This window comes from Oncorhynchus masou, chromosome 6 (assembly GCF_036934945.1).
Source record: "Oncorhynchus masou masou isolate Uvic2021 chromosome 6, UVic_Omas_1.1, whole genome shotgun sequence".
Taxonomy (NCBI): domain Eukaryota; kingdom Metazoa; phylum Chordata; class Actinopteri; order Salmoniformes; family Salmonidae; genus Oncorhynchus; species Oncorhynchus masou.
The window spans coordinates 8,464,560-8,597,509 of record NC_088217.1 but is presented as its reverse complement, the minus strand read 5'-3'; the positions used below and the strand labels follow the sequence as shown (position 1 = coordinate 8,597,509).

The following is a 132,950-nucleotide window of genomic DNA, read 5'->3' as shown; positions in this document are numbered from 1 at the left end:
TATCTAACAGCTGCATTTGATAAATATCAGCACAACCATTCGGCTTTTAATAGTTGAATCGGGGACATTATTGGTGGAGTAGAACAAATTAGGTGGAATGGCTGGCAAACACTAGCCTGGGTACCAGTCTCTTTAGCTAATCCACTCCTTGTACTCCATGTCATGTGCCGAAGAGACTGGCCTTTATCTCTTTGGCAGTGGCAAGGAGTGGAATGTTAGCTAATAAGACTGGTAACCAGACTAGGCAAATACTGGACAAGTATAGGTGACTGTTGTGGTGGGACATTAATGTGTTTTCTCTCATTAACTTTCCTTCGGACCAAATCAACTGGTGAAACCTCGATGGATTCATTTGGGTTTGCTGGTGGTGGAGTGGAATAAATAAATAAACTCAGCAAAAAAAAGAAACGTCCTCTCACTGTCAACTGTGTTTATTTTCAGCAAACTTAAACATGTGTAAATATTTGTATGAACACAAGATTCAACAACTGAGACATAAGCTGAACATGTTCCACAGACATGTGACTAACAGAAAAGGAATAATGTGTCCCTGATCAAAGAGGGGGGGGGAATCAAAATCAAAAGTAACAGTCAGTATCTGGTGTGGCCACCAGCTGCATTAAGTACTGCAGTGCATCTCCTCCTCATGGACTGCACCAGATTGGCCAGTTCTTGCTGTGAGATATTACTCCACTCTTCCACCAAGGCACCTGTAAGTTCCCAGACTTTTCTGGGGGGAATGGCCATAGCCCTCACCCTCCGATCCAACAGGTCCCAGACATGCTCAATGGGATTGAGATCCGGGCTCTTCGCTGGCCATGGCAGAACACTGACATTCCTGTCTTGCAGGAAATCACGCACAGATCGAGCAGTATGGCTGGTGGCATTGTCATGTTGGAGGGTCATGTCAGGATGAGCCTGCAGGAAGGGTACCACATGAGGGAGGAGGATGTCTTCCCTGTAATGCACAGCGTTGAGATTGCCTGCAATGACCAGTCCGATGATGCTGTGACACACCGCCCCAGACCATGACGGACCTCATCGGTGTAACGCTCATTTCTTCAACGATAAACGCAAATCTGACCATCACCCCTGGTGAGACAAAACCACGACTCATCAATGAAGAGCACTTTTTGCCAGTCCTGTCTGGTCCAGCGACTTTGGGTTTGTGCCCGTAGGCGACGTTGTTGCCGGTGATGTCTGGTGAGGACCTGTCTTACAACAGGCCTACAAACCCTCAGTCCAGCCTCTCTCAGCCTATTGCGGACCTTCTGAGCACTGATGGGGGGATTGTGCGTTCCTGATAACTCGGGCAGTTGTTGTTCCCATCCTGTACCTGTCTTGCAGGTGTGATGTTCGAAAGTACCGATCCTCTGCAGGTGTAGTTACACGTGGTCTGCCACTGAGAGGACGATCAGCTGTCTGTCCGGTCTCCCTGTAGCGCTGTGTTAGTCGTCTCACAGTATGGACATTGCAATGTATTGCCCTGGCCACATCTGCAGTCCTCATGCCTCCTTGCAGCATGCCAAAGGCACGTTCATGCAGATGAGCAGGAACTCTGGGTATCTTTCTTTTGGTGTTTTTCAAAGTAAGTAGAAAGGCCTCTTTAGAGTCCTATGTTTTCATAACTTTGACCTTTATTGCCTACCGTCTGTAAGCTGTTAGTGTCTTAACGACCGTTCCACAGGTGCATGTTCATTAATTGTTTATGGTTCATTGAACAAGCATGAGAATCAGTGTTTAAACCCTTTACAATGAGATCTGTGACGTTACATGGATTTTTACGAATTATCTTTGAAAGACAGGGTCCTGAAAAAGGGCTATTATTTTTTTTTGCTGAGTTTATGTCGAATGGATGGGGTGACCCAGCCAGCGACCAGCTTGGGAACCATTGCCCTATAGGGACAGCCAGGTGACTGTTAGGGTGGAACAGTAATATAGGGAAGGACATTTGAAACTTGTAGTGCTTTTGAGGTTCAAAATGACTTCTGAAGTCTGTCAATTTCACTTTAAAATGGCAGACTTGATTTGCCCTAATGAAAAATGGATCAACCCCTACAATAAAGTAAATGAATTATAATTCACAGAACAATTCATATTAACTGTTGCTGCAGGATGATTTCTTGCTGTGTGAAACTGGTTCAAATTATGATCCTACATCTGTAGGTGACTGTAAGGGTGGCTGTGATTGGGGAATATTGCCCTAGGGCGTGACAAGTAGCTCTATTGAACCGATATGTGGAACGAGGGTCCGGGGACTGGGTTGGAAAACACTGGCCTAGAGATTGTTAGGTCTTGGCTGGTCTTTCAGCAGAATATGTCTGTTCACAGGGCAGCAGGTGCTGTAATGCATCTCTATGGAGTGACAGGACATGATAGTGTGGGGCCTATCCCCTGCAGACTCAAGCCAAACATTCATTACTTTGTCTCCTTGTACTTCCAACCCTCCTACCCCCGGCACCTTTCATTTGCAAATTAGACAGCACTCGCTTCTCTCTTCTGTCTTCAACCTGTTGAATAGATTTGTTTTAAAAGTGAATTCAATTCATTGACAGGGAGGAAAACTCCCTATGGACTTCATTGGCTGTGGAATTACATTTTAAAAAATCACAGTCTGTATGGTGCCTGGTCCCTACACTAAAAATAATCTCTGATTTAGTCTCTCAATCGCCCATTGTTACCTGTAAAACTCTACTGTACTGTTATAATCTCAACCTGGCAGTGCCAGAAGAGGACTGGCCACCCCTCGGAGACTGGTTCCTCTCTAGGTTTCTAATCTCCACCCGGCACAGCCAGAAGGGGACTGGCCACCCCTCGGAGACTGGTTCCTCTCTAGGTTTCTTCCCACGATCCAGCCTTTCTAGGGAGTTTTTCCTAGCCACCGTGCTCCTACATCTGCATTGCTTGCTGTTTGGGGTTTTAGGCTGGGTCTCTGTATAAGCACTTTGTGACATCGGCTGATGTAAGAAGGGCTTTATAAATACATTTCATTGATATATACTCTCCACTGGGTGAGGAACATAGCCTAAAGAATCATCCTTATTGGGTAGTGTTGAGAGTATATCTGATTACAACCAGAAGGGATAGATACAATATTTCTGGTCTCGCTTGAAAATGTTTTGTCCTCAATGGGACAACCTGTTAAAATTAACGTTTCAATAAAAAAATGAAAGGTTGAAAGGTTTACTTACCTTCCCGAACAATGCAGAAAGAATGACAACAGATAAAATAATCACAAAGTAAAACATGTAATAATACCAGTAATAATAGATACACAATGAGTAACATTAATTCATTGTGTATCTAGTGTACAAAACATTAGGAACACCGGCTCTTTCCATAACAATGACTTGGCTATATAGAAGGGGGTACCAGTACCAAGTCAGTGTGCAGGGGTACAAAGTAATTGTGGCAGATACAGTATATATACATCTACTGTAACTAGGATTAAAGTGAAGTTAGTGCAAAACAGTTAGCGCAAAAAGGGTCCATACAGGTAGTCAGGGTAGCTATTCAACTAAGTATTTAGCAATCTTATGGCTTGGGGGTCGAAGCTGTTCAGGGTCCTGTTGGTTCCCGACTTGGTTCATCAGTTCCGCTTGCCGTGTGGCAGCAGAGAGAACAGTCTATGACTTGAGTGGCTGGAGTCTTTTACAATTTGTAAGGCCTTCCTCTGACACCGCCTGGTGTAGAGATCCTGGATGGCAGGGAGCTTGGCCCCAGTGATGTACTGGGCTGTACACCCTACCCTATGAAGCTCCATGCGGTCGCTGGTCAAGCAGTTGCTATAACAAGCAGTAATGCAGCCAGTCAAGATGCTCTCAATGGTGCAGCTGTATAACTTTTTGAGGATTTGAGGACCCATCCCATATTGTTTCAGCCTCCTGAGAGGGAAGAGGCATTGTCATACCCTCTTCATGACTGTGTTGGTGTGTTTAGACCATGATAGATCCTTAGTGATGTGGACACCAAGGAACTTGAAGCTCTCGACCCGCTGCACTACAGCCCCGTCGATGTGAATGGGGGCGTGCTCAGCCCTCTGTTTCCTGTAGTTCACGATTAGCTCCTTTGTCTTGCTGGTTGAGGGAGAGGATGTTGTCCTGGCAGTGTGGTGCCAGTCTCTGACCTCCTCCCTATAGGCTGTCTCTTCGTCGCTGATGATCAGGCCTACCACCATTGTGCCGTCGGCAAACTTAATGATGGTTTTGAAGTTGTGCGCAGCCACACATTTGTTGGTGAACAGGGAGTACAGGGGGGGGACTAAGCACACCCCAGAGGGGCCCCCGTGTTGAGGGTCAGCGTGACAGATGTGCTGTTGCCTACCCTCACCACACGTAGGTGTTCCTTTTTTCCAGGTGAGAAAGGGCAGTGTTGAGTGCAATAGAGATTGCATCATCTGTGAATCTGTTGGGGCGGAATGCGAATTGGAGTGGCTCCCGGGTGTCTGGGTAGTGTTTATAGTGATAGTGTTTATGTGAGCCATGACCAGCCTTGTGAGTGCTACGGGGCGATAGTCATTTAGACAGGCTACCTTGGTGTTCTTGGGCACAGTGGCTACGGTGGTCTGCTTGAAACATGCAGGTACTACAGACTGGGTCAGAGAGAGTTTGAAAATATCAGTGAAGACACTTGCCAGCTGATCAGCGCATACTCCGAGTACGAGTCCTGGTAGTTCGTCTGGCCCTGTGGCCTTGTGAATGTTAACATGTTTAAAGGTCTTACTCACAAGCGCCATCACACAGTCGTCCAGAACAGCTGGTGCTCTCATGCATGGTTCAGTGATGCTCAAAGAGCCTGGAGCACTCGACCGTATTGCAATTCTAATCTTGGATGAGATAAATGCTGTGTAATGTCATTTTTCATGATGAGAATCATACTTAGATAGATAGGGCAGAGTGAGCGCTGAAGGAATTAATGAAGTCTTTATGTAAAGTTGATCTGTGGAGAATGGAAGATTAGGGTGATTATTGAAAGATAATCCTGCCGTTAATACCCGTGGTAATCTAGGAAAGCTCAGCACCTGAAGAGAAGTGTGGATTAAGAATCACGGAAGTGGAAGTAAAACAGAAAGTAAGACAAGGTAAATTTTCATAGTGTTGTCATGACAGACCCTCCATGCATATTCCATGTAAAATAGACGTTCAAGGAGAACACATTATCAACAAAGATAGGTGTGACTTGATATAAGAAATGTGTTCTTTGTCTTTACATAACAAAACAATATTAATAAATATAAATACATATAAATCAATATAAATATAAACACAAATATAAATATATATATAAATAATAAATATAAATACTGATCCAAGACTGAACATTTACTGAGGTTGAATGGCATCTCCCTTCAGGGATCAAATCAATTATTCATCTATTGATCAATTCATTATTCATCTTCATTTACAGTATATATCCTCCATGACCTGCAAGTCTGCACTCTGACAGGAGATTATGAGAAAGACAGCTTCCTAATCACAACAACACAGGACAGCGATCAAATATATTGCGAATATATATATATATATATATATATATATATATATATATATATATATATATATATATATATTACCTTTATTTAACTAGGCAAGTCAGTTTAAGAAAAAATCTTATTTACAATGACTGCCAAGGAACAGTGTGTTAACTACCTTGTTCAGGGGCAGAACGATATATTTTTACCTTGTCAGCGCAGGGATTTAATCTAGCAACCTTTCAGTTATTGGCCCAATGCTCTAACCAATTGGCAACCAATATATACAGTGCATTCGGAAAGAATTCAGACCCCTTGACTTTTTTCTAGATTTTGTTACATTACAGCATTATTCTAAAATGTATTAAATAGTTTTTCCCCCTGATCAGTCTCCACGCAATACCTCATAATCACAAAGCAAAAACAGGTTTAAAATATATTAAAAATAAAAAGCTGAAATATCACATTCACATAAGTATTCAGACCCTTTACTCAGTACTTTGTTGAAGCACCTTTGGCAGAGATGGGTATGAGGCTACAAGATGGGCTGTATATGGAGACTCTCACTGGAGATCCTGTCAAGCTCTGTCAGGTTGGATGGGGAGTGTTGCTGCACAGCTATCTTCAGGTCTCGACAGAGATGTTTGAATTGGGTTCAAGTCCTGGCTCTGGTTGAGACACTCAAGCTCTGTCAGGTTGGATGGGGAGTGTTGCTGCACAGCTATCTTCAGGTCTCGACAGAGATGTTTGAATTGGGTTCAAGTCCTGGCTCTGGTTGAGACACTCAAGCTCTGTCAGGTTGGATGGGGAGTGTTGCTGCACAGCTATCTTCAGGTCTCGACAGAGATGTTTGAATTGGGTTCAAGTCCTGGCTCTGGTTGAGACACTCAAGCTCTGTCAGGTTGGATGGGGAGTGTTGCTGCACAGCTATCTTCAGGTCTCGACAGAGATGTTTGAATTGGGTTCAAGTCCTGGCTCTGGTTGAGACACTCAAGCTCTGTCAGGTTGGATGGGGAGTGTTGCTGCACAGCTATCTTCAGGTCTCGACAGAGATGTTTGAATTGGGTTCAAGTCCTGGCTCTGGTTGAGACACTCAAGCTCTGTCAGGTTGGATGGGGAGTGTTGCTGCACAGCTATCTTCAGGTCCCTCAATAGATGTTTGAATTGGGTTCAAGTCCTGGCTCTGGTTGAGACACTCAAGCTCTGTCAGGTTGGATGGGGAGTGTTGCTGGACAGCTATCTTCAGGTCTCGACAGAGATGTTTGAATTGGGTTCAAGTCCTGGCTCTGGTTGAGACACTCAAGCTCTGTCAGGTTGGATGGGGAGTGTTGCTGCACAGCTATCTTCAGGTCCCTCAATAGATGTTTGAATTGGGTTCAAGTCCTGGCTCTGGTTCAGACACTCAAGGACATCCAGAGACTTGTTGTCTTGGCTGTGTGCTTAGGGTCATTGTCCTGTTGGAAGGTGAACCATCACCCCATACTGAGGTCCTGAGAGCTCTGGAGCAGGTTTTCATCAAGGATCTCTCTGTAATTTGCTCTGTTCATCTTTCCCTCGATCCTGACTAGTCTCCTAGTACCTGCCGCTGAAAAACATCCCCACAGCATGATGCTGCCACTATCATTCTTCACCGTAGGGATGGTGACAGGTTTCCCCAAATGTGACGCTTGGCATTCGATCCAAAGAGTTCAACTTTGGTTTCATCAGACAGAGAATCTTGTTTCACGTGGTTTGAGAGTCTTTAGGTGCCTTTTGGCAAACTCCAAGCAGGCTGTCATGTACCTTCTACTGTGGAGTGGCTTCTGTCTGGCCACTCTACCATAAAGGCCTGATGAGTGATGCAGAGATGGATGTCCTTCTGTAAGATTCTCCCATCTCCACAGAGGAACTCTGTAGCTCCTTCAATGTTCAATGTTTTGGTACCCTTCCCCAGATCTGTGACTCAACACAATCCTGTCTCGGAGCTCTATGGACAATTCCTTCAACCTCACGGCTTGGTTTTTGCTCTGACATGCACTGTCTGTTACATCTGCCCCTGCCACACGCCACACCCTCTACTTCTCATCCTGTGTCTCCTTAACCTGCTGCCACTCCCCCAGTGCTTTCTCCCTCCCTCTGTGTGTATGTGGTTGTGTGAACGGAGACAGGTGTGCTGGAGACAGAGCAGATCCCCACCAGCTGCAACCTTTTCCATAATCAAGACCTCTAAAAATACTCAGCCCTGCCACTTCCACGCTGCCAGATCGTAATCTCTGCTCAGTCAGTTTCCGTTTCAAGCCATTTGTTCATGTATAGTTCTTGCTATCCTGTTGTTCCCGAGCCCGACGCTGCTTTTCTCTCCAATACAGTTACATCCGCTCTGCCTCTGGTCCCTATCAGCGGTCCCTCGTCTCGTCGGTCCTGCTTCTCTGCCCTCGACCCCTGCTCTACTGCTTCCTTCAGACCTGCTCACCCTGCCTTCACAGGGGAACCTGTTTTCGCTTTGTCATTACGGGTAGATTGATAAGAAAAAATATTTATTTAATACATTTTTTTTAATAAGGCTGTAACATAACAAAATGTGGGAAAAGTAAAGGGGTCTGAATTCTTTCATTATGTACAGTGTTATATCCAATAACTTGCCTGCCACTGTAATCTGTCTGCTTTCTATGCATATTGATGAACCATTAGCCACTGTTACCACCAAAGACCATGTGACTTCTGCCTACACATGGAATACTATTTCATGTCATTCTGGACACAGATTACTTCCCTCATAAGCACTTCCCTCCCTCCCTCGCTCTCCCTTTTTCTCTCTATCTCTCCCTCTCTCTTTATCTCTCCCCCTCTCTCTCTCTCTCTCTACTCCCCTCCACCCGCTTTCTCCCCCTGCTCCCTCCATTCCCCCTCTGACACGCCCTGGCCATAGTTTACTTTGTATGTTTCTATGTTTTGGTTGGTCAGGGTGTGATCTGAGTGGGCATTCTATGTTGGATGTCTTGTTTGTCTATTTCTGTGTTTGGCCTGATATGGTTCTCAATCAGGGGCAGGTGTTAGTCATTGTCTCTGATTGGGAACCATATTTAGGTAGCCTGGGTTTCACTGTGTGTTTGTGGGTGATTGTTCCTGTCTCTGTGTTTTGCACCAGATAGGGCTGTTTTCGGTTTTCGCACGTTTGTTATTTTAATCGTGTATAGTTTCCTTATTAAAATAAAATGAATAACAACCACGCTGCATTTTGGTCCGCTCCTCCTTCCCACAACGAAAGCCGTGACACCCTCTCTCCCTGCTCCTCTCTGTGCTCCCAGTTCCCCACCTCCCTTCAGTGTTTTGTGTTCCATTTTTATGAGGTCATGATGAAATATTAATAAGGGGGACAAGCATCTTAACTGAGATGTCCTGGGGAGGCTATTTAACTACTGATTGGGTTAATAATGCTTTGTGGTGGAAAACAAACTGTACATATATTTGGGATTCATTATGATTTGTAGCAGAACCCCTCAAACACAATAAGTTACATCAGGGGCAATGATCAGATATTAAATGTAGCCTTAATGTACAACATGTGGCTATAATCTGCTACACAAGAGATTTGGGACAATTAAGACAAGTGATCAGATGTCCATGGCCTATTCATGTCCTAATATACTGAACCTATAGCTTTGTCTGAGCATGTACATGTTATATAGTCTTATAGTTAGAATTGATAACTTCTCTACATGCTTAGAATAGCTTCCATCCGTGAAGTCCTCATGTTTGTAACATTTCTTCCAATACAGTGTTATAAGCCCCTTTTTCCCTGTTGGGAATGACAGAATGGAAGAACTTTTCCCGATTGGGAATGACAGAATAGTAGACCTTTTCCCGATTGGGAATGACAGAATAGTAGACCTTTTCCCTGTTGGGAATGACAGAATAGAAAACCTTTTCCCTGTTGGGAATGACAGAATAGTAGACCTTTTCCCTGTTGGGAATGAAAGAATAGTAGACCTTTTCCCTGTTGGGAATGACAGAATAGAAGTAATTTTCCAAATAGGGCACTACTTTTGACCAGAGCCCGATGGGCCCTGGTCAAAAGTAGTGCACTACATAGGGAATGCAATTTGGGACACAAAAACATAGTTTTTTCCGTAATACCTGCAACTAAAAAATACCAAAATAAGCAAATAGGATTTGAAGCCTGGCAAACTAGAATACTCTCTGGGAGTCTCCCTGGTCACTTGTCATTAGACACACTCTGATGGATTGCCCCCAACGTTCACAGTGTCATACTGAAAGACCTGCCATTCTTATTATTCTCTTGCTCTAGTTATTATACTATATTCTCTACATATCTCTTTCTCAGTCCCAGACAGTGCCTTTCATGTAAATTAACATTTAGTACAACCTCAGAAAATATCCCTATACCTAGATCACGGATGGGCAACTTCGATGGGGGACGCAAAAAAAATGAAACTCATCATGCGCAACCACAGTGGCTCATGGGTATTTAAAATGTTTCTTTTAATTTTTTATTTTAATGTGTTGGTCTACCGGCCTACAAAAGCAGGCATGCGGCCCGTGAGTTGCCCATCCCTGACCTAGATGATATGAACAAAACGGCCCCTGATTATATATGACCGATACTGTAACTAGAATGTTAAAAAAATACAGGCTCTATCTTCAATTACATTACATTATAATGTAATCTAGAATAAGAAAATGAATTACCACAGTGTATCACTATGGTATAGCACACCCAGTAGCCTATGTCAAACTACAGGTAGCACCCAGCTGTATGGTATGCATCACACTATGAAAATCTAGTTCAGAGAACATACCAAATCATTGCAGATTGCATTGTATAACTTTGAACCACATACGGAGTTCTTGACGCTCTCAAAGAATTCCCATCAGACACCTGAAAATATTCATTTTTACTGTATAGTCCTCACATGTGCTAATCAATGTCCACTGGCTACACATTAATAACACAGCCTAGCTAGCAAGAAACACATCACAGCACCAAAACAAATAGACAGCAGATAAAATCTAAGTTTATTTTTGTTGTGTACACAGATTTGCAGATGCTATGCCTGGTCTATTCAATTCAATTATATTCTACTCTATTTTGTTTTAGGCTATTCTAAGCTAATCATGTTCGTGTGTGGGTCACTGTGGTAGCTTTCTGGAATTATATGCATATTTCTCAATAATTATTTTCCAATGGGCTGTATGTGGACAATTTAACGCAATTTGTATTGAATTCAAAACAAAATCAATTTAGTTGAGAATGTAAACATTATATTTTAGAGTGGGTAAGGTAATGGATGTTGATATCAAAAACCAAACAATTGAAAGCAAAATGTATAGAATTGTAAAAAAAAAAAAAAAAAAACATGACATCAAAAGAAAACCCCAAATAATTGTAAGCAAATCATTTAAAAGCGAGAGCAAAACTCGTATGAAAATCTATTCAATAGGATTGGTTGCTGGGAAAATTTAACCGAAAACGATTTTTTCATTATGTAACAGTTGTCACGGAGTTTTGCTTTCGCTTTACAATGATTTGCTTAAGGGTTATTGGGTTTTGCTTTTGATGTCTTATTTTTGTTTAGAATTCTATAAATTTTGCTTAAAATTGTTTGGTTTTTGATTTCAACGTCCATTACTTCACCCGCTCGAAAATATAATGTTTACATTCTCAACTTTATTTGTCATGTTCACGATTTATTTTATTTTGAATTTAATACATATGGCGTGAAATTGACCCCATACACACTGAATTTGAGAAGGTTGAAAATAAATGAAGAGAGAATGTGGGGGCGGAGTAATTCGAGGCGCTGCCTCCCTCCCTCCCTCTTCAGACCGGGGGACGGGAATTCATTCCTACAGGCTCTCTTCTCAGACAGAGCTCAAAGACCTAGCTGGCAGACACTTAGTGTGCGCATCGGGGAGAGAGAGCGGGCTAAATGGGTGTAATTATACCTCTCTAGTTGATCCGGAAGGTTGTTTTTGCCACCTAGCTCGTCATGTGATTGCCCCTGGCTTCATTAGTTGTTTTTTTTGTAAACTTGATTTCCTTCCCAGCAGTAGCCTACATACCATCGCAGAGAAGCCAAGTAGGACTTGTAATCTAATACCAGTGGCGCGTTTTTTAGTAGGTTAGGGCTGTTGCTTTCCCAAAAGGTGGTGGACCCGACACAAGCTTCGTGTGGAGACTGTCACTTTAACTCAAGGTCTAAGGAAAAGGCAACAGCCGAACGCAAGTAGACACCTTTGCTTTTTTAGTCGGAGACGTCCCGAGAAGGAGTGTCTCACTCCCAAACCAGTCTGTTCCCGTAGTGATCTTTTCAATCCCGCTACAAAGAAGAGGATTTCAAGGAATATAATACATGCGCAGATTAAAAGGTCAGTTCCCGATATAAGGGCTTTATATTTTTTAAATCTCTTATATTGTCTTCTATGTGACATTCGATTCTTGGATCTACTGATCGAGTCTGCCTGCTCCGTCAGTGAAAGTGTTCAATTTCAGGATAAAAAGAAATTCAAGGAGATGGAGAGAGTGATAATTATTCCCCTCCCCTCTATGTATACAAATATGAGGGTACGGGCAACACACGACTGCGTTGGATATATATATATATATATACACACACACACACGCCATTTAGCTCGCCAAACGAGCATGGATCGGGCAAGAGTCTCAGTGTAGCGAGCTACTTCGTGCCATTAGCTACAGAATGGCAAACTTGCCAAAGTCATGACCAGAGATCTGGCTCGCGATCCAGCGCTGGCCGAGCTGGGTCCTCCGCGGCAGCGAGCTAATCATTCCGAGCCTTCTGCCTGCTGCTCAGCTAGCTTCTATTTCAGACTTGTTTTGCCCCTTTGCAGCTGCCGGTGTTAGTCAAGTCGCTGCTGGTCGTTTCCTGGCTTTCAAAACGGGACTAAAAACAGGTGCATTGCAAGTAGATATGTGGTGACTGTTCGATATGGTGTTCGCTAGCTAATAACATGAATTGACTTTCTTTATTTCACCTAATATCATGGGTTTCGTGCAGTGCTTGACTTGGACAGGAGCTCACAGGAGCTTGAGTACTGGCACCTACAATGTTCTACTGCTTGAGCTCCTGTTCCTCGAATAGAATATTAGCTCAAATGTATTGTGGAGCTCCTGCGCGTAAATATAAACAGTACCGGCACCCAAAATGAGTACCGGAACCTATTGTAGTCCAAATCAGGCACTGGTTTCGTGGGTGAATTGGCTAGTTATTGTTTTTTAAAGCTATTGACATCACTTGCAAGGAATGTACAGAGAGATCTGCAAGGGCTGGCTATAGCGATAACTGTGTTATGTCAACATTATTACAATGGTTTGCTACTTTGCAGGGCCTGCCTTGCAAATGATCTGAGGTTTTGTTGTTGTTTAATAGTTTATTAGGTCACATTCCAGTCACCAGAACGTATCTAATGTTGGATAGGCTGGGTCTGTAGACGTATGGCTTATTTTCTCTTCTAGGTAGAACATATAGATGAGTTTTGTTGAATAAAGCCTACTGGTTGATGTTACCCAATGTTGTTACACGGTTACCTCTGACTTGCTGAAAACATGATTTATCTAGCTAGATCCAATTCCACATTATGACAGGCTAGTGGGAGCCAGTAGGTATTTCTTTCATGTAGGTTTACAGCTGTTACATTGGCTTGCCTTGCGTTACGCGAGAGCGAGCCCCTTTTGAAACCACCCAATTTAGTAACATTGTATCAAAAAAGGACAATATATCTTATTACGTTCATCACCGCTCTGCAACGTCATACCGCAATGTTACAATGTAGTGCAATTATCTCGCTACAGCTTGGCTATACTGTTTGATATACAGGGAACATAACACTGGTGTATAATTGATTCAATGGTAAACGTGTGTTGTAATGTTACCGTGGGATGTATTTTAATATTTTACTCACGTACCAGTTCTCCATGGAGACGTTTGAAACCTTCCAGTTGGGGGATATCTATATTATTTCTATTGACCAAACGCAAAATGCTTTCTCTCAGTCTGAGGCTGAACGTACAGAAGAGAAACATTTATGGAGGATATCAAATACACGTTCATTCTGTTTTTATTTTTTTTACTATTTTTAAATATTGTCTTGATAACCTCACCCTGTTGTAAGTGGATAAACTATCATTTGTTTGCTTTTTGAGGCATTGGTGTGGGAGCGTAGGCTGCTATTTTTAGGTTCCTTCTCAGAAGTGTCCCCCCCCCCCCCAAGGTGCACTTAAACACTTAGGAAGAGCAATTGATTTGTGTTTTCACTGAACCCAATAGACACCCAGTAGATCCGTGTGTGTTTGTTTAGTGTTCTGATTCATGAGGGAATCATTCACATTTTATCATAGCTATTTAGGTACTGTTTACGTCCATCAACCTTGGCAACTTGCCTGCTCGGAGTGGCATTGCATTCTGAAGCCTAAACTGTTTCTAATAATGAACAACAATGGTCCATATCGAGAGACGAGGTTTATACAATTATGCCTCAGCGTGTCCTATTTTCAAAAGTGTTGTTTGAAAAAAAATTGGTTTGTGGCTCTCTACTTTCGGTGGTTTCACTATTGGAGCCTTATATATATATATATATATATATATATATATATATATATATATATATATATATATATACATATATAAAATGATTTGGCTTGGCCAATCATTTCTATGCCTTCACTATTTCATGAAGCAACAGTGCGGTAGTTTTGTTCTGTAATTAAACAATCCTTAAGTGCTTATAGTATAAACATGGAATTCCTTCTGGAAACTGAACACAATATATGCATCCCTAATGAAGCCCTATTACCTATGTAGTGCAATACACCCTTAGAAAAACAATTTGCAATCTAGAACCGAAAAGGGTTCTTTTGGCTGTCTCCATAGGAGAACCCTTTGAAGATCCCTTTTTGGTTCCCAGGAGAGCTCTTTTGGGTTCCATGTAAAAAAAAACTTTCACAGAGGGTTCTACATGGAACCCAAAGGGATTGTACCTGGAACCAAAAAGGGTTATCCTATGGCGATAGTCGAAGAACCCCTTTTGAAAATGTTTTTTTTTTCTAGGAGTGTACTTTCGACCAGGGCTCATAGAGGGCTCATAGATTGCTCTGGTCAAAAGTAGTGCACAATGTATGAGGGAATAGGTTGCCGTTTGGGTTGTAGAAACGTCATGTTTGCACACAGCATAGACTAGTAATATAGTAGTACCACCTCTCCATGACCCTAATACATCATGTAGTAATATAGTAGTACCACCTCTCCATGACCCTAATACATCATGTAGTAATATAGTAGTACCACCTCTCCATGACCCTAATACATCATGTAGTAATATAGTAGTACCACCTCTCCATGACCCTACTACATCATGTAGTACCACCTCTCCATGACCCTAATACATCATGTAGTATTATAGTAGTACCACCTCTCCATGACCCTAATACATCATGTAGTACCACCTCTCCATGACCCTAATACATCATGTAGTAATATAGTAGTACCACCTCTCCATGACCCTACTACATCATGTAGTACCACCTCTCCATGACCCTAATACATCATGTAGTAATATAGTAGTACCACCTCTCCATGACCCTAATACATCATGTAGTAATATAGTAGTACCACCTCTCCATGACCCTAATACATCATGTAGTAATATAGTAGTACCACCTCTCCGTGACCCTAATACATCATGTAGTAATATAGTAGTACCACCTCTCCATTAGTCTAATACATCATGTAGTAATATAGTAGTACCACCTCTCCGTGACCCTAATACATCATGTAGTACCACCTCTCCGTGACCCTAATACATCATGTAGTAATATAGTAGTACCACCTCTCCATGACCCTAATACATCATGTAGTAATATTTTAGTACCACCTCTCCATGACCCTAATACATCATGTAGTAATATAGTAGTACCACCTCTCCATGACCCTAATACATCATGTAGTAATATAGTAGTACCACCTCTCCGTGACCCTAATACATCATGTAGTAATATAGTAGTACCACCTCTCCATTAGTCTAATACATCATGTAGTAATATAGTAGTACCACCTCTCCGTGACCCTAATACATCATGTAGTACCACCTCTCCGTGACCCTAATACATCATGTAGTAATATAGTAGTACCACCTCTCCATGACCCTAATACATCATGTAGTAATATTTTAGTACCACCTCTCCATGACCCTAATACATCATGTAGTAATATAGTAGTACCACCTCTCCATGACCCTAATACATCATGTAGTAATATAGTAGTACCACCTCTCCGTGACCCTAATACATCATGTAGTAATATAGTAGTACCACCTCTCCATGACCCTAATACATCATGTAGTAATATAGTAGTACCACCTCTCCATGACCCTAATAGATCATGTAGTATTATAGTAGTACCACTTCTCCATGACCCTAATACATCATGTAGTAATATAGTAGTACCACCTCTCCATGACCCTAATACATCATGTAGTACCACCTCTCCATGACCCTAATACATCATGTAGTACCACCTCTCCATGACCCTAATAGATCATGTAGTATTATAGTAGTACCACCTCTCCATGACCCTAATACATCATGTAGTAATATAGTAGTACCACCTCTCATGACCCTAATACATCATGTAGTAATATAGTAGTACCACCTCTCCATGACCCTAATACATCATGTAGTATTATAGTAGTACCACCTCTCCGTGACCCCAGTACATCATGTAGTAATATAGTAGTACCACCTCTCCATTAGTCTAATACATCATGTAGTAATATAGTAGTACCACCTCTCCGTGACCCCAGTACATCATGTAGTAATATAGTAGTACCACCTCTCCATTAGCCTAATACATCATGTAGTAATATAGTAGTACCACCTCTCCGTGACCCTAATACATCATGTAGTAATATAGTAGTACCACCTCTCCATTAGTCTAATACATCATGTAGTAATATAGTAGTACCACCTCTCCGTGACCCTAATACATCATGTAGTACCACCTCTCCGTGACCCTAATACATCATGTAGTAATATAGTAGTACCACCTCTCCATGACCCTAATACATCATGTAGTAATATAGTAGTACCACCTCTCCATGACCCTAATACATCATGTAGTAATATAGTAGTACCACCTCTCCGTGACCCTAATACATCATGTAGTACCACCTCTCCGTGACCCTAATACATCATGTAGTAATATAGTAGTACCACCTCTCCATGACCCTAATACATCATGTAGTAATATTTTAGTACCACCTCTCCATGACCCTAATACATCATGTAGTAATATAGTAGTACCACCTCTCCATGACCCTAATACATCATGTAGTAATATAGTAGTACCACCTCTCCGTGACCCTAATACATCATGTAGTAATATAGTAGTACCACCTCTCCATTAGTCTAATACATCATGTAGTAATATAGTAGTACCACCTCTCCGTGACCCTAATACATCATGTAGTACCACCTCTCCATTAGTCTAATACATCATGTAGTAATATAGTAGTACCACCTCTCCATGACCCTAATACATCATGTAGTAATATAGTAGTACCACCTCTCCGTGACCCCAGTACATCATGTAGTAATATAGTAGTACCACCTCTCCATTAGCCTAATACATCATGTAGTAATATAGTAGTACCACCTCTCCGTGACCCTAATACATCATGTAGTAATATAGTAGTACCACCTCTCCATTAGTCTAATACATCATGTAGTAATATAGTAGTACCACCTCTCCGTGACCCTAATACATCATGTAGTACCACCTCTCCGTGACCCTAATACATCATGTAGTAATATAGTAGTACCACCTCTCCATGACCCTAATACATCATGTAGTAATATAGTAGTACCACCTCTCCATGACCCTAATACATCATGTAGTAATATAGTAGTACCACCTCTCCGTGACCCTAATACATCATGTAGTAATATAGTAGTACCACCTCTCCATGACCCTAATACATCATGTAGTAATATAGTAGTACCACCTCTCCATGACCCTAATACATCATGTAGTAATATAGTAGTACCACCTCTCCGTGACCCTAATACATCATGTAGTAATATAGTAGTACCACCTCTCCATTAGTCTAATACATCATGTAGTAATATAGTAGTACCACCTCTCCGTGACCCTAATACATCATGTAGTAATATAGTAGTACCACCTCTCCATGACCCTAATACATCATGTAGTAATATTTTAGTACCACCTCTCCATGACCCTAATACATCATGTAGTAATATAGTAGTACCACCTCTCCATGACCCTAATACATCATGTAGTAATATAGTAGTACCACCTCTCCGTGACCCTAATACATCATGTAGTAATATAGTAGTACCACCTCTCCATTAGTCTAATACATCATGTAGTAATATAGTAGTACCACCTCTCCGTGACCCTAATACATCATGTAGTACCACCTCTCCGTGACCCTAATACATCATGTAGTAATATAGTAGTACCACCTCTCCATGACCCTAATACATCATGTAGTAATATTTTAGTACCACCTCTCCATGACCCTAATACATCATGTAGTAATATAGTAGTACCACCTCTCCATGACCCTAATACATCATGTAGTAATATAGTAGTACCGCCTCTCCGTGACCCTAATACATCATGTAGTAATATAGTAGTACCACCTCTCCATGACCCTAATACATCATGTAGTAATATAGTAGTACCACCTCTCCATGACCCTAATAGATCATGTAGTATTATAGTAGTACCACCTCTCCATGACCCTAATACATCATGTAGTAATATAGTAGTACCACCTCTCCATGACCCTAATACATCATGTAGTACCACCTCTCCATGACCCTAATAGATCATGTAGTATTATAGTAGTACCACCTCTCCATGACCCTAATACATCATGTAGTAATATAGTAGTACCACCTCTCATGACCCTAATACATCATGTAGTAATATAGTAGTACCACCTCTCCATGACCCTAATACATCATGTAGTATTATAGTAGTACCACCTCTCCGTGACCCCAGTACATCATGTAGTAATATAGTAGTACCACCTCTCCATTAGTCTAATACATCATGTAGTAATATAGTAGTACCACCTCTCCGTGACCCCAGTACATCATGTAGTAATATAGTAGTACCACCTCTCCATTAGCCTAATACATCATGTAGTAATATAGTAGTACCACCTCTCCGTGACCCTAATACATCATGTAGTAATATAGTAGTACCACCTCTCCATTAGTCTAATACATCATGTAGTAATATAGTAGTACCACCTCTCCGTGACCCTAATACATCATGTAGTACCACCTCTCCGTGACCCTAATACATCATGTAGTAATATAGTAGTACCACCTCTCCATGACCCTAATACATCATGTAGTAATATAGTAGTACCACCTCTCCATGACCCTAATACATCATGTAGTAATATAGTAGTACCACCTCTCCGTGACCCTAATACATCATGTAGTAATATAGTAGTACCACCTCTCCATGACCCTAATACATCATGTAGTAATATAGTAGTACCACCTCTCCATGACCCTAATACATCATGTAGTAATATAGTAGTACCACCTCTCCGTGACCCTAATACATCATGTAGTACCACCTCTCCGTGACCCTAATACATCATGTAGTAATATAGTAGTACCACCTCTCCATGACCCTAATACATCATGTAGTAATATTTTAGTACCACCTCTCCATGACCCTAATACATCATGTAGTAATATAGTAGTACCACCTCTCCATGACCCTAATACATCATGTAGTAATATAGTAGTACCACCTCTCCGTGACTCTAATACATCATGTAGTAATATAGTAGTACCACCTCTCCATGACCCTAATACATCATGTAGTAATATAGTAGTACCACCTCTCCATGACCCTAATACATCATGTAGTAATATAGTAGTACCACCTCTCCGTGACCCTAATACATCATGTAGTAATATAGTAGTACCACCTCTCCATGACCCTAATACATCATGTAGTAATATAGTAGTACCACCTCTCCATGACCATAATACATCATGTAGTAATATAGTAGTGCCACCTCTCCGTGACCCTAATACATCATGTAGTAACACCTCTCCGTGACCCTAATACATCATGTAGTAATATAGTAGTACCACCTCTCCATGACCCTAATACATCATGTAGTAATATAGTAGTACCACCTCTCCATGACCCTAATACATCATGTAGTAATATAGTAGTACCACCTCTCTGTGACCCTAATACATCATGTAGTAATATAGTAGTACCACCTCTCCGTGACCCTAATACATCATGTAGTACCACCTCTCCGTGACCCTAATACATCATGATGTTACTACATTAGGGTCATGGAGAGGTGGTACTACATGATGTATTAGGGTCATGGAGAGGTGGTACTACTATATTACTACATGATGTAGTAATATAGTAGTACCACCTCTCCATGACCCTAATACATCATGTAGTACCACCTCTCCATGACCCTAATGTAGTAACATCATGTAGTATTATAGTAGTACCACCTCTCCATGACCCTAATACATCATGTAGTATTATAGTAGTACCACCTCTCCTTTAGCCTAATACATCATGAAGGTGTTTGTCATGTTCACACGATTATAATGACAGAGTACTTCCATAGACCCTTCGGTTCAGTGTTGATTCATAATTACCGTGCTCTCAGGTGAACCTTGTCACATGATAAGTGTTTTGAACTCTCTCTGTTTGTGTACATGTGTGTGTACGTCTGTGTGTCTGTGTGTTTGTGTGTTTGTGTGTGTCATTGTGTAACGATGAATACACATACTCACACTCCAGACACTCAGGACCCTGGTCTAAAGTAGTGCACTATAAAGGGAATAGGGTGCCAGAGTCCTACTGACCCTGGTCTAAAGTAGTGCACTATAAAGGGAATAGGGTGCCAGAGTCCTACTGACCCTGGTCTAAAGTAGTGCACTATAAAGGGAATAGGGTGCCAGAGTCCTATTGACCCTGGTCTAAAGTAGCACACTATAAAGGGAATAGGGTGCCAGAGTCCTATTGATCCTGGTCTAAAGTAGTGCACTATAAAGGGAATAGGGTGCCAGAGTCCTACTGACCCTGGTCTAAAGTAGTGCACTATAAAGGGAATAGGGTGCCAGAGTCCTATTGACCCTGGTCTAAAGTAGTGCACTATAAAGTGAATAGGGTGCCAGAGTCCTACTGACCCTGGTCTAAAGTAGTGCACTATAAAGGGAATAGGGTGCCAGAGTCCTACTGACCCTGGTCTAAAGTAGTGCACTATAAAGGGAATAGGGTGCCAGAGTCCTACTGACCCTGGTCTAAAGTAGTGCACTATAAAGGGAATAGGGTGCCAGAGTCCTATTGACCCTGGTCTAAAGTAGTGCACTATAAAGAGAATAGCGTGCCAGAATCCTATTGACCCTGGTCTAAAGTAGTGCACTATAAAGGAAATAGGGTGCCATAGTCCTATTGACCCTGGTCTAAAGTAGTGCACTATAAAGGGAATAGGGTGCCAGAGTCCTACTGACCCTGGTCTAAAGTAGTGCACTATAAAGGGAATAGGGTGCCAGAGTCCTATTGACCCTGGTCTAAAGTAGCGCACTATAAAGGGAATAGGGTGCCAGAGTCCTTCTGACCCTGGTCTAAAGTAGTGCACTATAAAGGGAGTAGGGTGCCAGAGTCCTACTGACCCTGGTCTAAAGTAGTGCACTATAAAGGGAATAGGGTGCCATAGTCCTACTGACCCTGGTCTAAAGTAGTGCACTATAAAGGGAATAGGGTGCCAGAGTCCTACCGCCCTGGGGTCTAAAGTAGTGCACTATAAAGGGAATAGGGTGCCAGAGTCCTACTGACCCTGGTCTAAAGTAGTGCACTATAAAGGGAATAGGGTGCCAGAGTCCTACTGACCCTGGTCTAAAGTAGTGCACTATAAAGGGAATAGGGTGCCATAGTCCTACTGACCCTGGTCTAAAGTAGTGCACTATAAAGGGAATAGGGTGCCAGAGTCCTATTGATCCTGGTCTAAAGTAGTGCACTATAAAGGGAATAGGGTGCCAGAGTCCTACTGACCCTGGTCTAAAGTAGTGCACTATAAAGGGAATAGGGTGCCAGAGTCCTACTGACCCTGGTCTAAAGTAGTGCACTATAAAGGGAATAGGGTGCCATAGTCCTACTGACCCTGGTCTAAAGTAGTGCACTATAAAGGGAATAGGGTGCCATAGTCCTACTGACCCTGGTCTAAAGTAGTGCACTATAAAGGGAATAGGGTGCCAGAGTCCTATTGACCCTGGTCTAAAGTAGTGCACTATAAAGGGAATAGGGTGCCATAGTCCTACTGACCCTGGTCTAAAGTAGTGCACTATAAAGGGAATAGGGTGCCAGAGTCCTATTGACCCTGGTCTAAAGTAGTGCACTATAAAGGGAATAGGGTGCCAGAGTCCTACTGACCCTGGTCTAAAGTAGTGCACTATAAAGGGAATAAGGTGCCAGAGTCCTATTGACCCTGGTCTAAAGTAGTGCACTATAAAGGGAATAGGGTGCCAGAGTCCTATTGACCCTTGTCTAAAGTAGTGCACTATAAAGGGAATAGGGTGCCAGAGTCCTATTGACCCTGGTCTAAAGTAGTGCACTATAAAGGGAATAGGGTGCCAGAGTCCTACTGATCCTGGTCTAAAGTAGTGCACTATAAAGGGAATAGGGTGCCAAGTAGCACACTATAAAGGGAATAGGGTGCCAGAGTCCTACTGACCCTGGTCTAAAGTAGTGCACTATAAAGGGAATAGGGTGCCAGAGTCCTACTGACCCTGGTCTAAAGTAGTGCACTATAAAGGGAATAGGGTGCCAGAGTCCTATTGACCCTGGTCTAAAGTAGTGCACTATAAAGGGAATAGGGTGCCATAGTCCTACTGACCCTGGTCTAAAGTAGTGCACTATAAAGGGAATAGGGTGCCAGAGTCCTACTGACCCTGGTCTAAAGTAGTGCACTATAAAGGGAATAGGGTGCCAGAGTCCTACTGACCCTGGTCTAAAGTCGTGCACTATAAAGGGAATAGGGTGCCAGAGTCCTATTGATCCTGGTCTAAAGTAGTGCACTATAAAGGGAATAGGGTGCCAGAGTCCTACTGACCCTGGTCTAAAGTAGTGCACTATAAAGGGAATAGGGTGCCATAGTCCTACTGACCCTGGTCTAAAGTAGTGCACTATAAAGGGAATAGGGTGCCAGAGTCCTACTGACCCTGGTCTAAAGTAGTGCACTATAAAGGGAATAGGGTGCCAGAGTCCTATTGACCCTGGTCTAAAGTAGTGCACTATAAAGGGAATAGGGTGCCATAGTCCTACTGACCCTGGTCTAAAGTAGTGCACTATAAAGGGAATAGGGTGCCAGAGTCCTATTGACCCTGGTCTAAAGTAGTGCACTATAAAGGGAATAGGGTGCCAGAGTCCTACTGACCCTGGTCTAAAGTAGTGCACTATAAAGGGAATAAGGTGCCAGAGTCCTATTGACCCTGGTCTAAAGTAGTGCACTATAAAGGGAATAGGGTGCCAGAGTCCTATTGACCCTTGTCTAAAGTAGTGCACTATAAAGGGAATAGGGTGCCAGAGTCCTATTGACCCTGGTCTAAAGTAGTGCACTATAAAGGGAATAGGGTGCCAGAGTCCTACTGATCCTGGTCTAAAGTAGTGCACTATAAAGGGAATAGGGTGCCAAGTAGCACACTATAAAGGGAATAGGGTGCCAGAGTCCTACTGACCCTGGTCTAAAGTAGTGCACTATAAAGGGAATAGGGTGCCAGAGTCCTACTGACCCTGGTCTAAAGTAGTGCACTATAAAGGGAATAGGGTGCCAGAGTCCTATTGACCCTGGTCTAAAGTAGTGCACTATAAAGGGAATAGGGTGCCATACTCCTACTGACCCTGGTCTAAAGTAGTGCACTATAAAGGGAATAGGGTGCCAGAGTCCTACTGACCCTGGTCTAAAGTAGTGCACTATAAAGGGAATAGGGTGCCAGAGTCCTACTGACCCTGGTCTAAAGTCGTGCACTATAAAGGGAATAGGGTGCCAGAGTCCTATTGATCCTGGTCTAAAGTAGTGCACTATAAAGGGAATAGGGTGCCAGAGTCCTACTGACCCTGGTCTAAAGTAGTGCACTATAAAGGGAATAGGGTGCCATAGTCCTACTGACCCTGGTCTAAAGTAGTGCACTATAAAGGGAATAGGGTGCCAGAGTCCTACTGACCCTGGTCTAAAGTAGTGCACTATAAAGGGAATAAGGTGCCAGTGTCCTACTGATCCTGGTCTAAAGTAGTGCACTATAAAGGGACTAGGGTGCCATTTGGATGCAGACCTTTGTCTGCATCAGCACACAGGACGGTGTAGTAGTTCCCACTTCAGCTGGAGCGCTGGAGCCTAACCTACATACTCTGATGGTTGTAAAAATCCTGCGGTGGGGTTGTCTTAAAGGCTATGGGCAAGGTTTGGGAGGGAGCCGTGATGATCAGTCAGTGGTGTATACACTTTACACACTTAAAAAAAAATGAATTAAAAAGGTTAAATATATGTTCTCGATGACTTAGGCTTCCTGGTTAGGTCTAAATAAAGGCAAAATAAAAGGGTTATTTTGTTTGGTGAAAAAAATGTTCCTCCTGGAACTACAAAGTGTTTTTTTTTTACCTACAAGGACAAGCTGATTATGGTTCTTGGTAGGCATACCTTTTGTATGGGTCCAAAAGGAATATCTAAAGTTCTATGCTGGAATTGTATAGAACGTTAGAATGTCTCTTTAGAAGAAAACAACTTTCTGATTCATCTTCCTTCAAGGTCTCTCCTGAGATGAGACACCCTGTTGAAACTAAGCTGGTTCCAAATGGTGCACAGACAGACTTGTTTTACAAGGCCTGATGGAAGCATTGTGTGGTTTACTTTGTTTCTACTGTAGGCTAAAACGTTGATGTTTTTTCAGTCTTTTCTAATCGATATTCCTTCGAAGGCTTTTAATTTATTTTATTTTTTTACCTTAGCTTATTCAATACCTTTCAAAATGTTAATGGTCAGTGTAGTTGTATAGGCAGACCAGTCACAAAGGCGGGATGGATATTGGCTGAAAACACAGCATTAGTTAGCCTGGACTTCCAGACAGTGTGCATTGTAGCAGTAGAAGTCGAGCTACTGAACCACTGTTGACACTTTCATCTGACAGAGGACATTCTCTCTCTCTCTCTCTGCCTCTCTCTCTCTCTCTCTCTCTGCCTCTCTCTCTGTCTCTCTCTCTCTCTCTCTCCCTCTCTCTCTCTCTGCCTCTCTCTCTCTGCCTCTCTCTGCCTCTCTCTCTCTGCCTCTCTCTCTCTCTCTCTCTGCCTCTCTCTCTCTCTCTGTCTCTCTCTCTCTCTCTCTCTCTCTCTCTCTCTCTCTCTCTCTCTCTCTCTCTCCCACGGATCAGAAATGTGGATGAAGCATTTTCACAGTCTTTGGTTTCTCTTGTTTTCATGAATCATCCCACATCTTTATAGAATAAGAAACCAGGGCTCCAGACTGTAGTCACATTTTCCCTGTGCAAGTTACATTTTTACAAATGCTATAGCTTGTTGAAGCACAAAACTCTGAATTACAGCCAACACTCAAGCCAACATTTGGCAGGAAACAATTAGACCTAGTCTAGCAACTAAACCTCCACATAGTATCTCTAAGAATTGGCAGGTTGTTAGAGCTGTGTTATTCTCCTCTGTTGTTGTTGTTGTGTCTTTGTGTAACGTCCTGATTGTGTTTTTAGGAGTCATTACAACCATGTTATCCTATATTATCTGATCTCATCATTCTCTCTACAGATAATCCTCCGTCACTAATATTCTTAACTGAGAGCAGCTTTTAGCCCCGAGCCGCTCTGTCCACAGTGAGAAGCAGTAGCTCGACAGTAGTAGTGTAGTGAGATGCTTCAGTCTCCAGCACTGCACAGCCAGTGGATAGAGGTGCTCTTTGACATCTGTGAATGGTCATTTTTTGAGAAGTGTGTGTGTGTGTGTGTGTGTGTGTGTGTGTGTGTGTGTGTGTGTGTGTGTGTGTGTGTGTGTGTGTGTGTGTGTGTGTGTGTGTGTGTGTGTGATCTAGGAGTGAGGAGGTGGGTTCGGGTAGCAAGAGGGTAGTTGTGTGTGATTCTGAGCCTGATGTTGTAAGAAACACATTGTTTAGGTCTAGGGGCTCTTATGTTTACAACTAGTGAAGGTAGCTAAGTGAATGGCCCGTTTTTACAATTGTAAAGCTAGGCTTAGTTCGAAATCAATCGAGTAACAACACACTGAGTTATCCAATCATTGCCTGTCCATATGCGGCAGGTAGCCTATTGGTTAGAGCGTTGGTCCAGTAACCCGAAAGGTTGCTATAACGAATCCCCAACAAGGTAAACATCTGTTAACCTCCTGTTCCTAGACCATTTAACCCACTGTTCCTAGACCAGTTAACCCACTCTTCCTAGACCAGTTAACCCACTGTTCCTAGACCAGTTAACCCACTGTTCCTAGACCAGTTAACCCACTGTTCCTAGACCAGTTAACCCACTGTTCCTAGACCAGTTAACCCACTGTTCCTAGACCAGTTAACCCACTGTTCCTAGACCAGTTAACCCACTGTTCCTAGGCCAGTTAACCCACTGTTCCTAGACCAGTTAACCCACTGTTCCTAGACCAGTTAACCCACTGTTCCTAGACCAGTTAACCCACTGTTCCTAGACCAGTTAACCCACTGTTCCTAGACCAGTTAACCCACTGTTCCTAGACCAGTTAACCCACTGTTCCTAGACCAGTTAACCCACTGTTCCTAGACCAGTTAACCCACTGTTCCTAGACCAGTTAACCCACTGTTCCTAGGCCAGTTAACCCACTGTTCCCAGACCAGTTAACCCACTGTTCCCAGGCCGTTCATCGTAAATAAGAATGTGTTCTTAACTGACTTGCCTGGTTAAATAAATAAAGGAGGAGTTTACATAGTCGTAAATGAACCAGAGCATCACATTGATAATTAACTGAAACTGCCCTATATCCGGTAGCCTATAGTAGATGAAAGAGTTCTGAGAATAGCCGATATCAGGTCAGATATTGTTTCCAGGGTGAGGATGATTGTTTCCTGTTGTGTTCAACATGAAAGGGTGCCTGCTATGTAAGGAGTGAATCCCAAATGGCACCCTATTCCCTATATAGTGCACTACTTCCCTATGGACCCTGGTCAAATGAAATGCCCTGAATGGCAATTTGGGATGCAGCCTAGGTGACTCTGGGTGAGGCTATCATTAGTACAGCTACATTAACACAACAGCACAGGGACAACTTTATTACCCTGAATGGTTTCAATGGTTAGCCATTTTAACATCATGGAACCCTTTGTGTTTTGGGGTGGGGTACTATCAGTAACTTACTGGTTAGCCATTTTAACATCATGGAACCCTTTGTGTTTTGGGGTGGGGTACTATCAGTAACTTACTGGTTAGCCATTTTAACATCATGGAACCCTTTGTGTTTTGGGGTGGGGTACTATCAGTAACTTACTGGTTAGCCATTTTAACATCATGGAACCCTTTGTGTTTTGGGTGGGGTACTATCAGTAACTTACTGGTTAGCCATTTTAACATCATGGAACCCTTTGTGTTTTGGGTGGGGTACTATCAGTAACTTACTGGTTAGCCATTTTAACATCATGGAACCCTTTGTGTTTTGGGTGGGGTACTATCAGTAACTTACTGGTTAGCCATTTTAACATCATGGAACCCTTTGTGTTTGAGGTGGGGTACTATCAGTAACTTACTGGTTAGCCATTTTAACATCATGGAACCCTTTGTGTTTTGGGGTGGGGTACTATCAGTAACTTACTGGTTAGCCATTTTAACATCATGGAACCCTTTGTGTTTTGGGTGGGGTACTATCAGTAACTTACTGGTTAGCCATTTTAACATCATGGAACCCTTTGTGTTTGGGGTGGGGTACTATCAGTAACTTACTGGTTAGCCATTTTAACATCATGGAACCCTTTGTGTTTTGGGTGGGGTACTATCAGTAACTTACTGGTTAGCCATTTTAACATCATGGAACCCTTTGTGTTTTGGGTGGGGTACTATCAGTAACTTACTGGTTAGCAATTTTAACATCATGGAACCCTTTGTGTTTGGGGTGGGGTACTATCAGTAACTTACTGGTTAGCCATTTTAACATCATGGAACCCTTTGTGTTTGGGGTGGGGTACTATCAGTAACTTACTGGTTAGCCATTTTAACATCATGGAACCCTTTGTGTTTTGGGTGGGGTACTATCAGTAACTTACTGGTTAGCCATTTTAACATCATGGAACCCTTTGTGTTTGGGGTGGGGTACTATCAGTAACTTACTGTTTAGCCATGTGAACATCATGGAACCCTTTGTGTTTGGGGTGGGGTACTATCAGTAACTTACTGGTTAGCTATTTTAACATCATGGAACCCTTTGTGTTTTGGGTGGGGTACTATCAGTAACTTACTGGTTAGCCATTTTAACATCTTTCTTTGTTTTTGTACAGTGATGGCAAATTAAATGTTGAAGTTCCGGTCTGTAGTGACGCCTCTAGCACTGAGATGTAGTGCTTTAGACCGCTGCGACACTTGGGCTGTTGGGTATTTACAGCACACAACTGTTAGCCTATATGACAGGAGTTGTTGAACTAGAGCTAACCTGTTTGATGGAGACAAACAATGAAATCTTCCATCTGGCTATTGGTATTGAAGCCATGAGTTTCTGGAATGTGTCTTAAATAGCACCCTATTCCCTATATAGTGCACTACTTTTGACCAGGGCCCATAGGGAAGTAGTGTACAATGTAGGGAATAGGGGGCCATTTGGTATGTTGACTCTGTCAATAGAGCGGTCCAGAGTGGAGAGGGGAAGCAGAAAACATGGCTATGCTACTTCTCACAGTTAAACAGCACAGCTCTGTTTTCACACTGACCAGTGTCTTTACACTTAAATAGAGGACATTGTTCCTGGTTGGAGGGCTTTACTTTACTCACTCATCGTCACCCCACAATACACACACACAGGCATGCACATATGTATACACACACACACACACATACACACACACACACACACACACACACGCACACACACACACACACACACACACACACACACACACACACACACACACACACACACACACACAGGCTATGCATGCATGGACAGGCATGCACATATGTACACACACACACACACACACACACACACACACACACACACACACACACACACACACACACACACACACACACACACACACACACACACACACACACACACACACACACACACACACACACACACACACACACAGCCTTTAAGTAAAGGCTTTCTGTCACACATTTCACAAGGCTGCAGGAATGTAAGCACCGGGAGCACAGAGAGACTCAGTGTCCCCCATTTCTTTTTTTTGTTGTCTCAGTTGAAAGAGCTAGTGATGGTGAGACAGAATGGGCCCTGTGTTTTACTGTGAAGCCCATCGTCACTGAACACCAACGACAACACGCATTCCTTCCATCAGAACGTTAACAGTCACAATGCCGCCGGCGATGACTCACCCAATGGCGTCACACAGCGTCAGGTTAAGGGCTTGCCTCGCTTTGCCGTTGGAAAGACAGGAATTAAATGTCTAGATTGATTTTCGCCGGGTGTGGTAAGGAGTTTGGTATATTGGTCTAATTTATAAATCTTAGAAAAATACTAAAGAGGTTCTATGTAGCCTACACTACCAACCATTTATGAAAAGACAGAAAACAATCAAAGACGGCATTCAAAGAGGGTAATCAATCAGTTTATTTGTCACGTGCGCCAAATACAACAGGTGTAGGTAGACTAGACCTTACAGTGAAATGCTTACTTACAGGCTCTAACCAATAGTACAAAAAAGGTATTAGGGCTAGGGGGGTTTGGAGGCCAGGGCTAGCGGGGTTTGGAGGGCAGGGCTAGGGGGGTTTCGGAGGCCAGTGCCAGGGCTACGGGTGTTTCGGAGGGCAGTGCCAGGGCTAGGGGGGTTTCGGAGGGCAGTGCCAGGGCTACGGGTGTTTCGGAGGGCAGTGCCAGGGCTAGGGGGGTTTCGGAGGGCAGTGCCAGGGCTAGGGGGGTTTGGAGGGCAGTGCCAGGGCTAAGGGGGGGGTTTAGAGGCCTGTGATGTTTTATCTATTTCTAACAAATTGCTTATTGACCATCCAGGAAACAGCTGTTTCTAAGCTGGTATAGAGAGGGGGACATCTGTAGTCAGTTCATCTTACCAGCTAGATGCTATCTGTAGTCGGTTCAGATATGTTAACCAGCTAAATGCTATCTGTAGTCGGTTCAGATATGTTAACCAGCTAAATGCTATCTGTAGTCAGTTCATCTAACCAGCTAGATGCTATCTGTGGTCGGTTCAGATATGTTAACCAGCTAAATGCTATCTGTAGTCAGTTCATCTAACCAGCTAGATGCTATCTGTGGTCGGTTCAGATATGTTAACCAGCTAGATGCTATCTGTGGTCGGTTCAGATATGTTAACCAGCTAGATGCTATCTGTGGTCGTTTCAGATATGTTAACCAGCTAGATGCTATCTGTAGTCAGTTCATCTAACCAGCTAGATGCTATCTGTGGTCGGTTCAGATATGTTAACCAGCTAGATGCTATCTGTGGTCGGTTCAGATATGTTAACCAGCTAGATGCTATCTGTGGTCGGTTCAGATATGTTAACCAGCTAGATGCTATCTGTAGTCAGTTCATCTAACCAGCTAGATGCTATCTGTGGTCGGTTCAGATATGTTAACCAGCTAGATGCTATCTGTGGTCGGTTCAGATATGTTAACCAGCTAGATGCTATCTGTGGTCGGTTCAGATATGTTAACCAGCTAGATGCTATCTGTGGTCGGTTCAGATATGTTAACCAGCTAGATGCTATCTGTAGTCAGTTCATCTAACCAGCTAGATGCTATCTGTGGTCGGTTCAGATATGTTAACCAGCTAGATGCTATCTGTGGTCGGTTCAGATATGTTAACCAGCTAGATGCTATCTGTGGTCGGTTCAGATATGTTAACCAGCTAGATGCTATCTGTGGTCGGTTCAGATATGTTAACCAGCTAGATGCTATCTGTAGTCAGTTCATCTAACCAGCTAGATGCTATCTGTGGTCGGTTCAGATATGTTAACCAGCTAGATGCTATCTGTAGTCGGTTCAGATATGTTAACCAGCTAGATGCTATCTGTAGTCAGTTCATCTAACCAGCTAGATGCTATCTGTACCCGGTTCAGGTTGTGGCATTTGCCAGTTCCAGCAAACCAGGTGTATCTGCATTAAAACGCCGGCTTCTCCACTTCCACTGAAACCACGTCATGCCTTGACTTGTGATATTTTTCTGAAGTGAAGGCTAACATGTTTTTTTCCCCCTAGGTCCTTGTGGAAGATAGCTTAGCAGCCTAGCAGCACTCACAGACTGGCATTCTCCTTGAGGCAAGACCTTGGAAATGTACAGCTTTGGGAAAACAAAAAAAATAGTTTCAAAGAAATATGATTGAGTTTTCAAAGTAGACAGTTTGTTTTGTGTTTTCTGAGAGGGAGAGACGGGGAGAGAGAGAGAGAGAGAGGGAGAGGGAGAGAGAGAGAGGGAGACAGAGAGAGGGAGAGAGGGAGAGAGAGAGGTCACAACACTCAAGGAAGTGATTGAAAAAGCTTCCTCCACTTTCACCAATACAACAGTGGTTATCTCCACCCTGCTACCACGAAAAAACTTTCCCCCTACAACCGTAAACAGATAGCACCTTACTGGTGAATGCAAGCATTTCCCGTGACTGTGTCCCATCACTCCACCCGGGACATGGACAGCCTTTATGACTAGGTCCATCTTTACAGGGCAGCAGTTCCGACCTTTGCCCTGAAGGACATCACCCTCAACCACAGACTCAGCACTTCACACAGGAGCAACGACACCCCTCCCAGACTGGCGAGACCCCCAAACGCTTCACCAGGACATCACCCTCAACCACAGACTCAGCACTTCACACAGGAGCAACGACACCCCTCCCTGACTGGCGAGACCCCCAAACGCTTCACCATCTGGTAGTCCCACCAACTAATCTGGATTTGGCGGATTCCAGGCAAATTCTACCTGCCAAAAAGCATAGTGCCAACTGTAAAGTTTGGTGGAGGAGGACTAATGGTCTGGGACTGTTTTTCATGGTTCGTGTTAGGCCACTTTAGTTCCAGTGAAGGGAAATCTTAATGCTACCACATACAATGACATTCTAAACAATTCTGTGCTTCCAATTTTGTGGCAACAGTTTGGGGTAGGCCCTTCCCTATTTCAACATGACAATGTCCCCGTGAACAAAGCAAGGTCCATACAGAAATGGTTTGTTGAGATCTCTGTAGAATAACTTGACTAGCTTTTACAGATCCCTGACCTCAACCCCATCTAACACCTTCGGGATGAATTGGAATGCCGACTGCGAGCCAGACCTAATCGCCCCAACATCAGTGCCCAACCTCACTAATGCTCTTTTGACTAAATGGAAGCAAGTTCCCGCAGCAATGTTCCAACATTAGTGAAAAGCCTTCCCAGAAGAGTGGAGGCTGTTATAGCAGCAAAGGGGGGACCAACTCCATATTAATGTCCATGAATTTGATGAGCAGGTGTCCACATATTTTTGGTAATGTGGTGTTTTTGACCGATCAGCTTCTCTGTCAAATGTAATCATTTTAGTTAGACTACCTAACACAAGCTAATAAAACCAACATTGACCACCGGTTTGATGAAGAAAGCAAAAACCTGAGAAAGGATTTGAGCAACCTATCCAACCATAAACACCCTAAACATCCGATCGAACATCTCCGGAGAGACCTGAAAATAGCTGTGCAGCAATGCTCCCCATCCAACCTGACAGAACTTGAGAGAATCTGCAGAGAAGAATGGGAGAAACTCTCCCCAAATACAGGTGTGCCAAGCTTGTAGGGTCATACCCAAGAAGACTCGATGCTGTAATCGCTGCCAAAGGTGCTTCAACAAAGTACTGAGTAAAAGGTCTGAATACGTATGTAAATGTGACATTACAGTTTTTAGCAAAAAGAAGTCGAGGTCTGAGTACTTTCCAGTGTATAAATCAAAGAATTGGGGAGCGCACTGGGACAGTCTGCCGCACCCGGGCACTGGGACAGTCTGCCGCACCCGGGCACTGGGACAGTCTGCCGCACCCGGGCGCTGGGACAGTCTGCCGCACCCGGGCGCTGGGACAGTCTGCCGCACCCGGGCACTGGGATAGTCTGCCGCACCCGGGCACTGGGACAGTCTGCCGCACCCGGGCGCTGGGACAGTCTGCCGCACCCGGGCGCTGGGACAGTCTGCCGCACCCGGGCACTGGGACAGTCTGCCGCACCCGTGCGCTGGGACAGTCTGCCGCACCCGGGCGCTGGGACAGTCTGCCGCACCCGGCCTCTCCCTAGTAGACTTTGAAGTCAAATGTCTCCTGTTTGCTGATGGTGTTTCTGTCCTCACCCAAGGAGGGCCTGTAGCAGCACCAAGATCTTCTGCACAAATTCTGTTAAAATAATGGTGTTCCAAAAAAAGGTCCAGTTGCCCAGGTCCAGAAATACAAAATTCCACATAGACACTGTTGCCCTAGGGCACACAAACAACTGTACCTACCTCAGCCTAAACATCAGCGCCACATTTAACTTCCACAAATCTGTGAACGATCTGAGAGACAAGGCATCAAAAGGAACATACAATTAGGATATGGCTAAAAGTACTTGAATCAGTTATAGAACTCATTGCCATTTTATGGTTGTGACGTCTGGGGTCCGCTCACCAACCAAGAATTCACCAAATGGGACAAATGCCAAGTTGAGACTTGCTTGCAGAATTTTGCAAAAATATCCTCATTGTACAACGTAAAACACAAAATAATGCATGAAGAGAAGTATTAGGCCGATAAATGCTAATTGTCAAAATCCAGAAAAGAGACGTTAAATTCGCTAACCACCTAAAAGGAAGCGATTCCCCAACCTTCCAACGATGCCATCACCTACAGAGAAATTAACCTGGAGAAGAGCCTCCTAAGCAAGCTGGTCCTGGGGCTCTGTTACAAACACAAACACACCCCACAGAGCCCAAGGACAGCAGCACAATTACACCCAATCAAATCATGAGAAAACAAAAAGATAATTACTTGACACATTGGAAAAAATTAACAAAAAAACTGAGCAAACTAGAATGCTATTTGGCCCTAAACAGAGAGTACACAGTGGCAGAATACCTGACCACTGTGACTGACCCAAACTTAAGGAAAGCTTTGCCTATGTCCAGACTCAGTGAGCATAGCCTTGCTATTGAGAGAGGCCGCCGAAGGCAGACATGGCTCTCAAGAGAAGACAGGCTATGGGCTCACTGCCCACAAAATGAGGTGGAAACTGAGCTGCACTTCCTAACCTCCTGCCAAATGTATGACCATATTAGAGATACATATTTCCCTCAGATTTCACAGACCCACAAAGAATTTGAAAACGAGAGAGAGAGAGAGAGCCTTTGAAGTTTCAGTAATCCATCCATTCGTAGGCTCAGATGTTTTTCTCCAGGCCTCTTCACTCCTCCATGTCCAAAACCTTTCCTCTTGATTTGTTTTTAGACCTTGATATTGGATAGTACTAACACAGAACTGTTGTTTTTAGACCTTGATATTGGATAGTACTAACACAGAACTGTTGTTTTTAGACCTTGATATTGGATAGTACTAACACAGAACTGTTGTTTTTAGACCTTGATATTGGATAGTACTAACACAGAACTGTTGTTTTTAGACCTTGATATTGGATAGTACTAACACAGAACTGTTGTCTTTAGACCTTGATATAGGATAGTACTAACACATAACTGTTTTTAGACCTTGATATAGGATAGTACTAACACAGAACTGTTGTTTTTATACAGTTATTTTAGCAGAAAGCCTCCCACCTGGTTGTTTTACATGTGCTGTTTTTAATGTATATTGTATATTTTTTTAGATGCCTTTGATTAGGCAGGTCAACAATATATGATTTACAATGACGACCTGTCAAGAGGCTGTGGGGAAGGGATGCCAGGGGAGCCAGGGATGCCAGGGGGGCCAGTTATGCCAGGGATGCCAGGGGAGCAAGTGATGCCAGGGGAGCCAGGGATGCCAGGGGGGCCAGTTATGCCAGGGATGCCAGGGGAGCCAGGGATGCCAGTGATGCCAGGGAGGCCAGTGATGCCAGGAGAGCCAGTGATGCCAGGGGAGCCAGGGACGCCAGGGGAGCCAGGGACGCCAGGGGAGCCAGTGATGCCAGGGGAGCCAGTGATGTCAGGGGAGCCAGTGATGTCAGGGGAGCCAGTGATGTCAGGGGAGCCAGTGATGCCAGGGGAGCCAGTGATGCCAGGGGAGCCAGTGATGTCAGGGGAGCCAGTGCGCAATGCTGCTCACTACCATTGTCATCCTCTTGGCCGAAGGAAAAGTGACATGCTGCTTTCTCGGCTGCTGCTCCTGCAGATATAGCTCCTCCCACCAGCTCCCATTGCCATGCATGATAGAGAGCTGTGATTGGTTACAAATGTAAGCAAAGTTAGAAATGATTAGATTTTAGTCAAATATGATATATGTTTGGGCTTCTTGCGGTCAATTTGAGTTTACAAATGATTTATGATTATCCATTTGAAGAAAAAATTGTCCCGTGGCAGAATGTAATCTAATCAACAGCAGGACAATGTGGTCGCTTCTAACTTCAATGGTAATGGTACAAACACATAGCCTACTGTCTGTATAAAGATAGCTAGTGCATTTCAATTGAGTGTTTAAATGTTGTTGCTTATTAGAGAATTGTGTTGGTGATACAATTCATTACGTAAAAAGTAGTAGACAAATGTTGTAAACATTTAGGCCCAGACATTTATTAGGTTTAACACTGAAAGGCTATTCAAGGACAACATTTTAAGGTCCTCCACCCCTACTCCTCTTTCCCCCCTCCTCCTCTCTACCCCCCTGCTCCTCTACCCCCCTCCTCCTTCCCCCCTCCTCCTTCCCCCCTCCTCGTTCCTACCCCCCTCCTCGTTCCTACCCCCCTCCTCCTCTACCCCCCTCCTCCTTCCCCCCTCCTCCTCTCTACCCCCTCCTCGTTTCTACCCCCCTCCTCCTCTAACCCTCCTCCTCCACCCCCCTCATCCCACTATCACCTCTCCTCCTCTACACCCTCCTCCTCCTACACCCCTCGTCCTCCTTCCACCTCTCCACGTCCAACCCCCCCTCCTTCTCCTCCTTCAACCTCTCCTCCTCCACCTCCCTCCTCCTTCCATCACTCCTCCTCTACCCTCCTTCTCCTCCTTCCACCTCTCCTCTACCCTCCTTCTCCTTCTTCCACCTCTCCTCTACCCTCCTTCTCCTCCTTCCAACTCTCCTCCTCTACCCCCCTTCTCCTCCTTCCACCTCTCCTCCTCCTCCTTCCACCTCTCCTCCTCTACCCTCCTTCTCCTCCTTCCACCTCTCCTCCTCCTTCCACCTCTCCTCCTATACCCTCCTGCTCCTCCTCTACCTCTCCTCCTCTACCCTCCTTCTCCCCCTTCCACCTCTCCTCTTCTACCCTCCTTCTCCTCCTCTACCTCTCCTCCTCTACCTCTCCTTCTCTACCCTCCTTCTCCCCCTTCCACCTCTCCTCTTCTACCCTCCTTCTCCTCCTCTTCCTCTCCTCCTCCTCCTCTTTCTCTTCTTTGATATGAATGTTTTATAATTAGTCACCCATCTTCCACCTTTTAATAATTATTTGATGGTATTATCATCAACATCAAGAATGGGTCCTCTTCTCTGTGTTGTCCTGTGCTTCAGTTTTGACCTTTGACCTTGCTGCCTGGATCTTTTCCTGTCCACTTTAGAGAGAAGAGACGGAGAGGACAGGCGCGTCACAAACACCTTATTCCACTCATAGTTCACTACCTTTTACCAGAGCACTATGTAGGGAAAAGGTTGTTATTTGGGACTCAACCCAGGATAGAGGGAGAGAGGGAGACATAGAGAGGGGAAGAGGGTAGATGAGGGGGAGAAGGGTGGAGAGGGTAGATGAGGGGGAGAAGGGGTAGATGGAGGAGAAGGGTAGATAGGGGTAGATGGTGGGGAGAGGGGCGGAAGGGTAGATAGAGGATGGATTTGAGGAGAGGGTGGATTTGAGGAGAGGGTGGATTGGAGGAGAGGGTGGATTGGAGGAGAGGGTAGATTGTCGCCTGGGCCGGGGGGGAGAGGGGGAGAAGGGTAGATTGGAGGAGAGGGTAGATTGTCGCCTGGGCCGGGGGGGAGAGGGGGAGAAGGGTAGATTGGAGGAGAGGGTAGATTGTCGCCTGGGCCGGCCAGGCTGTGGTGAGCTGGTTTCTTGTACAGTATTATGTCTCTGATAAGAGAGTAAGAAGAGGATTTACAGACCTGGAGCCCGGGGAAACAGTGATGTATAATCACCCTGCCATCTGTCCTTGCTCAATGGTTGTGAAAGCCAGGCCAGGGTGTGAGTCTGTGCTGCTGGGGAACTTGTAACACCTACACCAGCATTCTGTATGGCAAGCAGGTAAGGGACCGGAAGCTATGCAGAATGTCTGTTACAGTGATAGGTTAGGCCACACGTAGAAATTTGGTCATGGTATAAGTAATGTGAAATCATAGTTGTCCTATGATTACAGCTATTGCTGTAGGACACAGAGTTGTTCTCGGTCATGCTGGTCATGTAAGGAAATTCAATATCTTAAAGGATTGAAAGAATTTCAGCAGTGAGCTACTCCAGATTTGAGTTGATCAGGGTTTAGCAGGGTGTATCATTGTTGTAGATGTGAGGTTAGCTTGGGTTTAGCAGGGTGTATCAGTGTTCTAGATGTGAGGTTAGCTAGGGTTTAGTAGGGTGTATCAGTGTTCTAGTGAGGTTAGCTAGGGTTTAGCAGGGTGTATCAGTGTTCTAGTGAGGTTAGCTAGGGTTTAGCAGGGTGTATCATTGTTGTAGATGTGAGGTTAGCTTGGGTTTAGCAGGGTGTATCATTGTTGTAGATGTGAGGTTAGCTTGGGTTTAGCAGGGTGTATCAGTGTTCTAGATGTGAGGTTAGCTAGGGTTTAGCAGGGTGTATCATTGTTGTAGATGTGAGGTTAGCTTGGGTTTAGCAGGGTGTACCAATGTTCTAGTGAGGTTAGCTAGGGTTTAGCAGGGTGTATCAGTGTTCTAGATGTGAGGTTAGCTAGGGTTTAGTAGGGTGTATCAGTGTTCTAGATGTGAGGTTAGCTAGGGTTTAGCAGGGTGTATCAGTGTTGTAGATGTTAGCTAGGTTTTAGCAGGGTGTATCAGTGTTCTAGTGAGGTTAGCTAGGGTTTAGCAGGGTGTATCAGTGTTCTAGTGAGGTTAGCTAGGGTTTAGCAGGGTGTATCAGTGTTGTGGATGTGAGGTTAGCTAGGGTTTAACAGGATGTATCTGTTCTAGTGAGGGTAGCTAGGGTTTAGCAGGGTGTATCAGTGTTCTAATGAGGTTAGCTAGGGTTTAGCAGGGTGTATCAGTGTTCTAGATGTGAGGTTAGCTAGGGTTTAGCAGGGTGTATCAGGGTGCTTTAGCCAGCCGTAGGGGCGTTGTCTGGGGGGTAGTGGTGCTTGGCGGGAGGCTGTGCCTGCTGTGACAGAAGAGGCCAGCTGTCAACCAACTGTCTCCTACCAACTGTGTGTGTGTGTGTCTGTGTGTGTCTGTGTGTGTGTGTGTGTGTGTGTGTGTGTGTGTGTGTGTGTGTGTGTGTGGTCAAAGGACCACCAGCCATGCCCTCAATGCTGAGACAGACAGACAGCTGGGGGCAGTTGGCAGGACACACAAACATACACACAGACACACATATATATTTGGGGATGTAATAGTTTGTTCACTCTTTCAAGATTGTATTTTTTTCCAATTAGGTCCTACTATCAGAATGTGATTATTGATTAGATGGATCATTTGATTAGGTCCTAGGCCTACAACATGTCAAATCAAATTGTATTTGTCACATGCGCCGAATACAACAGGTGTAGATAACGATAACAGGTGTTATTGTGAAATGCTTAACCAACAATGCAGTTCAAGAAATGGAGTTAAGAAAATATTTACTAAATAAACTAAAGTGAAAAAAATAATAATTTCTAAAATAAAATGACATAACAATGACGAGGCTATATACAGGGGGTACCCGGTGCCAAGTCAATGTGCGGGGCTACAGATTAGTCAAGGTAATTTATAAAGTGACCATGCTTTGATGATAAACAGGTGGGGGGGGGCATTTGATTAATTGTTCAGCAGTCTTATGGCTTGGGGGTGGCTGTTAAGGAGCGTTTTGGTCCAAGACTTGGCGCTCCGGTAAAACTTGCCTTGCGGTAGCAGAGAACAGTGTATACCGGAGGAGGTATCTGACCTCCTCCCTATAGGCTGTCTCATCGTTGTTGGTGGTGATCAGGCCTACCACTGTTGGGTCGTCAGGAAACTTAATGATGATGTTGGAGTCTTGCTTGGCCATGCAGTTGTGGGTGAACTGGGAGTACAGGAGGGGACTAAGCACGCGGCCCTGTGGGGCCCCAGTGTTGAGGATCAGTGCGGCGGATGTGTTACTACCTGGGGGCGGCCCTTCAGGAAGACCAGGATCCAGTTGCAGAGGGAGGTGTTTAGTCCCTGGGTGTTGAACGCTGAGCTGTAGTTAATGAACAGCATTCTCACATAGGTGTTCCTTTGTCCAGGTGGGAAAGGGCATTGTGGAGTTCGATTGAGATTGCATCCTCTGTGGATCTATTGTGGCGGTATGTAAATTGGAGTGGGTCTAGATTTTCCCGGCACAGGAACTATGGTTGTCTGTTTGAAACATGTAGGTATTACAGACTCGGTCAGGGAGAGGTTGAAAATGTCAGTGAAGACACTTGCCAGTTGGTCCTTACATGCTTTGAATATACGTCCTGGTAATCCGTCTGGTTCCACGGATTTTGCTCACATAGACTACGGAGAGCGTGATCACACAGTTATCCAGAACAGCTGGTGCTCTCATGCATGCTGCAGTATTGCTTGCCTCGAAGTGAGCATAAAATGCATTCAGCTCATCTGGTAGAATCGCACCACTGTGCAGCTCGCGGCTGGGTTACCCTTTGTAGTCTGTAATATTTTTCAAACCCTGCCACATCTGACGAGCGTCAGAGCCGCTATAGTAGTCCTGTATTGACACTTTGCCATGGTTTGCCGGAGGGCATATTGGGATTTCTTATAAGCGTCCCGATTATTGTCCCCCTCCTTGAAAGCGGCAGCTCTAGACTTTAGCTCGGTGCGGATTTCACCTGTAGTCCATGGCTTCTGGTTGGGAAATGCTGTCACTGTGGGGAAGACATCTGCGATGAAGCCATTGACTGAGGTTGTGTTCTCCTCAATGCCATTGGATGAATCGCGGAACATATTCCAGTCTGTGCTAGAAAAATAGTCCTGTAGCGTTGCATCCCTATCATCCCTATCATCCCTATCATCCCTATCATCCCTATCATCCCTATCATCACTATCATCCCTATCATCCCTATCATCCCTATCATCCCTATCATCATCCCTATCATCATCCCTATCATCCCTATCATCCCTATCATCCCTATCATCACTATCATCCCTATCATCCCTATCATCACTATCATCCCTATCATCACTATCATCCCTATCATCCCTATCATCCCTATCATCTGACCACTTCTGTATTGAGATACAGAAGCTGTTCCGAGACACTGTAACACAGCTCATCCTAGACACTGTGACACAGCTGATCCAAGATAATGTAACTAGCTGCTCCGAGATACTGTAACTGGCTGATCCTAGACACTGTGACACAGCTGATCCAAGATAATGTAACTAGCTGTTCCGAGACACTGTAACACAGCTCATCCTAGACACTGTGACACAGCTGATCCAAGATAATGTAACTAGCTGCTCCGAGATACTGTAACTGGCTGATCCTAGACTCTGTAACTAGCTGATCCAAGAATCTGTTGCTAGCTGATCCTAGACTCTGTAACTAGCTAATCCTAGATACTGTAACTAGCTGATCCTAGATACTGTGTCTAGCTGATCCTAGATACTCATATCTCACATTGATGAGATCTAGATGACTGTATGTCTGTAGTCATGGCAGCCGTCATATCTCACATTGATGAGCGATCTAGATGACTGTATGTCTGTAGTCATGGCAGCCGTCATATCTCACATTGAGGAGATCTAGATGACTGTATGTCTGTAGTCATGGCAGCCGTCATATCTCACATTGAGGAGATCTAGATGACTGTATGTCTGTAGTCATGGCAGCCGTCATATCTCACATTGATGAGAGATCTAGATGACTGTATGTCTGTAGTCATGGCAGCCGTCATATCTCACATTGAGGAGATCTAGATGACTGTATGTCTGTAGTCATGGCAGCCGTCATATCTCACATTGAGGAGATCTAGATGACTATGTCTGTTGTCATGGCAGCCGTCATATCTCACATTGATGAGAGATCTAGATGACTATATGTCTGTAGTCATGGCAGCCATCATATCTCACATTGATGAGAGATCTAGATGACTGTATGTCTGTAGTCATGGCAGCCGTCATATCTCACATTGATGAGATCTAGATGACTGTATGTCTGTTGTCATATCTCACATTGAGGAGATCTAGATGACTGTATGTCTGTTGTCATGGCAGCCGTCATATCGTCTCAATGGAGAAACAAATCAGCTGAAATGGCCATTTTTCTTCCGTTGCCTTGGCGCTCTGGAATATTGCATTTTTGATATGTACTGCAGCCTATTTCAACAAGAATCATTTTAACAATGCTTTTTTTCTTCCCATTGCTTGCTTGAATATTACATTGACGATATGTAACATTGAAGGCGTTGAATAAGGCATTTTTCTTTCCATTGTCTTTATAGAATATTCCATTGATGAGATCTAGCCTAGCCTATTCTAGTGTTGTCTGTGTGTATTATTCAAGGATTGGGTCCTGCTTAGACCCTCCGTCCTATTCAAGGTTGTCACAAATTAGCCTAAACTAAGCAGCTCAGTGGAGATCCCTAGTGGTCCTAGTCCTGTAATCTTCAGAAACTTGACCGTTGGGCAGCATCATGTTTATTTTAAGCCTTGTTACATGTCTAAATTACACACTAAAATTGAGGGTTCCTCAAGGGTTCTTTGGAAGGGTGATGCTTCTATGTGTAACCATACTGACCCTAAAGAACGCTTGGAGCCCTTCAATGGTTCTTTGGAAGGGTGATGCTTCTATGTGTAACCATACTGACCCTAAAGAACCCTTGGAGCCCTTCAAGGGTTCTTTGGAAGGGTGATGGTTCTATGTGTAACCGTACTGACCCTAAAGAACGCTTGGAGCCCTTCAATGGTTCTTTGGAAGGGTGATGCTTCTATGTGTAACAGTACTGACCCTAAAGAACCCTTGGAGCCCTTCAATGGTTCTTTGCAGTTAAAAAAAACGGTTATTTCCTTTTTTAGTGATAATTCAAATGTAGGGACGGGTTATATACTATTTTGGGCCGTGGTTTTCTCATTCAAGTGGATCTAATCTGTTGTTATTACATGTTATATGTGATCATGGCCAGTGCCAGTGTCTTGTGAAACACTCTTGTATGGCCTTGTGTCAATTGACAACGGTTGTGTCAGTAGTTCTCAATTCTCTCCCGATTCAACATGTTAACAAACACAAAATTAAAACCTAGGGAATTTTAACTATATATTATGGCTATTAAAACAGAATTTTAAAAACCCTGTATGGTTCTAAAAATAAACTCTGTGATTGAGAAACAGTCTTTTATAGAACTATTCTCAATAAAGGTTCTATAATGAACCATAAAAAGGGTTCTATATAGCCCCAAAAAGGGTTATAACCATAATGAAACCCTTTTTTGGTCCTATGTAGAACTTTTTTGAATGGTTCTTTATAGAACCTTAGGAAACGGTTCTTTATAGAACCATACAGGTTTTCATTTAGAACATTATGATCATGGTTCTTTATACAGTGTATTCTGAAAGTATTCAGACCCCTTGACTTTTTCCACATTTTGTTACATTACAACCTTACTCTAAAATGTATGTTTGATAAATGTTTTCCCTAATCATTCTACACACAATACCCCATAATGACGAAGCGAAAACAGGTTTTTAGAAATGTTTGCTAATTTATTAAATATAAAAAAATATAAATACCTTAATTACGTAAGTAATTAGACCCTTTTCTATGATACTCAAAATTGAGCTCAAGTGCATCCTGTTTCCATTGATCATCCTTGAGATGTTTCTACAACTTGATTGGAGTACACCTGTGGTAAATTCAATTGATTGGACATGATTTGGAAAGGCACACACCTGTCTATATAAGGTCCCACAGTTGACAGTGCATGTCAGAGCAAAAATCAAGCCATGACGTTGAAGGACTTGTCCATAGAGCTCCGAGACAGGATTGTGTAGAGGAAGGCTACCAAAACATTTCTGCAGCATTGAAGGTCCCCATGCCCACAGTGATCTCCATCATGATTCAATGGAAGAAGTTTGGAACCACCAAGACTTCCTAGAGCTGGCTGCCCGGCCAAACTAAGCAATCGGAGGAGAAGGGCCTTGCTCAGGGAGGTGACGAAGAACCCGATGGTCACTCTGACAGAGCTCCAGAGTTCATCTGTGGAAATGGGAGAACCTTTCAGAAGGACAACCATCTCTGCAGCACTCCACCAATCAGGCCTTTGTGGTAGAGTGGCAAGATGGAAGCCACTCCTCAGTAAAAGGCACAAGACAGCCCGCTTGGAGTTTGCCAAAAGGCACCTAAAGGCTCTCAGACCACAAGAAACATGATTCTCAAGTCTGATAAAACCAAGATTGAACTCTTTGGCCAGAATGACAAGCATGGTGGTGGCAGCATCATGCTGTGGGGTTGTTTTTCAGCGGCACGGACTGTGAGACTAGTCAGGATCAAGGGAAAGATGAACAGAGCAAAGTACAGAGAGATCCTTGATGAAAACCGGCTCCAGAGCTTTCATAACCTCAGACAGGACGACACCAAGCACACAGCAAAGACGATGCAGGAGTGGGGTCGGGACAAGTCTCTGAATGTCCTTGAGTGGCCCAGCCGGAACCCGGACTTGAAACCAATTCAACATCTCTGGAGAGACCTGAAAATAGCTGTGCAGCAACGCTACCCATTCAACCTGACAGAGCTTTAGAGGATCTGCAGAGAAGAATGGGAGAAACTGCCCAAATACAGTTGTGCCGAGCTCCTAGCATCATAACCAAGAAGACTCGAGGCTGTAATCACTGCCAAAGGTGCTTCAACAAAGTACAAAGGGTCTGAATACTTATGTAAATGTGATATTTTCGTAAAAAAAAAAAATCTGTTTTTGCTTTGCTTAATTAACTATGGGTATTGTGTGTAGATTGTGGGGGAAAAAACAACAACACATTAATACATTTTAGAATAAGGCTGCAACATAATAAAATGTTGGAAAATGTCAAGGGGTCCGAATGCTTCCCGAATGCACTCTAGAACCTTCAAAAAACGTCTCCTTATAGGCTAGTACCAAATCGGGTTCCGCTATGGTTACATGCCAAAGAACGCTTGTTTGGCACTGTGTCGAAACATTAGTTTTTCTTTGGTGTGTAGGATGTGTATACATATAGCCTAGCCTGCGCTAGCTGTCAAGGTTAGACACAGTAAAAACCCCAACGTTGCTCTTGGTTGCTGTACATATACACTAGGCTAGCCCTGTGTGCTCCTATTTGATCGCAGTTCGCAAGAATCCCCAACGTTGCTCACGGCTGTGTTTTCATCATCATAACCCCCCCCCCCCTACATGTTTCAATTAACATTGGCACACAGCCTGCTGTGTTGGATACTCCTCTTTGTCTAGTTAGATAAGATACAACCCCGCCAGCCCTGCGTGTGTTCTCCTATTTATCTAGTATCTGTACCCCTCTACAGTGCTCCTGGCTCTTCTTCCTGTATCACAACCCAATGTCTTCCTCTCTCTCTCTGTGCAGGAGTCAGTCAGTCCTATGCTCTGCTCCTAACGGTGGGTGTCACTCTGTGTCACAGTATCTCTTCATGTTTAAAGTTAAGATCCACATAGCCTGTGTCCTCCTATTTGTCTAGTGCCACCCTGCCTTTGGCTCCCAGGTCCTACTCTGCTCTTGTGTGTCAGGCTGTGTAACAGTACCTCCACTACGTGCCCAGGAGAGGCCCATCTCAGGGAGAACTACACATGAAGTATTCTAATTTCTGCTAAATGTAATTATCCACAGCTCCCTTACCATTCGGAGGGCTTTATTCAGCTAAATGTAAATATCCACAGCTCCCTTCCCATTCTGAGGGCTTTATTCAGCTAAATGTAAATATCCACAGCTCTCTTTCCATTCTGAGGGCTTTATTCAGCTAAATGTAAATATCCACAGCTCTCTTTCCATTCTGAGGGCTTTATTCAGCTTAATGTAAATATCCACAGCTCCCTTCCCATCCTGAGGGCTTTATTCAGCTAAATGTAAATATCCACAGCTCCCTTACCATTCTGAGGGCTTTATTCAGCTAAATGTAAATATCCACAGCTCCCTTCCCATTCTGAGGGCTTTATTCAGCTAAATGTAAATATCCACAGCTCCCTTCCCATTCTGAGGGCTTTATTCAGCTAAATGTAAATATCCACAGCTCCCTTCCCATCCTGAGGGCTTTATTCAGCTAAATGTAATTATCCACAGCTCCCTTACCATTCGGAGGGCTTTATTCAGCTAAATGTAAATATCCACAGCTCCCTTCCCATTCTGAGGGCTTTATTCAGCTAAATGTAAATATCCACAGCTCCCTTACCATTCTGAGGGCTTTATTCAGCTAAATGTAAATATCCACAGCTCCCTTCCCATTCTGAGGGCTTTATTCAGCTAATTGTAAATATCCACAGCTCCCTTACCATTCTGAGGGCTTTATTCAGCTAAATGTAAATATCCACAGCTCCCTTCCCATTCTGAGGGCTTTATTCAGCTAATTGTAAATATCCACAGCTCCCTTACCATTCTGAGGGCTTTATTCAGCTAATTGTAAATATCCACAGCTCCCTTCCCATCCTGAGGGTTTTAACAATCGTTGCATTGTTTCCTCCTTCCATGCCTTGTTTTGTTCCTTCTATTGTCTTCTCCTGCAGCGTTGCAGTGATATAATTCCAGAGATTTGAAGAGGAGAGTGATCATCGGCAGAGAGAGAGAGAAACACACGCTACTTCACAACCACCCCATGAGTCCTATAATTGTGGCAGAGAGAGTAGTGAAAAAGCTGACTGCTGGTTTTAGTCCAGCTTTAATCAAAGCGGACACGTGTTTGGTTGTGTTCTCAGTACTCCAACTCTATTCCCAAGACTGTTTCCCACACTTCATTTTTCTTTGCCTCAAATTAAAACCTAATTTGAGTGTCTTAAAGTGAAAGGCCTGGGTAGACTCTTTCACATCGATGGCCTAAACCACTAATGGAGACTCAACCCGAGGGCCTATGAGATGTAGAACAAAACATGAAGTAGGACCTCAGCGTGTTGGACTGTTTGATCCAACATTAAAACATGTTATGATTGTTGGAAACCGCATTTTTCATTCCTGGGTAGCCTTTTGTTTTTTTTTGCCTATTTCCACATTCAAAAACCTCATGTATAAGAAATCAAACATGTACTGGCCCTACTAGGACCTGTATTAAATACCAATACATGTACTGGCCCTACTAGGACCTGTATTAAATACCAATACATGTACTGGCCCTACTAGGACCTATATTAAATACCAATACATGTACTGGCCCTACTAGGACCTATATTAAATACCAATACATGTACTGGCCCTACTAGGACCTATATTAAATACCAATACATGTACTGGCCCTACTAGGACCTATATTAAATACCAATACATGTACTGGCCCTACTAGGACCTATATTAAATACCAATACATGTACTGGCCCTACTAGGACCTGTATTAAATACCAATACATGTACTGGCCCTACTAGGACCTGTATTAAATACCAATACATGTACTGGCCATACTAGGACCTGTATTAAATACCAATACATGTACTGGCCCTACTAGGACCTGTATTAAATACCAATACATGTACTGGCCCTACTAGGACCTGTATTAAATACCAATACATGTACTGGCCCTACTAGGACCTGTATTAAATACCAATACATGTACTGGCCCTACTAGGACCTGTATTAAATACCAATACATGTACTGGCCCTACTAGGACCTATATTAAATACCAATACATGTACTGGCCCTACTAGGACCTGTATTAAATACCAATACATGTACTGGCCCTACTAGGACCTGTATTAAATACCAATACATGTACTGGCCCTACTAGGACCTGTATTAAATACCAATACATGTACTGGCCCTACTAGGACCCGTATAAAATACCAATACATGTACTGGCCCTACTAGGACCCATATAAAATACCAATACATGTACTGGCCCTACTAGGACCTATATTAAATACCAATACATGTACTGGCCCTACTAGGACCTATATTAAATACCAATACATGTACTGGCCCTACTAGGACCTATATTAAATACCAATACATGTACTGGCCCTACTAGGACCTATATTAAATTCCAATACATGTACTGGCCCTACTAGGACCTATATTAAATACCAATACATGTACTGGCCCCACTAGGACCTATATTAAATACCAATACATGTACTGGCCCTACTAGGACCTATATTAAATACCAATACATGTACTGGCCCTACTAGGACCTGTATTAAATACCAAAACATGTACTGGCCCTACTAGGACCTATATTAAATACCAATACATGTACTGACCCTACTAGGACCTAAATTAAATAGCAATACATGTACTGGCCCTACTAGGACCTATATTAAATACCAATACATGTACTGGCCCTACTAGGACCTGTATTAAATACCAATACATGTACTGGCCCTACTAGGACCTATATTAAATACCAATACATGTACTGGCCCCACTAGGACCTGTATTAAATACCAATACATGTACTGGCCCTACTAGGACCTATATTAAATACCAATACAAGTTTGTATATTTTGATCAAATATAGAATATGTTTTATTTTCATCTCCTAAGGCTTTTGTTTAGATTTGATAGCCCCCTGTCATATTACATTATCCCGATAATAAAGTGTTGTAAACAACGCTCAGAGGGGACCGGTGTGGGTTTACAAAACAGTAACACAACCCCTTCTCTTCTCTAAGACGATCATTTAATACATGTCCACTGCTAGTCTTCAGTAACACAACCCCTGCTCTTCTCTAAGACGATCATTTAATACATGTCCACTGCTCGTCTTCAGTAACACAACCCCTGCTCTTCTCTAAGACGATCATTTAATACATGTCCACTGCTCGTCTTCAGTAACACAACCCCTGCTCTTCTCTAAGACGATCATTTAATACATGTCCACTGCTCGTCTTCAGTAACACAACCCCTGCTCTTCTCTAAGACGATCATTTAATACATGTCCACTGCTCGTCTTCAGTAACACAACCCCTGCTCTTCTCTAAGACGATCATTTAATACATGTCCACTGCTCGTCTTCAGTAACACAACCCCTGCTCTTCTCTAAGACGATCATTTAATACATGTCCACTGCTCGTCTTCAGTAACACAACCCCTGCTCTTCTCTAAGACGATCATTTAATACATGTTCACTGCTCGTCTTCAGTAACACAACCCCAGCTCTTCTCTCAGACGATCATTTAATACATGTCCACTGCTAGTCTTCAGTAACACAAGCTGTCTCAACTTCATTCTATGAATCAAAAGTGTCCTATTGAATCTGGAGGTCAAGATGGTTGTCACATCCTATTGAATCTGGAGGTCAAGATGGTTGTCACATCCTATGGAATCTGGAGGTCAAGATGGCTGTCACATCCTATTGAATCTGGAGGTCAAGATGGTTGTCACATCCTATGGAATCTGGAGGTCAAGATGGTTGTCACATCCTATGGAATCTGGAGGTCAAGATGGCTGTCACATCCTATTGAATCTGGAGGTCAATATGGCTGTCACACCCACTTCTCAACTATCACCCTTACTTTCATATGCCCTGTCTTCAGGCTTTCAGTCCAGAATGTATGAGAGGACCGGGCTATTGACACAGGGACCTGTAGTAGTAACATGTTTTCAATCCAGAAGGGATGAGAGGACCGGGCTATTGACACAGGGACCTGTAGTAGTAACATGTTTTCAATCCAGAAGGGATGAGAGGACCGGGCTATTGACACAGGGACCTGTAGTAGTAACATGTTTTCAATCCAGAAGGGATGAGAGGACCGGGCTATTGACACAGGGACCTGTAGTAGTAACATGTTTTCAATCCAGAAGGGATGAGAGGACCGGGCTATTGACACAGGGACCTGTAGTAGTAACATGTTTTCAATCCAGAAGGGATGAGAGGACCGGGCTATTGACACAGGGACCTGTAGTAGTAACATGTTTTCAATCCAGAAGGGATGAGAGGACCGGGCTATTGACACAGGGACCTGTAGTAGTAACATGTTTTCAATCCAGAAGGGATGAGAGGACCGGGCTATTGACACAGGGACCTGTAGTAGTAACATGTTTTCAATCCAGAAGGGATGAGAGGACCGGGCTATTGACACAGGGACCTGTAGTAGTAACATGTTTTCAATCCAGAAGGGATGAGAGGACCGGGCTATTGACACAGGGACCTGTAGTAGTAACATGTTTTCAGTCCAGAAGGGATGAGAGGACCGGGCTATTGACACAGGGACCTGTAGTAGTAACATGTTTTCAATCCAGAAGGGATGAGAGGACCGGGCTATTGACACAGGGACCTGTAGTAGTAACATGTTTTCAATCCAGAAGGGATGAGAGGACCGGGCTATTGACACAGGGACCTGTAGTAGTAACATGTTTTCAATCCAGAAGGGATGAGAGGACCGGGCTATTGACACAGGGACCTGTAGTAGTAACATGTTTTCAATCCAGAAGGGATGAGAGGACCGGGCTATTGACACAGGGACCTGTAGTAGTAACATGTTTTCAATCCAGAAGGGATGAGAGGACCGGGCTATTGACACAGGGACCTGTAGTAGTAACATGTTTTCAATCCAGAAGGGATGAGAGGACCGGGCTATTGACACAGGGACCTGTAGTAGTAACATGTTTTCAATCCAGAAGGGATGAGAGGACCGGGCTATTGACACAGGGACCTGTAGTAGTAACATGTTTTCAATCCAGAAGGGATGAGAGGACCGGGCTATTGACACAGGGACCTGTAGTAGTAACATGTTTTCAATCCAGAAGGGATGAGAGGACCGGGCTATTGACACAGGGACCTGTAGTAGTAACATGTTTTCAATCCAGAAGGGATGAGAGGACCGGGCTATTGACACAGGGACCTGTAGTAGTAACATGTTTTCAATCCAGAAGGGATGAGAGGACCGGGCTATTGACACAGGGACCTGTAGTAGCCTCAGGTTATTTACAGGGCAGGTTGCTCAATCTCTTATATCAAAGCAGTAATTTTAGAAGGAGAAAACATATTATCATTTCCCCTGTCTTCATGTTTTCACTCAGGAGGAATGATGGGACCGGGGTATTGATGCAGGGACCTAGGTATGTACAGGTCAGGTTGAATAAGGGCCTGCTTGTTTACAGACCAGAGCAGGTTGAAGGTTGAATCTCCCATATCAAAGCCATGATTACAAGAAGAAATATAACACTTTATTGATCCATTTTCTGAACAGTCTCGGTGACGTCTTCAGCTTTTTAACCCCCCCAAGACACAAAAACACACCCCCAACAGGTTGGAAACACAGTTTAGTGAGATGAGCAGCAGTTTCCATCAGATTCTGTTGTCGTTACAACAGTTATGTTGTTCCTATAGCCTAGTTCCGTCGGTTCTACAGTTCTTCAGTTCTACAGTTCCGCCACCAACTGTGTTAATTTATTGTGTTTGTGTTCCAGGATTCGCTGCCTGGTCCATCCTCTCCCATTTCCTCCTTCATAATTCACAGACTCATTGGAGTGCTGCTAAGAATAGCTTGTTATTAAGTTTCTTGGCATGGAGATACACACCACATTATGGTGCACACATATGGTGGAAGGATGCTCTCCTCCTACACCCTCCTATAGTATGCTCTGTAGAACTAGATGGATGCTCTCCTCCTATAGTATGCTCTGTAGAACTAGATGGATGCTCTCCTCCTATAGTATGCTCTGTAGAACTAGATGGATGCTCTCCTCCTATAGTATGTTCTGTAGAACTAGATGGATGCTCTCCTCCTATAGTATGTTCTGTAGAACTAGATGGATGCTCTCCTCCTATAGTATGTTCTGTAGAACTAGATGGATGCTCTCCTCCTATAGTATGTTCTGTAGAACTAGATGGATGCTCTCCTCCTACAGTATGCTCTGTAGAACTAGATGGATGCTCTCCTCCTACACCCTCCTATAGTATGCTCTGTAGAACTAGATGGATGCTCTCCTCCTATAGTATGTTCTGTAGAACTAGATGGATGCTCTCCTCCTACAGTATGCTCTGTAGAACTAGATGGATGCTCTCCTCCTACAGTATGCTCTGTAGAACTAGATGGATGCTATCCTCCTACACCTTCCTACAGTATGCTCTGTAGAACTAGATGGATGCTCTCCTCCTACAGTATGCTCTGTAGGACTAGATGGATGCTCTCCTCCTACACCCTCCTACAGTATGCTCTGTAGAACTAGATGGATGCTATCCTCCTACACCCTCCTACAGTATGCTCTGTAGAACTAGATGGATGCTCTCCTCCTACAGTATGCTCTGTAGAACTAGATGAATGCTCTCCTCCTACAGTATGCTCTGTCGGACTAGATGGATGCTCTCCTCCTACACCCTCCTACAGTATGCTCTGTAGAACTAGATGGATCCTCTCCTCCTACAGTATGCTCTGTAGAACTAGATGGATGCTCTCCTCCTACAGTATGATCTGTAGAACTAGATGGATGCTCTCCTCCTACACCCTCCTATAGTATGTTCTGTAGAACTAGATGGATGCTATCCTCCTATAGTATGCTCTGTAGAACTGGAAGGATGCTCTCCTCCTACAGTATGCTCTGTAGAACTAGATGGATGCTCTCCTCCTACAGTATGCTCTGTAGAACTAGATGGATGCTCTCCTCCTACAGTATGCTCTGTAGAACTAGATGGATGCTCTCCTCCTACAGTATGCTCTGTAAAACTAGATGGATGCTCTCCTCCTACAGTGTGCTCTGTAGAACTAGATGGATGCTCTCCTTCTACAGTATGCTCCGTAGACCTAGAATGATGCTCTCCTACTCCCTCCTACAGTATGCTCTGTAGAACTAGAATGATACTCTCCTACACCCTCCTACAGTGTGCTCTGTAGAACTAGATGGATGCTCTCCTACAGTATGCTCCATAAATCCAGAAGGATGCTCTCCTCCTACAGTATGCTCCATATAACTAGGATGCTGTCCTACAGTATGCTCCGTAGAACTAGAATGATGCTCTCCTACACCCTCTTACAGTATGCTCCATAGAACTAGAAAGATGCTCTCCTCTTACAGTATGCTCCGTAGAACTAAAATGATGCTCTCCTCCTACATTATGCTCCGTAGAGCAAGAATTAGAATTTAGCCTTCCCTGTTTGTTGTGTTCTAAAACCATGTCAGTTGTCCTGTGGAGTTAAGTGCTGATTTCCCTGCCACAGATTCAGTTTAGGCCTAGTTCTGTAAAATCTATTTTAGATGGAGACTCTCCATTGAGCATGCTTTTTAGTCCAGGAGTACTCTCAATCGGGATCTGGGAAACTATCCCTACATTTTGGTTAATCTCCCTTGAGGAGTGGGCCAGTCTGAGTGATTTTGTGGTGAGACGCTTCCCTGGCCCTGTCACCAGTCTGCATAGCCCCCTGTCTTCCACATTCTCTCTCTGTGGTCCTGTTTTAGTCAACCTCCCTTCCTCCCCAGTCTTCCACATTCTCTCTCTGTGGTCCTGTTTTAGTCAGCCTCCCTTCCTCCCAGTCCCTATCCTCTGGCTCCTCTCTTCTCTCCCTAGTCTGCCTCCCTTCCTCCCAGTCCCTATCCTCTGGCTCCTCTCTTCTCTCCCTAGTCTGCCTCCCTTCCTCCCAGTCCCTATCCTCTGGCTCCTCTCTTCTCTCCCTAGTCAGCCTCCCTTCCTCCCAGTCCCTATCCTCTGGCTCCTCTCTTCTCTCCCTAGTCTGCCTCCCTTCCTCCCAGTCCCTATCCTCTGGCTCCTCTCTTCTCTCCCTAGTCTGCCTCCCTTCCTCCCAGTCCCTATCCTCTGGCTCCTCTCTTCTCTCCCTAGTCTGCCTCCCTTCCTCCCAGTCCCTATCCTCTGGCTCCTCTCTTCTCTCCCTAGTCTGCCTCCCTTCCTCCCAGTCCCTATCCTCTGGCTCCTCTCTTCTCTCCCTAGTCTGCCTCCCTTCCTCCCAGTCCCTATCCTCTGGCTCCTCTCTTTTCTCCCTAGTCAGCCTCCCTTCCTCCCAGTCCCTATCCTCTGGCTCCTCTCTTCTCTCCCTAGTCTTCCTCCCAGTCCCTATCCTCTGGCTCCTCTCTTCTCTCCCTAGTCTGCCTCCCTTCCTCCCAGTCCCTATCCTCTGGCTCCTCTCTTCTCTCCCTAGTCTGCCTCCCTTCCTCCCAGTCCCTATCCTCTGGCTCCTCTCTTCTCTCCCTAGTCAGCCTCCCTTCCTCCCAGTCCCTATCCTCTGGCTCCTCTCTTCTCTCCCTAGTTTGCCTCCCTTCCTCCCAGTCCCTACCCTCTGGCTCCTCTCTTCTCTCCCTAGTCTGCCTCCCTTCCTCCCAGTCCCTATCCTCTGGCTCCTCTCTTCTCTCCCTAGTCAGCCTCCCTTCCTCCCAGTCCCTATCCTCTGGCTCCTCTCTTCTCTCCCTAGTCTGCCTCCCTTCCTCCCAGTCCCTATCCTCTGGCTCCTCTCTTCTCTCCCTAGTCAGCCTCCCTTCCTCCCAGTCCCTATCCTCTGGCTCCTCTCTTCTCTCCCTAGTCTGCCTCCCTTCCTCCCAGTCCCTATCCTCTGGCTCCTCTCTTCTCTCCCTAGTCAGCCTCCCTTCCTCCCAGTCCCTACCCTCTGGCTCCTCTCTTCTCTCCCTAGTCTGCCTCCCTTCCTCCCAGTCCCTACCCTCTGGCTCCTCTCTTCTCTCCCTAGTCAGCCTCCCTTCCTCCCAGTCCCTATCCTCTGGCTCCTCTCTTCTCTCCCTAGTCTGCCTCCCTTCCTCCCAGTCCCTATCCTCTGGCTCCTCTCTTCTCTCCCTAGTCTGCCTCCCTTCCTCCCAGTCCCTATCCTCTGGCTCCTCTCTTCTCTCCCTAGTCAGCCTCCCTTCCTCCCAGTCCCTACCCTCTGGCTCCTCTCTTCTCTCCCTAGTCTGCCTCCCTTCCTCCAATTCCCTATCCTCTGGCTCCTCTCTTTTCTCCCTAGTCAGCCTCCCTTCCTCCAATTCCCTATCCTCTGGCTCCTCTCTTCTCTCCCTAGTCAGCCTCCCTTCCTCCAATTCCCTACCCTCTGGCTCCTCTCTTCTCTCCCTAGTCTGCCTCCCTTCCTCCCAGTCCCTATCCTCTGGCTCCTTGCTTCTCTCCCTAGTCAGCCTCCCTTCCTCCCAGTCCCTATCCTCTGGCTCCTCTCTTCTCTCCCTAGTCTGCCTCCCTTCCTCCCAGTCCCTATCCTCTGGCTCCTCTCTTCTCTCCCTAGTCAGCCTCCCTTCCTCCCAGTCCCTATCCTCTGGCTCCTCTCTTCTCTCCCTAGTCAGCCTCCCTTCCTCCCAGTCCCTATCCTCTGGCTCCTCTCTTCTCTCCCTAGTCAGCCTCCCTTCCTCCCAGTCCCTATCCTCTGGCTCCTTGCTTCTCTCCCTAGTCTGCCTCCCTTCCTCCCAGTCCCTACCCTCTGGCTCCTCTCTTCTCTCCCTAGTCAGCCTCCCTTCCTCCCAGTCCCTATCCTCTGGCTCCTCTCTTCTCTCCCTAGTCAGCCTCCCTTCCTCCCAGTCCCTATCCTCTGGCTCCTCTCTTCTCTCCCTAGTCAGCCTCCCTTCCTCCCAGTCCCTATCCTCTGGCTCCTCTCTTCTCTCCCTAGTCTGCCTCCCTTCCTCCCAGTCCCTATCCTCTGGCTCCTCTCTTCTCTCCATAGTCAGCCTCCCTTCCTCCCAGTCCCTATCCTCTGGCTCCTCTCTTCTCTCCCTAGTCAGCCTCCCTTCCTCCCAGTCCCTATCCTCTGGCTCCTCTCTTCTCTCCCTAGTCAGCCTCCCTTCCTCCCAGTCCCTATCCTCTGGCTCCTCTCTTCTCTCCCTAGTCAGCCTCCCTTCCTCCCAGTCCCTATCCTCTGGCTCCTCTCTTCTCTCCCTAGTCAGCCTCCCTTCCTCCCAGTCCCTACCCTCTGGCTCCTCTCTTCTCTCCCTAGTCAGCCTCCCTTCCTCCCAGTCCCTATCCTCTGGCTCCTCTCTTCTCTCCCTAGTCAGCCTCCCTTCCTCCCAGTCCCTATCCTCTGGCTCCTCTCTTCTCTCCCTAGTCAGCCTCCCTTCCTCCCAGTCCCTATCCTCTGGCTCCTCTCTTCTCTCCCTAGTCAGCCTCCCTTCCTCCCAGTCCCTATCCTCTGGCTCCTTGCTTCTCTCCCTAGTCTGCCTCCCTTCCTCCCAGTCCCTACCCTCTGGCTCCTCTCTTCTCTCCCTAGTCAGCCTCCCTTCCTCCCAGTCCCTATCCTCTGGCTCCTCTCTTCTCTCCCTAGTCAGCCTCCCTTCCTCCCAGTCCCTATCCTCTGGCTCCTCTCTTCTCTCCCTAGTCAGCCTCCCTTCCTCCCAGTCCCTATCCTCTGGCTCCTCTCTTCTCTCCCTAGTCTGCCTCCCTTCCTCCCAGTCCCTATCCTCTGGCTCCTCTCTTCTCTCCTTAGTCAGCCTCCCTTCCTCCCAGTCCCTATCCTCTGGCTCCTCTCTTCTCTCCCTAGTCAGCCTCCCTTCCTCCCAGTCCCTATCCTCTGGCTCCTCTCTTCTCTCCTTAGTCAGCCTCCCTTCCTCCCAGTCCCTATCCTCTGGCTCCTCTCTTCTCTCCCTAGTCAGCCTCCCTTCCTCCCAGTCCCTATCCTCTGGCTCCTCTCTTCTCTCCCTAGTCTGCCTCCCTTCCTCCCAGTCCCTACCCTCTGGCTCCTCGCTTCTCTCCCTAGTCTGCCTCCCTTCCTCCCAGTCCCTATCCTCTGGCTCCTCTCTTCTCTCCCTAGTCTGCCTCCCTTCCTCCCAGTCCCTATCCTCTGGCTCCTCTCTTCTCTCCCTAGTCAGCCTCCCTTCCTCCCAGTCCCTACCCTCTGGCTCCTCTCTTCTCTCCCTAGTCTGCCTCCCTTCCTCCCAGTCCCTACCCTCTGGCTCCTCTCTTCTCTCCCTAGTCTGCCTCCCTTCCTCCCAGTCCCTACCCTCTGGCTCCTCTCTTCTCTCCCTAGTCTGCCTCCCTTCCTCCAATTCCCTATCCTCTGGCTCCTTGCTTCTCTCCCTAGCCTGCCTGCCTGCCTGACACCATTAATTGTAGAGGTATCAGCTGTGTCTGGGTCTAGTGTTAATAGCAGATGTAAATCAAATCAAATCAAATTTTATTTGTCACATACACATGGTTAGCAGATGTTAATGCGATTGTAGCGAAATGCATGTGCTTCTAGTTCCGACAATGCAGTAATAACCAACAAGTAATCTAACTAACAATTCCAAAACTACTGTCTTATACACAGTGTAAGGGGATAAAGAATATGTACATAAAGATATATAAATGAGTGATGGTACAGAGCAGCATAGGCTAGATACAGTAGATGGTATCGAGTACAGTATATACATATGAGATGAGTATGTAAACAAAGTGGCATAGTTAAAGTGGCTAGTGATACATGTATTACATAAAGATGCAGTAGATGATATAGAGTATAGTATATACGTATACATATGAGATTAATAATGTAGGGTATGTAAACATTATATTAGGTGGCATTGTTTAAAGTGTCTAGTGATATATTTTACATCATTTCCCATCAATTCCCATTATTAAAGTGGCTGGAGTTGAGTCAGTGTGTTGGCAGCATCCACTCAATGTTACTGGTGGCTGTTTAACAGTCTGATGGCCTTGAGATAGAAGCTGTTTTTCAGTCTCTCGGTCCCAGCTTTGATGCACCTGTACTGACCTCGCCTTCTGGATGATAGCAGGGTGAACAGGAAGTGGCTCGGGTGGTTGATGTCCTTGATGATCTTTATGGCCTTCCTGTAACATCGGGTGGTGTAGGTGTCCTGGAGGGCAGGTAGTTTGCCCCCGGTGATGCGTTGTGCATATCTCACTACCCACTGGAGAGCCTTACGGTTGTGGGCGGAGCAGTTGCCGTACCAGGCGGTGATACAGCCCGCCAGGATGCTCTCGATTGTGCATCTGTAGAAGTTTGTGAGTGCTTTTGGTGACAAGCCAAATTTCTTCAGCCACCTGAGGTTGAAGAGGCGCTGCTGCGCCTTCTTCATGATGCTGTCTGTGTGAGTGGACCAATTCAGTTTGTCTGTGATGTGTATGCCGAGGAACTTAAAACTTACTACCCCCTCCACTACTGTTCCATCGATGTGGATAGGGGGTGTTCCCTCTGCTGTTTCCTGAGGTCCACAATCATCTCCTTAGTTTTGTTGACGTTGAGTGTGAGGTTATTTTCCTGACACCACACTCCGAGGGCCCTCACCTCCTCCCTGTAGGCCGTCTCGTCGTTGTTGGTAATCAAGCCTACCACTGTTGTGTCGTCCGCAAACTTGATGATTGAGTTGGAGGCGTGCGTGGCCACGCTGTCGTGGGTGAACAGGGAGTACAGGAGAGGGCTCAGAACGCACCCTTGTGGAGCCCCAGTGTTGAGGATCAGCGGGGTGGAGATGTTGTTACCTACCCTCACCACCTGGGGGCGGCCCGTCAGGAAGTCCAGTACCCAGCTGCACAGGGCGGGGTCAAGACCCAGGGTCTCGAGCTTGATGACGAGCTTGGAGGGTACTATGGTGTTAAATGCCGAGCTGTAGTCGATGAACAGCATTCTCACATAGGTATTCCTCTTGTCCAGATGGGTTAGGGCAGTGTGCGGTGTGGTTGAGATTGCATCGTCTGTGGACCTATTAGGGCGGTAAGCAAATTGGAGTGGGACTAGGGTGTCAGGTAGGGTGGAGGTGATATGGTCCTTGACTAGTCTCTCAAAGCACTTCATGATGACGGAAGTGAGTGCTACGGGGCGGGGCGGTAGTCGTTTAGCTCAGTTACCTTAGCTTTCTTGGGAACAGGAACAATGGTGGCCCTCTTGAAGCATGTGGGAACAGCAGACTGGGATAGGGATTGATTGAATATGTCCGTAAACACACCAGCCAGCTTGTCTGGGCCTGCAGCCTTGCGAGGGTTAACACGTTTAAATGTTTTACTCACCTCGGCTGCAGTGAAGGAGAGTCCGCATGTTTTGGTTGCGGGCCGTGTCAGTGGCACTGTATTGTCCTCAAAGCGGGCAAAAAAGTTATTTAGTCTGCCTGGGAGCAAGACATCCTGGTCCGTGACGGGGCTGGTTTTCTTTTTGTAATCTGTGATTGACTGTAGACCCTGCCACATACCTCATGTGTCTGAGCTGTTGAATTGAGATTCTACTTTGTCTCTATACTGACGCTTAGCTTGTTTGATTGCCTTGCAGAGGGAATAGCGACACTGTTTGTATTCGGTCATGTTTCCGGTCACCTTGCCCTGATTAAAATCAGTGGTTCGCGCTTTCAGTTTCACGCGAATGCTGCCATCAATCCACGGTTTCTGGTTTGGGAATGTTTTAATCGTTGCTATGGGAACAACATCTTCAACGCACGTTCTAATGAACTCGCACACCGAATCAGCGTATTCGTCAATGTTGTTGTCTGACGCAAAACATATCCCAGTCCACGTGATGGAAGCAGTCTTGGAGTGTGGAATCAGATTGGTCGGACCAGCGTTGGACAGACCTCAGCGTCTCAGCAGTGTCTGGGTCTAGTGTTAATAGCAGAGGTATCAGCTGTGTCTGGTTCTAGTGTTAATAGCAGAGGTATCAGCTGTGTCTGGATTTAGTGGGGGACGTTGAAGGGCAAGTGTGTCGACCGAGCCCTTACAGGACAGGAGGGACCTTTCCCATTGGCTAGTAGAGGAATTCCACCAATGATATGATAGCTGCAGTCAGATATTCTCCAGTCAGACTGTCAGTAAACCTGCTTAGATTAGCATGGTAGCTACATAAACAGACAACCCAGTCAGATATTCTCCAGTCAAACGGTCAGTTAACCTGCTTAGATTAGCATGGTAGCTACATAAACAGACAACCCAGTCAGATATTCTCCAGTCAGACTGTCAGTTAACCTGCTTAGATTAGCATGGTAGCTACATAAACAGACAACCCAGTCAGATATTCTCCAGTCAGACGGTCAGTTAACCTGCTTTGATTAGCATGGTAGCTACATAAACAGACAACCCAGTCAGATATTCTCCAGTCAGACGGTCAGTAAACCTGCTTAGCATGGTAGCATGGTAGCTACATAAACAGACAACCCTGGGTAGGTTATGACATCCCATGGCGGATGGGTCACGGGGTGGCTTGCCAAAATAGGCCTGTGGTGTCATCTCCTCCTCCTCTGGGACCACTAAGGGTCCAGACTACCAGCCTGATATCCATAGAAACAGCATAGAGATGTCATGTTAGGTTAAGTGATAGAGATTGAGTCTGTTATAGATGGAGTCTGTTGATGTTAGGTTTAATGATATAGATGGAGTCTGTTGATGTTATGTTTAGTGATAGAGATGGAGTCTGTTGATGCTAGGTTTAGTGATATAGATGGAGTCTGTTGATGTTAGGTTTAGTGATAGAAATGTAGTCTGTTATAGATGGAGTCTGTTGATGTTAGGTTTAATGATATAGATGGAGTCTGTTGATGTTATGTTTAGTGATAGAGATGGAGTCTGTTGATGCTTGGTTTAGTGATAGAAATGGAGTCTGTTGGTGTTAGGTTTAGTGATAGAGATGGAGTCTGTTGATGTTAGGTTTAGTGATAGAAATGGAGTCTGTTGATGTTAGGTTTAGTGATATAGATGGAGTCTGTTGATGTTAGGTTTAGTGATAGAGATGGAGTCTGTTGATGCTAGGTTTAGTGATATAGATGGAGTCTGTTGGTGCTAGGTTTAGTGATATAGATGGAGTCTGTTGATGTTAGGTTTAGTGATAGAAATGGAGTCTGTTGATGTTAGGTTTAGTGATATAGATGGAGTCTGTTGATGTTAGGTTTAGTGATAGAGATGGAGTCTGTTGATGCTAGGTTTAGTGATATAGATGGAGTCTGTTGGTGCTAGGTTTAGTGATATAGATGGAGTCTGTTGATGCTAGGTTTAGTGATAGAAATGGAGTCTGTTGATGTTAGGTTTAGTGATATAGATGGAGTCTGTTGATGTTAGGTTTAGTGATAGAGATGGAGTCTGTTGATGCTAGGTTTAGTGATATAGATGGAGTCTGTTGGTGCTAGGTTTAGTGATATAGATGGAGTCTGTTGATGCTAGGTTTAGTGATAGAAATGGAGTCTGTTGATGTTAGGTTTAGTGATAGAGATGGAGTCTGTTGATGCTAGGTTTAGTGATATAGATGGAGTCTGTTGATGCTAGGTTTAGGTGATATAGATGGAGTCTGTTGATGCTAGGTTTAGTGATAGAGATGGAGTCCGTTGATGTTAGGTTTAGTGATAGAGATGGAGTCTGTTGGTGTTAGGTTTAGTGATAGAGATGGAGTCTGTTGATGTTAGGTTTAGTGATAGAGATGGAGTCCGTTGATGTTAGGTTTAGTGATAGAGATGGAGTCTGTTGATGTTAGGTTTAGTGATAGAGATGGAGTCTGTTGATGTTAGGTTTATGTGATATAGATGGAGTCTGTTGGTGTTAGGTTTAGTGATAGAGATGGAGTCTGTTGATGCTAGGTTTAGGTGATATAGATGGAGTCTGTTGGTGCTAGGTTTAGTGATAGAGATGGAGTCCGTTGATGTTAGGTTTAGTGATAGAGATGGAGTCTGTTGATGTTAGGTTTAGTGATAGAGATGGAGTCTGTTGATGTTAGGTTTAGTGATAGAGATGGAGTCCGTTGATGTTAGGTTTAGTGATAGAGATGGAGTCCGTTGATGTTAGGTTTAGTGATAGAGATGGAGTCCGTTGATGTTAGGTTTAGGTGATATAGATGGAGTCCGTTGATGTTAGGTTTAGTGATAGAGATGGAGTCTGTTGATGCTAGGTTTAGGTGATATAGATGGAGTCTGTTGGTGCTAGGTTTAGTGATAGAGATGGAGTCCGTTGATGTTAGGTTTAGTGATATAGATGGAGTCTGTTGGTGTTAGGTTTAGTGATAGAGATGGAGTCTGTTGATGTTAGGTTTAGTGATAGAGATGGAGTCTGTTGATGCTAGGTTTAGGTGATATAGATGGAGTCTGTTGGTGCTAGGTTTAGTGATATAGATGGAGTCCGTTGATGTTAGGTTTAGTGATAGAGATGGAGTCTGTTGGTGTTAGGTTTAGTGATAGAGATGGTGTCCGTTGATGTTAGGTTTAGTGATAGAAATGGAGTCTGTTGATGCTAGGTTTAGTGATATAGATGGAGTCTGTTGGTGTTAGGTTTAGTGATAGAGATGGAGTCCGTTGATGTTAGGTTTAGTGATATAGATAGAGTCTGTTGGTGTTAGGTTTAGTGATAGAGATGGAGTCCGTTGATGTTAGGTTTAGTGATAGAAATGGAGTCTGTTGATGCTAGGTTTAGTGATATAGATGGAGTCTGTTGGTGTTAGGTTTAGTGATAGAGATGGAGTCCGTTGATGTTAGGTTTAGTGATATAGATGGAGTCCGTTGATGTTAGGTTTAGTGATAGAGATGGAGTCTGTTGATGTTAGGTTTAGTGATAGAGATGGAGTCCGTTGGTGTTAGGTTTAGTGATATAGATGGAGTCCGTTGATGTTAGTTTTAGGTGATATAGATGGAGTCTGTTGATGCTAGGTTTAGTGATAGAGATGGAGTCCGTTGATGTTAGGTTTAGTGATAGAGATGGAGTCTGTTGGTGTTAGGTTTAGTGATAGAGATGGAGTCCGTTGATGTTAGGTTTAGTGATATAGATGGAGTCCGTTGATGTTAGTTTTAGGTGATATAGATGGAGTCCGTTGATGTTAGGTTTAGGTGATATAGATGGAGTCTGTTGATGTTAGGTTTAGTGATATAGATGGAGTCCGTTGATGTTAGGTTTAGTGATATAGATGGAGTCCGTTGATGTTAGGTTTAGTGATAGAGATGGAGTCTGTTGACGTCATGTTTCTAATATATTACCTCAGACCGTACCCCCCCCCCAAGACGTTATACCATTCACAGTAGCAGTTCGGTTAGTGGGAAGTCGGCTGATATTTGTCTATGGATTCAGGGTAGAGGATCCAGAATGCATCTGGGTGGATCTGCACCACAGGTGGCGCGGGACGTGGTCTTATCGTCACTAAAACATTTGTCACTATTGAACTTTGGTTTTTAGGATGAAACTGTCCCTTTAAGGGTTCTGTTGTTCACTAGTCTACATTCCGTCTTCAGTCTGCACCACCAACTGAGGACGGCTTGGCTCTCCTGGTTGTATTGGTTTTTACACACAAATTCATTCAAGCAATGTAGATGGGTGTTAATCTAGGATAGAGGAGACGTGGAGTCTGGAGTAGCCTGAGAAAAGGACTTTAGAGCATTGTGTCCCACTTCATGATTGTGTCCCACTTGTTGTTGATTCTTCACAAAAAAATACAGTTTTATATCTTTATGTTTGAAGCCTGAAATGTGGCAAAAGGTCGCAAAGTTCAAGGGGGCCGAATACTTTCGCAAGGCACTGTATATAGGCTGGACCAAGGCTGTGTTGATACTGTTATATAGGCTGGACCAAGGCTGTGTTGATACTGTTATATAGGCTGGACCAAGGCTGTGTTGATACTGTTATATAGGCTGGACCAAGGCTGTGTTGATACTGTTATATAGGCTGGACCAAGGCTGTGTTCATACTGTTATATAGGCTGGACCAAGGCTGTGTTCATACTGTTATATAGGCTGGACCAAGGCTGTGTTCATACTGTTATATAGGCTGGACCAAGGCTGTGTTGATACTGTTATATAGGCTGGACCAAGGCTGTGTTCATACTGTTATATAGGCTGGACCAAGGCTGTGTTGATACTGTTATATAGGCTGGACCAAGGCTGTGTTGATACTGTTATATAGGCTGGACCAAGGCTGTGTTCATACTGTTATATAGGCTGGACCAAGGCTGTGTTGATACTGTTATATAGGCTGGACCAAGGCTGTGTTCATACTGTTATATAGGCTGGACCAAGGCTGTGTTGATACTGTTATATAGGCTGGACCAAGGCTGTGTTGATACTGTTATATAGGCTGGACCAAGGCTGTGTTGATACTGTTATATAGGCTGGACCAAGGCTGTGTTCATACTGTTATATAGGCTGGACCAAGGCTGTGTTGATACTGTTATATAGGCTGGACCAAGGCTGTGTTCATAGTGTTATATAGGCTGGACCAAGGCTGTGTTGATACTGTTATATAGGCTGGACCAAGGCTGTGTTCATACTGTTATATAGGCTGGACCAAGGCTGTGTTGATACTGTTATATAGGCTGGACCAAGGCTGTGTTGATACTGTTATATAGGCTGGACCAAGGCTGTGTTGATACTGTTATATAGGCTGGACCAAGGCTGTGTTGATACTGTTATATAGGCTGGACCAAGGCTGTGTTCAGATTAGCCCTGATGAACAAATTTAAATAAACAAACTTAAATGAAGCAGGCAGCTCTTTCAATCACGAGTCATAGACATGATGACCAATGCATTCCAGTCCAGACCCACTAAAATGCCCTGCACAGGCCAGCGCTACAATATAACTAACCGCTTCCAGCTCAGGTTCAGGCCTTGGGCTGAACCTGTATAGTGTATTACACTACTTAACCAGGCCTTATATGGCTCAGGACGTGTACCATAATGTAACCTTTATTTAACTAGGCAAGTCAGTAGAGAATACAAATCTTATTTACAATGACGGCTTACCTTGGGGTTAAAGGTTAAACTGCCCTGTTCAGGGGCAGAACGACAGATTATTTTTTTAACCTTGTCAGCTCAGGGATTTGATCCAGCAACCTTTCAGTTACTGGCCCAACACTCTAACCACGAGGCTACCTGCCGTCCAAAGGGAATAAGGTTACCATTTCAGATGCAGCCGTTGAAACATTTTGAACATTTTGGGGGAGGAGGGTGATCGTCGATGCCTCTCTGACGACCTGACTGGGTCTTTTTTTAGCCGTGTCTCGGTGATGGGTCGGCTGATCAAGAGATGTGATGACAGACCGTTTACCCTCTGAATAGCCCTCCTCACTTATCCGAGTGCTGAAAGGAACTCTTTATCTATCGGCCAGTCTACCGGAGAGGGAGAACCGTTCTGGCCTGCATCCCAAATGGCTCACTATACAGTGCACTACTTCTAACCAGAGCCCTTACTTCCCTATCAGGCCCCTTGTCAAAAGTAGTGCACTATATCGGGAGAAGAGTGTGATTTGGGATGCGAATTTGAAGTCCCTGTTCCATCAGGCTGATTACTTGATGGACGTTCTGAATGAGGAGAAAGGGTTTGTACCCTTCACGACCACAGACCTTCATGCTTGTCAATCGACAAAGACAGGTGATCAGGGTCAGCCAGGGGATTCTGAATGTGGAATACTGTATGGTTCCATCTTCGAGGCATAGAGTTTTCACTGCAGTTATCGTGTATTTTTCAGCAACAGAAGAGGCTACTTCTTTACAGGTTGTTCTCTTTAATAATAGCTATTATTATTCATTAGTAGTATTTGTCACTTTCTGCCTAAAATAACGTTGTTGTTTTTTTTTGTTGCTGGTATTTTCTTGAGGTCTGCACTGTTTTTGACCTGATGTGAAATGTAATATTTACAGTCCGTTGATTAGCTTAGAAACCGTGGCTACATGCAGTAAACTGGTAAACTGTGCTGATGAAACAACATGGTAATCTAGTGTTGTTTAGAAAGGACTCCAGTTATGTTGAACCTGAATCACTTTCTCCTCTCCTCTGGGGAGTAATCAACCCCCTAGAGCATCTGTCCCTCTCTCTAACCTGTCTCCTTTCTCCTCTCTGGGGAGTGATCAACCCCCTAGAGCATCTGTCCCTCTCTCTAACCTGTCTCCTTTCTCCTCTCTGGGGAGTGATCAACCCCCTAGAGCATCTGTCCCTCTCTCTAACCTGTCTCCTTTCTCCTCTCTGGGGAGTGATCAACCCCCTAGAGCATCTGTCCCTCTCTCTAACCTGTCTCCTTTCTCCTCTCTGGGGAGTGATCAACCCCCTAGAGCATCTGTCCCTCTCTCTAACCTGTCTCCTTTCTCCTCTCTGGGGAGTGATCAACCCCCTAGACTCTAGATGCTCTAGCATCTGTCCCGCTCTCTAACCTGTCTCCTTTCTCCTCTCTGGGGTGTGATCAACCCCCTAGACCATCTGTCCCTCTCTCTAACCTGTCTCCTTTCTCCTCTCTGGGGAGTGATCAACCCCCTAGAGCATCTGTCCCTCTCTCTAACCTGTCTCCTTTCTCCTCTCCTATTGTTCCCTCTATCTCCTCTCTACCTTTTTTCTCCTTTCCTTCCCCACCCCTCTCCGCCTCTCCATCCTTCTCCACCCCTCTCCCTTCCTCCCTCCCACTCTCCCCCCTTTTCCCACCCTCCCCTCTCCCTCCCTTTCTACCCCTCTCCCACCCCCCCTTTCCCTTCCTTTTTGTCAAATGTCTGCCCTGCTAGAGTTTCCCCGGTCAACAGTAAGTGCTGTTATTGTGAATTGAAAAAGTCTCGGAGCAACAACGGCTCAGCCACGAAGTGGTAGGCCACACAAGCTCACAGAACGGGACCGCCAAGTGCTGAAGTGCGTGAAAATCGTCCGTCCTCGGTTGCAACACTCACTTCTGAGTTCCAAACGGCCTCTGGAAGCAAAGTCAGCACCAGAACTGTTCGTCGAGAGTTTCATGAAATGGGTTTTCATGGCCGATCAGCTGCACACAAGCCTAAGATCATCATGCTCAATGCCAAGACCCTGGAACAGTGGAAACGTGTTCTCTTGAGTGATCAATCACGCTTCACCATCTGGCAGTCCGACGAACAAATCTGGGTTTGGTGGATGCCAGGAGAACACTACCTGCCCCAATGCATAGTGCCAACTGTAAAGTTTGGTGGATGAGGAATAATGGTCTGGGGCTGTTTTTCATGGTTCAGGCCCCTTAGTTTCAGTGAAGGGAAACCTTAGTGCTACAGCATACAGTGATATTCTAGGGTTCCAACTTTGTGGCAACAGTTTTGGGAAGGCCCTTTCCTGTTTCAACCTGATAATGCCCCCATGCATAAAGCGAGATGCATACAGAAATGGTTTGTTGAAATCGGTGTGGAAGAACTTGACTGGCCTGCACAGAGCCCTGACCTCAACTCCATCTAACACCTTTGGGATTAATTGGAATGCCGACTGTGACCCAGGCCTAAGCTGCCCAACATTAGTGCGTGACCTCACTAATGCTCTTGAGGCTGAATGGAACCAAGTCCCTGCAGCAATGTTCCAACATCTAGTGGAAAGTCTTCCCAGAAGAGGGGAGGCTTTTATAGCAGCAAAGAGGGGAACAAATCCACATTTCCATGATTTTGGAATGAGATTTTATACGAGCACGTGTCGACATACTCTTGGTCTTGTAATCAATTATCATACATATGGGTTGTATTTACAATGGTGTTTGTCCTTCACTGGGTTCCCTTTTCCTGTGACAACAGGTCACAACTCTTGCAGCTGTGATGGCACACTGTGGAATTTCACTCAGTAGATATGGGATGCTGCGTTATTTTGCCTAACAGCTATGGGAATTTATCAATGTTTGATTTGTTTTCAAATCCTCTGTGGGAAATCTGTGTCTCTAATATGGTCAAACATTTGGCAGGAGGTTAGGAAGTGCAGCTCAGTTTCCACCTCATTTTGTGGGCAGTGAGCACATAGCCTGTCTTCTCTTGAGAGACATGTCTGCCTTCGGCGGCCTCTCTCAATAGCAAGGCTATGCTCACTGAGTCTGTTCATAGTCAAAGCTTTCCTTAAGTTTGGGTCAGTCACAGTGGTCAGGTATTCTGCCACTGTGTACTCTCTGTTTAGGGCCAAATAGCATTCTAGTTTGCTCTCTAATTCTTTTCAATGTGTCAAGTAATTATGTTTTTGTTTTCACATGATTTGGTTGGGTCTAATTGTGTTGCTGTCCTGGTGCTCTGTGGGGTGTGTTTGTGAACAGAGCCCCAGGACCAGCTTGCTTATGGGACTTTTCTCCAGGTCTCTCTCTCTCTCTCTCTCTCTCTCTCTCTCTCTCTCTCTCTCTCTCTAGGGAAATGAGTAACTGTTATATACAGATGTGGAGCTGCCCCCCCCCCTACACACAGACGCACACACCCTCGAGCCTTCTTTTACACAGCCTCTCCTCGTCAGTGTAGCTCTTTCTCTCGGTCTCTCTTCTGCCCTGAAAAGACCTGTATGAATAACAGCCGTGAGTTCAGCTTACCAGCCAGGCCCCAGACAATGGAGGATGAGTGCATTCATCTCAGCACTCCCAGGAAAGGCCCCAGTTCAGCTGAGCTAGTATTGTGGCCCGACCCCGTCTCGCTAGTCGGTCGGAGGGAGGCAGGGACCCGGGACTTGCTGCCTTTGGAGTGGCTGCTCCCTGCAGAGTGGATGATAGGCCTGTTCTGGCAGTGATGGTTTGGGGAATTCAAAGAGAGAAAGGGGGAGAGGAAAAGAGTGATAGATAGATATATAGATATATAGATAGATAGATAGATAGATAGATAGATAGATAGATAGATAGATAGATAGATAGATAGATAGATAGATAGATAGATAGATAGATTGCTATTGAGAAAGGCCACCGTAGGCAGACATGGCTCTCAAGAGAAGACAGGCTATGTGCTCACTGCCCACAAAATGAGGTGGAAACTGAGCTGCACTTCCTAACCTCCTGCCCAATGTATGACCATATTAGAGAGACATATTTCCCTCAGATTACACAGATCCACAAAGAATTTGAAAACAAATCCAATTTTGAAAAACTCCCATATCTACTGGGTGAAATTCCACAGTGTGCCATCAGAGCAGCAAGATTTGTGACCTGTTGCCACGAGAAAAGGGCAACCAGTGAAGAATACGCACCATTGTAAATACAACCGATATCTATGCTTATTTATTTTATCTTGTGTCCTTTACCATTTGCACATTGTAAAAACACTGTATATATATATATATAATACGACATTTGTAATGTCTTTATTGTTTTGAAACTTCTGTATGTGTGATGTCTACTGTTAATTTTTATTACTTATTTCACTTTATATATTATATACCTTACTTGCTTTGGCAATGTTAACACGTTTCCCATGCCAATAAAGCCCCTTGAATTGAAATTGAATTGAATAGATAGATAGATAGATAGATAGATAGATAGATAGATAGATAGATAGATAGATAGATAGATAGATAGATAGATAGATAGATAGATAGATAGATAGATAGATTGCTATTGAGAAAGGCCACCGTAGGCAGACATGGCTCTCAAGAGAAGACAGGCTATGTGCTCACTGCCCACAAAATGAGGTGGAAACTGAGCTGCACTTCCTAACCTCCTGCCCAATGTATGACCATATTAGAGAGACATATTTCCCTCAGATTACACAGATCCACAAAGAATTTGAAAACAAATCCAATTTTGAAAAACTCCCATATCTACTGGGTGAAATTCCACAGTGTGCCATCAGAGCAGCAAGATTTGTGACCTGTTGCCACGAGAAAAGGGCAACCAGTGAAGAATACGCACCATTGTAAATACAACCGATATCTATGCTTATTTATTTTATCTTGTGTCCTTTACCATTTGCACATTGTAAAAACACTGTGTATATATATATATATATAATACGACATTTGTAATGTCTTTATTGTTTTGAAACTTCTGTATGTGTGATGTCTACTGTTAATTTTTATTACTTATTTCACTTTATATATTATATACCTTACTTGCTTTGGCAATGTTAACACGTTTCCCATGCCAATAAAGCCCCTTGAATTGAAATTGAATTGAATAGATAGATAGATAGATAGATAGATAGATAGATAGATAGATAGATAGATAGATAGATAGATAGATAGATAGATAGATAGATAGATAGATAGATAGATAGATAGATAGATAGATTGCTATTGAGAAAGGCCACCGTAGGCAGACATGGCTCTCAAGAGAAGACAGGCTATGTGCTCACTGCCCACAAAATGAGGTGGAAACTGAGCTGCACTTCCTAACCTCCTGCCCAATGTATGACCATATTAGAGAGACATATTTCCCTCAGATTACACAGATCCACAAAGAATTTGAAAACAAATCCAATTTTGAAAAACTCCCATATCTACTGGGTGAAATTCCACAGTGTGCCATCAGAGCAGCAAGATTTGTGACCTGTTGCCACGAGAAAAGGGCAACCAGTGAAGAATACGCACCATTGTAAATACAACCGATATCTATGCTTATTTATTTTATCTTGTGTCCTTTACCATTTGCACATTGTAAAAACACTGTATATATATATATATATAATACGACATTTGTAATGTCTTTATTGTTTTGAAACTTCTGTATGTGTGATGTCTACTGTTAATTTTTATTACTTATTTCACTTTATATATTATATACCTTACTTGCTTTGGCAATGTTAACACGTTTCCCATGCCAATAAAGCCCCTTGAATTGAAATTGAATTGAATAGATAGATAGATAGATAGATAGATAGATAGATAGATAGATAGATAGATAGATAGATAGATAGATAGATAGATAGATAGATAGATAGATAGATAGATAGATAGATAGATAGATAGATAGATAGATAGATAGATAGATAGATAGATAGATAGGGGGAGAGCGATATGGAGAGAGAGCGGGGGAGAGTGAGACCGAGATGGCGGAGAGAGAGAGTTAAATGCTTTTTTGTGTCCTCCTCCCCTTCTCCCCTCTTCTCCTCCCCTCCTCCCCTCTTCTCCTCCCCTTCTCCCCTCTTCTCCCCTTCTCCCCTCTTCCTTGAGTTGAAAGTCGTTTCTTTCCGTTTGAATGTTAATATGATTATGTTGTTATACACCTGTGAACTGATGATACAGAATCTTGCACATCGTTGCCTGGAATGTTATTGACATTGAGATTTGTGTAGACTAAAGAGAGTTTGTACCTAAAGAGAGATCCTAACTTGAGAGAGAGAATTACGACGGTTTTAAGTTGACGATTGTAAATATTGAACGGTCTAGCAGTTTTAAGAATGCTGGTATTTAAAGCCATGTCCTAGTGAATCCCTGTTTCTTCTCTTTCTACAGGTCTCAAAGGCTGACTTGACAATGGGATCTACAAACCACTGAAGTGGCTCTGACAAAAGAACAGGGGAAACAGGAGGAAAGAATAGGAGAAAAACACTAAACAAAAGGAGAGGGGACTCTCAGAGAGAGAGAGAGAGAGAGAGAGCCCTTTTTGAAAAGAAAAGCGGAGGTCGGCTCGGGGAGGATCAGCTTTGTCCATTGGTGTAGGGTTGGGGGTGCATGCTTGTCCTCTCCAGTGGGCTTCCTCCTTTGTGAGAGAGAGAGAGAGTTAACAAAAGACAAAGAATGTGCAATAAAAAGAGAGGAGAATGTCGACCGGCGGAGGAGGCTGGAGCGGGAATGCCTGGTCTGGGGAGGAGGACCAGTGTGGTACTACTTCTGGCTCTCCTGGTAGCCATGGTCCAGGGACAGGTGGAGGTAATGGGGGACATGCGGCAGGATGGACCCGGGAAGCTGGAGGCCTCCATGCACTCCTCCATACTGTCAGACTTCCAGGAGGTGGAGGCCTTGGAGCCGGTGGCAGCTACAGTCTATCAGGCTGAAGTAGGAGCAGCAGGGGGGGAGGCAGGAATCCCCGACTCGTCTGCTGTGGTGGGCCGGGTGTTTCAGATGAAGGTCCCGTTGAAGACGGACCACACCAGCAACACTAAGGTGTGTGTGTGTGTGGTGGGGGAGGGGCCTGTTCAATTCTAAAATGTAATTCTATGTCATTTTTATAAACACGTGAGAAAAATTCCTGTAGTAAGGACATAGCTTGTAGGCCCTAACTAGGTAACTATTTATCTGTCCATGTCTTTCCACGAGGGCCACAGACGAGTTCCCAGGGTGGCCACCCCACAGAAACTGGTCCCAGGGTGGCCACCCCACAGACACTGGTCCCAGAGTGGCCACCCCACAGACACTGGTCCCAGGGTGGCCACCCCACAGACACTGGTCCCAGGGTGGCCACCCCACAGACACTGGTCCCAGGGTGGCCACCCCACAGACACTGGTCCCAGGGTGGCCACCCCACAGACACTGGTCCCAGGGTGGCCACCCCACAGACACTGGTCCCAGGGTGGCCACCCCACAGAAACTGGTCCCAGAGTGGCCACCCCACAGACACTGGTCCCAGGGTGGCCACCCCACAGACACTGGTCCCAGGGTGGCCACCCCACAGACACTGGTCCCAGGGTGGCCACCCCACAGAAACTGGTCACAGTGTGGCCACCCCACAGACAAGTTCCCAGGGTGGCCACCCCACAGACACTGGTCCCAGGGTGGCCACCCCACAGACACTGGTCCCAGGGTGGCCACCCCACAGACACTGGTCCCAGGGTGGCCACCCCACAGACACTGGTCCCAGGGTGGCCACCCCACAGACACTGGTCCCAGGGTGGCCACCCCACAGACACTGGTCCCAGGATGGCCACCCCACAGACACTAGACCCAGGGTGGCCACCCCACAGACACTGGTCCCAGGGTGGCCACCCCACAGACACTTGTCCCAGGGTGGCCACCCCACAGACACTGGTCCCAGGGTGGCCACCCCACAGACACTGGTCCCAGGGTGGCCACCCCACAGACACTGGTCCCAGGGTGGCCACCCCACAGACACTGGTCCCAGGGTGGCCACCCCACAGACACTAGACCCAGGGTGGCCACCCCACAGACACTGGTCCCAGGGTGGCCACCCCACAGACACTGGTCCCAGGGTGGCCACCCCACAGACACTGGTCCCAGGGTGGCCACCCCACAGACACTGGTCCCAGAGTGGCCACCCCACAGACATTTACATTTACATTTAAGTCATTTAGCAGACGCTCTTATCCAGAGCGACTTACAAATTGGTGACACTGGTCCCAGGGTGGCCACCCCACAGAAACTGGTCCAAACCGGTCAGGGGTTGATTGTGAAACATGCCAACTGTTTGAAATGCATGAACCCAGCACTTATTCCAGCATTGTGTTGCCTAGTCCCATGATGGCTATCTGAGTCTCCCAGGCTGTGGGTGTAGTCATATGTCCACAGGATCCTTTCTGCCCTGTCAAACGCATGTTAAAGGCCCTAGTACCAAACACCAAACCTTGAGCCCTTTGTGCATATGGGAAAATCCACCCTGACAGCCGGGCTAAAAGAATGCTAACACCAAGCACTTTTAGAAGAGAAGAGACACACACAGGGCGGGGTACAGCCCTACATTTCCTCCACAATATTTATGCTAGAAAGTGATTATTTTTCACATCAAGCAGATGTCAGATCTAGGTTATGGTTGGTCTAATGGTAGTCTAATGCTGTAGAGTAAAGCCAACGTCAAGCAGATGTCAGATCTAGGTTATGGTTGGTCTAATGGTAGTCTAATGCTGTAGAGTAAAGCCAACGTCAAGCAGATGTCAGATCTAGGTTGTGGTTGGTCTAATGGTAGTCTAATGCTGTAGAGTAAAGCCAACGTCAAGCAGATGTCAGATCTAGGTTATGGTTGGTCTAATGGTAGTCTAATGCTGTAGAGTAAAGCCAACGTCAAGCAGATGTCAGATCTAGGTTGTGGTTGGGCTAATGGTAGTCTAATACTGTAGAGTAAAGCCAACGTCAAGCAGATGTCAGATCTAGGTTATGGTTGGTCTAATGGTAGTCTAATGCTGTAGAGTAAAGCCAACGTCAAGCAGATGTCAGATCTAGGTTGTGGTTGGTCTAATGGTAGTCTAATGCTGTAGAGTAAAGCCAACGTCAAGCAGATGTCAGATCTAGGTTGTGGTTGGTCTAATGGTAGTCTAATGCTGTAGAGTAAAGCCAACATCAAGCAGATGTCAGATCTAGGTTGTGGTTGGTCTAATGGTAGTCTAATGCTGTAGAGTAAAGCCAACGTCAAGCAGATGTCAGATCTAGGTTATGGTTGGTCTAATGGTAGTCTAATGCTGTAGAGTAAAGCCAACGTCAAGCAGATGTCAGATCTAGGTTGTGGTTGGGCTAATGGTAGTCTAATGCTGTAGAGTAAAGCCAACGTCAAGCAGATGTCAGATCTAGGTTGTGGTTGGTCTAATGGTAGTCTAATGCTGTAGAGTAAAGCCAACATCAAGCAGATGTCAGATCTAGGTTATGGTTGGTCTAATGGTAGTCTAATTATTTTTAGGTTGTCAAATCACAGATCCATGGTAGAGTGTGTGTGTGTACACATTCTTGCTTGCGTGCCTGTGATAAACACAAGTATTTGATTTAAACATGTCATATCTACACTGAATATACAAAACATTAAGAACACCTGCTCTTTCCATGACTGACCAGGTGAAAGCTATGATCCCTCAGTGTAGATGAAGGGGAGGAGACAGGTTAAAGAAGGATTTTTAATCCATGAGACAGTTCAGATATGGATTCTGTATGTGTGCCATTCATATGGTGAATCGGCAAGACAAAAGATTGAAGTGCCTTTGAACAGGGTATGGTTGTACAGTGGCAAGAAAAAGTAGGTGAACCCTTTGGAATTACCTGGATTTCTACATAAATTAGTCATACAATTTGATCTGATTCTAAGAACATGTAGGCTCTATAGAATTCTAGATCATTCTAAGAACATGTAGGCTCTATAGAATTCTAGATTATTCTAAGAACATGTAGGCTCTATAGAATTCTAGATTATTCTAAGAACATGTAGGCTCTATAGAAGTCTAGATGATTATGGAACAGTAGGCTCTATAGAAGTCTAGATGATTATAGAACATGTAGGCTCTACAGAAGTCTAGATGATTCTAAGGATATGTAGACTATAGAAGTCTAAATGATTCTAAGAACATGTAGACTCTATAGAAGTCTAGATGATTCTAAGAACATGTAGACTCTATAGAAGTCTAGATGATTCTAAGAGCATGTAGACTCTATAGAAGTCTAGATGATTCTAAGAGCATGTCGACGCTATAGAAGTCTAGATGATTCTAAGAACATGTTGGCTCTGTAGAAGTCTAGATGATTATAGAACATGTAGGCTCTATAGAAGTCTAGATGATTCCAAGAACATGTAGACTCTAGAAGTCTAGATGATTCTAAGGACATGTAGACTATAGAAGTCTAGCTGATTTTAAGAACATGTAGACTCTATAGAAGTCTAGATGATTCTAAGAGCATGTAGACTCTATAGAAGTCTAGATGATTCTAAGAGCATGTAGACTCTATAGAAGTCTAGCTGATTCTAAGAACATGTAGACTATAGAAGTCTAGTTGATTCTAAGAACATGTAGACTCTAGAAGTCTAGATGATTCTAAGGACATGTAGACTATAGAAGTCTAGCTGATTCTAAGAACATGTAGACTCTATAGAAGTCTAGATGATTCTAAGAGCATGTAGACTCTATAGAAGTCTAGATGATTCTAAGAGCATGTCGACTCTATAGAAGTCTAGATGATTCTAAGAGCATGTCGACGCTATAGAAGTCTAGATGATTCTAAGAACATGTGGGCTCTGTAGAAGTCTAGATGATTATAGAACATGTAGGCTCTATAGAAGTCTAGATGATTCTAAGGACATGTAGACTCTATAGAAGTCTAGATGATTCCAAGAACATGTAGACTCTATAGAAGTCTCTAGATCACTCTAAGAACATGTAGGCTCTATAGACGTCTAGATGATTCTAGAACATGTAGGCTCTATAGAAGTCTAGATGATTCTAAGGACATGTAGACTATAGAAGTCTAGATGATTCTAAGAACATGTAGGCTCTATAGAAGTCTAGATTATTCTAGAGCAAGTAGGCTCTATAGACGTCTAGATGTTTCTAAGAACATGTAGGCTCTATAGAAGTCTCTAGGAACATCACCTCCATTCTGCTGATCCTCAACACTATGGACCCACAAGGGTGCGTGCTCAGCCCCCTCCTGTACTCCCTGTTCACCCATGACTGCATAGCCAAGCATGCCTCCAACTCAATCATCAAGTTTGCAGGCGACACAACAGTAGTAGGCTTGATTACCAACGATAACGAGGCAGCCTACAGGGAGGAGGTGAGGGCTCTGGTAGTGTGGTGCCTGGAAAAAAACTTCTCACTCAACGTCAACAAAAAAAAGGAGATGATCGTGGACAGGAAACAGCAGAGGGAGCACCCACCTATCTACATCGACGGGACCACAGTGGAAAAAGTGGAACGATTCACGTTCCTTGGCGTACACATCATTGACAAACTGAAATGGACCACCCACACAGACAGTGTGGTGAAGAAGACGCAACAGAGCCTCTTCAACCTCAGGAGGCTAAAGAAATTTGCCTTGTAGGCTTAGACTAGAAATCACTGGCCACTTTAAGGAATGGAACACTAGTCACTTTAATATTTTTTTTACATATCTTGCATTATTCATCTGATATGTATATACTGTTTTCTATGCTTTTCTACTGTATCTTAGACCGTTCCGCTCTGACATCGCTCATCCAGATGTATATAGTCTAAATTCCTTCCTACTTAGATGTGTGTGTATTGGGTATAAGTTGTGTAATTTGTTAGATATTACTTGTTGGATATCACTTCACTGTTGGAGCTAGAAGCACAAGCATTTCGCTACACCCGCAATAACATCTGTTAATCATGTGTATGTGACCAATAAAATTGGATTTGACTTCAATGATTCTGAGGAACATGTACAGTTGAAGTCGGAAGTTTACATACACTTATGTTGGAGTCATTAAAACTTATTTTTCAACCACTCCACAAATGTATTGTTAATAACAAACTATAGTTCTGGCAAGTCGGTTAGGACATCTACTTTGTGACACAAGTCATTTTTCCAACTATTGTTTACAGACAGATTATTTCACTTATAATTCACTGTATCACAATTCCATGGGTCAGAAGTTTACATACACTAAACAGCTTGGAGAATTCCAGAAAATGATGTCATGGCTTTAGAAGCTTCTGATAGGCTAATTGCCATCATTTGAGTCAATTGGGAGTGGATATATTTCAAGTGCCTACCTTCAGACGCACTGCCTCTTTGCTTGACATCATGGGGAAATCAAAATAAATCAGCCAAGACCTTTGTAGACCACAAGTCTGGCTCATCCTTGGGAGCAATTTCCAAACGCCTGAAGGTACCACAGTCATCTGTACAAACAATAGTATGAGAGTACAAACACCATGGGACCACGCAGCCGTCATACCGCTCAGGAAGGAGACGCGATCCTTCTCAAATCAATCCCAGAACAACAGCAAAGGACCTTGTGCAGATACTGGAGGAAACAGGTTCTATATAAACGAGTCCTATATCAACAAAGACCGCTCAGCAAGGAAGAAGCCACTGCTCCTAAACCGCCATAAAAAGGCCAGACTATGGTTTGCAACTGCACATGGGGACAAAGATCATACATTTTGGAGAAATGTCCTCTGGTCTGATGAAGCAAAAATATAACTGTTTGGCCATAATGACCATTGTTATGTTTGGAAGAAAAAGGGGGAGGATTGCAAGCCGAAGAACACCATCACAACCGTGAAGCACGGGGGTGGCAGCATCATGTTGTGGGCATGCTTTGCTGCAGGAGGGACTGGTGCACTTCACAAAATAAATGGCATCATGGGGAAAGAAAATGATGTGGATATATTGAAGCAACATCTCAAGACATCAGTCAGGAAGTTAAAGCTTGGTCACAAATGGGTCTTCCAAATGGACAATGACCCCAAGTATACTTCCAAAGTTGTGGCAAGATGTCTTAAGGACAACAAAGTCAAGGTATTGGAGTGGCCATCACAAAGCCCTGACCTCAGTCCTATAGATTTTGGGGGGGGGGGGCAGAACTGAAAAAGCATGTGCGAGCAAGGAGGCCTACAAACTGACTCAGTTACATCAGCTCTGTCAGGAGGAATGGGACAAAATTCACCCAACTTATTGTGGGAAAGTTGTGAAGGTTACCCGAAACGTTTCACCCAAATTAAACAATTTAAAGGCAATGCTACCAAATACGAATTGAGTGTAAACATCTGTATACTTCTGACCCACTGGGAATGTGATGAAATAAATCATTCTCTCTACTATTATTCTGACATTTCACATTCTTAAAATAAAGTGGTGATCCTAACTGACCTAAAACAGGGAATTGTTACTGGGATTAAATGTCAGGAATTGTGAAAAACTGAGTTTAAATGTATTTGGCTAAGGTGTATGTAAACTCCCGACTTCAAACTGTATGCTCTATAGAAATCTCTAGCTGGTTCTTAGAACATGTAGGCTTCTAAGGAAGGGGGCGGCAGGTAGCCGAGTGGTTAAAGCATTGGGCCAATCGAAAGGTTGCTGGATCATATCCCCGAGCTGTCAAGGTAAAAACCTGTCGTTCTGCTCCTGAACAAGGCAGTTAACCCACTGTTCCCGCGTAGGCTGCCATTGTAAATAAGAATTTTTCTTAACTGACTTGCATAGTTAAATCAATTTAAAAAATGTACTTCAGCATATTTAATTGTTGCATTGCTTCTTTAGATTTGCAAGGAATAGAAATCAATTTAACTGTTGTGAGGTTCTTGTTATTTTCAGCCCCACGACAATACTAGATACAAACTGTTTCTGAATCTCCTTTTCAACTACTCGGAAAGATAGAGAGAAAGAAACATGTTCAGTTTGCTTGAATGTCCAGACAAGTGGATCTGTTACAGTGAAATCAGCCTCTGATAAATGGAGAAAGATATCCCTGTTGTCTATACTTCCCGGGTGGTGCTCTACTCCCTTCCTCTCCAACGATGGCAACCAGGCAGCAGGACTGTCTCTGATAAATGGAGAAAGATATCCCTGTTGTCTATACTTCCCCGTTGGTGCTCTACTCCCCTCCTCTCCAACGATGGCAACCAGGCAGCAGGACTGTCTCTGATAAATGGAGAAAGATATCCCTGTTGTCTATACTTCCCGGGTGGTGCTCTACTCCCCTCCTCTCCAACGATGGCAACCAGGCAGCAGGACTGTCTCTGATAAATGGAGAAAGATATCCCTGTTGTCTATACTTCCTGGTGGTGCTCTACTCCCCTCCTCTCCAACGATGGCAACCAGGCAGCAGGACTGTCTCTGATAAATGGAGAAAGATATCCCTGTTGTCTATACTTCCTGGTGGTGCTCTACTCCCCTCCTCTCCAACGATGGCAACCAGGCAGCAGGACTGTCTCTGATAAATGGAGAAAGATATCCCTGTTGTCTATACTTCCCGGGTGGTGCTCTACTCCCCTCCTCTCCAACGATGGCAACCAGGCAGCAGGACTGTCTCTGATAAATGGAGAAAGATATCCCTGTTGTCTATACTTCCCGGGTGGTGCTCTACTCCCCTCCTCTCCAACGATGGCAACCAGGCAGCAGGACTGTCTCTGATAAATGGAGAAAGATATCCCTGTTGTCTATACTTCCCGGGTGGTGCTCTACTCCCCTCCTCTCCAACGATGGCAACCAGGCAGCAGGACTGTCTCTGATAAATGGAGAAAGATATCCCTGTTGTCTATACTTCCCCGTTGGTGCTCTACTCCCCTCCTCTCCAACGATGGCAACCAGGCAGCAGGACTGTCTCTGATAAATGGAGAAAGATATCCCTGTTGTCTATACTTCCCGGGTGGTGCTCTACTCCCCTCCTCTCCAACGATGGCAACCAGGCAGCAGGACTGTCTCTGATAAATGGAGAAAGATATCCCTGTTGTCTATACTTCCCGGGTGGTGCTCTACTCCCCTCCTCTCCAACGATGGCAACCAGGCAGCAGGACTGTCTCTGATAAATGGAGAAAGATATCCCTGTTGTCTATACTTCCCGGGTGGTGCTCTACTCCCCTCCTCTCCAACGATGGCAACCAGGCAGCAGGACTGTCTGTCAGGACCCGGTTTCGAACCTGGGTCTCCGGAGTGAGAAACAGTCACTTAACCAACTGAGCCACGAATAGACAGCAGAACCCAGAAGATGAGGCAGACACAGCAGTACTTAAGACGGTGTATTTAATGAAGAAAAAATCCTAAAAATAAAAAATGGCAAATCCAAAAGGTGGAAGGAAAAACACAAAAAGATCTAAAAAGAAACTCACCAAAACTAAACTAAAACAAAAAACAGAATACCACAAGAACGTTACCCGGAATCGACAAGAGCACACAGAACACTAGGGCAGGGTGCTAACATACAAACACAGAGCCCAGAACTGAGGGAAACAAAGGGTTTAAATACAATCAGGGGAAACGAGACACAGGTGCAAACAATAATGGGGGTCAAGGGAAAAACACAGGGACAAAAAGCACAATGGGGACATCTACTGACAAACAACTGGAACAACCCTGGCCAAATCCTGACAGAATCCCCCCCCTAGGAACGGCTCCTGACGTTCCTACCAGCTCTCTCAGGGTGGAGGACCCTGAACTGACGAATGAGGTCAGGGTCCAGGATGTCTTTGGCAGGAACCCAGGAGCGCTCCTCAGGACCGTAGCCTTCCCAGTCCACCAGATACTGCCAGGACCGCTGCACCCGGCGGGAATCCAGTATCCGGTGGACGGTATAAGCCGGCTGGCCTCCAATGACACGAGGCGGAGGGGGAGGTCTGTCTGCCGGGACAAGGGGAGAAAAAACAACAGGTTTTAACAAAGACACATGAAATGTGGGATTAACCTTAAGGGATCTGGGTAAGTGTAGGCGATAAGAAACTGGGTTAACTCTCCTGGCAACCTTGAAGGGACCGATGTATTTTTGGGACAGCTTGCGAGACTCCACCCGTAGAGGTAAGTCTCTTGTGGAGAGCCAGACTCTCTGGCCGGGGCGCAGGGTAGGCCCGGGACGGCGACGTCTGTTGGCTTGTTGTTGATACCTCTGTGAGGAACGCATCAGATTAAGACGGGTCTTCCTCCACATAAGCCGACAGCGTCTGACGAATCTCAAGGCTGAAGGCACACTGACTTCTGCCTCCTGGTCCGGGAACAATGGAGGAGCATAGCCAAACTGACACTCGTGCGGGGACATACCAGTGGAGGAGGAGCGCAAGGTGTTGTGCGCGTATTCGGCCCAAACAATAAAGGATGACCATGTGGACGGGTTGTCACGAGTCATACATCGGAGGGTGGTTTCCAGCTCTTGATTCATCCTCTCTGTTTGGCCGTTGGACTCCGGATGGTACCCTGAAGATAGACTGGCAGAAGCCCCCATGAGTTGGCAGAAGGCCTTCCAAAACCTTGAGGCGAACTGGGGACCTCTGTCAGAAACCACATCTTGAGGAATGCCGAAGACTCGGAACACATGATTAATTACCAACTCAGCCGTTTCCTTGGCAGAAGGTAACTTAGTCAGAGGGACGAACCTGGCCGCCTTTGAAAACCTGTCGATTATGACTAGGATAGTAGTATTGCCATGGGATGGAGGAAGTCCAGTAATAAAGTCCAATGAGATATGGGACCAGGGTCTGTGGGGAACAGGTAAAGGGTGAAGGAGTCCTTGAGGGCGGAGGTGAGAAGATTTGCCCTGGCAGCACACGGGGCAGGCATTGACGAAAGTGGCAACGTCTTCTCTTATGGTAGGCCACCAGAACTTACGCTGGATGAACTCCAAGGTGCGACCTACGCCCGGATGACAGGTGAGGCGAGAGGAGTGCCCCCACAGAAGGACCTGAGTCCTCACTGCCTTGGGGACAAACAACCGATTGGCAGGGCCTCCTTTAGGGTCCGGTTCGCTAGCTTGAGCACGTCTCACGGTATCCTCAACTTGCCACGAGATCGGAGCCACAATCTTAGCAGCAGGAAGGACAGGCATGTCCGTGTCATCTCGAATGGCAGGAGCGTAGACTCGGGACAGGGCATCCGGTTTGAGATTCTTCGACCCGGGCCGATAGGTGAGGATAAACTGGAATCGATTGAAGAAAAGAGACCATCTAGCTTGTCTAGAGTTCAATCGCTTCGCCTGCTGGATATACTCCAGATTTTTGTGGTCCGTAAGCACTTGAAACGGGTGAGAAGCCCCCTCGAGCCAGTGTCTCCATTCCTTCAATGCCATCTTAACCGCTAGGAGTTCACGATCCCCCACATCGTAGTTCCTCTCAGTCGGGGTAAGCCGGTGTGAGAAGAAAGCGCACGGATGAAGCTTCTTGTCTTCACCCCTCTGAGACAGGACAGCTCCGACACCAACCTCTGATGCGTCTACCTCCACCACAAATGGTTCATCCGTAGTCGGTAGTATCAGGATGGGAGCAGAGAGGATGCGCTGCTTGAGTCCTTGGAAGGCCGTCTCAGCTTCTCTTCCCCAAAAAACCTTGCATTGCCACCTTTGGTTAAAGCTGAGAGAGGAGCTGCCACCAAACTGAAGTTCTTGATGAACTTGCGGTAAAAGTTTGTGAAGCCCAGGAAACGCTGAACATCCTTAACGGATTTGGGGGTGGGCCAATCCGCTACCGCCCCTACCTTCCTAGGGTCCATTTGGATTCGACCGGGTTCCACTACAAATCCCAGGAATTGTACTCGGGATGAATGGAATTCACATTTTTCGCGGCTTAACGTACAGATGGCTGTCCAGGAGGCGTTTGAGTACTTGTCTGACATGCTTAGTGTGTTCTTGAAGGGAGCTCGAAAAGATGAGGATGTCATCCAAGTAAACGAACACAAATATGTTAAGCATATCCCTAAGCACATCGTTTATGAGCGCTTGGAACACCGCTGGGGCGTTGGTCAGGCCGAAGGGCATCACCAAGTATTCATAGTGACCAGTAGGCGTGTTGAAAGCGGTCTTCCACTCGTCACCAGGTCTGATCCGCACAAGATGGTATGCGTTCCGCAGGTCAAGCTTAGTGAAAACAACTGCTTCCTGGAGCAGCTCGAAGGCTGTGGCCATAAGGGGTAGCGGGTAACGGTTACGGACGGTTATGTCATTGAGTCCCCGGTAGTCGATGCAAGGACGTAACCCACCGTCTTTCTTGGCCACAAAGAAAAACCCTGCTCCCGCCGGGGAGGTGGATGGACGCATGAGGCCTGCTTCCAGAGAGTCCTTGATGTAGGTATCCATAGCAGCTCGTTCGGGTGGAGATAGGGAAAAGATCCGACCCCTGGGGGGCAAGTGCCCGGAAACAGGTCGATGGGGCAATCGTAAGATCTATGGGGTGGTAGCATGGTGGCCCTCTGTTTGCTAAACACCAGTTTGAGGTCATGGTAACACTCGGGAACTCGGGTCAGGTCGATGGATTCTAAAGACTCGGGAGTAGAACTCGGGGATTTCTGGAAAATACAAGTAGCTTGGCACGTAGGACCCCACTGCTTGATAGTGCCCACAGACCAGTCGATGTGAGGGTTATGGCTGTGAAGCCAGGGGTATCCAAGGACGAGAGGGAACTCGGAACAGGAGATCAAATGAAAGTTCATCAATTCCTGGTGTTGTGAAACTGAAAGTCTCAAGGAGGTAGTGACATGAGTGACAAGTCCAGATCCCAAAGGGCTTCCATCCAATGTAGTAACCCTCATGGGGTCACTTAGAGGTTCAGAGGGAACGCCATTCTCCTTCGCCCAGACATCATCCATGAAGTTACCTGCGGTTCCAGAGTCTACCAAGGCTTGAAGGTGAAGCTTGTGGTTGTCCCAGGAGAGGGTGACTGGAATGAGCAGACGGGAGTTGGACGGATGGGAGGAGGTTATGTTTCCCGTTACAGTTCCCCCCGGTCTGTACGGGACAGAGCGTTTCCCTGGAGCCCGGGACACGTGGAACGGAAATGGCCCGGTTTGCCGCAATATAGACAGCGTCGCTCCCTCATCCGGCGGTCTCTCTCAGCCTGGGAGATGCGTCCAATCTGCATGGGTTCCGGTGGAGCCAGTGATGATAAAGGTGGGGACTCGGAGCTGGGACTGATAGGGGCTAGAGGTCTACGGTTGAGTTCTCTCTCTCTCAGACGCTGGTCAATGCGTGAGGCCAACTTGATCAGGGACTCGAGATTGTCCGGTGGTTCCCGAGTGGCCAGTTCATCTTGGATAGTGTCGGAAAGGCCTTTCAGAAAGCACACCGTGAGCGCCTCGTTGTTCCAGCCACTCGCTGCTGCTACTGTGCGGAACTGGATGGCATAGTCCGTCACGCTGCGCCAACCTTGATGGAGAGTCAGGAGCTGTTTGGCTGAGTCAGAACCACTGCTTGGGCCTTGAAACACTCGTTTGAATTCCTCAGCAAAGGCAGAGTAGCTGGCACAGCAGGAACTATGGGCATCCCACACAGCAGTAGCCCAGGCCAGGGCTTTTTCCGACAGCAGGGTGATGATATATGCGATCTTAGACCGGTCGGTGGGAAACGACGAGGGTTGCAGCTCAAAGGAGAGAGAACATTGAGTGAGAAACCCTTTACAAGCACTTGGATCACCTGAGAACCGTTGGGGAGGTGGAAGACGAGGTTCAGCCAGGGGGTTAACTGCCATGGGTACGTGAACTTGAGGTACTGGGACGGGAACTGTTGCCGGGGTAAGTCGATCAGACATTTGCTTAATGGAAGTCAGCATCTCCGACAGAAGATGAGAATGTCTTGCCATTAAGGCCTCTTGCTGAACCAGGGCGGCTTCGTGGCGTTGGACAGTCTCCTGGTGGTGGGACAGCGTGGCAAAAAGGTCCTGGGAACTGGCTGCCTCTGGGTTCATTTTTGGCTCTGTGTTTCTGTCAGGACCCGGTTTCGAACCTGGGTCTCCGGAGTGAGAAACAGTCACTTAACCAACTGAGCCACGAATAGACAGCAGAACCCAGAAGATGAGGCAGACACAGCAGTACTTAAGACGGTGTATTTAATGAAGAAAAAATCCTAAAAATAAAAAATGGCAAATCCAAAAGGTGGAAGGAAAAACACAAAAAGATCTAAAAAGAAACTCACCAAAACTAAACTAAAACAAAAAACAGAATACCACAAGAACGTTACCCGGAATCGACAAGAGCACACAGAACACTAGGGCAGGGTGCTAACATACAAACACAGAGCCCAGAACTGAGGGAAACAAAGGGTTTAAATACAATCAGGGGAAACGAGACACAGGTGCAAACAATAATGGGGGTCAAGGGAAAAACACAGGGACAAAAAGCACAATGGGGACATCTACTGACAAACAACTGGAACAACCCTGGCCAAATCCTGACACTGTCTCTGATAAATGGAGAAAGATATCCCTGTTGTCTATACTTCCCGGGTGGTGCTCTACTCCCCTCCTCTCCAACGATGGCAACCAGGCAGCAGGACTGTCTCTGATAAATGGAGAAAGATATCCCTGTTGTCTATACTTCCCGGGTGGTGCTCTACTCCCCTCCTCTCCAACGATGGCAACCAGGCAGCAGGACTGTCTCTGATAAATGGAGAAAGATATCCCTGTTGTCTATACTTCCCGGGTGGTGCTCTACTCCCCTCCTCTCCAACGATGGCAACCAGGCAGCAGGACTGTCTCTGATAAATGGAGAAAGATATCCCTGTTGTCTATACTTCCTGGTGGTGCTCTACTCCCCTCCTCTCCAACGATGGCAACCAGGCAGCAGGACTGTCTCTGATAAATGGAGAAAGATATCCCTGTTGTCTATACTTCCTGGTGGTGCTCTACTCCCCTCCTCTCCAACGATGGCAACCAGGCAGCAGGACTGTCTCTGATAAATGGAGAAAGATATCCCTGTTGTCTATACTTCCCGGGTGGTGCTCTACTCCCCTCCTCTCCAACGATGGCAACCAGGCAGCAGGACTGTCTCTGATAAATGGAGAAAGATATCCCTGTTGTCTATACTTCCCGGGTGGTGCTCTACTCCCCTCCTCTCCAACGATGACAACCAGGCAGCAGGACTGTCTCTGATAAATGGAGAAAGATATCCCTGTTGTCTATACTTCCCGGGTGGTGCTCTACTCCCCTCCTCTCCAACGATGGCAACCAGGCAGCAGGACTGTCTCTGATAAATGGAGAAAGATATCCCTGTTGTCTATACTTCCTGGTGGTGCTCTACTCCCCTCCTCTCCAACGATGGCAACCAGGCAGCAGGACTGTCTCTGATAAATGGAGAAAGATATCCCTGTTGTCTATACTTCCCGGGTGGTGCTCTACTCCCCTCCTCTCCAACGATGGCAACCAGGCAGCAGGACTGTCTCTGATAAATGGAGAAAGATATCCCTGTTGTCTATACTTCCTGGTGGTGCTCTACTCCCCTCCTCTCCAACGATGGCAACCAGGCAGCAGGACTGTCTCTGATAAATGGAGAAAGATATCCCTGTTGTCTATACTTCCCGGGTGGTGCTCTACTCCCCTCCTCTCCAACGATGGCAACCAGGCAGCAGGACTGTCTCTGATAAATGGAGAAAGATATCCCTGTTGTCTATACTTCCTGGTGGTGCTCTACTCCCCTCCTCTCCAACGATGGCAACCAGGCAGCAGGACTGTCTCTGATAAATGGAGAAAGATATCCCTGTTGTCTATACTTCCCGGGTGGTGCTCTACTCCCCTCCTCTCCAACGATGGCAACCAGGCAGCAGGACTGTCTCTGATAAATGGAGAAAGATATCCCTGTTGTCTATACTTCCCGGGTGGTGCTCTACTCCCCTCCTCTCCAACGATGGCAACCAGGCAGCAGGACTGTCTCTGATAAATGGAGAAAGATATCCCTGTTGTCTATACTTCCCGGGTGGTGCTCTACTCCCCTCCTCTCCAACGATGGCAACCAGGCAGCAGGACTGTCTCTGATAAATGGAGAAAGATATCCCTGTTGTCTATACTTCCCGGGTGGTGCTCTACTCCCCTCCTCTCCAACGATGGCAACCAGGCAGCAGGACTGTCTCTGATAAATGGAGAAAGATATCCCTGTTGTCTATACTTCCCGGGTGGTGCTCTACTCCCCTCCTCTCCAACGATGGCAACCAGGCAGCATGACTCTATTTTTCTCTATTCCTCTCAGTTTCCCTGAAACCCCTCTATTCTGACACACAAAGACTCACATTGAAACCTAATTAGGCTTGGCAGTGTGGCAGCAGAAAACTGCTATTAGTAGGATGGATGAAGGACCCGAGATAAAAATGGAAAATTTGAGTCTCTCAGTTCTCTGGTCAGATGTAGCCAAATCATTCCATCCAGAGTGGCTCGTACCAGTCAGAGTCCCTCCCTCCCTCCGTCCGTCCTTCCATCCATTCTCATTTGTTAGGTTTTGATTCCCCTCTGCATAGAAACTTAGCAGGGTACCTACCACTAACATAATCATGTGGGGAATTCCACATTACGATTATCATGTCAACTGTCTACACTCAAATTTTGTGCACAAATTTGTTTATATCCCTAATAGTGAGTATTTTATCCTTTGCCAAGATAATCCATCCGCCTGACAGGTGTGGCATATCAAGAAGCTGATTTAACGACATGATCATTACACAGGTGCACCTTGTACTGGGGACAATAAAAGGTCACTCTAAAATGTGCAGTTTTGTCACACAACACAATGCCATAGATGTTTCAAGTTTTGAGGGAGCTATTGCCATGCTGTCTGCAGTAATGTCCTCCAGAAATGTTGCCAGATAATTTAACCTGTTGATGCTCTGGGGGGCGCTATTTCATTTTTGGATGAAAAACATTCCCGTTTTAAACAAGATATTTTGTCACAAAAAGATGCTCGACTATGCATATAATTGATAGCATTCGAAAGAAAACACTCTGACGTGTCCAGAACTACCAAGATATTTTCTGTGCGTGCCCTAGAACGTGAGCTTCAGGCAAAACCAAGATGAGACGGCATCCAGGAAATGAGCAGGATTTTTGAGGCTCTGTTTTCCATTGTCTCCTTATATGGCTGTGAATGCGAGAGGAATGAGCCTGCCCTTTCTGTCGTTTCCCCAAGGTGTCTGCAGCATTGTGACGTATTTGTAGGCAGATCATTGGAAGATTGACCATAAGAGACCACATTTACCACGTGTCCGCCCGGTGTCCTGCGCCGAAATTGGTGCGCAAAAGTCACCTGCCAGTATTTTTCCATGGGATACAGAGAGGAAAGCAAGCTTCCACGAACTGCATATCAATGAAGAGATATGTGAAAAAATACCTTGAGGATTGATTCCAAACAACGTTTGCCATGTTTCGGTCGATATTATGTAGTTAATCCGGAAAAAGTTTTACATTGTAGGTGACTGAATTTTCGGTTCGTTTCGGTAGCCAGACGCAATGTAGAAAACGGAACGATTTCTCCTACACACAGACGCTTTCAGGAAAAACTGCGCATTTGGTATGTAACTGAGAGTCTCCTCATTGAAAACATCAGAAGCTCTTCAAAGGTAAATGATTTTATTTATTTGGTTATCTGGTTTTTGTGAAAATGTTGCGTGCTAAATGCTACTCAAAATGCTATGCTAGCTTTGCATACTCTTACACAAATTAGTCAATTTCTATGGTTCAAAAGCATATTTTGAAAATCTGAGATGACAGTGTTGTTAAGAAAAGGCTAAGCTTGAGAGCAGACGCATTATTTTCATTTTATTTGCGATTTTCAGAAATCGTTAACGTTGCGTTATGCTAATGAGCCTGAGGCTCAAACCCGGATCCGGGATGGGGAGTTTCAAGAAGTTAATGTTCATTTCTCGACCATAATTCTCTTTTAAGAGAATTTGAAAGTACTTCCAACCGGCCTCAGAACCGCAGACCACCTGTAACCACGCCCGCCCAGGACCTCCACGTCCAACTTTTTCACCTGCAGGATCGTCTGAGGGGGGGGTTAATGGGGATGACCTGCTTCCAAGTGGGTGGGCCTGGCTCCCAAGTGGGTGGCCAGTACTTTCACTGAACTTTCACCGTGTGTGTTCGTGTGTGTGCGTGTGTTTGTGTGTGTGCGTGCCTATGTGTGTGTGTGTATCCGTGTGTGTCCGTGTGTTTGTGTGTGTGCGTGCCTATGTGTGTGTGTGTATCGTTGAATGTTGTTGTGGTACACCTCCTTCCACTTACATCACGAAGGTAAGTACATCTGGTTCAATTCTTTATTTATTTGTTGTTTATCTGCTCCATAGCTATTCGCCAATCTGTATTGACACTGTGATGCTGCAACCACTCTGAGAGAGAAGTATTTTATTTACACACACACACACACACACGCACTCTCTGTCTCTGTCTTTCTCTTAGAAGTCTCTTATTTACTGTACAGAACACAACAGACCAGAACAGAAAGAGTTTCACTGACAGTGAGTCATTCCTGAGGCGAAGCAGCATTAGTCTGTGGGTCTGACAGGATGGGTACACTGAAGGGGAGTTTAGTTTACTCCAGTCATCTTAGTTCACTCTGTGTTTGTGTCCCAAATGGCACCCTATTCCCTATATAGTGCACTACTTTGACCAAGAGCATATGAGCCCTGGTCAAAACGAGTGTAATAAATAAGAAATAGGGTGCCATTTGGGACAATCTCAGTGACAGGGCCAGCTAGCAGAGAACAGGACACAGACCACTTATAACCCACTATTATTCTGTGTGTGCTATTCTGCAGACGTCAAGCTCTAACGTCTTCAATGTACTCAGTAGCTTTTCTTTCTCCTTCCCCATTATTCTTTCTCTCCCTTTTCCTTCCACATTGTCTTTCTCTCCCTTCTCCTTCCATATTGTCTTTCTCTCCCTTCTCCTTCCACATTGTCTTTCTCTCCCTTCTCCTTCCACATTGTCTTTCTCTCCCTTCTCCTTCCATATTGTCTTTCTCTCCCTTCTCCTTCCACATTGTCTTTCTCTCCCTTCTCCTTCCATATTGTCTTTCTCTCCCTTCTCCTTCCATATTGTCTTTCTCTCCCTTCTCCTTCCATATTGTCTTTCTCTCCCTTCTCCTTCCATATTGTCTTTCTCTCCCTTCTCCTTCCATATTGTCTTTCTCTCCCTTCTCCTTCCATATTGTCTTTCTCTCCCTTCTCCTTCCATATTGTCTTTCTCTCCCTTCTCCTTCCATATTGTCTTTCTCTCCCTTCTCCTTCCACATTGTCTTTCTCTCCCTTTTCCTTCCACATTGTCTTTCTCTCCCTTATCCTTCCATATTGTCTTTCTCTTCGTCACTACAGGAGTTGAACTAATGCCAGCTTCTCCTCGTTCTCCTTCTGAATAACTATTTATTAGAGTATCTGCAAGCAAATGTTGTTGATTTACCCGAGGGGGAGAGAAACTAGAGTGAACTGGGGGCCTGTCTCTTTCTCATTCTGTCTCTCTTTCTCATTCTGTCTCTCTCTTTCTTTCTCTCTCTGTTTCTCTCTCCCTCTCTGTCTCTCTCTCAATTCAATTCAAGGAGCTTTATTGGCATGGGAAACATGTTTACATTGCCAAAGCAAGTTACACTTCTCTCGTCTCTGTCTCTCTCTCGTCTCTGTCTCTCTCTCTCGTCTCTCTCTCTCGTCTCTCTCTCTCGTCTCTCTTTCGTTCTCTGGCTCCTCAGTTGTGTGTGTGTGTGTGTGTGTGTGTGTGTGTGTGTGTGTGTGTGTGTGTGTGTGTGTGTGTGTGTGTGTGTGTGTGTGTGTGTGTGTGTGTGTGTGTGTGTGTGTGTGTGTGTGTGTGTGTGTGTGCGTGCGTGCGTGTGTGTGCGTGCGTGAGAATGGATCACTACATTTTAGTGACAAACCATATTTTTTTTCTGAAATTGCCCTCACAGGGTGTTTTTATCATTCTGTGATTATTCAGTATTGACATCATCAGAATATTTCCAGACACAGCCTAGATATCATTTTCCATGATCCACAGTTTCCCACAGTGGAAAGTAAAACAAGAACAGTCTGTATTCCAGGACAGAATACTATCACTCTACTGCTGAACAGCACTAGAATACAGTGGTATAAATGTTTAAAAGTTTCAAATGGGCTCGATTGGAGAGTGACAAGTCTCTCATAAACATCCGACTGTCTGCCTGCCTAGCTACCACTCTAACAGAGTCCCTCTCTTCCTCTCTTCTCATCTCTTTCACTCACATTTTCCAGTGGAAAGAATCAGCTGTGCCAATAACTCGCCACCCTCCCTATGCTCCCTCCCTCCCTGTTTCAGCCCCTCCCTCCCTGTTTCAGCCTCTCTGTCCCTCCCTCCCTCCCTGTTTCAGCCTCTCTGTCCCAACCTCCCTCCTCCCCTGTTTCAGCCTCTGTCCCACCCTCCCTGCCTCCCTCCCTCCCCTCCTGTTTCAGCCTCTCTGTCCCTCCCTCCCTCCCTGTTTCAGCCTCTCTGTCCCTCCCTCCCTCCCTGTTTCAGCCTCTCTGTCCCACCCTCCCTCCCTCTCTGTTTCAGCCTCTCTGTCCCACCCTCCCTCCCTCCCTGTTTCAGCCTCTCTGTCCCACCCTCCCTCCCTCCCTGTTTCAGCCTCTGTCCCTCCCTCCCTCCCTGTTTCAGCCTCTCTTTCCCACCCTCCCTCCCTCCCTCCCTGTTTCAGCCTCTCTGTCCCACCCTCCCTCCCTCCCTGTTTCAGCCTCTGTCCCTCCCTACCTCCCTCCCTCCCTGTTTCAGCCTCTCTGTCCCACCCTCCCTCCCTCCCTGTTTCAGCCTCTCTTTCCCACCCTCCCTCCCTCCCTGTTTCAGCCTCTCTGTCCCACCCTCCCTCCCTCCCTCCCTGTTTCAGCCTCTCTCCCACCCTCCATCCCTCCCTCCCTGTTTCAGCCTCTCTGTCCCACCCTCCCTCCCTCCCTCCCTGTTTCAGCCTCTCTCCCACCCTCCCTCCCTCCCTCCCTGTTTCAGCCTCTCTGTCCCACCCTCCCTCCCTCCCTCCCTGTTTCAGCCTCTCTGTCCCACCCTCCCTCCCTCCCTGTTTCAGCCTCTCTCCCACCCTCCCTCCCTCCCTCCCTCCCTGTTTCAGCCTCTCTGTCCACCCTCCCTCCCTCCCTGTTTCAGCCTCTGTCCCACCCTCCCTCCCTCCCTCCCTGTTTCAGCCTCTGTCCCACCCTCCCTCCCTCCCTCCCTGTTTCAGCCTCTCTGTCCCACCCTCCCTCCCTCCCTGTTTCAGCCTCTCTGTCCCACCCTTCCTCCCTCCCTGTTTCAGCCTCTCTGTCCCAACCTCCCTCCCCCTCTGTTTCAGCCTCTGTCCCACCCTCCCTCCCTCCCCCCTGTTTCAACCTCTGTCCCACCCTCCCTCCCTCCCTCCCTCCCTCCCTGCCTCCCTCCCTCCCCTCCTGTTTCAGCCCCTGTCCCACCCTCCCTCCCTCCCTGTTTCACCCTCTCTGTCCCACCCTCCCTCCCTCCCTCCCTCCCTCCCTGTTTCAGCCTCTCTGTCCCACCCTCCCTCCCTCCCTCCCTGTTTCAGCCTCTCTGTCCCACCCTCCCTCCCTCCCTCCCTGTTTCAGCCTCTCTGTCCCACCCTCCCTCCCTCCCTGTTTCAGCCTCTCTGTCCCACCCTTCCTCCCTCCCTGTTTCAGCCTCTCTGTCCCACCCTCCCTCCCTCCCTGTTTCAGCCTCTGTCCCACCCTCCCTCCCTCCCTGTTTCAGCCTCTCTGTGCCACCCTCCCTCCCTCCCTGTTTCAGCCTCTCCATCCCACCCTCCCTCCCTCCCTGTTTCAGCCTCTCCCTCCCACCCTCCCTCCCTCCCTGTTTCAGCCTCTCCCTCCCTCCCTCCCTCCCTCCCTCCCTCCCTCCCTCCCTCCCTCCCTCCCTCCCTCCCTCCCTCCCTGTTTCAGCCTCTCTGTCCCACCCTCCCTCTCTACATTTCAGTCCTTCACCAAATCATATCACAAAAACATGCCCAGTCAGTCAGTCCTTCTCTCTTTCATATGAATGTTATCTGTTTGGCTGTCGACACGGCTGTGACCATGGGTGTCTTTTCCCTCCCTGGTGGCTCCTGAATATCAAATCCGTTATACCTAAATTATGGTGGTGTGGATTGATCGAGGGCTGAGGATATCATTAATGAAAACAGTTAAAGGATGTCTTAGATACTTAGATGTTGATTAGGCCCGATGCCTTGGGTGATAGAACCCCCCCCCCCCTCACTCATCTAGTTCTCGTCCCTCCATCCCTCTTTTTCCTCCATCACGTCGTAGATTCCTCTTCTCCCCATGCGGTGTTAGATATCAGAGAAGCTGACAGTCAGAGAAGCTAACAGTCAGAGAAGCTGATAGTCACCGTGGGTTTTGACGGTGAGTTTTGGGGCTACGAGCAGAAATCAGTACACTATTCATCAAACAGTTAGCGGAGGAATCCCCAAATGGCACCCTATTCCCTATAGTGGGTGGCTATGGGCCCTGGTCAGAGGTAAGGCACCATTATAGGGAATAGGGTGCCATCGGGGACACTATAGTTAGTGTCTTTGATGAGATTAACAACCCCCTGGTTTAATTAACTTCACTATTAAAGTGGGGAGAAAGGGGGGCAGAGCAGCTGCCTCCTGCTGTGTATTCATCATCACACACACACACACACACACACACACACACACACACACACACACACACACACACACTTCACAGGCATCATCACATCATCTCCTGGTGATATCAGCCAAAGGCTTTTGGATGCATCACCTCTTTACCCATCACCATAGTTGTCAAATGCAACGGTAGGAGGTGGAGGAGTGTTAGTGTGTGTGTGTGTGTGTGTGTGTGTGTGTGTGTGTGTGTGTGTGTGTGTGTGTGTGTGTGTGTGTGTGTGTGTGTGTGTGTGTGTGTGTGTGTGTGTGTGTGTGTGTGTGTGTGTGTGTGCGTGCGTGCGTGCGTGCGTGCGTGCGTGTGCGTATTCGCCTGTCCATTTGTGTGTGTCTAAAAGCAGGAGGTTGAGGGACTGAACGCTGTAAAAAGCCCAGCTGCTGTTTCCTGTCCCTGGTGATGGCTGTGTATTGGTTAGACCATTAATGATCCATCTTGGGAATGCTGGGCTCTACATAATTTATCAACGATACGATTTTTCATCCGCAAAATGAACTTGTTGTTTGGAGCGAGGAGGGAATCAGAGGAAGCATTAGTTGTTTTTTTAATTTTTATTTATTTGAATGCTTTGTCATTCCCCTGTGATATATTTCCCTGTCAGATTCCTGGAACGAATATAATATCTCTAAATGCCTAATTGGCTATGCTAAGTTCTTGTGTTAGCTGTATTAGACAATGTGCATCCCAAGTCTTATTTCTGATGTTATACTGTAGCTTAGGTACCATCTAAATAACATGCCTAGAGGTTTCATGCACAAATGGCTAAATTCAATATAGTCTTATTTGAATTGATCGTGTCTAAAACAGTCTGTGTCTTGTATATTTTATAGACGATAGTCTGTCCCCTGAGTTTGATGCCTCTGAAACATACTTCTAGAAAATAGTCTGTCCCCTGAGTTTGATGCCTCTGAAACATACTTCTAGACAATAGTCTGTCCCCTGAGTTTGATGCCTCTGAAACATACTTCTAGAAAATAGTCTGTCCCCTGAGTTTGATGCCTCTGAAACATACTTCTAGACAATAGTATGTCCCCTGAGTTTGATGCCTCTGAAACATGCTTCTAGAAGAGAGTCTGTCCCCTGAGTTTGATGCCTCTGAAACATGCTTCTAGAAGAGAGTCTGTCCCCTGAGTTTGATGCCTCTGAAACATACTTCTAGACAATATTATGTCCCCTGAGTTTGATGCCTCTGAAACATGCTTCTAGAAAATAGTCTGTCCCCTGAGTTTGATGCCTCTGAAACATGCTTCTAGAAGAGAGTCTGTCCCCTGAGTTTGATGCCTCTGAAACATACTTCTAGACAATAGTATGTCCCCTGAGTTTGATGCCTCTGAAACATGCTCCTCTTTGTTCCCTTCTTTCTTACCAGTCAATGTTCATGGGACTAAACTTCTATGTGTAAATCAGGCCAGGTAACCTATAGGCCTACTTCTATGTGTAAATCAGGCCAGTTAACCTATAGGCCTACTTCTATGTGTAAATCAGGCCAGGTAACCTATAGGCCTACTTCTATGTGTAAATCAGGCCAGGTAACCTATAGGCCTACTTCTATGTGTAAATTAGGCCTACTTCTATGTGTAAATCAGGCCAGTTAACCTATAGGCCTACTTCTATGTGTCAATCAGGCCAGATTTGCACGAATCGGAAAGTTGAAGTTGTGTTAATTAACAGCGTTGTACATTTTTAATGATTGCCTCAACATTTATAGATTTTGTTTTGCACAATAGCTGTTTTTAAAAAATCCAATTTTTATCCGAATGTTATTTATGAACCAAAAAGATCAAAACAAGCCAAGATTCGATCTCTTATGTTCTTCTTCTGTATCATAATGAATTGTAAACCAGTTGTATCATCAAAGACGTAGTCATGCTGTGGGTAGAACAGAAATGGTAAATGTAGTGGGCGTAAAATTATTATTTCGCTTGTTGTTGTTGTTGTTTTCTTGTATTCTAGCTTAAATTATTCATCAAAACAAGAGAGACTTATCAACTCTGTTTATCTTTGTTTGTTTTTTTTCCCAGATAACTGAGTCAGGCAAGGAGACGCTACCAGCATGGCTACACTGGAAAAGCAACATCCTACAGGGTCTACCACTGGAGGAGGACAAGGGTGTCCACTACATCGCCGTCTCCACATCAAACGGCAGCCAGGACATCTTCTCCATCGAGGTGCACCCAGAAGAACATGTGGACCCGATCCAGCTAGCCATTCAGTCAGCATCCAACAATGAGGTCAAGCCGTTTGTCTGCGGCACAGAGGAGCCGGTGACGGTACTCACGGTGATTCTGGACGCCGACCTCACCAAGATGAGCTCCAGGCAGAGGGTGGAGCTGCTGGGCAAGATGAAGAAGTTCTCTGGCGTGGAGCTCCAGCACATGAAGATACTTCCCGTGGTCAACAACAGATTGTTCGACATGTCCGCCTTCATGGCCGGACCGGGAAATGCCAAAAAGGTGGTGGAGAACGGAGCCCTGTTATCCTGGAAGCTGGGCTGTTCCCTGGACCAGAGCAATGTCCCCAACATCAGCAGCGTCCAGGCGCCAGCGAAAGAAGGCACTATGTCTGCTCAGCTGGGATACCCTGTGGTCGGTTGGCACATCGCCAACAAGAAGCCTCATATCCCCAAACGGGTGAGGCGCCAGCTCAACAATACTCCTACCCCGGTTCTTGTTGTGCTTCCCCCAATGTCTGTTGTCGAGCCCCCTATTCGTATTGTACCCACCCTGTCATCACCTGCCATTGCTGCCCCCACAGACAGCTTTGCCCCACCCATGAGAGGGCCTGTGCCCTTGCCCATGAAGCCCACGATTCGTGTCAGAGACTCATATGCCCACACTCCCACTCAGGGTGCACCCCTGCCAACCAGAGTGATGGAGTCCACTAGTACCATCTCCATTGAACCCACTATGACTAGGCATACCATTGTGGAAGCTACACCGACACTCCCTCCACCCACCACAGTTGCCACCAGAAAGCCAACCAAGAAACCAAAGAGACCGAAGACCACTCCGATGCCAAGGGAGTCCAAGACCACCACAGCCAAACCAGCCAGGCGCACCACCCCTTCGTCCATCGTGCCTGACCCAAGAAACGAGAAACCAGATCTCCGCAACCCCATCGATCAGGTCAATGCCTTCGTGGGCACATACTTTGAAGTGAAGATCCCATCCGATACGTTCTTTGACAAGGAGGACGGTACAACAGACAAACTAAGGTTGACCTTGAGGATGAACCACAATGAAGTTGTCGGGGATGACTCCTGGATACAGTTTAATAGCACAAGCCAGCTGCTATACGGTCTTCCAGACTCAACTCACGTTGGAAAGCATGAGTACTTCATGCAGGCCACCGATAAGGGTGGTCTGAACGCGATCGACGCCTTTGAGGTCCGTGTGAACCGCTGGGCATCCAACGATAAGTCCCCGGTCCTGTTCCAGGCCCGCTTACACGGAGAACCTCGCCTGGTGACCAATGATATCCACAAGAAGATTCTGCTCATCAAGAAGCTGGCGTACTCGTTCGGTGACCGCAACAGCAGCACGGTCACCCTGAGGAACATCACCAAGGGATCCATCGTGGTGGAGTGGACCAACAACAGCCTCCAGCAGAACCCATGTCCCAAGGAGCAGATTCAGACCATGGCCAGGAGGATCTCTGATGCCCAGGGAAGGCCCTCCCAGACCTTCATCTCCGCCATGGAACCGGACTTCATACCCATCAGCATCAAGGTCAAAGGAACGGGTGCCTGCCGGAACTACATGTTTGTCCCGCCTGGTGAAATCACTATCCCTATCCCCCCAGCTGTCACGCCGGCACTGGGCACCGGACGCCAGAGCACAGACGACGTCTACCTCCACACGGTGATTCCGGCCGTGGTGGTGGCGGCCATCTTGCTGATCGCTGGCATCATCGCCATGATCTGCTACCGCAAGAAGCGCAAGGGCAAGCTGACCATTGAGGATCAGGCTACCTTCATCAAGAAGGGTGTGCCCATAATCTTTGCAGACGAGCTTGACGATTCCAAGCCGCCCCCGTCCTCCTCCATGCCGCTCATCCTGCAGGAGGAGAAACCCCCTCTTCCCCCACCGGAGTACCCTAACATGGCCAGTCCAGAGACCACCCCCTGAACCAAGACCTTCTGGGTGAGTACACGGCTCTGAGGGACGAGGACCCCAACGCTCCCCCCTACCAGCCCCCGCCCCCCTTCACCGCACCCATGGAAGGTAAAGGATCTCGTCCAAAGAACATGACCCCTTACAGATCCCCACCACCTTACGTGCCACCCTAAGGGTTTAGCAGGCTCCTCCAGAGAAGGAGGAGGGAAGCAGGGGGACTTGTAACGGTCTCAATCCAGTGTCTGTTTGGAAATAAGGGGTGGGAGGAGGAGGACAAAGTGGGAACAAACTTTGGATTTTGGGTTGGGAGGGTTATGGGGTGATCTGATTGAGTCTGAGTTGAAGTTATTGGAAAGATGGGAGGGAGAACTAGATGTTAGCCGTGGTGACAGTAGCCACAAAAAGGACACTATTCAGTCTGTCGTCTCATTGGCTACAGCTGAATGGCTAGTTTGGGAAGACACGCCCCTCTGGTCCCAGCGCTTTTTTTTTCTCAGTTTGAAACTTAATGGGCTTTTGTTTTAATTTAGTTATTTGGTTCTGTTTATTTTTTTATTTTTTTTGGGGGGGGGGGCTGACTTCAAACGAAATCAAATGACTTGCTTGACAACACTCTTTTTATGTTATTTTATCTTGAATAATACAAGAAGATAATAAACAAACACACTGCAGGCATAAAAGGTTTTTAATAGAGAGAGAGAGAGTTCTATGAATAAAAACAGAAACATCATAATCATGTGGATCTGCACCAGCCCTGCAGCTAACCCTGCAGCTAGACCTGCAGCTAGACCTGCAGCTAGCCCTGCAGCTAACCCTGCAGCTAGCCCTGCAGCTAACCCTGCAGCTAGACCTGCAGCTAGCCCTGCAGCTAACCCTGCAGCTAGACCTGCAGCTAGCCCTGCAGCTAACCCTGCAGCTAGCCCTGCAGCTAACCCTGCAGCTAACCCTGCAGCTAGCCAGACAGACAACACAGTGGCTTGTCGGGCGGTGGGTCAGTGTTTTGAGTCAATAAGGTTTGCCTTTTAACACTAATTGTATATTTGTATCCTTATTCACACAATGTCTAGTCAAGATGATCATAACAAAGTTGGCCTAAAAAATCATTAGAAATCTGTTTATAAAACGTTGTTTGTTTTATTAGTTTTATTTTTAAATCCACTGTATATCTGGATGGTTCAGACAGACAGACAGACAGACAGACAGACAGACAGACAGACAGACAGACAGACAGACAGACAGACAGACAGGATCTCTCCCTCGATCAGAAAGAAATGGTAAACCAAGTAGGTAGACCCAGTCAGGACTAAACAAGCAAACATTACCGTTAGCTAACGTTAGCACGTAGGGCAACCATGACAACTGTGATTCTACAACAGCCTGGCCCAGTTATTATCAGATGTGTAGTTTTGACTTGAAGCTCAAGGATTTTTACCTTGCCTGGGTATCCCGAAGCCACCCAAAATCATTCAAGAGGGAAATACAATACAATATCCCCTTTTTATTATTATTATTATTATTTAAAATGGCTCCCTTATCCGAATATGATCATAACATTGACCATTTGAATGCCATGTTGCCTTTATGGTGATGCGATGTGTCTTCTGTATATAGCTATCGATCGGCCTGTTGAAATAATATTAAGTGTATTTATACTTCAAAAAATGTTTGTGTAAATCAGATGTGGAAAAAGCCTCCTGCAGTTTATTTTAGACAAGGAGTAATTATTTTTTTATGTAGTGATGATGATGCTCTTGTTCTCACAGTTTATGCGGGAAACAGTTCATTTGCTGTTGAGAGTGATTTAGAAGGTCCTGAAAGGGATACAATCTTTATTCACAACTCAAAGGTCATTGTAAGACGAGGAGAGGAGATGGAGAGGAGATGGAGAGGAGAGGAGAGGAGAGGAGAGGAGAGGAGAGGAGAGGAGAGGAGAGGAGAGGAGAGGAGAGGAGAGGAGAGGAGAGGAGAGGAGAGGAGAGGAGAGGAGAGGAGAGGAGAGGAGAGGAGAGGAGAGATCTGAAGAACAAGATCACCAGAAAACACTGAACAAAATGGTGGATAAAATCTCTATCTAATTTTTTTACAAAGTTTTTGATACAGCCTCAAATTGTAAAAAAAAATAGAGAAATAAATAAATAGTGTATTGCAATTTGTTCAATCTTAGCGTAGATAATTGATTCTTCAATATGTACCTTTTCTCATGGGTCACCTATTTCAAGTGATTTTTTGTTGTTGACATATTATCAAATGTATCATCATGTTTTTCCCCATTGAGTTTTGACTTTGAAAGTGACCCTTTGCAATAATGTAAGGTAATGTCCGGTGGAGGTGAGTGGTCAATGCAGGTTAGATAAGTGTACTACCAAAATGAGTGGTGATGAGAAAACACACATAATGATGATGATGATGTACACGCATAACGATGATGATGATGTACACACATAATGATGATGATGATGTACACACATAATGATGATGTACATGCATAATGATGATGTACACACATAATGATGATGTACACACATAATGATGATGTACACGCATAATGATGATGATGATGTACACACATAATGATGATGTACACGCATAATGATGATGATGATGATGTACACGCATAATGATGATGATGATGTACACACATAATGATGATGATGATGTACACGCATAATGATGATGTACACGCATAATGATGATTATGTACTCGCTTAATGATGATGATGTACATGCATAATGATGATGATGTACACGCATAATGTTGATGATGTACACTCTTAATGATGATGATGTACACGCATAATGATAATGATGTACACGCATAATGATGATGATGTTCCTCCCCCTAAAATGAGGATGATGATGTATCCATATGTAGTTTGTTTTTTGCAAGATACCAAGTGTTGCTTTTTTAGTGTGCATTTATCATGAAAGCCAGTCTCCGTCTATCTACAGTATGTCCAGACAATTCGTCCTTCTTCACACGTTTGAAATTCTAATCCTCTGTATAATTATCGGAGGGGATCATGATGTGTTACACTGGCGCACTGCTGCTGCCATACCTTATAATATATAGCTTTATTTTTAGTGATGAGCTTCGGTTATAATCGGTTTTCTAATGCTTTCACTTACCCCTTGATGAGTCTACATGTCAATGTCAACAGAGGTTTCCGTAAAATGTGTATCCATCATAGAGTTAGTTAGAGGACTCATCTTTGTATCTGTCCAATTACGGCATCTATGATAGCACAATTTTCATGCAGAAAAATTGGTTATATCCATGAAGAGTTCTCTAACCATCTCTATGGGGTCCATCTGTCAGGTCTGACTGTCAGCCCTTTGAGACAATGACTCCTGTCACTACAGCTGGATAATAGTCGACTAAACTGGTTGTGTTAATCTGACTAGATAAACATTTCATCTGGAACCATGTTGTAAATCTCGTTTCCATCAGCACCTTGAAATACAGATACAGTATCTTATTGGGTTAATATGTAAATAACATGCTGACACCTCCTCTGCGTCTCCACACATCACCTAGTCACTTCTGCTGTTTGATTTTAGAATGAAAACTGGTAGTTTTATATTGGTAGGTCCCAATTACAGTTGGTAGTTACTAAAAGACAGAAAGGTGTAGTTTCTGATGACAGTTACAGAGACTAATGCAGATTTTTGATTGAGATTCATAGATATGTAGACACCACAAGGACATTTTCTTTCAGGCCTTTGTTTGTTTGTTTGTTTGTTATATATATATATGTGTATGTATGTATGTATATATATATATATGTATATGTATGGCGTAGTCCTTCAGCATTAAGGTCACTAGACTAGCAAAGAATCAGGTTTAGTTATACTGAGTGAATTACATATCCGTAACACAATTAAGTGTACATCTCCATTTGATTCCACAATTAAGAGGATATGATGGCCTGATTTATGTGAACGCTTAACGGAGAAAACAACCAAAGATGTAAAAAGGTGAAATTAGCGGTCATTTCACTACAACTTGTTCAAATGCCTTGTTTGACAGCGTATCTTTAAACTGTCGGTTACATTTCAGTATTTCAGATACATTTTAGATGTTAGCAACAGTATTGCAAAGGATATGGATTCAACAAAAACACATTGTTCTTCGAAATTAGAACCCGATAGCTGTCCTGAGGTATACATTTTGTTTAAGCCGAGGGAGTAGTACACTCCAATCAATTAGGTTCGATAACGATTACAGATTAGCTGCCTTTCGGTTTAGGTACGGTTCTTGGACCATAGAAAGGAATGATCATATCATAATGTCATCTGTATTATATCATTGTTTTGTTGATCTTTCGTCGGTTTCCATTTTGGATTCTACTTTTGTCAGCTTCCATTTTGGATTCTACATTTGTCAGCTTCCATTTCTGCCAATTGGAAATTGAGGGATTGGCGTGTCAAATCAAATCAGCCTTAAATGCATCTCTTATTCATACACGGCACTGACTGAAAGCTTCCTATGCTCTGAGGGGCAGATTGTACTATATTTTGTTGTTCGCTAAAAGAGAATATGTAGTCTTGATTTAGTTTTTACATTCATGAGTAAATGAGTCCTTACAACTGGAATGATAATCGTAATAATAATTAGTAATAGTATTGATGATGATTATAATAATGACAATAATAATATGTTTATCATAATGGTTTCAGGGGGAACTTCTCTACTGTGTTTTGTCCTTCATTTTTAAGTGTCTTTCTGTTAATGAAATACTTGTTTTCCCACCACCTTCCTAATACCAATAAGGGATGTCTCTGGTTCGCTAAACAAAAAATGGTTGCCAAACTCCAGCGCAGTGAAAAGCAATGGGTTTGACTTAATTAAACAAGTTGGGATATATCAGACACACATTCAATTAACATGCTTAAAAACAAGAGGGAAGGAGAGAAAATAGAGAGATAAGTAATAAATAAATACACTGAGATGAAATGCAAAGAGAGTCAGAAAACCTGACAATTGTCCTCGACCGCAGGGAACTTACAACCTAGAAAAGAGGGTCGTTTTTACGTATGAATACTTGAGTAAAGAATGCATGGTTAAAAAAATAATAATTTTTTGGTATTATTCTGTGTTTTAATAGCATTGTATTGTTTATGACACTAGACACTGTATGTTGAAATGTTGTATTAAAAAATTTACAAAAAAACAAGTGTTTCCATTCAACTTATTACTGTGACTTTCCATCTCGTTGGTTGCTCTTCTACCGTCATTAATGTTTCATCCTTGACACTCTTCTCCGTTCGGTACAAGGCTCACAACACACATCACACACGTATCTTAACTGCATGCAGGGTAGCTGGGGCAGCAGGTGGCCCAGTGGTTAGATATTTTTCTCTGACTGTGACATTGCACAGAGGGTTGTGTGTGGGCAAGGTGATGGTGTCTTTCAACCTGAAAAGACGAGGAATATGTATGAAGATAAAAGCTGAGGGCTATGCCGTCTCTAACTGACAGTAAACCTTGATATTGATTTTGACTGTTTGACAGCATTGTCTAGCAGCATAGAATAATCTTTATTTTTGAACAATGTTTTTTGTTCTGCTCTTGAGTAGTACCCTGTCAACACTATTCTATACCCTTGTAGTGGTACCCTATCAACACTATTCTATACCCTTGTAGTGGTACCCTATCAACACTATTCTATACCCTTGTAGTAGTACCCTGTCAACACTATTCTATACCCTTGTAGTGGTACCCTATCAACACTATTCTATACCCTTGTAGTGGCACCCTATCAACACTATTCTATACCCTTGTAGTGGTACCCTGTCAACACTATTCTATACCCTTGTAGTGGTACCCTAACAACAATATTCTATACCCTTGTAGTGGTACCCTGTCAACACTATTCTATACCCTTGTAGTGGTACCCTAACAACACTATTCTATACCCTTGTAGTGGTACCCTAACAACACTATTCTATACCCTTGTAGTGGTACCCTAACAACACTATTCTATACCCTTGTAGTGGTACCCTGTCAACACTATTCTATACCCTTGTAGTGGTACCCTGTCAACACTATTCTATACCCTTGTAGTGGTCCCCTAACAACACTATATTAAATATGTCTTTCTGTGATTCCTTGCATCCCATCTCCTCGCCTCCTTCGCCACCATATTGGTGGAGGAAGTCCAAGGTCCCTCCCTTCTGGACTTGTCCAATGCGTTTTGAGAGGGCGACAGGGGGAAAGGGATGTGTGGAATAGGAGAAAGATGAATTGACTGTATAAATAGCCAGGGATCCTATAAACTCTGTTACAAACCAATATTCTATTGCACGTCACACTGACAGATAATATGTTTTGCATCCCAAATGGCTCCCTATTCCCTATATAGCGCATTACATTTTGTCTAAGGGCTCTGGTCTAAAGTAGTGCTCTGTATAGGGAATAGGGTGTCATTTATTGTTCATCCAGAATAGACTGAGAACCGAAGACGTCCCCTGGAGTGTAACGATGCTATGTGTGTCTTATCAATTCACACCTTAAACACACACACCTCCCAGACACCTCACACACACACACACGCACACCTCCCAGACACCTCACACACACCTCACACACACACACATCTCCCAGACACACCTCCCAGACACCTCACACACATACACACACACACCTCCCAGAAACCTCACACATACACACACGCACACCTCCCAGACACCTCACACACACACCAAACATCCACACCTCACACAATCCTCAAACATACTTCACAGACACATCACACACACACACCTCATGCACACACACACATGACTCACACAAGCTTCAAGTTCCTTGGTGTCCACATCACCAACAAACTAACATGGTCTAAGCACACCAAGACAGTTGTGAAGAGGGCACGACAAAACCTATTCCCCCTCAGGAGACTGACAAGATTTGTCATGGGTCCTCAGATCCTCAAAAGGTTCTACAGCTGCACCATAGAGAGCATCCTGACTGGTTGCATCACCGCCTGGCATGGCAACTGTTCGGCCTCTGACCGCAAGGCACTACAGAGGGTAGTGCGTACGGCCCAGTACATCACTGTGGCCAAGCTTCCTGCCATCCAGGACCTCTATACCAAGCGATGTCAGAGGTAAGCCCTAAAAATGGTCAAAGACACAAGACAACATAGTCATAGACTGTTCTCTCTGCTACCACACGGCAAGCGGTACCGGAGCGCCAAGTCTAGGTCCAAGATGCTCCTAAACAGCTTCTACCCACAACCCATAAGACTCCTGAACAGCTAATCAAATGGCTACCCAGACTATTTGCATTGCTCTTTTACACTGCTGCTACTCTCTGTTATTATCTATGCATAGTCACTTCAATAACTCAACCTTCATGTACATATTGCCTCAATTACCTTGACTCACTGGTGCCCCCTCACATTGACTCTGTATATAGCCTCGCTATTGTTATTTTACTGCTGCTCTTTAATTATTTGTTACTTTTATTTCTTATACATACATTTAATAAAAAATAATAATAACTGCATTGTTGGTTAAGGGCTTGTAAGTCAGAATTTCACTGTGAGGTCTACACCTGTTGGTTAAGGGCTTGTATAAGTCAGCATTTCACTGTAAGGTCTACACCTGTTGGTTAAGGGCTTGTAAGTCAGCATTTCACTGTGAGGTCTACACCTGTAGGTTAAGGGCTTGTAAGTCAGCATTTCACTGTGAGGTCTACACCTGTTGGTTAAGGGCTTGTAAGTCAGCATTCCACAGTAAGGTCTACACCTGTTGGTTAAGGGCTTGTAAGTCAGCATTTCACTGTGAGGTCTACACCTGTAGGTTAAGGGCTTGTAAGTCAGCATTTCACTGTAAGGTCTACACCTGTTGGTTAAGGGCTTGTAAGTCAGCATTTCACTGTAAGGTCTACGCCTGTTGGTTAAGGGCTTGTAAGTCAGCATTTCACTGTAAGGTCTACACATGTTGGTTAAGGGCTTGTAAATCAGCATTTCACTGTACGGTCTACACCTGTTGGTTAAGGGCTTGTAAATCAGCATTTCACTGTACGGTCTACACCTGTTGGTTAAGGGCTTGTAAGTCAGCATTTCACTGTAAGGTCTACACCTGTAGGTTAAGGGCTTGTAAGTCAACATTTCACTGTGAGGTGAACAACTGTTGTATTCGACGCATGTGACTAATAAAGTTTGATTTAATTTATAATAAGACAGAGACTTCACAGGTGCATTGCACTTGGTAACATCCCAAATTACACCCTAATCCCTTTATAGTGCACAACGTTCGACCAGGGCCTATAGAGCACCCATAGAGCTCTGGTGAAAAGTAGTGCACTACCTATGGGATTCCCTATTGGCCCTGGTCAAAAGTAGTGCACTACCTATGGGATTCCCTATTGGCCCTGGCCAAAAGTAGTGCACTACCTATGGGATTCCCTATTGGCCCTGGTCAAAAGTAGTGCACTACCTATGGGATTCCCTATTGGCCCTGGTCAAAAGTAGTGCACTACCTATGGGATTCCCTATTGGCCCTGGCCAAAAGTAGTGCACTACCTATGGGATTCCCTATTGGCCCTGGTCAAAAGTAGTGCACTACCTATTGGATTCCCTATTGGTCCTGGTCAAAAGTAGTGCACTACCTATGGGATTCCCTATTGGTCCTGGTCAAAAGTAGTGCACTACCTATGGGATTCCCTATTGGTCCTGGTCAAAAGTAGTGCACTACCTATGGGATTCCCTATTGGCCCTGGTCAAAAGTAGTGCACTACCTATGGGATTCCCTATTGGTCCTGGTCAAAAGTAGTGCACTACCTATGGGATTCCCTATTGGCCCTGGTCAAAAGTAGTGCACTACCTATGGGATTCCATATTGGCCCTGGTCAAAAGTAGTGCACTACCTATGGGATTCCCTATTGGTTCTGATCAAAAGTAGTGCACTACCTATGGGATTCCCTATTGGCCCTGGTCAAAAGTAGTGCACTACCTATGGGATTCCCTATTGGCCCTGGTCAAAAGTAGTGCACTACCTATGGGATTCCCTATTGGCCCTGGTCAAAAGTAGTGCACTACCTATGGGATTCCCTATTGGCCCTGGTCAAAAGTAGTGCACTACCTATGGGATTCCCTATTGGCCCTGGTCAAAAGTAGTGCACTACCTATGGGATTCCCTATTGGCCCTTGTCAAAAGTAGTGCACTACCTATGGGATTCCCTATTGGCCCTGGTCAAAAGTAGTGCACTACCTATGGGATTCCCTATTGGCCCTGGTCAAAAGTAGTGCACTACCTATGGGATTCCCTATTGGCCATGGTCAAAAGTAGTGCACTACCTATGGGATTCCCTATTGGCCCTGGTCAAAAGTAGTGCACTACCTATGGGATTCCCTATTGGCCCTGGTCAAAAGTGGTGCACTACCTATGGGGTTCCCTATTGGCTCTGGTCAAAAGTAGTGCACTACCTATGGGATTCCCTATTGGCCCAGGTCAAAAGTAGTGCACTACCTATGGGATTCCCTATTGGCCCTGGTCAAAAGTAGTGCACTACCTATGGGATTCCCTATTGGCCCTGGTCAAAAGTAGTGCACTACCTATGGGATTCCCTATTGGCCCTGGTCAAAAGTAGTGCACTACCTATGGGATTCCCTATTGGCCCTGGTCAAAAGTAGTGCACTACCTATGGGGTTCCCTATTGGCCCTGGTCAAAAGTAGTGCACTACCTATGGGATTCCCTATTGGCCCTGGTCAAAAGTAGTGCACTACCTATGGGATTCCCTATTGGCCCTGGTCAAAAGTAGTGCACTACCTATGGGATTCCCTATTGGCCCTGGTCAAAAGTAGTGCACTACCTATGGGATTCCCTATTGGCCCTGGTCAAAAGTAGTGCACTACCTATGGGATTCCCTATTGGCCCTGGTCAAAAGTAGTGCACTACGTATGGGATTCCCTATTGGCCCTGGTCAAAAGTAGTGCACTACCTATGGGATTCCCTATTGGTCCTGGTCAAAAGTAGTGCACTACCTATGGGGTTCCCTATTGGCCCTGGTCAAAAGTAGTGCACTACCTATTGGATTCCCTATTGGCCCTGGTCAAAAGTAGTGCACTACCTATTGGATTCCCTATTGGTCCTGGTCAAAAGTAGTGCACTACCTATGGGATTCCCTATTGGTCCTGGTCAAAAGTAGTGCACTACCTATGGGATTCCCTATTGGCCCTGGTCAAAAGTAGTGCACTACCTATGGGATTCCCTATTGGCCCTGGTCAAAAGTAGTGCACTACCTATGGGATTCCCTATTGGTCCTGGTCAAAAGTAGCGCACTATAAAGGGAATAGGGTGTCATTTGGGTCTTCTATAAAAATAAAAAAAATTGTAAACAGCAGTAACAGTTTTTTTTTCATGATATGTTTGCCACATTCTCCCTATACTGGGATGAGTTTACCCTGCTCTACTATACCCTATTTCAAACCCAGTTCACTTTGGTTCTAAGGCCTACAGATGTCAGATCTTCATTTCAGACCGTTTGCTACAGCAGAAAGATAATCCTGCAGCAACAGGAAACGTGAATTATTGTGCGGATTATAATGATACATTTTTCATAAGGGGAAAAAAAAAAGTGGAAATGACGATCCTTCATAAACTTCACACAAGTTTTACAGTTCCTGCATTGCAAAAAAGTTCTGCAACATGGTGATCAAATTAAGATTCGACATCTGTAGTAGGAAGTATTACAACGTGAAAAGTACTACAGTAATACACATATCCCTTTCCTGTTCTGCATCTATGCTGTCAATAAAGCTTGATTTGCTGTGGAAAAAAAAGATGAACAATAAAATGGTTCATATATTTGGCATTGGTGCAGTAAGCCATTTTGCTCTCATTTGTAAACTATATTTAATATACCGTATGTTAAATTATCAGTATTAGGTTGTGGTGGTGATGAATTATCAAATACGTATTTTTTTATTGGCTCGCCTGGACTGACACACACACACACACAACACAGACTAATTATTATGATTGAGCTGTGTGTCTAAGCATTTCAATTTGAATTGTATGTGAGCAGAATGTCTATACCGACTATAATGTGCATTGGCTTTCTGCCCTCCTTAGACACTGTCTCTGTGTAACTGGACTGAGAGCCCCAAAGAAAGGCACTGCGCTTTGTTTAGATAACATTGTATGTTTCTTTCACACCTAAATGGAGATGCAGTGAAAATCATGTAGAGAACGTGACAAGGGAAGCGGCACAGAAATTATTTCGCATGTAAAATGATTAGATTTTCACTTCTCATATCTTTCCTTCATGCCCCTTTAATAACATGAGAATAGGCTACCGCAGAGGTTGGTGAAATGTGTACAGGGAAAGTCATTGACAGAGCTCAAAACGTTAGAGAGAGAGAGAGCACTGTCATCACCCGATCTCTCTCAAGATCTTTTCAGCATATCCTGTTTCACCTTGGCTCTCATAAAGGACAATATCGTGTCGTCAGTCAATGAAACAGTCAATCGGTGAAACAGTCATTTGGTCAGTGAAACAGTCAGTCAGTCAGTCGGTGAAACAGTCTGTCAGTCAGTGAAACAGTCAGTCAGTCAATGAAACAGTCATTCGGTCAGTGAAACAGTCAGTCAGTCAATGAAACAGTCAGTCAGTGAAACAGTCATTCGGTCATTGAAACAATAGGTCAGTGAAACAGTCAGTCAGTGAAACAGTCAAACAGTCGGTCAGTCAGTGAAACAGTCAGTCACACTGAGATGTCCTTGACCTAGGGCAGTCTTGAGAGAGAGAGAGAGAGGGAGAGAGGGAGAGAGAGAGAGAGAGAGAGAGAGAGAGAGAGAGAGAGAGAGAGAGAGAGAGAGAGAGAGGGAGGGTCCATCAGTAACTCACTGGACAGGAGAGGGTCTGTGACGGCTGCAGGTCCTATGTGCTAAAATGAGAGAGAGAAAAAGAGAAAAACAGATTCCCATGCCAATAAAGCCCCTTAAATTTTAATTGAATTGAAGGAGAGAGAGGCAACAGGCCACATAAAGTTGCCACTTTGTGCTTGTGTTTGAAGGAGAGAGTGGTATAAAGAAGTCATTGTAGACTTGGCAGATATTATCTTCAAGGTCTTGACACCTCCCTGTTGTTCCCATGTTCCGGTCCATCTCCTCCTCCTTCCTCCTTTTGAACTAACTTACATTGTTTATACAATCCCAGCATCCCAAATGGCACCCTCTTCCCTATTTATAGAGGAAATGGGATGGAGTGCCATTTAGGATGCAGATATTATCATCCCCAGCTTCCCATTAGCTGATTCATCCTGTCTCTCCTCCCATGTACCTTTTCCCCAAGTCCTTATTATTATTAAAAGATAATGTGTTCTTAGTTAGTTACCAAATAAATAAAGGGTTCATAATGGATACCATTCTTTTTCAAATACACATAACAAAAATATAAAACTCAACATGCAAAGTGTTGGTCCTATGTTTCGTGAGCTGAAATAAAAGATCCCAGAAATGTTCCGTACGCACAAAACGCTTATTTGTTTCTAATGTTGTGAACACGTTTGTTTACATCCCTGTTCGTGAGAATTTCTCCCTTGCCAATGATAATCCATCCACCTGACAGGTGTGGCAGATCAAGAAGCTGACGAAACAGCATGGTCATTACACAGGTGCACCTTGTGCTGGGGACAATAAAAGGCCACTCTAAAATTAGCAGTTTGTAACACAACACAATGCCACAGATGTCTTAAGTTTTGAGGGTGCATGCAATTGGCATGCTGACGGCAGGAATGTCCACCAGAGCTGTTTCTCTACCACAAGCCGCCTCCAATGTCATTCTGGAGAATTTGGCAGTACTTCCAACCGGCCTCACAAACACAGACCACGTGTATGGTGTTGTGTGGGTGAGCGGTTTGCTAATGTCAACGTTGTGAACAGAGTGCCCCATGGTGGCGGGGGGTCATGGTATGAGAAGGCATACGCTACGGACATCGAACACAATTGCATTTTATTGATGGCAATTTGAATGCACAAAAGCCCATGATGCGATCTGACCAACATATGCATCTGTATTTACAGTTATGTGAATCCATAGATTAGGGCCTAATGCATTTATAGTGAGCTAATGCATGTACAAACTACATGATCAAGAGTATGTGGACACGTGCTAGTATAACATCTCATTCCAATATCATGGACATTTGGATTTGTTCCCCCCTTTGCTGCTATAGCAGCCTCTACTCTTCTGGGAAGACTTTCCACTAGATGTTGGAACATTGCTGCAGGAACTTGGTTCCATCCAGCCACAAGAGCATTAGTGAGGTCGGGCATTGATGTTGGGGGATTAGGCCTGGGTCGCAGTCGGCATTCCAATTAATCCCAAAGGTGTTCGATGGGGTTGAGGTCAGGGCTCTGGGCAGGCCAGTCAAGTTCTTCCACACTGATCTCAACAAACCGTTTCTGTATGGACCTTGCTTTGTGCACGGGGGCATTGTCATGCTGAAACAGGAAAGGTCCTTCCCCAAATTGTTGCCACAAAGTTGGAATCACAGAATCGTCTAGAATGACATATGTTGGAGCGTTAAGATTTCACTGGAAAACCCCAGACCAATATTCCTCCTCCACCAAACTTTAGAGTTGACACTAAGCATTGGGTCAGGTTGTGCTCTCCTGGTATCCGCCAAACCCAGATTCGTCCGTCAAACTGCCAGACGGTGAACCACCGTGATTCATCACTCCAGAGAACGCGTTTCCACTGCTCCCGAGTCCAATGGCAGCGAGCTTTACACCCCTCCAGCCGACGCTTGTCATTGTGCATGGTTATCTTAGGCTTGTGTGCGGCTGCTCGGCCATGGAAACCCATTTCATGAAGCTCCTGACAAACAGTCATTGTGCTGACGTTGCTTCCAGAGGCATTTTGGAACTTTTTAGTGAATGTTGCAACCGAGGACAGACAATGTTTACATGCTTCAGCACTCAGCGGTCCCATTCGGTGAGCTTGTGTGGCCTACCTGTAATGTTTTTCTTCTGGGGAAAGAGAGGCGGACCAAAATGCAGCGTGGTTAGTTTTGTGCATCTTTAATAAAGATGAAAGTACAACAATCTACAAAACAAGAAATGTGAAAAACCAAAACAGTCCTATCTGGTGCCACAAAGACAGGAACAATCACCCACAAAACCCAACACAAAACAGGCTACCTAAATATGGTTCCCAATCAGAGACAATGACTAACACCTGCCTCTGATTGAGAACCATATCAGGCCAAACATAGAAATAGACAAACCAAACCAACCAAATAGACACACAACATAGAATGCCCAACCAGCTCACGTCCTGACCAACACTAAAACAAGGAAAACACACATGAACGATGGTCAGAACGTGACACTACCACTACGCAGCTGAGCCGTTGTTGCTCCTAGACTTTTCCACTTACAGTTGACCGCAGCAACTGTAGCAGCGCAGACATTTGACAAACTGACTTGTTGCATCCTATGACGGTGCCACGTTGAAAGTCATTGAGCTTGTCAGTAAGGCCATTCTACTCCCATTCTACTGTGTCTATGGAGTTTGCACAGCCGCTTGCTCTATTTTATACACCTGTCAGCAACGGGTGTAGTTGAAATAGCCGAATCCACTAATTTGAAAGGGTGTCCACATACTCTTGTATATATAGTGTACCTTTCATAATATTTCTCCTTAATGTTATTAGCCTACCTCCTCTTTCTCTCTCAAGATTGCAGCATGTCAAGTTGTTTGTCTGTGACCAGTAGTTTTTAACCTTTTAATCATTTAAGGTGGAGAAAATCTATACTTTCCTTGTCAGGACAACAACCTCTCCCTCAACATGATCAAGACAAAGCAGATGACGGTGGACTACAGGAAAAAGAGGACAAAGCATTGCCCCATTCTCATCGACGGGGCTGCAGTGGAGCAGGTCGAGAGGTTCAACTTCCTAACTAACATGGTCCAAGCACACCAAGACAGTCGTGAAGAGGGCTTGACAAAACCTATTCCCCCTCAGGAGACTGAAAATATTTACCATGGGTGCTCAGATCCTCAAAAGGTTCTACAGCTGCACCATCGAGAGCCATCGAGACCATCGAGGCATCACTGCCTGGTATGGCAACTGCTCGGCCTCTGACCGCAAGGCACTACAGAGGGTAGTGCAAACGGCCCAGTACATCACTGGGGTCAAGCTTCCTGCCATCCAGGACCTCTATACCAGTCGGTGTCAGAGGAAGGTCCTAACAATTGTCAAAGACTCCAGCCACCCTAGTCTTAGACTGTTCTCTTTGCTACCGCACGGCAAGCGATACCGGAGCGCCAAGTCTAGGTCCAAGAGGCTTCTAAACAGCTTCTACCCCCAAGCCATAAGACTCCTGAACATTTAGTCAAATAGCTACCCAGACTATTTGCAGTGCCACATTGACTCTGTACCGGTACCCCACCTGTATATAGTCTCGCTATTGTTATTTCACTGCTGCTCTTTAATTACTTGTTACTTTTATCTCTTATTTCTATCTTTATTTTTTTTAACTGCTGGGGTTGGTTAGGGGCTTGTAAGTAAGCTTTTCACTGTAAGGTAGTATTTGGCGCATGTGACTAATAATATTTGATTTGATTTAGTGCAAACTATTTAATTTTACTGGTGTAAAGATCGCGGGTCTCCCTCAACTCAGGTAAAAAAATATATGTATATATTGCTATTTTCACTTCCCTACTCAAAGTTTACCAAAGTAACCCTCTTAGGTCTCTCTTTATGTAATGTTGTGTTGTCTCTCTTGTCGTGATGTGTGTTTTGTCCTATATTTAAATAATTGTTTTAATCCCGCAGGAGGCCTTTTGCCTTTTGGTAGGCCGTCATTATAAATAACAATTTGTTCTTAATTAACTGACTCCGCTAGTTAGTTAAATAAAGGTTCAATCAAAAAAACTAACATTTTAAAACGTCTCTCTTTGGCTGACCTGGGCTCTATCCTCTGCTTTCCCTCCATGGCGTCATGTCCAAGCTGCTCCTCTTCACCTGGCTGTCAGCGGCAGTGCCAATCCCCAACCAGTTCTCTCAATCAACCCACATCAACCAATATACTCATACACTCACGTACAGACTCATACATACATACAGTCCATTTCTCTCCTTACCTTTACTTGGCCTCTATTTCTTACACCGTCTCAGAAAAGAATGACAATTTTCGTGGTATTGCTTTGCGCACCGACTTTACTGAACTCTGGAGAAAACTAACATTGTTGCTGGGTGAGTACATCTGACAATGTGCTCTGACCTCCATTAGACATTGTGTCTGCAGGAACTAGCTTTTTTTCCACTCGGGTCGACTCGTCCAAGTGCCGATGCATTTGTGTCATGATGTGAAAAGTACACACTTGTGTCACTAACAAAGTCTAATGGTTTTAAAGTATTGTTTTGTATTGTCTGGAAACTCACTTGTAGAATCCGCTTGAGGTCGGTCTCTTAAAGAGAGAAGCCGTGCAAGGTTAAGAGGTACCTTCTTCTTCTTCTTCTTTTGTTTTAGATCAGGTAACGTGCAACCTAACCCTGGCCCTGATATCCAGTGTCTCCAAACCCCCTCTGATTTTAAATCTAGATCTGGTTTTGTTATTTTTCATTTAAATGTACGCAGCCTTTTTGTCTAAAATTGATGGGGTTTAGGATTTGGGCTAAATAAACTGATGCTGCTGTAATTGTGTTTTCTGAAACCTAGCTCAGTGAGTCTGTTCTTAATAAGGATATTTGTTGTGTATTGCGCTCAATGTGTTTTGCGCTCTGTGTGCATTGCGCTTGTTGTGTATTGCGCTCGATGTACTCGATTGCACATTGCAACTATTGCACTGATCGAGTTTAGAAAGGTGGGGTTGTGGCTATAAATGTAAAGACTAAATTCCTTGCAAAGTCTGAAACTATTTGTAAACATTTGGAATTTCTTACTTTGAATCTTGCGGTTTCAAAGGGTCTCTCTATAACTGTGATTGGTCGTTATAGACACCCCCCTCTGCTCTCTATAACTGTGATTGGCTGTTATATACACCCCTGTACATTTTCTTCTTCTCTCATGCACCTTGTGTCTAAATGTCTTTACAGTGAAATTATCTTGATTGATGATCTCAACTGGTGTTGGTTAAAGCAGGTGTCTGATGTATTGTAAATCTATGAATCAGTTGATTAACTCACCCACCTGACCAAATCTCAAGCGTCCAGAGAAATATACCCTTCTTGATTTGATATTGATACATTTTCCACATAAATATTCTGCGGTTTAAGTGACCATTGTGCTGTTGTTGCTGGTAGAAATACTATGGTTCCTAAGACAAACCAAAGCTTTATTCGTAAGATAAATTTTAAGAGTTTTAATTTCTTTCATGATTTGTTTTATTTTGACTGGGACAAGATTGAGCTTATTCCTGATGTGGAAACTGACTGGAAATTCTTTCGTTAGGTTTATTACTCCAAATAGTAGGCAGCAGCTACTCTTCCTAAGGTCCAGCAAAATTAAGGCAGTTCTAACATTTTAAAAACTTTACTATACATTCATGACGGATTTCGTGGCTCGCTTTGGGGCGGCGGGTAGCCTAGTGGTTAGAGCGTTGAACTAGAGAGGTTGCAAGATCGAATCCCCGAGCTGACAAGGTAAAAATCTATTGTTCTGCCCCTGAACACGGCAGTTTACCCACAATTTTTTACATCTTTATTTTACTAGGCAAATCCTTATTTCCTTATTTTCAAGGATGGCCTAGGAACAGCAGCTTAGCTGCCTGTTCAGGGGCAGAAAGACAGATTTGTAACTTGTCAGCTTGGGGATTTGAACTTGCAGCCTTTTAGTTACTAGACCAACTCTCTAACCACTAGGCTACCCTGCTGCACCAGGCAGTCAATAAAATGTTGTTCTTAACTGACTTGCCTAGTTAAATAAAAGTTTGTGCACTCAAGCCCCTACTCCACTACCACATACCTACAACACAGAGTTAAAAGGGCGGGATAATCCATGTGTTTCTTCTGAGCTGTCTTGCATTATTCACCAACGTAATCTAGTCTGGGCTAAAGCAAGAAAATCATGTTCTGATGCTGATTGGCTTCTTTTTAGGCAGCTACGAAATAACTGTTCTTCTCTTCTCAGGAAGGCCAAGTCTGAATATTTTGTCTGTTTCCACTGATAACCTGAATGATCCTAGAACGTTTTAGAAGGCTATTAAGTCTGTCTGGTAACAGTAATGTTATTGAAATACTACCATGCGTATTGAAGGACTCTTGCTGTATATGACAACTGAAATGCTGAATTGTTTCAATGAGCACTTTGTATCATCTGGTAGGCTGTTTGATTCAGTGTCCTCTGTCTCTGTGCAACCCTGTATGGACGAACCGGTGAGATCCAATCCAATTTTTAGCTGTTTACCATTCTCAGTGTAGCAGGAACATAATGCACTGAAATCCTTAGATCAGAAAAAGGCTGCAGGTCCTGCAATTTCTGTAAACGGTTTTCGTCTGATGAAGGAGAAGAAGGCCAAGGTGCAGCGTGGTAAGTGTTCATTTTAATAAACAAAATAAACTGAACACTGAAATGACAAAAAATAATAAAAAGCGAAAACGAAACAGTTCTGTAAGAAATACGCACAAAACTGCTGCTTAACTGCTGCCTAAGTATGATTCTCAATCAGAGACAACAAGGCTGCCTAAGTATGATTCTCAATCAGAGACAACCAGGCTGCCTAAGTATGATTCTCAATCAGAGACAACCAGGCTGCCTAAGTATGATTCTCAATCAGAGACAACCAGGCTGCCTAAGTATGATTCTCAATCAGGTACAAACAGGCTGCCTAAGTATGATTCTCAATCAGAGACAACCAGGCTGCCTAAGTATGATTCTCAATCAGAGACAACCAGGCTGCCTAAGTATGATTCTCAATCAGAGACAACCAGGCTGCCTAAGTATGATTCTCAATCAGAGACAACCAGGCTGCCTAAGTATGATTCTCAATCAGAGACAACCAGGCTGCCTAAGTATGATTCTCAATCAGAGACAACAAGGCTGCCTAAGTATGATCCTCAAACAGAGACAACCAGGCTGCCTAAGTATGATTCTCAATCAGAGACAACCAGGCTGCCTAAGTATGATTCTCAATCAGAGACAACCAGGCTGCCTAAGTATGATTCTCAATCAGAGACAACCAGGCTGCCTAAGTATGATTCTCAATCAGAGACAATGATCGACAGCTGCCTCTGATTGAGAATCATACCAGGCCAAACACAGAAATACAACATAGAAAAAAGAACATAGACTACCCACCCCAACTCACGCCCTGACCAAACTAACACAAAGACATAAAAAAGGAATTAAGGTCAGAACATGACAATTTCCTGATCACTGCTTCTTAAAACTGCCAACTGATTTCATAGCTGAACCACTTACATATCTGTTCAATCTAACCCTGGGGTGTAATAAAATTCCAATGATCTGGAAATCAGCATTTGTCCTACCACTTTTAAATGGGTGAGATCCAACTCTTTTAAATCATTATAGGCCAATTTCAAAGCTATAACTCCTGGTGAAAATACTTGAAACCCTTCTTAGTAAAAAACTAAAATACCATTTTCATTAATGTACCAATGGGTATTCAGCAAGAAGCATATCACAATTACAGCAGCCATGAAGGTTTTAAATTATATCACTGGAGCCATTGACAAAAAAAACAGCACTGTCTCACTTTTTATTGATCTCTCTAAGGCTTTTATACAGTTGATCACACAGTACTGAGGCAGAGATTATTGAGCATAGTTCTTTCAGAGCGTGCAGTTGCATGTTGTTGTTTTTTGCACTGTTGGTTAGAGCCTGTAAGTAAACATTTCGCTGTAAGGTCTACACCTGTTGTATTCGGCACACGTGACAAATAAACTTTGATTGGATTTAAATTGCTAACTATCTGTCTGATAGAACTCAGTGCTCTCAATTTGATGGGCTCATGTCTGTTAAATTGTCTGTCTGTAATGGTGTGCCCCAGGGCTCTGTACTTGGTCCCCTCTTATTCACGATTCATGTAAATAATTTAGTCAAAAATGCGCAACTTCCCTTTTATGCTGATAATACTGTTATGCATTTCACGGTAAGGTCTACACTTGTTGTATTTGGCGCATGTGACAAATATAGTTCGATTTGATTTATTGTTGTGCCTCGTCTCTCACAAAAGCTTTCCAGAACTTGCAAACTGCTTTTTATACTGTTCAACATACCTTGTGTCAATTGCATATCATCCTTAATGCTGACAAAACTAAACTAATATGGTTTTCTAAAGCAAAAAATAGACCTATGAACCTTTCACCTCAGGGCAATGACATTGAGGCTGTAAGCTCATATACATATCTTGGAATTTTAATTAATGACGGCCTCTTCAATTGCATATTCAACAACTTACAAAAAAATGTAAGCTGAAGTTGGAATTTTATTTTAGGAATATTTTGGGAAGGCATGTTTTATCTTTTGAAGCCAGAAGGAGGCTAGTATCAGCTACATGTATGCCTTTACTAGACTATGGGGATATGTTATATATGAATACTTCTGTTCAGTGTTTTTTGATCAATTGACACCATTTTCCAATGATCATTGAAATTAAAACTGCAAAACCCTTCCGCACCACTGCACTTTGTATACCAGGGTTGGCTGGCCTTCTCTAGTCACTCGTAGGCTCAGGCACTGGTATACTTTTATTTACAAAAAAACATTTTGTGTTTACTACCTTTTTATTTGGGCATTTTTATTGTTTAGAAATGTGGTGGGTACTCTTTTCTTTCGCAGGACTTTATCCTGCTAACTGTTCCAAATGTCCCAACAGAATTTGGTAAAAGGGCTTTTATGTACTCAGCGCCATCAGCTTGGAACGCCTTACAAAATAGTTTTAAACTGGAAGAATTTGTCCTGTGTGGTGTTTTTAAATCACTGATGAAGGATTTTTAGACTGATTCCTTGACTTGTCAATGTTTTTAATTTGCTTTTTTAATAATGTCGTTATACTCCTGCGATTTCTATGGTTTTTACTTACTTGTAGTTTTCATGTTGTCTGTCTGTAATTGTGTAATGACTTGGTGCTGCCTATCTTGGCTGGCCAGGACGCTCTTGAAAAATAGATTTCAAGTCTCAATGAGCACTTCCTGGTTCAATAAATGTAAAATAATAATAATAATAATAATAATAATAATTCGCTCCTCACTTTCAACAGTTAAATGAAATACGTTTAGTTGTCCTTATCTTCATCATTCTAATGACATCCATTAATAATATAGGACTAGAATTAGATGCAGTAGGCTTTCTTCGCCAAGATGAAATGGTCATGGATCTGAATAAATAACTGCCCGCTGACTGCCGGGAATCAACTCCCTCCCCCCTGACTGCCGGGAATCAACTCCCTGCCCCCTGACTGCCGGGAATCAACTCCCTGCCCCTTGACTGCCGGGAATCAACTGCTGTAAACTAATGCCATCACGTGTTCACTCTTCTTTCAAACTACCCGCGAGTTCTATTGGCTGCTGTATTTAATAACATTCAGCATAAAATAACGTCCAGCAAACTATTCTAGTCTAGCTTTTCCTGCATAGGATTCCAAAAGCCAAAGGGTGTTTTCTGAGGAGAGGCCAGCGGAGCACAGGTGCGTGCGTGCATATTGCGCAAGAGATTATGCATAACCCATTATCAATTAGCTAATATAAGGCTAATACTCAATTGAATGTATTACCTGAAAGAAGTAGACGAGGATATATATATAATATAGGGCTAGATATCAATCTAGAACAGGATTATCCATTTTGGATGCAATTTGAATGGATTTGATATTGAGAAAGACTGCGAGAGACACTACACCAGTAAACAAAAAGATCTGGTCCATTGCATTAGTCAGACCTGTTGACCCAACTCAATAAGTGGCCTGTTACCAACCTGTGTCTTATGTTCTGGTTGAGGTGTTCCTCTCATTAAACTACTGGCTGGTTGAGGTGTTCTCCTCATTAATTAAACTACTGGCTGGTTGAGGTGTTCTCCTCATTAAACAGTAACTGGCTGGTTGAGGTGTTCTCCTCATTAACCAGTAACTGTCTGGTTGAGGTGTTGTCCTCATTAAACAGTAACTGTCTGGTTGAGGTGTTCTCCTCATTAAACAGTAACTGGCTGGTTGAGGTGTTCTCCTCATTAAACTACTGTCTGGTTGAGGTGTTATCCTCATTAAACAGTAACTGGCTGGTTGAGGTGTTCTCCTCATTTAACAGTAACTGTCTGGTTGAGGTGTTCTCCTCATTAAACAGTAACTGGCTGGTTGAGGTGTTCTCCTCATTTAACAGTAACTGTCTGGTAGAGGTGATTCTCTCATTAAACAGTAACTGGTGTAGTCTGGTAGTTGGGCCATTTTAGCTAACCCTAGACGGCAGGTGTTACTACAATATGCTACTGTCATGTCCGCAAAACACTGCAGTGTAAACTACAGTCATTTATGCAAAAACACTACAGTGAATACTATATTATACCACAGTCATGTCCACAAAATCACTACATTGAATACCATATTATATAAATGTAGAAATACTGCAGTATTTAGACCATAGTATACTAAAGTATTTTTTCACGTGTGTAAACTTTGTAAACAACAACGCTATGTCACATTCCATTTACATCAAATTATGTGTACGTTACGTGCTGTGTACATTATGTTCTGTGAATGTTCCATCCTGTGTGTGTTCCATTCTGTGTGTGTTCCATTCTGTGTGTGTTCCATTCTTCATGTATTCCGTTCTTTGTGTGTGTTCCATTCATTCAAATTCTGTGTGCTTTACGTTCTTGGTCAGTAGCCGTGAACTATGAACTTGACTACAGTCCAATACAGTGGCTTGCGAAAGTACTCACCCCCTTGGCATTTTACCTATTTTGTTGCCTTACAACCTGGATTTAAAATTGATTGTTGGGGGGTTTGTATCATTTGATTTACACAACACAACATGCCCCCCCCCCCCCGGGTTTTGATTAAGTCATTCCAAGACATTGAAATGTTTCCCCTTAAACCACTCGAGTGTTGCTTTAGCAGTATGCTTAGGGCCATTGTCCTGCTGGAAGGTGAACCTCCATCCCATTCTCAAATCTCTGGAAGACAAACAGGTTTCCCTCAAGATTTTCCCAGTATTTCGTTTGCTTATTTTTTCTTTAAGCAATGGCTTTTTTCAGGCATCGCTTCTGTAAAGCCCAGTTCTGTGTAGTGTATGGCTTAAAGTGGTCCTATGGACAGATGCTCCAGCTTCGCAGCTCCTTCAGGGTTATCTCTGGTACCTTTGTTATCTCTCTGATTAATGCCCTCCTTGACCGATCCATGAGTTTTGGTGAGCGACCCTCTCATTGGCAGTTTTGTTGTGGTGCCATATTCTTTCCATTTTTGAACAATGGTTTTCATGGTGCTCCGTGGGATGTTCTAAGTTTTGCATATTTTGTTTATAACCCAACCCTGATCTGTACTTATCCACAATTTTGTCCCTGACCTGTTTGGAGAGCTCCTTGGTCTTTGAGGTGCTGCTTGCTTGGTGGTGCACCTTTGCTTAGTTAGTGGTGTTGCAGACTCTGGGGGGCCTTTCAGAACAGGTGTATATATACTGAGATTATGTGACAGATCATGCGACACTTAGATTGCACACAGGTGGACTTTATTGAACTAATTGTGTGACTTCTGAAGGTAATTGGTTGCACCAGATCTTATTTAGGGGCTTCATAGCAAAGAGGGTGAACACATATGCACGCACCACTTTTCCATGTAATGTTTGGGGGGATTTTTTTGAAACAAGTAATTTTTTAAATTTCACTTCACCAGTTTGGACTACTTTGTGCACGTCCATTACATGAAATCCAAATAAAAATAATTTTAAATTACAGGTTGTAATGCAACAAAATACGGAGAAAAAAAAAACGCTACAGGAGATAAATTATTTTGCAAGGCATGAGTATGAGTATGAGTACAGAATGTTCCCTCTTTTTGAATCTTTCTCATTCCTCTATGACCAATCGTTTTCTTTCTCACTAGACTCTTATCATCCCTGACAAAGGCAGCTGCAGAAAGGTCTGCTAGTTGAACTACTGCTTAATGAATTCAATAAATGTAAAGACTAAGCGTGTGTACCCTCTACATCGATGGTCTCTCTTCTGTATATTCACACCGTACAGTTTCATCACACCGTACAGTTTCATCACACCGTACAGTTTCATCACACCGTACAGTTTCATCACACCGTACAGTTTCATCACACCGTACAGTCTCATCACACCGTACAGTTTCATCACACCGTACAGTCTCATCACACCGTACAGTTTCATCACACCGTACAGTTTCATCACACCGTACAGTCTCATCACACCGTACAGTTTCATCACACCGTACAGTCTCATCACACCGTACAGTTTCATCACACCGTACAGTCTCATCACACCAGAGGTGGATCCAATATTCTACAGTTCACCTACAGTATATATGATAGACAGGATTATCATTATACAAACCTGTCTTGTATGGAAGGCCATACATGTGTGTTGATCAAATGTAGTCTCTCGGTACCTGACTGAATTTGTAAATGCTATCCCGTTGACATTTCAGAAAGCCAAGCAACATATTGGTTTGCAGCCCTGAAGTGTGTGTGCTTATATATTCTGATCAGCAGCTGAAGGAGTGTGTAGAGTTGTAATGGCTTGTAGCATACCAATGCTATCGTCATGTCACCCCGCTCCTCCGCTCTCTCCACTGGCTTCCAGTTGAAGCTCGCATCCGCTACAAGACCATGGTGCTTGCCTACGGAGCTGTGAGGGGAACGGCACCGCAGTACCTCCAGGCTCTGATCAGGCCCTACACCCAAACAAGGGCACTGCGTTCATCCACCTCTGGCCTGCTCGCCTCCCTACCACTGAGGAAGTACAGTTCCCGCTCAGCCCAGTCAAAACTGTTCGCTGCTCTGGCCCCCCAATGGTGGAACAAACTCCCTCACGACGCCAGGACAGCGGAGTCAATCACCACCTTCCGGAGACACCTGAAACCCCACCTCTTCAAGGAATACCTAGGATAGGATAAGTAATCCTTCTCACCCCCCCCCCTTAAATGATTTAGATGCACTATTGTGAAGTGGCTGTTCCACTGGATGTCAGAAATGTATGTCAGATGTACTAGTCTGTCAATGCAGAAAGTCTGTGGGCACATGGACAGATAAAGTGAGAGAGTTCTAAAACTGAAATGCACTCCAGGTTGGAAATCTAAGAGGAGAATCAAGGCGTTAGTCCCAAATGTCACCATTTCCCTTTTAAAGTACACTACTACCCTGTGAGCCCTGGTATACAAAGTAGTGCACTGTAAAGGGAATAGAGTGTTATTTTATAGCAATTACCCATTTTGTGTGACATTTAGATGTTGACGCAGATTGACACTCAAGATTCTATAGCATAGCTAGCGAGATGTCTGCACTGTCAAGAGTACTAAGAGAAACTACCGAAAGGCTAGCTGGTTGTCATTCAACACATTGTTTCAGGAGTGATGTCATACCTATCTATCAACCAGCATGTGTTCCATGGCCCACGGAGTATGTGCAGTCATTGCAGCCAAAGTGTGAGAAAAAAACACGTAATCTGTCCTGTAAAGACATCAATGTAGGGCCATTACAGCCACCAGCTCCTGTAAAGACATCAATGTAGGGCCATTACAGCCACCAGCTCCTGTAAAGACATCGATGTAGGGCCATTACAGCCACCAGCTCCTGTAAAGACATCAATGTAGGGCCATTACAGCCACCAGCTCCTGTAAAGACATCGATGTAGGGCCATTACAGCCACCAGCTCCTGTAAAGACATCGATGTAGGGCCATTACAGCCACCAGCTCCTGTAAAGACATCGATGTAGGGCCATTACAGCCACCAGCTCCTGTAAAGACATCAATGTAGGGCCATTACAGCCACCAGCTCCTGTAAAGACATCAATGTAAGGCCATTACAGCCACCAGCTCCTGTAAAGACATCAATGTAGGGCCATTACAGCCACCAGCTCCTGTAAAGACATCAATGTAAGGCCATTACAGCCACCAGCTCCTGTAAAGACATCAATGTAGGGCCATTACAGCCACCAGCTCCTGTAAAGACATCAATGTAGGGCCATTACAGCCACCAGCTCCTGTAAAGACATCGATGTAGGGCCATTACAGCCACTAGCTCCTGTAAAGACATCAATGTAGGGCCATTACAGCCACCAGCTCCTGTAAAGACATCAATGTAGGGCCATTACAGCCACCAGCTCCTGTAAAGACATCAATGTAGGGCCATTACAGCCACCAGCTCCTGTAAAGACATCAATGTAGGTCCATTACAGCCACCAGCTCCTGTAAAGACATCAATGTAGGGCCATTACAGCCACTAGCTCCTGTAAAGACATTGATGTAGGGCCATTACAGCCACCAGCTCCTGTAAAGACATCAATGTAGGGCCATTACAGCCACCAGCTCCTATAAAGACATCAATGTAGGGCCATTACAGCCACTAGCTCCTGTAAAGACATCAATGTAGGGCCATTACAGCCACCAGCTCCTGTAAAGACATCGATGTAGGGCCATTACAGCCACCAGCTCCTGTAAAGACATCGATGTAGGGCCATTACAGCCACCAGCTCCTGTAAAGACATCAATGTAGGGCCATTACAGACACCAGCTCCTGTAAAGACATCAATGTAGGGCCATTACAGCCACCAGCTCCTGTAAAGACATCAATGTAGGGCCATTACAGCCACCAGCTCCTGTAAAGACATCAATGTAGGGCCATTACAGCCACCAGCTCCTGTAAAGACATCGATGTAGGGCCATTACAGCCACCAGCTCCTGTAAAGACATCGATGTAGGGCCATTACAGCCACCAGCTCCTGTAAAGACATCGATGTAGGGCCATTACAGCCACCAGCTCCTGTAAAGACATCAATGTAGGGCCATTACAGCCACTAGCTCCTGTAAAGACATCAATGTAGGGCCATTACAGCCACCAGCTCCTGTAAAGACATCAATGTAGGGCCATTACAGCCACTAGCTCCTGTAAAGACATCAATGTAGGGCCATTACAGCCACTAGCTCCTGTAAAGACATCGATGTAGGGCCATTACAGCCACCAGCTCCTGTAAAGACATCGATGTAGGGCCATTACAGCCACCAGCTCCTGTAAAGACATCGATGTAGGGCCATTACAGCCACCAGCTCCTGTAAAGACATCAATGTAGGGCCATTACAGCCACCAGCTCCTGTAAAACATCAATGTAGGGCCATTACAGCCACTAGCTCCTGTAAAGACATCAATGTAGGGCCATTACAGCCACTAGCTCCTGTAAAGACATCAATGTAGGGCCATTACAGCCACTAGCTCCTGTAAAGACATCAATGTAGGGCCATTACAGCCACCAGCTCCTGTAAAGACATCAATGTAGGGCCATTACAGCCACCAGCTCCTGTAAAAACATCGATGTAGGGCCATTACAGCCACTAGCTCCTGTAAAGACATCGATGTAGGGCCATTACAGCCACTAGCTCCTGTAAAGACATTGATGTAGGGCCATTACAGCCACTAGCTCCTGTAAAGACATCGATGTAGGGCCATTACAGCCACCAGCTCCTGTAAAAACATCGATGTAGGGCATTACAGCCACTAGCTCCTGTAAAGACATCGATGTAGGGCCATTACAGCCACCAGCTCCTGTAAAAACATCAATGTAGGGCAATTACAGCCACTAGCTCCTGTAAAGACATCGATGTAGGGCCATTACAGCCACCAGCTCCTGTAAAGACATCGATGTAGGGCCATTACAGCCACTAGCTCCTGTAAAGACATCAATGTAGGGCCATTACAGCCACCAGCTCCTGTAAAGACATCAATGTAGGGCCATTACAGCCACCAGCTCCTGTAAAAACATCGATGTAGGGCCATTACAGCCACTAGCTCCTGTAAAGACATCGATGTAGGGCCATTACAGCCACTAGCTCCTGTAAAGACATTGATGTAGGGCCATTACAGCCACTAGCTCCTGTAAAGACATCGATGTAGGGCCATTACAGCCACCAGCTCCTGTAAAAACATCGATGTAGGGCATTACAGCCACTAGCTCCTGTAAAGACATCGATGTAGGGCCATTACAGCCACCAGCTCCTGTAAAAACATCAATGTAGGGCAATTACAGCCACTAGCTCCTGTAAAGACATCGATGTAGGGCCATTACAGCCACCAGCTCCTGTAAAGACATCGATGTAGGGCCATTACTGCCACTAGCTCCTGTAAAGACATCGATGTACGGCCATTACAGCCACCAGCTCCTGTAAAGACATCGATGTAGGGCCATTACAGCCACAAGCTCCTGTAAAGACATCGATGTAGGGCCATTACAGCCACTAGCTCCTGTAAAGACATCGATGTAGGGCCATTACAGCCACCAGCTCCTGTAAAGACATCGATGTAGGGCCATTACAGCCACCAGCTCCTGTAAAAACATCGATGTAGGGCATTACAGCCACTAGCTCCTGTAAAGACATCGATGTAGGGCCATTACAGCCACCAGCTCCTGTAAAAACATCAATGTAGGGCCATTACAGCCACTACCTCCTGTAAAGACATCGATGTAGGGCCATTACAGCCACCAGCTCCTGTAAAGACATCGATGTAGGGCCATTACAGCCACTAGCTCCTGTAAAGACATCGATGTACGGCCATTACAGCCACCGTCTCCTGTAAAGACATCGATGTAGGGCCATTACAGCCACCAGCTCCTGTAAAGACATCGATGTAGGGCCATTACAGCCACTAGCTCCTGTAAAGACATCAATGTAGGGCCATTACAGCCACTAGCTCCTGTAAAGACATCGATGTAGGGCCATTACAGCCACCAGCTCCTGTAAAGACATCGATGTAGGGCCATTACAGCCAGCAGCTCCTGTAAAAACATCAATGTAGGGCCATTACAGCCACTACCTCCTGTAAAGACATCGATGTAGGGCCATTACAGCCACTACCTCCTGTAAAGACATCGATGTAGGGCCATTACAGCCACCAGCTCCTGTAAAGACATCGATGTAGGGCCATTACAGCCACTAGCTCCTGTAAAGACATCGATGTACGGCCATTACAGCCACCAGCTCCTGTAAAGACATCGATGTAGGGCCATTACAGCCACCAGCTCCTGTAAAGACATCGATGTAGGGCCATTACAGCCACCAGCTCCTGTAAAAACATCAATGTAGGGCCATTACAGCCACTAGCTCCTGTAAAGACATCAATGTAGGGCCATTACAGCCACTAGCTCCTGTAAAAACATCAATGTAGGGCCATTACAGCCACTAGCTCCTGTAAAGACATCAATGTAGGGCCATTACAGCCACTAGCTCCTGTAAAGACATCAATGTAGGGCCATTACAGCCATTAGCTCCTGTAAAGACATCAATGTAGGGCCATTACAGCCACTAGCTCCTGTAAAGACATCAATGTAGGGCCATTACAGCAACTAGCTCCTGTAAAGACATCGATGTAGGGCCATTACAGCCACTAGCTCCTGTAAAGACATCAATGTAGGGCCATTACAGCCACTAGCTCCTGTAAAGACATCAATGTAGGGCCATTACAGCCACTAGCTCCTGTAAAGACATCAATGTAGGGCCATTACAGCCACTAGCTCCTGTAAAGACATCGATGTAGGGCCATTACAGCCACCAACTCCTGTAAAAACATCGATGTAGGGCCATTACAGCCACTAGCTCCTGTAAAGACATCAATGTAGGGCCATTACAGCCACCAGCTCTTGTAAAAACATCGATGTAGGGCCATTACAGCCACTAGCTCCTGTAAAGACATCAATGTAGGTCCATTACAGCCACCAGCTCCTGTAAAGACATCGATGTAGGGCCATTACAGCCATCAGCTCCTGTAAAGACATCAATGTAGGGCCATTACAGCCACCAGCTCCTGTAAAAACATCGATGTAGGGCCATTACAGCCACTAGCTCCTGTAAAGACATCAATGTAGGGCCATTACAGCCACCAGCTCCTGTAAAGACGTCGATGTAGGGCCATTACAGCCACCAGCTCCTGTAAAAACATCGATGTAGGGCCATTACAGCCACTAGCTCCTGTAAAGACATCAATGTAGGGCCATTACAGCCACCAGCTCCTGTAAAGACATCGATGTAGGGCCATTACAGCCACTAGCTGCTCCTATAAAGACATCGATGTAGGGCCATTACAGCCACTTGCTCCTATAAAGACATCAATGTAGGGCCATTACAGCCACCAGCTCCTGTAAAGACATCAATGTAGGGCCATTACAGCCACCAGCTCCTGTAAAGACATCAATATAGGGCCATTACAGCCACTAGCTCCTGTGAAGACATCAATGTAGGGCCATTACAGCCACCAGCTCCTGAAAAACATCACTGTAGGGCCATTACAGCCACCAGCTCCTGTAAAGACATCAATGTAAGGCCATTACAGCCACTAGCTCCTGTGAAGACATCGATGTAGGGCCATTGCAGCCACTAGCTCCTGTGAAGACATCGATGTAGGGCCATTACAGCCACCAGCTCCTTTAAAGACATCAATGTAGGGCCATTACAGCCACCAGCTCCTGTAAAGACATCGATGTAGGGCCATTACAGCCACTAGCTGCTCCTGTGAAGACATCGATGTAGGGCCATTAAAGCCACCAGCTCCTGTAAAAACATCAATGTAGGGCCATTACAGCCACCAGCTCCTGTGAAGACATCGATGTAGGGCCATTAAAGCCACCAGCTCCTGTAAAAACATCAATGTAGGGCCATTACAGCCACCAGCTCCTGTAAAGACATCAATGTAGGGCCATTACAGCCACTAGCTCCTGTGAAGACATCGATGTAGGGCCATTACAGCCACCAGCTCCTGTAAAAACATCAATGTAGGGCCATTACAGCCACCAGCTCCTGTAAAGACATTGATGTAGGGCCATTACAGCCACTATTTCCTGTAAAGACATCGATGTAGGGCCAATACAGCCACTAGCTCCTGTAAAGACATCGATGTAGGGCCAGTAGTAACCATGGCGCTGGAGTAGAAGGCTAACATTTTACGTGTCCCCAAACGATTGTTTTTTTTGTGTGTTTTATTTGTGTTGCTTGTAACTTATTTTTGAACTTATTTTGTACATAATGTATTTTGTACCGTTTCTTATGACCAAAAATAACTTCTGGACATCAGGACTGTGATTACTCACCACAGACTGGCAGAATCCTTTTTCCTTTAAAGAGTCCGACGAGCCCGACACGAATTATATATTGCTTTCTCGGGAACAGGCCCAGATTCCCGTGATTCTGAGAATTTGTAGGCGATCGAATAAACCCCCACTTCCTTCCATTCTGCTAGCAAACGTGCAATCTTTGGAGAATAATATCGATGACCTACGTGGAAGATTAATCTACCAACGGGACATTCAAAACTGTAATATCTTATGCTTCATGGAGTCGTGGCTGAACGGTGACACTATCAACATACAGAGGCTGGTTATACGCTGTACGGCAGGATAGAACAGCGGCGTCTGGTAAGACAAGGGGAGGAGGACTATGAATTTTTGTAAATAACAGCTGGTGCACGATATTTAAAGAAGTCTCGAGCTATTGTTCGCCTGAGGTAGAGTATCTCATGATAAGTTGTAGACCACACTATTTACCGAGAGAGTTTCCATCTGAATTCTTTGTAGCTGTTTACATAACATCACAGTCAGAGGCTGGCACTAGGGCAGCATTGAATGAGCTGTATTCCGCCATAAGCAAACAAGAAAACGTTCACCCACAAGGGGCGCTCCTAGTCGTCGGGGACTTTAATGCAGGGAAACTTAAATTAATTTTACAAAATTTCTTATCAGCATGTTAAATGTGCAACCAGAATGTGCAAAATGTGCAAAATACTCTAGACCACCTTTAAAAAGTGGTTAGATAAAGCAAATGCGAAGCTACAGGACTGTTTTTCTAGTACAGACTGGAATATGTTCCAGGATTCCTCCGATGGCATTGAGGAGTACAACACATCAGTCACTGGCTTCCTCAATAAGTACATTGATGACGTTGTCCCTACAGTGACCGTACGTACATACCCCAACCAGAAGCCATGGATTACAGGCAACGTCTGTGCTGAGCTAAAGGCTAGAGCTGCCTCATTCAGGGAGTGGGACTCTAACCCGAAAGCTTATAAAATCCCTCCGACGACCCATCAAACAGGCAAAGCATCAATACAGGACTGAGATCCAATCGTACTACACCGGCTCTGACGCTTGTCGGATGTGGCAGGGCTTGCAAACCATTACAGAGGGAAGCACAGCCGAGAGCTGGCCAGTGACATGAGCCTGCCAGATGAGCTAAACTACTATGCTCATTCCGAGGCAAATAACACTGAAACATGCATGAGAGCATCAGCTGTTCCAAAGACTATGTGATCATGTTCTCCACAGCTGATGTGAGTAAGACCTTTAAACAGGTTAACATTCACAAGGCCGCAGGGCCATACGGATTACCAGGACGTGTACTGCGAGCATGCTCTGACCAAATGGCAAGTGTCTTCACTGACATTTTCAACCTCTCCCTATCCAAGTCTGTAATACCAACATGTTTCAAGCAGACCACCATAGTGCCTGTGACCAAAAACACTAAGGTAACCTGCCTAAATGACTACCAACCCGTAACACTCACATCTGTGCCCATGAAGTGCTTTGAAAGGCTGGTCAAGTCTCACATCAACACCATTATCCCAGAAACCCTGGACCCACTCCAATTTGCATACCACCCCAACAGATCCACAGATGATGCAATCTCTATTGCACTCCACACTGCCCTTTCCCACCTGGACAAAATGAACACCTATGTGAGAATGCTATTCATTGACGACACCTCAGTGTTATACACCATAGTGCCCTCAAAGCACATCACTAATCTAAGGACCCTGGGACTAAACACCTCCCTCTGCAACTGGATCCTGGACTTCCTGAAGGGCTGCCTGCAGGTGGTAAGGGTACGTAACAACACATCTGACACGCTGATCATCAACACTGGGGCCCCTCAGGGGTACGACACCTCAGTGTTCAACACCATAGTGCCCTCAAAGCACATCACTAATCTAAGGACCCTGGGACTAAACACCTCCCTCTGCAACTGGATCCTGGACTTCCTGAAGGGCTGCCTGCAGGTGGTAAGGGTACGTAACAACACATCTGACACGCTGATCATCAACACTGGGGCCCCTCAGGGGTGCGTGCTCAGTCCCCTCCTGTACTCCCTGTTCACCCATGACTGCACGGCCAGGCACTACTCCAACACCGTCATTAAATGTGCCAATGACACAATAGTGGTAGATCTGATCACCGACAACGACGAGACATCCTATAGTGAGGAGGTCAGACACCTGGCCGTTTGGAGCCAGGACAACAACCTCTCCCTCAACATGATCAAGACAAAGCAGATGACGGTGGACGACAGAAAAAAGAGGACAGAGCATTCCCCCACTCTCATCGAGGGGGCTGCAATGGAGCAGGTTGAGAGCTTCAAATCAAATCAAATCAAATCAAATTTATTTATATAGCCCTTCGTACATCAGCTGATATCTCAAAGTGCTGTACAGAAACCCAGCCTAAAACCCCAAACAGCAAGCAATGCAGGTGTAGAAGCACGGTGGCTAGGAAAAACTCCCTAGAAAAGCCAAAACCTAGGAAGAAACCTAGAGAGGAACCAGGCTATGTGGGGTGGCCAGTCCTCTTCTGGCTGTGCCGGGTAGAGATTATAACAGAACATGGCCAAGATGTTCAAATGTTCATAAATGACCAGCATGGTCGAATAATAATAAGGCAGAACAGTTGAAACTGGAGCAGCAGCACGGCCAGGTGGACTGGGGACAGCAAGGAGTCATCATGTCAAGTAGTCCTGGGGCATGGTCCTAGGGCTCAGGTCAGTTGAAACTGGAGCAGCAGCACGGCCAGGTGGACTGGGGACAGCAAGGAGTCATCATGTCAGGTAGTCCTGGGGCATGGTCCTAGGGCTCAGGTCCTCCGAGAGAGAGAAGGAGAGAATTAGAGAACGCACACTTAGATTCACACAGGACACCGAATTGGACAGGAGAAGTACTCCAGATATAACAAACTGACCCCAGCCCCCCGACACATAAACTACTGCAGCATAAATACTGGAGGCTGAGACAGGAGGGGTCAGGAGACACTGTGGCCCCACCCGAGGACACCCCCGGACAGGGCCAAACAGGAAGGATATAACCCCACCCACTTTGCCAAAGCACAGCCCCCACAAAAACTGGAGGGATATCTTCAACCAACTTACCATCCTGAGACAAAGCTGAGTATAGCCCGCAAAGATCTCCGCCACGGCACAACCCAAGGGGGGGGGCGCCAACCCAGACAGGATGACCACATCAGTGAATCAACCCACTCAGGTGACGCACCCCCTCCAGGGACGGCATGAGAGAGCCCCAGCAAGCCAGTGACTCAGCCCCTGTAATAGGGTTAGAGGCAGAGAATCCCAGTGGAAAGAGGGGAACCGGCCAGGCAGAGACAGCAAGGGTGGTTCGTTGCTCCAGAGCCTTTCCGTTCACCATCCCACTCCTGGGCCAGACTACCCTCAATCATATGACCCACTGAAGAGATGAGTCTTCAGTAAAGACTTAAAGGTTGAGACCGAGTTTGCGTCTCTGACATGGGTAGGCAGACCGTTCCATAAAAATGGAGCTCTATAGGAGAAAGCCCTGCCTCCAGCTGTTTGCTTAGAAATTCTAGGGACAATTAGGAGGCCTGCGTCTTGTGACCGTAGCGTACGTGTAGGTATGTACGGCAGGACCAAATCAGAGAGATAGGTAGGAGCAAGCCCATGCAATGCTTTGTAGGTTAGCAGTAAAACCTTGAAATCAGCCCTTGCTTTGACAGGAAGCCAGTGTAGGGAGGCTAGCACTGGAGTAATATGATCAAATTTTTTGGTTCTAGTCAGGATTCTAGCAGCCGTATTTAGCACTAACTGAAGTTTATTTAGTGCTTTATCCGGGTAGCCGGAAAGTAGAGCATTGCAGTAGTCTAACCTAGAAGTGACAAAAGCATGGATTAATTTTTCTGCATCATTTTTGGACAGAAAGTTTCTGATTTTTGCAATGTTACGTAGATGGAAAAAAGCTGTCCTTGAAATGGTCTTGATATGTTCTTCAAAAGAGAGATCAGGGTCCAGAGTAACGCCGAGGTCCTTCACAGTTTTATTTGAGATGACTGTACAACCATTAAGATTAATTGTCAGATTCAACAGAAGATCTCTTTGTTTCTTGGGACCTAGAACAAGCATCTCTGTTTTATCCGAGTTTAAAAGTAGAAAGTTTGCTGCCATCCATTTCCTTATGTCTGAAACACATGCTTCTAGCGAGGGCAATTTTGGGGCTTCACCATGTTTCATTGAAATGTACAGCTGTGTATCATCCGCATAGCAGTGAAAGTTAACATTATGTTTTCGAATAACATCCCCAAGAGGTAAAATATATAGTGAAAACAACAGCGGTCCTAAAACGGAACCTTGAGGAACACCGAAATTTACAGTTGATTTGTCAGAGGACAAACCATCCACAGAGACAAACTGATATCTTTCCGACAGATAAGATCTAAACCAGGCCAGAACTTGTCCGTGTAGACCAATTTGGGTTTCCAATCTCTCCAAAAGAATGTGGTGATCGATGGTATCAAAAGCAGCACTAAGGTCTAGGAGCACGAGGACAGATGCAGAGTTCCTTCAAGTTCCTTGGTGTCCACATCACCAACAAACTAACATGGCCCAAGCACAACAAGACAGTCGTGAAAAGGGCACGACAAAACCTATTTCCCCTCAGGAGATAGAAAAGATTTACCATGGGTGCTCAGATCCTCAAAAGGTTCTACTGCTGCACCGTCGAGAGCATCATGACTGGTTGCATCACTGCCTGGTATGGCAACTGCTCAGCCTCCAAACTCAAGGCACTACAGAGGGTAGTGTGAACAGCCCAGTCCATCACTGAGGTCAAGCTTCCTGCCATCCAGGACCTCTATACCAGGCGGTGTCAGAGGAAGGTCCTAACAATTGTCAAAGACCAAGTTTCCTGCGTTCCAGGAACGCTATACCAGTCGGTGTCAGAGGAAGACTCCAGCCACCCTAGTTATTGACTGTTCTCTCTGCTACCACATGACAAGCAGTACCGAAGCACCAAGTCTATGTCCATGAGTCTTCTGAACAGCTTCTACCCCCAACCCCCAACATTGAATCAAATTGCTCCCCAGACTATTTGCATTGGCCCCTCCCCTTTTTTACACCGCTGCTACTCTCTTGTTATCTATGCATAGTCACTTTAATAACTCTACCTACATGTCCATATTACCTAAACTAACTGGTGCCCCCGCACATTGACTCTATACCGGTACCCCCCTGTATATAGTCTGATTTTGTTATTTTACTGCTGCTCTTTAATTACTTGTTACATTAATTTCTTGTTCTTATTCATATTTTTTTTAAACTGCATTGTTGGTTAGGGGCTCGTAACTA

General features: G+C 45.0%; 1 pseudogene; it reads left to right on the top strand.

Moving 5' to 3' along the window:
* Positions 1-11,333: 11,333 nt before the first annotated feature.
* LOC135541326 (dystroglycan 1-like) lies at positions 11,334-101,571 on the top strand (annotated as a pseudogene).
* Positions 101,572-132,950: the final 31,379 nt, after the last annotated feature.